Source organism: Delphinapterus leucas, chromosome X (genome assembly GCF_059928025.1).
Source record: "Delphinapterus leucas isolate spDelLeu-1000000601 "Yukka" chromosome X, BTC_Dleu_Yukka2, whole genome shotgun sequence".
NCBI lineage: Eukaryota > Metazoa > Chordata > Mammalia > Artiodactyla > Monodontidae > Delphinapterus > Delphinapterus leucas.
The window spans coordinates 45,652,296-45,777,138 of NC_143150.1; the positions used below are offsets into that span (position 1 = coordinate 45,652,296).

Below are 124,843 nucleotides of genomic sequence, written 5' to 3' on the forward strand. Positions count from 1 at the left end.
GTTTCAATCCCAGCTCTACCACTAACTCTGTGAACTTGGATAAGTCATTTATCTGAGCCTCCATTTCCACATTTATAAAATGTGAATGAGGGCTTCCCTGGTGGCGCAGTGGTGGAGAGTCCACCTGCCGATGCAGGGGACGCGGGTTCGTGCCCCGGTCCGGGAGGATCCCACATGCCGCCGAGCGGCTGGGCCCGTGGGCCATGGCCGCTGGGCCTGCGCGTCCGGAGCCTGTGCTCCGCGACGGGAGAGGCCGCGGCAGTGAGAGGCCCGCGTACAGCAAAAAAAAAAAAAAAAAAAAAAAATGTGAATGAAAATTCTGCCTCAAAGGTTTGTTGTAAGAATTCCATGTTAGTAAATTGCCTAGCACAGTGTCTAACATAATGATACCTCAATAGATGTGGTTCTCTTTTTGCTTCTTCTGCCTTCCTAATCCACTCCACGACTAGTGTAGATTATAAGCATTTAAAGGGGAGGAACAACTTCTGTATATCCCCTACAGTACCTAGAACAACCCCTGTTGTGCACCAGATCCTAATATATCTTGATTGGGAAAAATTTGATGACTTAAATGCAAATATCCTGGGGAGTGGTAACACTTTAAGATTTAGCAATCATTTATATCTTATAGTGGAAGCATTTCAGACTCTTTTCTTACTATGATTCGACCTATAAATTAGTGAGTGACTACAACGTGCATACAAGTGAATTAGGCACTGTAGGAATACACAGATAAATGAGGCATAGACCCTGCTCCCAATGGGCTTGTTGCATAGTAGAGAGTAGGATTTGTTAGAGGAGAAAATTTCTTCATACATAAAAGAAAGACTGGAAAGAATAAACCAAAATGAAATGTTTGTCTTTATAATTTGTTTTCCAAATGTCCTACATTGAATATGGCAGTAAAATGAGTACTTAGGGAAGCACATTCACAGACTTAAGCAAATGATCAAAATATACATATGCTATTTTCCTTTCAAATTACATGATAATGGGAATAACTCTATTAATTATAAAAATGTATAAAATACTGAATAATAAATATTACAAGGAAAAAATAACTCGATCCCAGTGTGCAGAGATAAACATTCTTAATATTTTGATGGGTCAATATTTTAATTGACCTTTTTCTTAAATACCTATGTACAAAATATATATAAATTATTTTTCGAAATTTAATCCTACTATAGAGTCAGTTTTATGCCCTGCTTTTTTCCCCATTGTTAGCAATTTTTCTGTATCATTAGACTGTCTTCAAAAACACAGTCTTTTAAAAATGATTGTATAATGCTCCAGCATCATTTGAATATACTATAATTCATTTAACTATTCTCCTATTGCTAGATATTGATGTTGTTTCCATGGTTTTTCCTTCTGCATATCCTTGTATATCAGTCTTTTCTGAATTCCTGAATTTTTCCTTAAGATAAATTCCTAGAAGGTGAAATGGTCAAAATTATGAATTTTTCATATATACATATGCATATGTATACAAATTTAATAACAGCTAACATTTACTCATCACTTAGAGGATGCCAGATACTATGCTAAGTGACGCATGTATTGTGAGATTAGTACTATTAATTCTCTCCATTTCGTGAATGAGGAAACTGAGCCAGCAGGGAAGCAGCTCCCCAAGTCCAGAGCAGGGCTGCCACCTGTTGGGGTACTCAACTTAAACCTGTATTGTTCCTCAGTTTGCTGCTGCTGCTCCTTTAATTCATTTAGAAGATATGAATATTTAAAAGACTCGATACATATTACTAAAGAGCTTTCCAGGAAAAAAATTTACCCTCTGATCAGCAGTATAGAAATATATATGCATCACCACATCAGATCTGCATTGAGAGTATCAGTGCGTTTTTCATCTTCACTAATTTCATTATTTAGAATTTTGTATTTTGTGGATTATTTGTGTGTTACAACATTTTTTCATATATTTATTTGTAGTATGTATATCTTCTGTTTATGTCCTTTGCTATTTCTATTTTGAGTGTTAGTGGTTTTTGATTGATTCATAAGAGATCTATATGACATCAATCATGTTTTAAATATTTTTCCAGTTTGTGTTTGTCAATAAATTTGATGGAGTCAAATCTAAAAACACTTTTATGATTTTTTCATTGCTTTTATGCTTAGAAAATTCTTCCCAATCTGAAAATTAAACATTTGCTTATACTTCCTTAAAGCAGTTCTATTCTTTCATCTTTTTTTACATTTAATATTGTTGACTAACTCTATCCTCATTGGTCTGTGATGCTTCTTTTATTGTATTTCAGGTTCTTATCTTCTTCTAGGTGAGTCTCAAGGCTTTCTGTTCAGTCCTACTGATTTGTTTGTTGATTCTTGTGACAGTACTATGTTTTAAATATTATAACTTATGTATACATGTTAATATCTTATAAGCCAAGTCTCCCATCACTATTATTCTTTTTCTAAAATTTCTTTGCCATTCTCCCCTATTTATTGTTTTAGGTGAACTTTAGAATCACTTTATCAAGGTAAAATAACTTTGAATTTTGACTGGATTGAATTAAACATGTAATTAATTTTAAAAGTTGATATCTTACAAAATTTAGCTTTCCCATCCAGAAATATGGCATCAGTTTCCATTTATTCAAATCCCAGTTGCTGAGAGATGTACAAATATCCTTGTTTTCTTTGTGTAGAGCCTATACATTTTTTAAAAATTATTCCTATGGATTTTATGCTATTTTTTTGTCATCATGAATGGATTTTTTTTCTCCATTATATCTTCTAACTTGTTGTTGCTGACTTACAGGAAAACTATTGATTGGTATTCAACTACTCTGCTGAACTCTTTTCTGAACTCTCTTGTTAAATCTATGAGTGTTTCAATTGATTCCCTTGGGTGTTTTCTGGATAGACAACTGGATCAGCTGCAAATAATGACGATTTTTGTCTCCCTTACGATACTTAATGCCTCCTTTCTTTTTCACATCTTACTGTGTTAGCTACAGGCCAGCTTCTAACGTTTGCCTGGCCTGGGGCAAGAGTACAAATGGAGGCCCACTTACCACATGTCAAGGAACCATGATTTGGAGCACAAAAAGAAACATGAAAGCCAATGCTTGTTACTACTGAGAAACAATCATTGTTATGAAAGAATCTATTCCTATTGAGAGAGGAAGGACTTGACAAGTTAATTTGTGTTTTCTCTTACTAAGCACTTCCGCTGCTCAAATTCTCCCTGTACACCAAAGCAGTGTCTGACATCAGAGGCAGCGTAACTCACATCATGGCATTTGGATGTATTTGCCTTTTGTTGCAAGTTAGTAAAGAGCTATCATTTACTGAGGGCTTACCATGTGTCAAATGACATTCTAGGTGTTTTACATACATAATCTCATTCATTCCTTATAGCAACCCTAAAAAGTAGGAACTATCATTGTTAGGCTTCGATTAAGTAACTTACTCAAAGTCACATGCCTGTATGTCCCTGGGCTGGCATTTAAAACCCAGGTAGGGGGACTTCCCTGGTGGTCCAGTGGTTAAGACTTTGCCTTCCTAATGCAGGGGTTGCAGTTTCGATCCCTGATTGTGAGCTAAGATCCCACATGCCTCGCGGCCAAAATATCAAAATATAAAACAGAAGCAGTACTGTAACAAATTCAATAAAGACTTTAAATATGGTCCACATCAAAAAAAATCTTTAAAAGAATAAAATAAAACCCAGGTAGGTCTGAAACCAAAAGTTCATTTTGTTAACAACTACATTATACTAACTTCTATTTTATCATTTATCATGATGTTGGCTATTGGTTGAGATGGATATTCTTTATCTGGCTCTGGAAGCGAAATAGAATACTGGATTTTTCAACTTGAAGTTGAAACTGAGCTGAGACCCTATACCTGGTTCCTACAAAGAGGTGGCCCTCTTTGTTGTCTCTTAGGGCCTGAGAAATTCTGTTCTTGATCCATCTCATTCCTTACATCTTACCACTTAAATATCTGTAGGTTTTTGCTTCAACTGTAGAGGTCTCTGGATGGTGACTGCCCAAGGGTTCACAAACTCACATGCCTGCAGAAAGTGAAGAGTTAACATAAATGTGTAAATTAGTGAGACACTAGGCAACAGAACTGGGTTGTTTTTTTGTATTGTGACCCCTGAATGCCCTGGAAATTCTGGGGTAACTGCTAATGAGGTGACCAGCTATAGCACAGATCATCCCGCATTCTTTTGGTGGTTCTCAAAGTGTGGTCTGAGAACCCCAAGTGGTCTATTATTCCCTTGAGGTATTTTGTGGGCTGCTCTCTTAGACTATTAATGTTACTTTGTTTCTGGTTTGCATTTACTTGTGTCTTATTCAAATAAGCATCATTTCCTCAGTTTGTTATGGGAGAGGTTTGCTGTGATGTACAGTAGATGTTCTGCAGAGTCATTTGCCTTGTAATAGCAGTCCTGATTGAAAGACTGTGAGATCCACCCAAGAGTGGGTACAACACCCACATCTCCCATAGGGTCACAATCTGAGGACTTACTCTGTAGACTGAAGTGGGATGCCTTAATTTTATTACTGGCTACCATCTAGAGAGAGATCGCTCTGTGCTAGGCACTGTATCATTACAGTGCATTATATACACCAGCCCATTTAATACTCCAGACAGCCCTATGGAACAAGTCCAATGGGTTCAATTATTATGCCAGGTTTTACAGACGGAAGAAAGCGAGGCTCAGAGAGGTTAGGCCATCTTTTCCTAAGTGGCAGAGCTAGAAGTGGAGTCTGCCCCATAGCAGAGCCTATATTTTTGGATCATTATTGGTCCTTAAACTTGGTTAGCATTAGAATCACCTGGAAATGTGTTTTTAATGCATATTAGTGGGGCCCATCTGCAGAGACTCTGATTTAATTGGTCTGGGGGGGGTTCCCAGCACTGGTATTTTTACAAAGCTGTCCAAGCGATTCTAGTGTGCAGCTACACTAATGAACACCTCACTCTGCTGCCTTGAAACTCAGCGGCCTCAGCTGTATCTCAGGAAACTACAAGGCACATGGTGGAAAAAATGAAAAGAGAAATAACGTTATGGTGGGGTAATTGTTATGTTCAACGTGTGCCTCTGTCTACTGTAGGTAACATGTGTTCTTTATAAGGTAGGTGTGAACAACCAGCTCTAAGGAGAGCTTGCAAGGTAATGGCTCTTTCCTCAGCTTCACAAGTGGTGCTAATCGAGCCCCTCCGCAGCCTCAGACTGAATGTGTGAGTTATATCAAAATCCCAACTGACAGGTAGCTATACTCAGCAAATACTGAGCTTCAATTTTAACCCTTCAGGTTACTTCCAAAGGAGAACTAAGATCACATGATACATGCAGCAGGTTTTTATAGCTGTCAGGACTAAGTTAGAAACTGAGCCTAACTCAGGATATGTCCAGTTCTTTCCAGAAATATTATATTCTATGAAAGCAGCCTATGCACTGTGTACTCCCCCAGGGTGGAGGCTCTAGTCAGTTGTCTGGTCTTCCTGGAGTGGCAGAGGTAGTGACTGAAACCTGCAGATCAGAACATCCCCAGGATCCCTGAGCACTGAGCCATGAGGAGAGCACAAGCCCCCTGTGCTTCATTTCAGCTGTAGGCTCTTCTGCTCTTGACCGGAGGCAGTAGAGTACAGAGTGCAGGTCCTATGCTCAAGCAGCATCAGCATCAGCACCACTTGGGCACTTGTTAGAAATGCAAATTATCAGGCCCTGCCCCAGACCTACTGAATCAGAATCTCTGGAGATGGGACCCAGCAATCTGTGTTTTAAGGAGCCCTCCAGGGAATTTTGATGCATGCTGGCATCAAAATTTGAGAACCGCTGGCCGAAAGTTAAAGGATTAAGAGTGGAGATGTGGCACCAGACAGTTGAATTCAAGTTCTGGTTCCATCACTTACTGTGTGACCTAGGGCAAGTTATTGATCCTTCTCTAAGTCTCAGTTATCGCATCTATAAAATACAGCCGCCAGCTTTCTTATCTGTAAAATAGGTACTTACATGGAATAATGCACATAGAACACAGAACACAGTGGGAGGCACAAAGTAAGGATTCAATAAATGTTGGATACTCATTACCTTCTTAAATTAATTAATTAGTTAACTTTTGGTTGCGTTGGGTCTTCGTTGCTGCGAGCGGTCTTTCTCTAGTTGTGGCGAGTGGGGGCTACTCTTTGTTGCGGTGCGCGGGCTTCTCACTGTGGTGGCCTCTCTTGTTGCGGAGCATGGGCTCTAGGCACATGGGTTTCAGTAGTTGTGGCACGTGGACTCAGTAGTTGTGGCTCACAGGCTCTAGAGCGCAGGCTCAGTAGTTGTGGCGCACGGGCTTAGTTGCTCCGCGGCATGTGGGATCTCCCCGGACCAGGGCTCGAACCCGTGTTCCCTGCATTGGCAGGTGGATTCTTAACCACTGCACCACCAGGGAAGCCCTGGATACTCATTATTATTATTATATTGGCTGTTCTGGATAATCAACTTTCGTTTCCAATGTGATTGGGCTCCTCTGGAAAAGATCCTAATTATAAGATCAGAAACCAAATAGTGTATCTTAAACAACTCAGTGGGAATGGGGCAGAAAGTATTTCATCTACCAGTTTCTTCACAGAATCATGGAATATAAAAGTGGGTGCATGCCTAAAAGCAGTCTAGTTCTACCATTCCATTCAGCCTAATGATGGCTCTTAAAAGAAATCCAGGTACATAGCACCAGGAAAGAAAGTAGAGATGAGTCTCTTTATTATTGAGCATTTGCTGAGGATGGTGATTTGGAAAGGACTGAAATTTTAGCCTCTAGGTAATTTGTAGAATTTGTGCCCTCAGTGCTGAGTCCCAAGCATGAAGCCAAGGTTCATGTACTGATGGCATTCCAATGTAGAGTAGGACATGGGATAGGTGTCCCCATGTTATTTCTCTACATCTAGATCTAAGGGATGACTGTCAGTGCTGGGATGCTACTGACATTGAATTGCAAATTTCAACACTATAAAAAGCAAAGGGTTGAGACCTTATTAAGTCAGAAAATGAACATTAGTCAGAAAATGAACATTAGCACTAGCCATGTAAATGTGAGGTAGTAAATATCTGTGTTACCCTGGAAACCAGAACATAAAGGTAGCTAGGTAGTTTGGTGACAGTTTCCAGGGTAATTCCTCCCACCTCCAACATAAGAGCTTTCCTATTATGTTAACTCTTTCTCTACATGCCCACTGGACCTTCACTCGATGTTGCACTATCATCTCCCTCTCCCAAAAGATTCCCTGATTTCCCTAAGTAAGTGCCAGTGCCATTCTCCTAAGTACTATTGTCAAAAACCCTTAACGTTTATCAGGGAACTGAAGGGCCCCAAAAGTAATGTGTATCTCCAAACCTAAGAGGTAGAGTTTAGAAAAAATTAGACACATAAATCAGGAAATGATAGACTCTTCAACTGAAAATTAAAAAAAATAAAAGCTCACAGTGGATGAAACTAGCTGTCTGTGACTCTTCCCCGAAGTGGCTTCTTGTAAATATAATTTGTAGATATACTGCAGATGAGATTAAGATGCTTCCCAATATCTCACCTGGGAGCTACCAACCTGGAATGTAATTCATGTAAGATGAGCTGTTACCTTGGCAACTGTGACATGTAATGAGGCTAGGAGGCAGTTAATATTGTAATGACAGAAGATTCTGGCAACTAGTTAGAGATGGTGGAAAAAGAACATTGGAGTGTCAGTGTTTATCCAGCATTGTTCAAGTAACAGGAACACTGATCTGGTAAAATGTGTTACAAATAACCCAGCCAAAGAGCTCCCTCAAAACCATTCAGCTCCATATATTCAAATTACAAATGATTGTTAGTTTGGTTTCACAGGTACATTAATAGTAGGTAGGTATAACCTTGTACAGGAGATAAGAATATGTCAGTCACTAGATACTGTATTCCTCACTGGCATTTGGCTTGTAAGCCAGTCTCCTATTAATCTGCTTAGTGTAAATTAGTCCCTCAGAGTCTAAATCACTTCCACGGGAACTGATGAAATCTAGTTCTCAGTTCCATATACTGGACTATGGGAGCTTCACCAAGATTCATCAAGTCACTTTTTTCTCTGATATTTTAGGTGTTTTTCTCTCCCCCCTAATTTTCAATGTAATGACTGTCTATTGTATAAAAAATTAGAAAGTACAGAAATGGAAAAAAATTGCAAATGATCACCCCAAGCCCACTCTCTAGAAGCAGCCACTGAAAACAGCTGGCATATTGCCTTCCAATGCATTTTTTTCTTTACAAATTTAAAATCATACTGAATGCACAATTCTTTACCCTGCCCTTTTCACTTAAGGTTGCCTTCTACACATATTTCTATGTCATTATAAACTTTTCAAAGACACAATTTTAAGTTAAAAAATTTTTTAAATTAATTTTTGGCTGCATTGGGTCTTTGTTGCTGTGCGCAGGCTTTTCTCTAGTTGCAGCCAGCGGGGTCTACTCTTCGTTGCGGTGCGTGGGCTTCTCATTGGGTGGCTTCTCTTGTTGCAGAGCACGGGCTCTAGGTGCGTGGACTTCAGTAGTTGTGGCACTCGGGCTCAGTAGTAGTTGTGGCTCGCGGGCTCTAGAGTGCAGGCTCAGTAGTTGCGGAGCACGGGCTTAGTTGCTCCGTGGCATGTGGGATCTTCCGGAGCAGGGCTCGAACTCGTGTCCCCTGCATTGGCAGGCAGATTCTTAACCACTGAGCCACCAGGGAAGCCCTAAGTTAAATTTTTTATTGAAGTGTAACACATACAGAAAAGTACACATATGAAGAGTATAACAATGAATTTTCACAAAGTGAATACATCTTTATAACCAGCACCCAGATGAAGAAATAGAATACTACCAGCACCTCAGAAGCCTCCTCATACCCCCTGCCAGCCACTCCCTGCACCAGAAAGGTAATGCCATCCTGACTTCTAACACCATACTATGAGCATAATTTTTAGTGTCTAATAGTCTATGGACAGACCATATTTTACATAACCATTCCCTATTTTTCTAATGTTGGACCTTGAAGATGGTTTCTTATTTTTAACTTTGAGAGCCTTTGGGCATATATCTTTGTTCACATCTCTATTTCTTTAGAATAGATGCCTAGACGTGGAATTTCTGGGGCAAATAGTATAAAAATTTTAAAGGCTCTGGATTCTAATTGCTTTCCAGGAAGTTTGTATCAATTTACAATCCCACCAGCAATGCATGAGAGCATCTGCCTCACTGTCCATGGTCTACTTTGAGGAATATCAGTTCTTTTTTAAATCTTCATCAATTTTATAGATAAAATAGTATTATCTACTTGATATATAGTTTGCATGTTCTGTCATTATTAGTGAGGTAGAACAAAGCATTTTTTGACTAGTTATGTTTCTTTTCCTGCGAATTACCTCTCCGTGTCTTTGCCAAGGTCTCTATTGTGGTCATTGGATTTTTCTTATCAGTTTATATAGCTCTTTATACAATAAAGAAAATGACCTTTTGCCATAGTCGTATATATTTTTCTGTTTGTTTATGATTGAATTTAATTATATTTTTGTCATATAGAAGTTTGCCAGATTTATGTAGTAAAATCTATGTATGTGGTGGTTTTTTCCCACTGCTAAAGTTCTCCTGCCTCCAAATTTCAGATGTATAATCATCTATATTTTATTTTAGGGCTTTTACGATTTGATTTTTTTTTTGACCTTCAACTAATTCATCTGGAATTTGAGTTGATGCCTGGTAGTAGGGCTCAAATTTTCACGGGCATCACTGGGGTGCTTGTTAAAAACCCAGATATTCTTGGGCCCTACCCCTCTCGGATTTTGATTCTGTAAGTGTGGGGTGGGGCTCAGGAATCTGCACGTGTTACAATCACCCCAGATGATTACGTTGCACACGGGCCCCTGTGCACATTTTGAGAAACTCTTGCAAAGTGCAGTGCAGCCTGCCTTAGTACAGAGACTCAGCACCTCCCATCTGGATGACTATAGCAGTCTCCCTCAGCTTCCAAGTCACTACACCCTAAAATCCATCCTAAACACAGCTGCTAAAGTTCACTTCCAGAAACATCTCATGAAAAATTCTTCACTAGCTGCCTGTTGTTAAGGGAACTAGATCAAATCCCTCATCCCAGCACTACAACTCCAGGCCCTTCTTTTTTTTTTCCTATTTAATGAAAATGTTTAATGCTGCCCAAAAGTATAAAAATACAGTATGAATGGCTCCAGGCCCTTTATCTTCCTGGACCTATTGATCTCCACTGACTTTGGCACCACAGTCCCTTCCAGCCAGGCCTGCCTCCTCCTGGGCCTTGGACATATATTTTGCTCATTCCTCTTTTCATGCTGCAGCCCCCACCTCCTCTCAGGTGATTAAAATTCTATGCATTAATTCAATTCTCATTCTCTTCCTTCCTTGACTACCAAGAATATCCTCTGCTTTTCTAGAATTACCAAAGCCCATGGTTGTGTATTCTGACTTTGTGAGCCTTGTCTTTCCATCAGGTCACATACTCTCGAGGGTGCAGGCTATGTCTATCCCTCATGGCCTCTAACACAGGCCTAGAGGCCTGGGAAGCACACCTGAAGAACATGGCTAATGGAACCAAATCAGCCCTAACTGCCAAGTGATTTTATTTGTTTATTTATTTTTCCAAGTGATTTAATACATGTTATTTCTGAGAGCTAATGAAATCTTTAGCCTCTCAGAAATCCTTTCTTTGGTCCAAAATGAGAATATTTGACAAATTTCTAGAGATTTCACTTTGTAGTGATTTGGTTTGCTGGTAACAAAGTTAAGCAAAGGTTATCTTGGTTTCAGCTCTTATTTAATTCAACAATATTTCTTATCACCTATGACATGTTCATTTATTGACTTTCCTGTTGAAGAGTCTAACCTTTTCTATAATATGGGATATTTTCCCCCTCTTACAAATGTAATGATTTCACTTGTAGAGAAGAACATGGTTTATCAGATTAAATATATATAGAAATGTTAAGGCTAAGTAATTACATTATAGCTTCCTTAATCTCTTTTCTCTGGTCACCCCTCAGGGTTCTGCCTTCTCAAATGACAGACCTGCTTTAAATGAGTTCGATTGGATGCTCAGAGCAGGTGAGGGTGGGGGTGAGCGAAGATATGCCCTTTTCCTTTCAGTAGACAAGGTGGGATTCAAATCAATTCAACAAATATTTATCGAGCTCCTATTGGGCACCTGGCTCTGGGCTAGGCACAACAAAAGATGCCAAGATGAGAAATTATAAAGGAGCAGAAGGGCATGGGAAGGAGAAGAAAGGGGAAGAAGAGGTGAGGAAAGGAGTAGAGCTGGCTTTCTGAATAAGAGGGGATTAAGAGGAGAGAAAGGGAGAAGAGACCCAAAAGCACACTCTCTGGCCTGGTTTCACTTGCTAGCCCAGTGCAGGCTAGAAACCTGAAGCAGTGGTTTGCACTCCAATTTTGCTCAAGAGCCATTAGATCAGTTAGGAAGGCCACAATCTGAGTCAAGCACTTACCTGCTCAAGTCTTTAGAATGGGAAGCAAAGATCTCTCTTCTTTTCTTTTTTTTAGTGGATTAAAAATTTTTTTTCATTAGGGTATAGTTGATGTATAATACTCTATTAGTTTCAGGTGTACAACATAGTGATTCAAAACGCTTATAGATTATACTCCATTTAAAGTTATTATAAAATATTGGGTGTATTCCCTGTGTTGTACAATATATCCTTGTAGTTTATTTATTTTACACATCGTATAAAGATCTTTTTTTAAAAAAGGTATATATGCACATGTGTGTGTATATACACACACAGTATATACAATTATTTTTGAATGATAATAGCTGACATTTATTGAGTGTGTGCTCACTCTGTTCTAAGCACTTTGCATGCATTAACTTCTTTAATCTTTATCAAAACCCAGTGAGGTAGGTACAATTGATACGGACATTTTTTCAGATGAGAAAAATGAGGCACTGAGCAATTAAGTAACTGGCCCAAATTCACACAGCTTATAAGTGGCAGATCTGTGCTTTGAACCTTGGTCAGGCTGACAATGTTTGCTGTTATGTGACTTATTGGTCCTTGTTTAACTTACTGCTGTACTCAATAGGGTTAATGCATTGCCTTGCACATAATAGGCATATTATGCTTTGAATAAATAACTGAAATGTTGACTGTAAAGTGCTTTCCATTTAAGCCCAATTACTATTAAGCATACAAATCGAGCGTCATAAAATGTAGATTCACTTTGCTGTAAATTTTATTCTGTTAAAGTAACAGAATAAAAACAATTTTTTTTACAGCACATACGTGTGCATCCTTCAACGCTGCGATTTGAGGAAGCCACCCCGCTCTTCATCTCCCAATCTTCCAATCCATTATGGATCTGATGCCTGCAATTCTACCGTTAGAAAACTATTCTTTTGGTTGTAGGCTACCCCTATAGAGGTAGCGCTGTTTACGCTACAGTAGTGAGAATTTCTAAGTGATTTAGGAGATTTATCCAGATCCACCAATGGGAGGGTGAGGAGAGCAGGCAGGGGGCGGGGCCGCGCGGAGGGGTCGCTGGGGAGTGAAGGCGCCGGGCTTTAGCGCAACGAGTGCTTTGGCGGAAGATTTCTAGAGAAGCGCCAGGACAAAGTCGGGGGAAGGGCTCACGAGACAAGCTTCCAGGTGTCGGGCCAGCCAGCGCCCAGGGGGAGGCCAGCGCCCAGGGGCAGGCCAGCGCCCAGGGGGAGCCCAGCGTCCCGTCGCGTCTGTTCCGGGAGTAGAGGCGCTGGACGCACCAGGAAGTGACTCTCCCCAGCGGCTGCGATGCGGACCCTTAGCTGATTTTGTCGTTAACCGCCTCCGGTTTGTAAGAAGATTTATAGGTTACGAAGGTAAGAGGGGTACGTGGAGTGTCCGAAAACCCGATTTATCCCCTGCAGTAGAGAAAACTGTTTACTGCGCCAGGCTGCCTCCTGGGCGCGGAGTTGGGAAGGCAGGCGAGGTGGGGGAGGGGACGACCGGACGCTGGCTGCATGTGGTCGCATCCAGCTCTGTGTCCGCCTGTGTTCTGACCTCCCCCTGTTCCCCTTGTCGGCTCTTCTGGCCCTGCAGCCCGCCGAAGTTCAGTGGTAGCCTTTCCTAGTGTCTCTTCCTCGTTACCCTTCCAAACACGGTGGGCAGAACTTGCCCAAAGAAGAGAGGGATGGAAGGGCTGGTGAAGGGGGTCTGGTGGGGGAAGGAAGGACCTGACTGCACGTGGGCTGCAGTCAGGACGCAGCAGTACCCATCTGTCCGTCTGGTTTAGCCAGGAACCATGTCTGGGGCCAGGCCAGCTGCAAGAAGGGTGAACGGAGAGTGTAAGCAGGATCCTTTTCCGTGGGTGAACATTTGCTCCAAGGAGATCCTTGGCTCTGTGAGGATTAAACCTACTGCATAGTCTCTGCTTTGAACCTCTCTGAGCATGTCAGGCTGGTTAGCTATTCAGCCCTAGAGAGTTAGTATACCTTGCTCTCTGGCAGCTCTGGACCTTGGGTCTCTTTCTGATCAATTCCTGAGGCAGAAATAGAGCAGCTGTCACATTCTTTTTTTTTTTTAACCCAAGCATTTATTTAAAACAGGAAACACTATAAAAACAAAATATAACTCACTTTGGCTGGTATTACTATACTGCCTTGAAAACTATATTTCACTTGAGAAATTACTAAGTATGATGAGAGGCTCTTTACCAGGAGAGATGTCTGGTTGGCACCCTGAAATAGTAGAGTCCTATTGTAGACTATATCTGACCATTTGGAGAAATGTAGAAGGACAAGGGGTACAGGGCAAGTGGAGCACAGTCATGGTGGCAGTCACCAGGGAGAGGGCCCACACTCACAAAAAGTCTAAATATCATGGGATAGAGATAGCTGTACTCAAATTCCTCAGCTCCCCTGCCCCTCTGCCAACCCCCAGTGGGCCTGCAGTTTCCTTCTTCCTTCCCTGCCAGCTGGAGGGACAGGGCCCCTTTCCTGGAAGAGCACCACTCTCTCCACCTGTAGTGTGGGCCTCCTCGGTGCCCCTCTCCGTACCATTCTTTATTCTTTGTCTCCTGCCCCTTCACTCATTCCTTTCTCTGGTTTTGCTTTTCAGATATACACATCTGTCTCACTTTGGACAAAGGTCTACCACAGGTCACACATTTGGTAGTATTAACAGGTGGTCCTGAGTGGGCCTTAAGTTCACCACACTCCAGCAGGCACTGAGGTTAGGAGAGTTTGCGTGTGTGTGTTGTTTAAGTTTCCACGTAATTGTTCTTACGCTCACAGCACTCGCATGCATTATATCTCACCAGATTTACAGGTTGGACACATTAAGGCGCAGAGAAGTCAGGTGACACACTTCGAATCAGAGCCTGAGGGCAGGGCAGTGACACATGTTGAACAGCTGCTGTGTTAGGCACAGACCTGAGTGCTTCCTATATATGAGCTCATTTAATTCTTACCACAACCCTGAAAGGTAGGTGTTACCAGTCATATTTTTATAGATGGTGACACTGAGATTCATAACACTTAAGTAACTTGCCCAGAGTCACAGAGCTAGTGAGAAGAAGAGCTGGGATTAGAACATGGCCCCAGAGCCCATGTTCTTAACGACGTGTCCCTTCCTGGGAGCTGGGTGGTGTGTGTTATTGTTAACATCTGAACTCCGGGCCAGCTTAAATTTATTCTGTTAGAAATTTGAAATCCTCAGAATGCTTCCAAGCTATGACAGTTACTTTCTTTAGTAATTTGTAAACATACAAAATACTGTATGGGCTAAATATTACAGCACCCATATCAGCATCCTCTAAATTATGTAGTGATCATGCATACTAATTTTACAGTAATAGAGGGAGCCATGGAAGAATCTTTTTAATTTTTAAAATAAATTTATTTATTTATTTATTTTTGGTTGCATTGAGTCCATGGAAGAATCTTTGTTAATAAACCTATTCCATACGTTGGACTTGAAATGTATTTCATTATGAATTAAGGTATGACTTAACATTGGGATGAAATCCAAGGTAGAGGGCAAGGGCAAAAAGGTAATTTCATGGCAGATCAGTGAGGTGTCTGGCCAAGTCCATTCATGTGTCCTGGGTACTCAAAATAGTTAAACATCAATGATCAGTCACCATTAGGTAAATAGGCAACAACAGAGAGTCCTGTGTTGGAGGAAGAGGGGTTCCTTCCTCTTTCCAAAGTGAGGCCCTTCACCTGTTCTAACTCTTCCAGCTTTTGACTCATAGTTACTCCCACTATTCCTTCCCCCTGCTCCCTTTAATATTGCCACCCCCATTCAGTCCCATACTGTCTTTAAACATCATGACAGTTGTAATTAACATGTATTGAGTTTTTCCCAGGCACTGGACACTGCTCAGAGCTTTACAAACATCTTGTCTATTTAATCTTCTGCTGAGTGCTTTTTTTTTTAACATCTTTATTGGAGTATAATTGCTTCACAATGGTGTGTTAGTTTCTGCTTTATAACAAAGTGAATCAGCTATACATATACATATATCCCCATTTCTCCTCCCTCTTTTGTCTCCCTCCCACCCTCCCTATCCCACCCCTCTAGGTGGTCACAAAGCACTGAGCTGATCTCGCCGTGTGTGCTATGCGGCTGCTTCCCACTAGCTGTCTGTTTTACGTTTGGTAGTGTATATATGTCCATGCCACCCTCTCACTTTTTCCCAGCTTACCCTTCCCCCTCCCCGTGTCCTCAAGTCCATTCTCTACATCTGTGTCTTTATTCCTATCCTGCCCCTAGGCTCTTCAGAACCATTTTTTTTAAGATTCCATATATATGTGTTAGCATACAGTATTTGTTTTTCTCTTTCTGACTTAACTTCACTCTGTATGACAGACTCTAGGTCCATCCACCTCACTACAAATAACTCAATTTCGTTTCCTTTTATGGCTTAGTAATATTCCATTGTATGTATGTGCCACATCTTCTTTATCCATTCATCTGTCAGTGGACACTTAGGTTGCTTCCATGTCCTGTCTACTGTAAATAGAGCTGCAGTGAACATTGTGGTACATGACGCTTTTTGAATTATGGTTCTCTCAGGGTATATGCCCAGTAGTGGGATTGCTGGGTCATATGGTAGTTCTATTTTTAGTTTTTTAAGGAACCTCTGTACTGTTCTCCATAGTGGCTGTATCAATTTACATTCCCGCCAGCAGTGCAAGAGGGTTCCCTTTTCTCCACACCCTCTCCAGCATTTATTGTTTGTAGATTTTTTGATGATGACCATTCTGACTGGTGTGAGGTGATACCTCATTGTAGTTTTGATTTGCGTTTCTCTAAGGATTAGTGCTGTTGAGCATTCTTTGATGTGTTTGTTGGCAATCTGTATATCTTCTTTGGAGAAATGTCTGTTTAGGTCTTCTGCCCATTTTTGGATTGGGTTGTTTGTTTTTTTGATATTGAGCTGCATGAGCTGCTTGTATATTTTGGAGATTAATCCTCTGTCAGTTGCTTCATTTGCAAATATTTTCTCCCATTCTGAGGGTTGTCTTTTCATCTTGTTTATGGTTTCCTTTGCTGTGCAAAAGCTTTTAAGTTTCATTAGGTCGTATTTGTTTATTTTTGTTTTTTGTTTTTTATTTCCATTTCTCTAGGAGGTGGGTCAAAAGGGATCTTGCTGTGATTTATGTCATAGAGTGTTCTTCCTATGTTTTCCTCTAAGAGTTTTAATGTATGGCCTTACATTTAAGTCTTTAATCCATTTTGAGTTTATTTTTGTGTATGGTGTTAGGGAGTGTTCTAATTTCATTCTTTTTCATGTAGCTGTCCAGTTTTCCCAGCACCGTGCTAAGTGTTTTTTATTATCCTTTATTTAGCTCTTGCAACCACTCTATAAGGTAGATGCTATTATTATTTGCTCCCCTGGTGTGCCAGAAAGCCTCCAGGTTGGTCACAACTCTTTCTGGGCTCAGCATGTAAGGGAAACTTCACCCACATGATAGCCAAGAAGTGTCAAAGAACACAGAAAAGTCAGAAGAAACCAAGACATCTTGGACCACTAGATGATTCCTGGCAGGAAAGGTAAGGCCCTGGGTGATATCCCTTCCCCTTAACAAATCTGAATCTCTGGGCCTGCTGAAATTCTGTATGCCTGACGTACAGTGTGGCATTTGCAGGGATTCAGGGGGGCACCTCGGGTAGGATACCCAGGGCAAACTTAAGACATTTAAGGAATGTTGGTGGAAATGCTTTGTGATTGCAGAAAATGTTCTCCTTGCCTTTATGTGTGTTTTTGGCAGAAAGAGAATATTAAACTGGGACCTTGTGTCTCAAAAGGTCCAGGACAGGTATACTGAAAACCAGGGACTTAGAGATGAGATGAATTAGAAATGAATAGTCCCACTGCAGCCATGCAAACACAAATATACCTCATTTTATGCAACAACTGTATTTTCTAAATCAAATTATATTTTAAAAGTGTTAGGGAGGTGAGCTATTTAAAGGAACGCAACGGTGAAGCCTTTTTGTAATACGATTAATTACCTCCTGATAAATCTGGATTTTTCTTATATTAGGTTTGCCCATCTGTTCGGCTTTGTTAAGTAGACAGCACCAAAATGGGCTCTCCTCCCAGACTCCATCTCCCCAGGGGCCTGAGAGTTAGGTCTTCTGAATGATAAGTAAAATGCCAGAGCAAATGGTGGCAGGAAGTACTTATGCGTAGTAGGTGCTCAGTACATATTTAGATAATGAATAAGATGCCTGGATTATTTTATTCAAGGCTGGCTGATGTTGTGACGCCACTCTGGAGGCTGAGCCATGAACAGCTCAAGGTAGGTACCCAGCTTAAGTCTTCACTCCTCCATTCTATCAGGTGCTAGACTTGTAGGAAGCTTGGCTGAACAGGTCTACCCAGATGCCCCAACGTGTCCTTAAACTCAATATGCTAATGACTCTGAAATTTTCACTTTAGGCCAGTTATGTCTTCCGAACTCTAGAGCCTTATATCCGAATGCCTGTTTCCTTTCTTCCTTGGTTTTTTTGGGGGTTATTCTTACAGCTCTGTGTGTGTGAGTAGCAAGTGCTCTTGCTGCTTCATGTATAGCTGCACTTTCCAACACAGTAGCCACTAGCTACACTACATGTGGCTATTTAAATTTAAATACAGTCAATTCTGCTCTAATGCTTGTTTTGAAAATGAAAATTTGTTCCAACAGATTGATGTATTAGGGAACAATTTGAACAAAATGCAGATTTCATGTTTGCTTAGGAGTGATTCTGTCCACGAGAAACATGAGATGAAAGGGGATCTGTACCCGGCCAAACTGAGCTGCATAAGAATTTGTAAAATGAGCACCCACACACATCTCCCAGCTCCCTCAGATCACTGAGTGTGGTATGAGCCACACCCATTCACATCTGCTGTGAGAACTTTCTGTTCCACCCCCATAACCCTCCTTTCACCACCTCATGATAACTCATAAGTGGACAGCCACTTCCACAGGCAAGTTTCAGGTCTTTGTCAGGGTAATGAGCCATCCTTATTGTAGTGTTTATACATTGCTTAACATGTGCAAAACTTTTCTATGTTTATTAATTTCCTAACTTTTTTGTGTGTGTTACTGAAAAATTTTTGGAATGTGTTTGCCCAACCCCATTTTCCCCTGAGCCCTGAGCCCTGTGATTTCTTTTGAGTAATTTTGCATAGTATGGTTTAGGAATGCTTGTGTCACGTGATGGCAGAGCCGACTGTTAATTAAAATGAAATAAAATTAAAAATTCGTTTCCTCAGTCACATGAGTCACATTTCAAGTGCTCAGTAGCCACCTGTAGCTAGTGTAGGCTGCCATATTACATAGAACATAACACCAATTGAGAACATTTCCATTATCACAGCAAGTTCTACTGGACAGCACTAACATATAGCTGGAATGTTCAGTCTGAAAGGTCAGATGAAATGGTGAGCTTACACAAGAGCTCACTTGACCTTTTCCCAGTACCTCATTAGGTCTGTTGCTGTTACATCATTCTGAGATCCTTATCTGCTGAGACCATGACCCAAGAATCCGTGGGACAACCTTCTCTTATCCTGTTTGTTTTCTATTCTTTGAGGTGATACTGCAGAAGTCTTTTGTTTCACTGGTTATATTCTTTTGCAGGTGAAATTTGAAGCTCAGAAGAAAATTTTACAGAGACTAGAATTTTACCTACAAATGCTCAATGGAGTCAATGTGACAACAGCTGCACCCAGATCTGAGGGCCTCTGTTGTTTTCTCCATCCTATTATACCTTCTGTAAACCCCTACTTCCCTATCCTTTATCTACCGAGTCTCCTTAATAGCTAATACTATCAGCCAATACTTAACCAGGCACTTGCTGGGGACCAGGCCCTATGCTAAGTGAGTTACATGTATCATTGTCTTGTTTACTATTTACAGTCACACTGAGGGATAGACAGTGTCATTTTACAGACGAATACTTGAGGCTCAGAGAGATTAAGTGATTCGACCAAGGACACACATCTAGAAAGTGCCAGAGCTAAGGTTTACACTCAAGTTGATCTGATGCAGAGCCCACTTTCTCAACCAGTACGCTACTGCCTCCTTAGACAGATTCCAGACTTTGGAAAACTTCTAATGAGGCCACAGAAAGGCAGAATTTAATTTGTGGCAGAGGTTGGCAAACTATGGCCCTGAGGCCACATCTGCTCTGCTGCTTGACTTTGTAAATAAAGTTTTATTGGAACACAGCTGAGCTCACTTGTTTATGGATTGTCTATGGCTACTTTTGCACTACAGTGTCAGAGTTGAATAGTTGTGACAGGGACCGTATGGCCTGCAAAGCCTAAAATGATTTACTGTCTGGCCCTTTATTGAAAAAGCTTTCTGACTCCTGCTTTATGGCAAGATTGGAACTGCTTTCTCCTATGGAGTGTCTATGGAGTGTTTTGATCTTCTCAGTCATGGAATTTCACCTATGCCATACCTTCCAAGCAAGCATCATTTATTTTTTCTCATCCAGAGAACATTCTTTCATTCTTTGTATTGTCTTCCTTGGTTTTATTTGACCTGTTGTCCCTCTCCTGTCCTTCTGCCTTCTCCAGCCTGTCATCAGTGGCTACCGAAATAAGTCCACCCTCTCTGTGAACTGAGGCCCAGATGGCAATCCAAAGACTGTGGGGTACTACCTGGGAACTTGGAGAGGTCAGTTGAAGGCTGCGACTAGTAGAAATAACCAAACAAAAACTGAGAGGAAAGGGGAGGGTGCATAGAACAGTGTCTGTGGGAGTGGAGAGGAGTGGGAAATATGGTGGCCCTAAAGGAGAAAGTTGAATTGGAAGCCTTTGATGCAGAGCATGATCACAAGATTAATTGGAGATGTGGTATATATATACACAATGGAATATTGCTCAGCTACAAAAAATGAAATAATGCCATTTGCAGCAATGTGGACCTAGAGATTATCATATTAAGTGAGGTAAGCCAGACAGAGGAAAACAAATATCATATCATTTATATGTGGAATCAAAAAAAATGATACAAATGAACTTACTTGCAAACCAGAAATAGACCCACAGACATAGAAAACAAACTTACGGTTACCAAAGGGGAAAGTAGGGGAGGGATAAATTAGGAGTTTGGGATTAACATATACACGCTACTATATATAAAATAGATGACCAACAAGGGCCTACTGTATAGCACAGGGAACTGTACTCAGTATTTTGTAATAGCCTATACAGGAAAAGAATCTAAAAAATATATATATATGTATATGTATATATATATACATATAAAACTGAATCACTGTGCTGTACACCTGAAAGTAACACAACATTGTAAATCAACTATACTTCAATTTTAAAAAAGGCATTAAAAAATAAGATTAATTGGGGATACTTTTTGGTGAGTAGTCATTGTATTATAGTGCTAGGAATCAACCTCCCCGCCCCCCAGCTTTCTTCCTCTAAAAGCCATATGCCTGAGACCTAGTAAGCACTTCATAAATATTGATGCTGGTGCTGCTGGCCTCATTATCATCATTGTTGTCAACATCGTCGTCATCATCATTGTTATCATTTTATGTTACTTTCTGTACTGGGAGCAGTCTCCTGCTTATTAGAGACGTGCCCTTTCTATTTCACATCCCCATATCCCTGAAAATTAAGAGCTTTCTGCGATAAATCTGCCTTAAAAGAACTGGTAGGGGAGGTGAGTGCTGGTGAGAGAAATCACAGTGGCATATTTCTGAGACTTAATTCCAGTATCCATTCCCAGATTCCATTCCTGAACTTATCATTTGCCCATTTTCAATAAATCCACTTGAAACACCATCATTTTATATTAGTCACACTGTTTAATATCCATATGCCTTAAACTACAGTTCATTAGGGTAGGCACTTGGCTTTCTTTTTTTCCCCTGTGTGCTGAATTAAATGAGTATATGACATCAGTGTTCTGTTATTCACTAACAGAAAAACAAAACCCATTACATTTTACTTCCCTCTTAAAATCTGAACAGAAAGCAGACATTATCATATTGCACATTTGTGGCATGAGAGAAAATATTGCGGACTAGCTCCATTAAGAATAAGCTTTTTAATGGCCAGACCAGGAAACAGGTTTTCTCTGAAAAATGGCCTTGAGCATGAATTAGGTACTTTGCTTCTTCATATTTGCATATGCCTCTTTGGATTAGGGGATTTGAGTTGCTAGACATTTTATTCTAAATAATCTTTTAGGAAGAAAACCATGTAAATCAAATTCTTTTTCTTTCCATAGACAGGAACATGGTCTGTGTACGGTCTAACCATCTGAAAAACATCCCCAAGAAACACAGTCAAGTGGCACAGGTAATAAGGAACAAAGGCTGGTTGAAGATGACCCCAGGCATTGCAGTCTATAACGGCAGCATGCCTGATACTTTAATCATAGAGCTCTTCTAGTGCTACAGGGGAGGAGGGGTTCTGTTCTGAAAGTGTACTTCTTAACGGTGGAGAGAACATTGCTAGTGTTTCATTTCAGAGAGGGTGGAGAGGAGGAGAGAGAACTGCATCCATTATTGCAAATGTCAAGCATCCAAGGAATTTAATACAAGGGAAATTTAGGACAGAGAGATACTGATGAGGGCAGGATAGTAAGTGGCAGGTGTCTGTATTTGGAAGGCTAGTGTTTTCAGCAGAACAAGGTTGAAACATATCATGAGAGATGTGGGAGTGGGCGTAAGGCATCTACATCATTAGATTGGCCTCTGAGACATTTTAGTATCCCTCTATTTCATGTACCCACTACTTATTGAGTACCTACTATGTGTCAGGCACTGGACTAGGTGCTGGGGATCCAGTGGTGATTCAAACAAACATGGCGCCTGCCCTCCTGGAACTTAAAAGAAAAAGGAAAAAGAAACAGGGCTTCCAACTGACATACTTGTTCCCTGTTTATACTTACAGCACCCATCCTCCTAATGATTCAGCTTTCTGACACTTAGGGTGGTGCCTTCTCATAGGACACATCTTGACCTCAAAGATTTCCTGGCTAGAACACAGCTCCCATCATAGGATCATTCTCTGGAAATCTTCCTGCATGACCCTTGTCAGCTTCTTCTCCCATTGTCTTCAGTGACTATTTCAAACTCTTACCTCTCCTCGAATTTCCTATCCCATCACATTTACCCTTGCTCTTGACAGATGGCTGTGCCTGGTTCTTCACTGGAAAATTAAGACCAACAGATGAGGATTCCCTTAGCTGCTTCCCCTACCATCTACCAATTTTGCTGAAATCTTACCCCTCCTTTCCCTCCTATCTCAGTGAAATGCTGTTAGTCTTCTACCTGTCCAAGGCTATTCTTCTTCCTTGAAACACCATCTTAGACTCATCTCCTCTCTCCCCAGGTCCCTTATTCCTTTGTTACATTCCCTCTTTCTCCCGTTTCTTTACCTACTTTTCTCCACCTCTACCGGCTCTTTTCTTTCATAAACATATTCAATTAAAAAAATCTGATGGTTCTTGCCTCTGCCCCCAACAATTCCTAGAAATTAATCTTGACAAATTCATCACTGAGCTCCGTTTTGCCAAATTAAATGGAAACTTTCTGCCCCTAACTTACTCACCTTTTCTCTGCCTTTGGTACCACTTATTATTCTTATTTTCCTCCTTGGGAACACTGTCTTTGTTTGGTTTCTGTGATACCATTCTCTGATGGTTTTCCTCCTATTTCGCTGGCCACTTCTTAGTCGTTCTCATGGGATCTTTTTCTCCCTTTCTTTCCCACGATAAGTGTTGGTATCCTCCAGGACTCTGTCCTTGGCCTTCTTTTTGAATATATTCATGGGAGATTGCACACCACTGTAGCTGATGATTGGAATGACCACCTGTAAATTGACAACTCCTAAACTTATATTTGCATACCAGCTCCATCTTGAGCTTCAGGAGGTGGGGTTCCAAAGGCTACCGAACATCCTCACCTAGTTTTCCTGTAGAGCTCTTCAAATCAGCATTGGCCCATATCCAGATTTCTCAACCTTCGCACTATTAACATTTTGGGTTGGATGGTTATTTATTGTGTGGGGCTATTAGGTGCACTGGAGGATGTTTAGCAGCATCCGTGGCCTCTGCCCCTAGAGGCCATGAGTTGTGACAACCAAAAATGCCTCCAGATATCTCTTGTGGGGCACAATCGCCTCCGGTTGAGAACCATTGCCCTAAACTAAATTTACCCTCTCCCCTTTCCAAATGTGCCCTTTTTTCTCACGTTAGTAAATGGTAGCAATGTGTACTAGAAACATATGTCCTCTTAGACTCCTCTGTCTTAATTCTACCACTTCCTCCTCAGCCACATATAATAAATCTCCACGTCCTTTCAGTTTTCCTTTCTTTTTTTTTGTTTTCTTATTTATTTCGTTCAGTTTTCCTTTCTAAAAGTACTTTGACTCTACCCTCTTCTTTCTATTTCCACCACCATCATCACCACTCCAGTCCAAGCAGCTGGTCTCTAGCATCTGTATTGTTATGACTGTAGATATTCACTCCTGAGCCAAGTAGATGTACTAAGATTTTGTTTCCTTTATTGTACTGTTTTTTTTCTTTCATTTTATGTTGTGGAAAATTACAAACGTGTAGAAGTATAGAATGGTATAACAAACCCCATGTACCCATTACCCAGCTTCAGTAACTATCAACACATGGCCCATCTTGCTTTCACTATACTCTCACCCACTTTCCACCAGCCTCTTTGGATTTGTTTGAGGCAAATTCCAGACATTATATCATATAAGATATAAATACCACAACATGAGTTTTAACAGAAAGGACTTAATTTTTTAACATAGTTTCATACCATTGTCACACCTGCAAATAAACATTTATCCCATAATATCATCAACTACCTAGTAAATGTTCAGATTTGGCACTGTTTTATCTCATAAAAAGCTTAATTGATATACTTGGCTTGTTCAAATCAGGATTCAAACAAGGTATATACATTGCATTTGATTAACATGTCTCTTTAGCCTCTTAATTTGTAAGTACCTCTCCCTATTAATTTTTTTGTCCCTGCAATTTACTTTTTGAAGAAACTGGTTTGTTTTCCTCTGGAGATTCTCCCATTCTGGATTTTGCTGATTGAATCCCCTTGATATCATTGAATGTTCTTCCTCTATCCCCTGTATTTCCTCTAAGCTGGTAGATCTAGAGTGTTGATCAGATTCAGGTTTGATTTTTGGCAAGAATGTTTTTATATGTAGATGTCTAATGGGCTCTCTTTCTTGGTGATGTTAACATTGAACAGCGGATTTAGGTGTCATCAGTCTGATTCACTCATTGAAAAGTTCCCTGTCAGTTTTTCGCTTAATGGTTTAGCTGTCATTAGTGATCAGTGCCTAGATCTCTTATTTCGGGGGGGGGGGGTTGCAATGCAGTTCTGTTCTAAATCTATTATTTATTAGCTGGAATTCTTCTAGAAATAACTTTTCCCTATCAACCCTTTGGTTACTCTAAGGTACTCTTACAGGAAAGGCAGGATAAATCCTTGGTTCTTTCACCTTCCTCAAAAGATGATCAGTTAATGTGTTTGTTTTGGTATCATTAGGAACTCATAGATTTTTAACATACTTGATATGTTTCAATCTACTGCAGATACTAGGGGTTTTTTGGTACTCCAATTACTCCATTTTTGGCCAATTGGAACCTCTTTAAATTGGCTGTGAGACCTAGATGGCTGTGATAGTTCTGGAATGATAAGATATTTCTAGCACATCTAGTCCATTTTATGCTTGGGAGCTGGAATCAGCCGTTTCTTTTTTTTTTTTTTTTGTGGTACGTGGGCCTCACACTGTTGTGGCCTCTCCCATTGTGGAGCAAGGCTCCGGACGCGCAGGCTCAGCGGCCATGGCTCACGGGTCCAGCCGCTCCGCTGCATGTGGGATCTTCCAGGACTGGGGCACGAACCCGCGTCCCCTGCATCGGCAGGCGGACTCTCAACTACTGCGCCACCAGGGAAGCCCTCAGCCGTTTCTTTAAGGAATCCTTGTCTCTGTTAGTGGGAAATGGCAGGGTGCTAGGTGTGTGCTTATTTATACTGAGTTGGTCATATTTCAATGCCTTTTTAGTGGACAGAGCTAGGAAATATTTTTAAAAGAAAATATATCATGAGTTCACAGTAATATGTCCAAATCAAATTAAAAATTATAGAGTTTTTACTTAAATCCTTTGATTTTATATTTTTATCTCTTGTCTCTTACAATTAAAACTTTAGTCCTGACAACATTAGAATACTTACAGTTGACCCTTGAACAAGGCCATGGTTAAGGGCGCCAACCCCTGTGCAGTCGAAAATCCACTTCGTATCTGTGGTTCCACATCTGTGGATTCAATCAGCCATGCGTTGTGTAGTACTGTAGTACACGTTTAGTGAAAAAAATCTTCATATAAGTGTACCTGTGCAGTTCAAACCCATGTTGTTCAAGGGTCAGCTGTACTTATTTATTCTATCCTACTCTTTACATATAATTTCAGAACAACAATACTAGTATTATTACTAACAAATGATTACTGAAAAGAGCTCAAGATTTCTGTCCAGTTCTTTTTGTCCAATTATTGTGGCTCTGAAGGAATTCATCTCTGTAGTTACACCACCAACTTGACATGATACATGGATTCTTTTTTTTTCTTCATTCTTCTTGCTTTCAAATTTTAGGGATTGATTTTTTTCTTTTTCCTTTTGATTAAATTTTTGTTTTATAATTTTGTAAGATATTTACATGGTTTCAAAGTCATATCTACAAAATAAAGGTGTATTTTCTTTTTGTTTTGTTTTTTGGCTGCGCTGCATGCAGGATCTTAGTTCCCTGACCAGAGATTGAACCCGCACCCCCTGCAGTGGAAGTGCAGAGTCTTAACCACTGGACCTCCAGGGAAGTCCCATAAAGGTGTATTTAAAGAGGTCTAGCTTTCACTTCTGTCCCCTCTGCCCAGTTCCCTTCCTCCTTCTATGGGTAACATTTTTATTCACTTTTATTTATTTAAAAAAATGGAAACATATTTGTATCTCCCCTTTTCTTAGCTAAAAGGTACCTTAATATGAAAACAGTTCTGTACGTTTTTTCCACATAATAATATGCTTCATTTTTTTAATATTTACAGTTGTTATATCTTCTTCTTGGATTGATCCTTTGATCATTTTTTTAACATCTTTATTGGAGTATAATTGCTTTACAGTGGTGTGTTAGTTTCTGCTGTATGCTTCGTTTAAAAAAAAATAACTGCTTAGTCCTATGTAATATGGGTTTTACAACTTTTAGTTTTCATTAGCTTGAATAATTACCTCATTTTCTCATTGGCTTAGTTTTCTCTGAACCTATTGCTAATTTTTTTTCTGAGTGCTCTAAGAGCTCTGTCAAACATTCATCAGTATTCTCCATATGGTCAAAAACTTGAGTTTAGTATTTTCCCTGAAGACCTTTTTTCTGGAGTCTCCATCCTAGGCTCCTGAGGCCTTCTGCCTAGCTGTTATCTTGGGACTCCTTTTGCTGTTCTTCTGTCTTTACCCCTGTTTCTCAGATCCCCTGTCTTCCTTTTTCTGGTTTACATCCTCATTTAGCTGGAATACAACCTCCATTAGCTTCCTGAGGAAGGGTGCCTAGGAGTAAACTTTGAGTCTTTGCATGTCTGTAAATGCCTTAGTTCTTTCCTGACATATGACTGAGAGTATTTCTAGATTTCAAATACTAGGTTTGAATCATTTGCCTTTATAAATTTGAAGACATGGTCTCATTGTCATCTGGCCACTAATATTGTGTAAGTCTGGATGCTACTTTAAGTCCTATTCCTTTGTTGATAATCTCTCCCCTCTTTATTTCTCTAGAAGCTTTTAGGGAATCTCTGTCCGTGAAACTTCATGACCATGTGGCCCTTCTTTCATTCATTGTGATGGGCACTTTCTAGTCCTTGTCAAGCTGGAAACTAATACTTTCAGACATGGGAAATTTTCCTGTATTATTATTTTTTTAATTTATTTTTTATTTTTGTATTTTTGGCCATGCCACGTGGCTGGTGGGATCTTAGTTCCCCAACCAGGGACTGAACCCGGGCCCCTGCAGTGAAAGTGCCAAGTCCTTACCACTGGACCACCAGGGAATTCCCTATTTTTATATTTTTTTATTGAAGTATAGTTGATTTACAATGTTGTGTTAGTTTCAAGTGTACGGCAAACTGATTCAGTTATATATATATATTCTTTATCAGATTCTTTTCCATTATAGGTTATTATAAGGTGTTGAATATACTTCCCAGTGCCATACAGTAGATCCTTGTTGTTTCTCTATTTTATATATAGTAGTGTGTATATGTTAATCCCCAAATCCTAATTTATCCCTCCCCTGCCCCTTCCCCTTTGGTAACCATAAGTTTGTTTCTATATCTGTGAGTCTGTTTCTGTTTTATTTTATGTATGTATGTATGTATGTATGTATGTATGTATGTATGGCTGTGTTGGGTCTTCATTGCTGTGCGTGGGCTTTCTCTAGTTGCAGTGAGTGGGGGCTACTCTTTGTTGTGGTGCGCGGGCCTCTCGTTGTGGCTTCTCTTGTTGCAGAGCATGGGCTCTAGGCACGCAGGCTTCAGTAGTTGTGGCACATGGGCTCAGTAGTTGTGATTTGTGGGCTCTAGAGCTCAGGCTCAGTAGTTGTGGTGCACGGGCTTAGTTGCTCCGCAACATGTGGGATCTTCCTGGGCCAGGGTGAACCCATGTCCCTTGTATTGGCAGGCAGATTCTTAACCACTGCGCCACCAGGGAAGCCCTCTGTTTGGTAAATAAGTTCATTTGTATCATTGTTTTAGATTCCACAAATAAGTGATATCATATGATATTTATGTTTCTCTGTCTGACTTACTTCACTTAGTATGATAATCTCTAGGCCCATCTGTGGGTTACTGCAAATGGCATTATTTCATTATTTTTATGGCTGAGTAATATTTCATTGTATATATGTACCACATCTTCTTTATCCGTTCCTCTGTCGACGGACATTTAGGTTGTTTCCATGTCTTGGCTATTGTAAATAATGCTGCTATGAATATTGCGGTGCATGTATCTTTTCAAATTAGAGTTTTCTCCAGATATCTTCCCAGGAGTGGGATTGCTGGATCATATGGCAACTCTATTTTTAGTCTTTTAAGGAACCTCCATACTGTTCTCCATAGTGGCTGCACCAATTTACATTCCCACTGACACTGTAGGAGGGTTCCCTTTTCTCCACACCCTCTGCACCATTTATTTGTAGACTTTTTTTTTAATTGGAGTATAGTTGCTTTACAAAGTTGTATTAGTTTCTGCTGTACAGCAAAGTGATTCAGTTATACATATATATATATCCACTGTTTTTTAGATTTCCTTCCCATTTAGGTCACCGCAGAGCATTGAGTAAAGTTCCCTGTGCTATACAGTACATTCTCATTAGTTATCTATTTTATATATAGTATTTGTAGACTTTTTGATGATGGCCATTCTGACTGGTGTGATGTATTATTTCTTTAAGTACTTCCTTCCTCTCATTTTCTTTGTTCTCTCTATACCTCCTATTATTTGGATTTTGGACTTCATGAATTGATTCTGTAATCTGCTACTCATTCCTCTTCTATTTTCCATCTCTTTTCCCTTTTGTTCTTCTTTTTGTGAAATTTTCTTGAAATAAATGCCAACATTTTTATTGACTTTTTTTCTACCACCTTTTAATTTTCAAAAGCTTTTGCTTGTTCTCTGATTGTTCCTTTTGTATAGCATCTTCTTTTTTTAAAATAATGTAATATATATATACACACACATATATATATATATATATATATATATATTTTAATCTTGCTTTTGCCTTTTTTTTCCTGTTTTTTTTTGGCGGTACGTGGGCCTCTCACTGTTGCGGCCTCTCCCGTTGCGGAGCACAGGCTCCGGACGTGCAGGCTCAGCGGCCATGGTTCACGGGCCCAGCCGCTCTGCGGCATGTGGGATCTTCCCGGACCAGGGCACGAACTCGTGTCCCCTGCATCGGCAGGCAGACTCTCAACCCCTGCGCCACCAGGGAAGCCCTTTTTCCTGTTTTTTGAATTGTCTGCTTCCTTCAGGGATTTTTTTCCCCTGTTTGTTTTGGATATTGTCTTTTGCAATGAAGGCTTTAATCAAATAGCTGGTGGTAGTTGCCTGACTGTTCATGTTTAAGCATGAGGCTTTAAATTGATTGGCAATTCAGCTTGAGTGGGTTTGTTGATTCTTGGCTTCACTGCTGGTGCTTGTGGGTGGGGGCCCATATCTCTCTCGGGAGGTCATTACTCTGGGACTATTCAGTTTCTTGAGAGAATTTACATTGAATCTTCCTGTTTCCACCCCTGTGCCACCACTCCGCCTGGTATTTCCTGGTATTTGTGTGTTCATTTTTTCCTAAGGGAGAAAACATCCCCAACCTCCTGCTACAGAAGGATAGAGGTTTTTGGTAGGATGAGGTTGTTTACCAGTTTTAGGTCCAGACTTTCAACTAAACCCTGTTTTAAGCCCTGTACCTTATCCCATCTCTATCTCCTTGCACTTCAAGTTTGAGCCTTTCCAGGCTTGTGTGGAGCAGGTAAGCCTTACCTCTCATCAGATCCCCCTTTGTAGGCAATCCGGATGTAGCTTCCTTCATCTTGCTAAGTTAGTTGCCATTCCAGTCTTTTATCTGGTTTGCTCTTGTTGTCTTCTCTCCCATTATCTCTGTTCTTTCTTTCATTTATTCATTCAACAAGTACAATTGAGTACCTACAAATGCCAGGCACTATTCTAGGTGCTTAGGATACAATAATGAAGAAAATATCCCTTCCCTTGTGGAACTTATATTTTAGTGGGGGGAGACAGATTTTTAAAAAAAACATAATAAAGTAAATTATATAATATGTTAGAAGGTGATAAGTGCAGTGCTGGTCTGAATGTTTCTGTCCCTCCAAATTTCATATGTTGAAATCCTCACCCCCAAGGTAATAGTATTAAGAGGTTGGGGCCTTTGGGCGGTGCTTAGGTCATGAGAGTGGAGCCCTCATGATTAGGATTAGTGCCCTTATAAAAGAGGACCCAGAGAACTAGCTTGTCCATTCTTTTCATTTATTTATTTATTTATTTGTTTTTAAAAATTTTTTTGGCTGTGTTGGGTCATCGTTGCTGTGCACGGGCTTTCTGTAGTTGTGGTGAGCGGGGGCCACTCTTCGTTGTGGTGCGTGGGCTTCTCATTGTGGTGGCTTCTCTTGTTGCAGAGCACGGGTTCTAGGCACGCAGGCTTCAGTAGTTGTGGCATGTGGGCTCAGTAGTTGTGGCTCATGGTCTCTTGAGCGCAGGCTCAGTAGTTGTGGCGCACGGGCTTAGTGGCTCCGTGGCATGTGGGATCTTCCCGGACCAGGGCTCAAACCCGTGTCCCCTGCATTGGCAGGCAGATTCTTAACCACTGTGCCACCAGGGAAGCCCCTAGCTTGTCCATTCTGCCATGTGAGGTTCCAGTGAAAAGACAGAAGCCGTCATTGAGGAAGCTGTCACCAGACACTGAATCTGCCGGAACCTTGATTTTGGATTTCCCAGTCTCCGGAACTGAGGAATTTTTGTTGTTTATAAGTCATCCAGTTTATGGTACTTTTGTTTTAGCAGTCCAAACAGACTAAGACAAATGCCATGGGGAAAATACAGCAGGATAAGGAGGATGAGAAGTCATAAGTTTGGGGGAAATGCGGGTTGTAATTTTAAATGGGATCAACGTAGGCTTCATTGAGAAGGTGATATTTGAATAAAGCAGTAGTTCTCAACTGGAATTAGTTTTGCCCTACAGGGGACATTTAGCAATGTTGGAGACATTTTTGGTTGTCACCACTGGGGGATGGTTGGACGGTGCTACTGGTATCTGTCTAGTGAGTAGAGGCCAAGGATGCTGTTAAACATCCTGCAGTGCACAGGACAGCCCCCCACAACACAGAATTGACAATAGTGCCAAGGTTGAGAAACTTTGGAATTAAGACTTAAAGGAAATGAGGGTGTCAACCATGTGGAGGTCTGAGGGAAGAGCATTCTAGCCAAAGAGAACAGCCATGGCAAAGGCCCTAAGGTAGGAGTATGGCATGCTTTCTGGAGGAACTGAAGGTAGACTCAGAAGAGTAATAGGAGAAGAGGTAAGGTAGTTAATGGGGACCAGATAGTGTAGTGCCTTAGAGGTCATTGTTGGGACTTTGGCTTTTATTCTGAGCTGTTGGAGGTTTTGATTGGGGGGGCGGGCATCTCATGATATGATTTAGGTTTTAAACAGGATCACTCTGGCTATTATATTGTGTATGGATTGTTGTAGGGAAAGGTAGAGGCACGGAGAGACTAGTTAGGAGGCTCATGTGGTAATCCAGATGTGAGATGATAGCCCAGTGGGAGCAGCAGTGGAGGTGGATGTATCTTGAAGACAGAACTGCAGGATTTCTTGATTGAGTGAGTGAAAGGTATAAGAGAAAGAGAGGAGTGAAAAATGGCTCTAGGTTTTTGGGAGGAGAAAGTGGAACAGTGGAGTTACTTTCTACGGAAATGGAAAAAGCTGTGGCAGAGCAGATTTGAGCAGGGGGAGGTTAGTAGCTCAATTTTGGACATGTTGCATTGAGATACCTATTAGGCATCTGAGTGGATATGTTAAATAGGTAGTTGGATCTGTTAGGATGAGGTTCAAGAATTAGAAATCTTGGAGTTGTTAACATGTAGATGTTATTTAAAATCATGAGACTGGAAGAGATGACCAAGGGAGTGAGAGTAGATAGAAAGAGAACAGGAACATGGACTGAGCCCAGGGGCATTCCCATTTTAAGAGGTCTGGGAGGAGAAGAGGAACCAGTAAAGGTGACTGAGAAGGGGCAGCCAGTGAGGTCAGAGGAAACCAGGAGAGTGTGGGATCCTGAAAGCCTAGTGAAGACAGTGAACTGAGGAGGAGGGGCTCATCAGCTGTGCCAGTGCTGCTGGTAGGTCAAGTAAGATGAGGAGTGTGAATTGACCTTTGAACTGCATGACACGGAGGTCGTTGGTGACCATAATGGGAGCTGTTTAGGTGGAGTGGTGGGGACCTGATTTGAGTGGGTGAGTAGAAGGAGAGGAATGGGAGGCAGTGAATATAGACAGTTCTTTTGAGGAGCTTTGCTACAAAGAGGAGCGGAGAAATGGAACAGTGGCTGGAGGGGAAAGTGGGTTCGAGAAGGTTACTTTTCTTTTTAAAGGTGGGAGAGTTAGAAGAACATGCTTGTGTATTGATGGGAATGATCCAGTAGTGAGGGAGGAAAATGATGCAAGAGAGAGAGAAGGGAGAATTGGTGGATCAATGAGTTTAAATACGTTTATGTCTTTTTTATTCCTTTATTTCATTTTAGTAGGATTTTTAAGAGGAATAGTCTGTTATTTTAACCAGAAGACCCTTTCACTCTTTTTAAAAATTTTATTTTATTGAGGTATAATTGACATGCAACATTGTGTAAGTTTAGGGTGTACAGTGTGTTGATTTGATACATTGATACAGTTGACCCTTGAACAACATGGGGGTTGGGGCGCTGACCCTCTGCACAGTTGAAAATGCACCTATAACTCTGTAGTTGGCCCTCCATATCCTTGGCTTTCCCGTATCTGCAGTTCCATGTCTCGAGTTCAACCAACCCCAGATTCAACCAACCACAGATTGTGTAGTAATGTAGTACGTATTTATTGAAAAAAATCCACATGTAAGTGGACCCACACAGTTCAAACCCATGTTGTTCAAGGGTCAACTGTATATTGCAATATGATGCTTAGGCATTCCCATGTAAGAATAGGAGTTTCAGGCTCTATTTTATAAGTGAAGAAACCAAAGCCTTGGCTCATACAGTGGAGAAGCTGTATTTCATATTTACTTACCCATTATCTTCCAGGTCAGACTCAGTTTTTCAGTTCCCATCCTTCTAGGACCTCAAAGACATTTGAATCTTCTTCCAGAAAACATTCCTTTCCAACCAGCAAGTAAACGACAGTTGAACCAGTCTTTCTTTAAATCACCAACTTCAAAATTTGGAAAAATTTGTTCAGTATAAGTATAGTTAAGCATCTTATGTTGCATTTATATGAAATTATAGCAGAAGTGGTCAAGTGCACCCTTAATTGATTTTTACCCTCTCAAGTGGCACTGTTTTTTGGTGTAACTCTCCTTTCCATGCACTATTTTGGGTTTGTGTGAAAATACAGTGGATCCAGAACCCGTGCATTATGAAAACAAGAGGACCTAGTAAATCAGATAGTGTGTCCTGTTGTGGCAGCAACTGGCTTGTGTTTGAAGTTTGGCTTTAAGGATTTTTGATATCTCAACACTGAATCAGGATTGCTTTTGACCTGTATTTACCAGGGGAAGATGAAGGATCCAACTAAGCTGGTTGGCACCTGGTTATATGAAGAAATACAGAAACAGTGGGCTTACATCAGGAAGTTATAAGTAAGAATGGAATTATAGCAGCTCAGTAGTATATTAGGAATTGCTGCCAGGAGGAATTCACAGAAATGGATGATTATTGTATTCCACACTGTGTACACAACAAGCTGAAATTCTTCATACAGATACCTTTGCTGTTCTTTCATACCTTCTTTCAATAATAATTATTGAGCACTGGTTATGTGCTAGACTCAGGATACAACTCTGAGCCTTCATGGAGCATACTTTTTGGGCTATCATGGATAGGATCCCTCAGTAAGGTTGCAGGGCAGTGATCATGTTTCTTATATCACTGCATTAGTTTGCTAGGACTGCCATAACAAAATCCCACAGACTGGGTGGCTTAAACAACATAAACTTATTTTCTCACAGTCCCGGAGGCTGGAAGTCCAAGATCAGGGTGTCAGCAGGTTTGGTTTCTTCGGAGACCTCTCTCCTTGGCTTGCAGATGGCTGCCTTTCTGCTGTGTCCTCATGTGGGCTTTCCTCTGTGCACGTGCGCATCCCTGATGTTTCTGTGTATCCAAATTTCCTCTTCTTATAAGGACAACAGTCAGATTGGATTAGAGCCCACCTTAACTGCCTCATTTTAACTAATCACCTATTTAAAGGCCCTATTTCCAAACACAGTCACATTTTGAGGTACTGGGGGTTAGGACTTCAATGTATGAATCCTAGGGGGACACAGTTCAGCCCATAACACTCTCCTCTGGACCCCCAAAATTCATGTTCTTCTCACATGCAAAATACATTCACCCCCATTCCAACAGCCCAAAATTCTTAACACATTCCAGCATCAACTCTAAGTCCTAAATCTCATCTAAATGAAGTGTGGATGAGAGGTATCAGTCAAGGTATAATTCATCCTAAGACAGAATTAGCTATGAACCAGTGAAGCTGGACAAATTATCTGCTTCCCAAATACAATCGTAGGACAGGCATAGGATAGACATTTCCATTCCAAAAGGAACAAATCAGAAAGAAGAAAGGGGTCTTGGGTCCCAAGCAAATCTGAAACCTAGCAGGGCAAATTCCACTAAATTTTAAGGCTTGAGAATAATCCTCTATGGGTTGATACTGCCCTCTAGGCCCACTGGTGTGGTGGGCCCACTGGGGTGGCAGCGTGGCCAACTGAAACCACAGCATTCGGACCCACCCTAATGGCCTAATTTTAACTTAAACACATCTTTAAAGACCCCGTCTCCAAATCTGGTCACATTCTGAGGTACTAAGTGTTCAACATATGAATTTGTGTGTGTGGGGGATACACTTCAGCCCATAACAGTCGCTCAGCATGAATAATGAGCTGTCAAACTTTGTTAGTTTTGCCTGTGTAATAGTACTGTTTTCTTCCTAGTACTACAAAGTATTCCTTCGACAGTCCCCATTGGAGCCCTGCCTTCTGTTTCGTGAAGGTGGGTACTGGCGTGAGCTCATAGCCCACACCAATAGCCAAGGGCACACAATGGCCATCATCACTTTCCATCCCCAGGAATTAAGGCAGGTGAGACGCAAAGGATGATAAGGAACAGCTTCTATAGCAGCCCTTACTATCAATATGCTGCAGTTGGTATTTGGAGGTTTCAGGGAAGATAGCAGAAACAATGTATCCATAGAATGTATGGGTTGGAAAGAAGGGTTGGGGATGATGATGAGGAGATGGCAAGGATCCTGTTAACCATGCTGCTGGCATAATGAAACCAAAGAGACTGAGGCTAGGTTACCAAGTTAATTATCATGTGAGGACTCCTGAGGATTTTCACAAGAACTTTGCCCACGGAACTTATTAGGTGTTCTACTAATTCCAGAAGCCAATTTAATAGAGACTAGAATATGGTCAGAATTTCATAATCTACATAATACTTTTACATTTGTAATACACTTAGAGCTTTCAAACATGCCTGTATCAAAATATTCTAATACTTATGTGATCATCTCAAGCAACTTGTGAAGTAGGCTGGAGAGGGAGAGGTATTGTTCCCTTCATTTCACAGCTGAGCAAATGGAGGCATAGAGGTACGCAACGTTAAAGAGCTAGTAAATAGCAAAGCTGTAGGGCTTGAACCCAGGTCGTTGATTCCTGGCCTTTTAACTCTATAGCTCCAACATAGTTCATTGTCATATGTCCTTGTGTCGAGCTAATGGATAGGGCTCTCTGTAGTGACGTAAGAATTTTAAAACGTTTAGAACTCGAAGAAAGGATTTAGTTACCGTGCTCATTCTGTTCCGTGCCCTTTCTTTCCTTTCTCTTAGGACGTGTGTCTTCTGAGGTGGTGTTTGGATGGGTGGATGGGATATTTGAAGTAGAGAAGTATGAAAGGAATTGAAAGGTTATTGCTTATTTGTGATGGGACAAAAGCTTAGTTTAGCTCCTAGGTTACAACAAGAATAACTCTCACACTTTCTTTAGAGAACTATTAAAGAGGCTCAAACCAGAGAAAGTGTCATGTCTGTTGTATAGCATTTGTCAAAAGCCAATAAGCAAAGCAGTGCTTCTGCTGAGATGTGAAAATAGCTTTTTTTTTTTTTTTTGGTCCTACAGAACATTGCTTTAAGTGTTATCTATAACACTTGAGTAATGTGCCTTCTTGTCTGACTACTGCAGGGCTGATTACCATAGAGCTTGGAGAGAAAATTTGTAAGAGGTGGGTTTTTGCTTGACTCCTGATTTTGTGGTCTGGGCAGGAGGAGCTCTGTGTTCAGAAGGAGACTGTAAAGAATTTTTTCACCAAAGGACCAGGAGCAGTCTGTGACTTGACATCACTTTACTTCCAGGAAAGGTAAACCTGGGACAGCCCAACAGCAAGCCGCAGTCTTATGGCTTGCCATAGTCTGGGTTGTGGATTACTGAGGCAGCGCTGCTGATGACCAAGTGTTTGCATGTACCTCCATCCCCTGAGAGGGAAACTCCTCCAGAGCTCTCAGGGCCATGCCATGGAGGCTTTGTCTCCTAGCTGAGATGCTGGGGCCTCCCTCTCCAACCAACCACTAGAGATAGGTTGGCCTGCCATTCCAAGGTGCTTTCTTCTTTTATTCTTTTCTAGCACTACGACCCGTTGCAGCCATCAGCAGTCCCCCTACCAGCTCCTGTTTGGGGAACCCCACATCTTTGAAGATCTCCTGGGGTTGAAGATCTGCATCTCTCCAGATGCCTTTTTCCAGGTTAACATTGCTGGTGCAGAGATACTGTATCGGACTGTGGGGGAGCTGAGTGGAGTGAACTCTAACACCATCCTCCTTGACATCTGCTGTGTAACTGGCAAGTGGCAGCCCAGGGCAGAATCAACACGCAGCTTATCTCCCCAACACCATCCACGCAGCACCCAGGGCCCTTGCAGCCGAGGTGGGGAGGTGGTGGTAGTGGTGCAGGCATAACCTCATTGGTAATACCATAAAATACCCTCCTCTTATTCTCTCCTACTTCCCCAGGTGTGATTGGTCTCTCTCTGGCTCAGTATACCTCCTAGGTCCTTGGGATTGAGTTGGTGGAGCAGGCGGTAGAGGATGCCAGGTGGACTGCAGCCTTCAATGGTACACTGCTCACATTCTGGGGAGAAATTAAGAGCTGTAGTTGTTCTGTACTATGGGAACGGTTGTGTGGGAAAGGGCATCTACTGTATCCATGACTGGGGAGGAAGGGAAGGTGTTCTGGAGTGCTCAGAGTTGGATCCTGATGACTTTCTAAAAGAGGTCCCCCTGTTGTTTTCTTTTTTTTTTTTTTTAAATTGAAGTATAGTTGATTTCAGTGTTGTGTTAGTTTCAAGTATACAGCAAAGTGATTCAGTTATATATATATATATGTATATATATATATTCTTTTTCAAATTATTTTCCCTGGGCTTCCCTGGTGGCGCAGTGGTTGAGAATCCTCCTGCCGATGCAGGGGTCACGAGTTCAGGCCCTGGTCCAGGAGGATCCCACATGCTGCGGAGCAGCTGGGCCCGTGCGCCGCAAGTGCTGAGCCTGCGCCCTAGAGCCTGTGAGCCACAACTACTGAAGCCTGTGCTCCGCAACGGGAGAGGCCACAGCAATGAGAGGCCCGTGCACTGCGGCGAGGAGTGGCCCCCACTCACCACAGCTAGAGGGAACCCGGGCACAGCAACGGGGACCCAACACAGCCAAAAATAAATAAATTCATTAAAAAAATTATTTTCCCTTATAGGTTATTACAAAATATTGAGTAGAGTTCCCTGTGTTATACAGTAGGTCTTTGTTGGTTACCTATTTTATATATAGTAGTGTGTATATGTTAATCCCAAACTCCTAATTTATCCCTCCCTAAATCTTTTTGTTTCTATCCAGAAAAAGCCTAAGGGAAGGAATAAGCCTAGCTGATAGGAAGGGAACTTGGCAAAACTTTGAATAATACAGAAGAGCCTTCTTGACATTAGACTCATGAGGCATCATAACAATACAATAGGTTTCAAACTATTTTTAGCAGTAGGACCTTTTCTTTGAACAAAGTCTTAGGCCAAACTGCAACATAGAAAAAAGATTTTCTTTCCCCTCTACCTCACTTCTAGACAGCTCCTGAGGCTCCATGTGAAAGCCTCCAATATAGCAGAAGGAGCACTTGAGTTATAGTCAAGGTTCTCTTCTTGGTATAGGTCCTTATGTGCTGTGTGAGTCACTAAGTTGTAAAATAACACATCTAGTCTCTCAAGCTGAAAGGCCGACAGAGATATTGCAAGGGAAAGCACATTGGAAAAAATGAAGCAGCTCCAAAAGCATTTCTTTCATTGTTATGCAGAAGTATGTTAGATCTAAAGGGAAGATGGCAGAGCCCTCCCTGCTTTCTGTACGTTTCTATAAAGCTGAAGCTCCCCACCCCCAACTGCTTGGCTTGCATTTTGAGTTATGGCACGTGGGCCTCTCTTGCAGGCATCACCAACTGTGAATTCCATACTGGTCGAGCAGAGAAGATTTTGCCACAGATACTAAAGTCAAAGGAAGATGGGCAGTTAATTGTTGCTGTAGTGAACCCAGCCCGGGCCGGGACTGCGTAAGGATGACTAGATTTCCTGCTACAGAGCTAGTTAGGTATTCCCATGATGTCCACCAGCTTTGGTCTCTCATTTCTACACCATGTTAAGGCTGCTCTCAGTTAGCTGGCTCTGAACCTGCTTCTCCTCTTTTCCTAACCAGTGCTATGTGCCAGCCAGTTGCAAGTTTGTGATAACCTGGACCATGATAGTTTAATTATACTAATAGCAATGTGTTTCTTCCTTTAGATTACCAGGTGGTTCAAGCCATTCGAAACTACAGGGCCATCCGCATACTAGTTTTTGTTTCCTGCAAGCCTCATGGTGAAATCACAAGGAACATCATTGAGTGAGTCTTGACTTCGTTTTTAAATTATTTTTCCTGGGCTTCCCTGGTGGCGCAGTGGTTGAGAGTCTGCCTGCCGATGCAGGGAACACGGGTTCGTGTCCCGGTCCGGGAAGATCCCACATGCCACGGAGCGGCTAGGCCCGTGAGCCATGGCCGCTGAGCCTGCGCGTCCGGAGCCTGTGCTCCGCAACCGGAGAGGCCACAACAGTGAGAGGCCCACGTACCACAAAAAATTAATTAATTAATTTTTCCTGATGGTCAAAGTAATCCTTATTGTTACGCTTATTGTGCAGAATTTGGAAAGTGTACAGAAGTATAAAGAAATTAAAAAGTCATTATACTGTCATCAAGAGTCAATTATAGGGCCAGGTCTTGGATGAGGCAAATAAAGCAACCCACATCAGGTACAAAATTTAAGAGGATGCCCCAAATCTTAGTAATCAAGTTGCATTTTTTTTTTTGGCGGTACATTACATTTATTTAATGAAATACCATATAGCCAATAAAAGTGAGGTAACTACATATAGTGGAGAGATGCTCATGATGCGTTATTATGTGAAGAAGCTGTTATAAAACAGTGTGTATAGTATGTACAGTGTGACTCCACTTTAAGAAACCAATTTAAATGTACATATTTGGAGAGATATATCCTGAAAAGTTAGAAGCACGTATTCTTCTCTGAATGGTGAGTTTATAGGTGAATTTTTGTTCTCATTTTTACTTGACTTCCTGTGATAAGGGAAAAAGTAATTTGCTTAGAAAGTTTTCAGTAGAATAATTCAGTAATATATATATTAATAACCTATTGTGTGCAAATCATACAGAAAAGGGTATGACTCAGGCCCCTTGCTCCATTCACCATTGAACCCCTACTCTGTCACACACTGAGAACACAGAGATGAATAATAAGCAGTTTTTCCTCATTTCTAGCCTCAAAAAGATTATATACTCCCATGAGGAAGATGGTTTAAAAAACCCAGGTAGTTACATTAAATGTGATAGCTGTGGGAACACAGAGGAAGGGCTTAAATTTTAAGGAATTGTGTTCCTGTACTTTCTCCTTGGTTTATCAAACTGAATATTTTTTCTTTGAATTTTTGAATTTTATTTTATTTATTTTTTTATACAGCAGGTTCTTATTAGTTATCATTTGCCTTATGTATTGAGGTGCTTCTATGTTGGGTGCATATATATTTATAATTGTTATATCTTCTTCTTGGATTGATCCCTTGATCATTATGTAGTGTCCTTCCTTGTCTCTTGTAACATTCTTTATTTTAAAGTCTATTTTATCTGATATGAATATTGCTACTCCAGCTTTCTTTTGATTTCCATTTGCATGGAATATCTTTTTTCCATCCCCTCACTTTCAGTCTGTATGTGTCCCTAGGTCTGAAGTGGGTCTCTTGTAGACAGCATATATATGGGTCTTGTTTTTGTATCCATTCAGCGAGCCTGTGTCTTTTTTTTTTTTTTTTTTTTTTTTCAGTACGCGGGCCTCTCACTGTTGTGGCCTCTCCCATTGCGGAGCACAGGCTCCAGACGCGCAGGCTCAGCGGCCATGGCTCATGGGCCTAGCCGCTCTGCGGCATGTGGGATCCTCCCGGACCAGGGCACGAACCCGTGTCCCCTGCATCGGCAGGCGGACTCTCAACCACTGCACCACCAGGGAAGCCCGAGCCTGTGTCTTTTGGTTGGAGCATTTAATCCATTCACATTTAAGGTAATTATAAATATGTAAGTTCCTGTTACCATTTTCTTAATTGTTTTGGGTTTGTTTTTGTAGGTCCTTTTCTTCTCTTGTGTTTCCTGCCTAGAGAAGTTCCTTTAGCATTTGTTGTAGAGCTCGTTCGGTGGTGCTGAATTCTCTTAGCTTTTGCTTGTCTGTAAAGCTTTTGATTTCTCCATCAAATCTGAAGGAGATCCTTGCCAGGTAGAGTAATCTTGGTTGTAGGTTCTTCCCTTTCATCACTTTAAATGTGTCATACCACTCCCTTCTGACTTGTAGAGTTTCTGCTGAGAAATCAGCTGTTAACCTTATGGGAGTTCCCTTGTATGTTATTTGTCGTTTTTCCCTTGTTGCTTTCAATAATTTCTTTGTCTTTAATTTTTGCCAATTTGATTACTATGTGTCTTGGCGTGTTTCTCCTTGGGTTTATCCGGTATGGGACTCTCTGCACTTCCTGGACTTGGGTGGCTATTTCCTTTTCCATATTAGGGAAGTTTTTGACTGTAATCTCTTCACATATTTTCTCAGGTTCTGTCTCTCTCTCTCTCTTCTCCTTCTGGGACCTTTGTAATGCGAATGTTGTTGTGTTTAATGTTGTCCCAGAGGTCTCTTAGGCTGTCTTCATTTCTTTTCATTCTTTATTCTGTTCCACAGCAGTGAATTCCACCATTCTGTCTTCCAGGTCACTTATCCATTCTTCTGCCTCAGTTATTCTGCTATTGATTCCTTCTAGTGTATTTTTCAGTTCAGTTATTGTATTGTTCATCTCTGTTTAGGTGTTTGTTCTTTAATTCTTGTAGGTCTTTGTTAAACATTTCTTGCATCTTCTCAATCTTTGCCTTCATTCTTTTTCCGAGGTCCTGGGTCATCTTCACTATCATTATTCTGAATTCTTTTTCTGGAAGGTTGCCTATCTCTACTTCATTTAGTTGTTTTTCTGGGGTTTTATCTTGTTCCTTCATCTGGTACTTAGCCCTCTGCCTTTTCATCTTGTCTATCTTTCTGTGAATGTGGTTTTTGTTCCACAGGCTGCAGGATTGTAGTTCTTCTTGCTTCTGCTGTCTGCCCTCTGGTGGATTAGGCTGTCTCAAACTGATATTATGATTTCTTTCTACAGGTTGTGCTGTCCTCCAAACTCTGCTAAGAAGTTCCTTGGTGAGCCTTTCGCCCTAAGACAAGCTGTGCCTGTGGATCTGTTCCCCCACACCCCGCACTGTGAGCTGGTGCTTCTCTTCACTCAATAAGCAGCCTCCTACAAGCCTGCAGGTTCTTTGTTAAGGCTGAAGTGTCAGTAACTTCCAGGTCTAGCATATTGCTACATCGCTGACCCTGAGAGCATTACCGAGGAAACCAATCTTTGGACCCTGAGCAGGAAGAATATAGTGGACCTCCTACCTGAGGTAGATTTATAACCTTAGTTTTCACGTTTGCTGCCTCTCTTGCATGTTTGCCTGGTTGTGACCACTCCTTAGCCCTGGATCTGGACTGTTCCTTCTTTTTGCTGTCAGTCTATCATGGCTCCCTTGATCCTAGTTTACAGTCTGTCTCCCCTGTCTAGCTCTGCCTGTGGTGGAGTGACAACTGAGCTTTTCTCCACATCTGGTCATAATTTCACATTGACTCGGGTTTCTGTATTTGCCTGGAGATTTTACTAGATGTGTTCTGCATTCATGAGGTAGCCAAGGATTAGAACTAGAAACAAGTCTAGCTTTTTTAAAAAGCAGAGTAAGCTATGAAATGATTGCAGAGTGACTGTGTGATCTCAGTAGAGATTCATTACTTTGGGTTTTCTAGGCTTTGAGGCTTCCAGAACAGGTTTTAAAAATGTGGTTACCCTTAGGAGCAATACCACCAATTAGCTCTCACCTGTGGAGGGAGAAGTGGTTGTAGTAGAGACCCTATGGGAAAGGAGAGCTTCAAAGAAGAAACTGAATACCTATAATTGGGCTGTGTAGTATGGGTATTGAAACTGACATTCTCTAGTCATGATTTCTTCAACTCTGGAGTTCTTGGATACGTGCCCAACAATTAAATTATGTTTTGAATCTTAACAGACTAAGGACGTGTAACTTAGTGAGCACTGTCTGATTTACAAATTGATATCAGGTCAGCTAGTGTTTTTAATTTTTCTCAATCCTAAATACCTCTAGAGAAGCCCCTTTCTCAGAAAAATATGGCTCTTAAAGCTACTATATAAATATCCATATAAAAAATATTAGAAGGAAATAATCTAAAATGACAAAAAATGTTGATTAATGGTAGTCAGATAAGTTTTATTCCCATTTCCCGATCTTTCATTTTATGTATATAATATATATTTGTATATTATATACATTATGTTTCCATTTCCCTAGTTTATTTTATATAAATAATATTATATTATTTTTATAGCTGAAAAACCTTAATGTAAAGCATAAATGAAAAGCGACTTTTAGTTTCTCCTCCTTTGTTGCCTATATCTGTAAATGGCAATCCCATCTATTAGTTATGTAAACCGGAAGTTGGAGTTATCTTTCTCATTCTCATATCCAACTGCCGACCAGGTGGATTCCACCTGGATATCTTCTAGGTACTCTGAAATCAACATATATAATGTTGCATGCTTCACATCTTTCCCCCAAACCTGTTCTTGCTCCTATATTTCCAATCTTTTTTTTTACATCTTTATTGGAGTATAATTGCTTTACAATGCTGTGTTAGGTTCTGCTTTATAACAAAGTGAATCTGTTATACATATACATATGTCCCCATGTCTCTTCCCTCTTGCATCTCCCTCCCTCCCACCCTCCCTATCCCATCCCTCCAGGTGGTCACAAAGCACCGAGCTGATCTCCCTGTGCTATGCGGCTGCTTCCGACTAACTATTTTGGTAGTGTATATATGCCCATGCCACTCTGTCACTTTCTCCCAGCTTACCCTTCCCCCTCCCCACATCCTCAAGTCCATTCTATAGTAGGTCTGCATCTTTATTCCATCTTGCCCCTAGGTTCTTCTGACCATTTTCTTCCTTCCTTTTTTTTTTTTTTAGATTCCATATATATGTGTTAGCATACAGTATTTGTCTTTCTCTTTCTGACTTACTTCACTCTGTATGACAGACTCCAATCTACTTGGTCACTCAAGCCAGAAGCCTGGGAATTATATCTGAGTCCTTCCTTTCCCATACGCTCTGCCCACATGCAGTGTATCACCAAGTCTCCATCCCTACAGGTTACCATCATCTCTCACCAGATTATTTACTGAAAGGGCCATGTTCTTAACTTGTGCTGCTGTCTTCATTCTTGCCCCCATCCATTCTGTTCTCTACAGCCAGAGTGAGTTTTCTAAAATGCCAGTCTCATTGTGTTTCTCTGGTGCTTGAAATCTGTCTGTTATGGGCTCCTTCTTGCCTTTAAAATTAAGTCTCAGATTCTTCATGAAGCCTCAAAGCCCCTTCATAATCTGGGTAGCCTCATTTTTCTATACACATTGAGTTCCTTTCCTTGAAAAAGATAATTTTTTTCCATTCTGGTCCTTTCTTATTCTGTTTCCTCAGCTGGGAATGTGCTTTTTTCTTTTGGCTAACTCAACTCATTTTTCTATTTTTAACTTAGCTATCCCCTAAGGAATATCTGATGAATAAATATAGGATTAGCTGTAGGTAATCAGCTTCCTGGTAATTCTATTAGTGTTACACCTTGTAAGTAAGATGATCTTAGAATTATGCTTTCGTCATTTCTATAATGAAAAGTTTTAAGCATACAAGAAAGTTGAAAGAATAATACAATGAACACCAGTATACCCACCACCAGGATTCAACAAATGTTAACATTTTGCCATATTTACTTTATCTGTGTGTGTATCTGTTCTTTGATAAACCATTTGAAAGTAAGTGGTAGACACCATGACACTTCACCTTTAAACGTCTCAGCATCCATCTTCTAAGTGTAAGGACATTTTTCTACATAACCATAATACCGTAAGCCCAGCTAAAAAAGAAATTACCAGTACCTCACTGATCTTTGCTAGTGTTATCCATTATCTAGTACAGTGCTTCCCAACGTGTGGTCTGCAAACTGCTTGATGGTTCAGAGGGAGATAAGGAGCTTGTACCAGAGTGTGTATCAGTGCACCACATCCTTCATTGAGGAAGTTTTCTTACCAAAAATATGTCAGCCAGATTAAATAGTGTGATAAGTGACCTGGTTCATTTACATCTGTGGGCTAGCTGGGTAGTACGGCTCTATATTCAGATTTCCCCAGCTGTCCCCTGAAGTCTTTTATGGCCAGTTCACATGTTGCATTTGAGTGTGGTCTCTCTTTAGTGTCTTTTAATCTAGAACAGTCTCCCCACTTTTTGTTAATCACTGACTTTTAGAGACCAGGTCTGCCCCACTTATGAATCTTTCTGACTGTTGTGTGTGTGCCCAACTGTCCTAGTTTTCCTGGGACTTTCCTGGTTTAACACTGATCCTGCATCCTGGACAGTCCTCAGTCCTGGGTAAACCAGGATGGTTTGTTTTCTTATGATAGTGCTTAGCTTTCCCTTCCAGCACCTGAGTTTCCTGTAAACTGGAAGTTGTTAGGTCCAGAGGCTTGATTAGATTCAGTTTTGATAAGTATGCTTCATAAATAATGCTGTGTACTTCATGTAGCATCCCATCCAGTGGTACATATGGCAGTTGTCCACTCTTTAGTAAAGGTGATGGTTAAGGTGGTGGCCCTCAGAACTCTCCATGTAATTTTAATTTTCTCTTCCTAATTAGCAAGAAATCTGGGGTGTTACTTTGGTACCATGTGACTGTCCTGTTCCCCAATAACCTCTCACCTAAAATTTCAGCATCCATCAATTCCTGTTTCCTCACTCAGTAATTTGTTTTTCTAATTTTTAAAATGTATTTCCTGACTTTGTGATTTAATCAGGGGTTGCAAGATGGTGATTTCCTAATTCTATCATCCAGTCTATGTTTCTTAGCTGGCATTCTTCTGTAAAGATGAGCTTTCTCTCATCTATAGGATATGAACCAAAAAGATCATGTAAAGGCCTAATTCTTTTCCCTCGAATACCAATTTTCAGAGCAAGTTGATGTAATAGTTACTTCCAATAGTAGAGAAGTAGTTTTACTTATTGTTTTGGAAGTCACTTAATTCAATGTTTTTCTTAATGTAAATTCAGTGCTTTACATTCAGTTCAGCATTTTCTTTGTAATGCTCAAATTTTCTCCAGTTTGGCCAGTGGGAGTCCCTTTAGTCCTTTTGACATGCTTCCATGAGTCTTTGAGCACTTCTGACAGAAAATTCCTAGGCTCAGCATACATTTCTCTGGCCTAGTCCTGGAATCAGCTGTTTCCAAGGAGCCCTGGTTCCTTTTAGTGGAGGATGGATGCTGGATGTTAGAAGCAAAATCTAATAGTACTGGGCTTCCCTGGTGGCGCAGTGGTTGAGAGTCCGCCTGCCGATGCAGGGGACACGGGTTCGTGCCCCGGTCCGGGAAGATCCCACATGCCGTGGAGCGGCTGGGTCCGTGAGCCATGGCCGCTGAGCCTGCGCGTCCGGAGCCTGTGCTCCGCAACGGGAGAGGCCACAACAGTGAGAGGCCCGCGTACAGAAAGAATAAAAAAATCTGATAGTACTGTATTCCAATCTGTGAGCTGTAAAACATTACCACAGTGACCAAGTGTCCCGATTTACTCTGAATCTGGAACTTTCGGTGCTAAAACCAGGAGCATCCTAAGCAAACCAGGACAACAAGTTGGTCACCCTAAATTGGTCACATTGTTTTTTAATTATTATTTTTAATTTTATTGAAGTATAGTTGATTTACAATTCCCATTGTTAATACACAGTAATGATTAAGGAAGAATAGTGGAAATTGGGATTGGGACACATGGACCAGTAGTAGCTAAAGTAGCTATAAATTCTCAGGAAATTTAAGGGTTTATACTAAATGATCTCTTCCAGCTGTAAAATATCTAGGTCTAGGGCAGTGGATCACAAGCTTCAGTGCACATTTGTATCACCTTTAAAAACGCTGATCCCTGGGCCTCAGACATTACAATTTCATTGGTTTAGGGAGGGGCTCAGACATCAGTATTTTTTAAATGCCCACCAGTGATTCTCACGTGCAGCCAAGGCTGAGAACCAGTGGTCCACGGGGGGCTCTACCTTTCAAAGTGTGGTCCCTGGACCAACAGCATTGGCATCACCTAGGAGCCTGTTAGAAATGCAGACTTTCAGGTTCCACCCTAACTGGATCAGAACCTCTGAGGGTGAGGCCCAGCTATGTGTGTTTTATTTAATGTGCCCTCCAGGTGATTCTGATGCACACTCAAGTTTGAGAACCACTGGTTTAGAGTGACAGTTCTCAGCCTTGGTTGTGTCAACTGAAATAAAAACACATAACGTGAGAGCTGTGAGTTCAGTTTTATTTGGGGACTTAACTGAGGACTAACGCCCGGGAGACAGCCTATCAGAGAGCTCTGAGGAACTGCTCCAAAGAGGTAAGGGGGGAGGTCAGCATGTATGTGATTTTGGCGAAGGGGATATGTGCAACCAAGCACACATCCTGGTAGAAGGTTGCTGCTAGTCACGAGGAACAGACATCTTAGCTAATGATTTTAGTGCTTTTCTAAGTATGGGAAGATGCAAGAATCTGGGTTCATAAAAATTTTTCCTGAAAATATGTAACTGAGGGCCTGTTCTGCCTGTTTTCCCAGAGCAGAGTGCCTCATTCTTGATCTTCGCTCTGCATTCCTTTCAGGGTGTACTGTAGGTAGAACTGGATGGTGGACAATATTCTTTGTTTTACAGTTGCAATATTAGAATCACCTGGGGACCTTTTTTTTTTTAGCATTTTTAAGCAATTTTTACTTTTAAAAGTATTTTTATTTAAGATACGTATTTTTTAAAATGTTTATTTTATATTGGAGCATAGTTGATTTACAGTGTTATGTTAGTTTCAGGTGTACAGAAAAGTGATTTAGTTATACATATACATATATCCATTCTTTTTCAGATTCTTTTTCAGATTCTTTTCCCATATAGGTTATTACAGAATATTGAGTAGAGTTCCCTGTGCTATACAGCAGGTCCTTGTTGATTATCTAGTTTATACATGGTGGTGTGTATATGTTAATCCCAACCTCCTAGTTTATCCCTCTCCCTCACCTTTTCACCTGGGGACCTTTTTTTTTTTTCTGGGGACCTTTTAAAACAGAGATTCCAGGATGTCATCCCCTCAGAGATTGATTTAATTCACTTTGGGTGTGGCCCTAGCCTCATTATTTTAAAAGCTCCCTAGATGTCTCTAATGTGTAGGTAAGGCTGAGAATCATGGTCTAGGGCTTTTTTCCTCCAAGCCCAGAGTTTGGCTTGGTGAGTAAAACTGCACATGAAGTTGCAGGTAAAAAACTAACTAGTTGGATAATACGTAGGTCAAATAGCTTGCTTTTCTGCTTCCTCCTTGTCTACATCCATGCAGGGTCTCTGAGCAGTGGTTTGCAGCCCTTTGCAAAGGTTTTCATCCCTTTAAAGTACTTTATTTCCCATTCTTTCTGCAGTTATTTTGGTGGGTGTGGTGGGGAGTGGGGCTTAGATACCATCAGTTACTAGTGATCCTAGACAAGCCTTAAAAGTTGACCCTCATACATGGCAAGAGAAAAGTGAGCTCATTTTAATATTAAAGTAGGACAGTTGTTCTAAGGGTTTGTCCTCAGCCTGCTTCCCACCTGGCTTCTAGAACTGGCTTCTTCACATTAGGCTCATCTCAGAGTTGCTGAACGTCTGAGTGCAAATTTTGCCATTGCCCTTATTGCAGGTGTGGAGTTGCACCTACGGCCGTGCTTCTCAGTCTTGGCTGCACATTGAACTCCTCTGGGAGTTCAAAAAATCCTGGTTGTTTGAAAAATCCTTCTCAAAAAATCCTGGTTCCTGGAACTTGAGCACTACCCCCACATCTTCTAATTTAATTGGTCTGGGATGTGGCCCAAGCATCTGGACTTTTTAAAGATGCCCCGAAGATGATTCTAACGTGCAGCCAGGGTTATGATCCTCCGATTAGGGCTGTGGTTCCCAAACTTGTCTGCACATTAAAATCCCCTGGGGTTCTTTTAAAACTTCCAAAACCCAGGCCACACCCCAGATCAATTAAGTCTTCACAGTCTCTGGGGGTGGGACACAGGCATTGGTAATTTTGAAGTTTCCCCAGTGATTCCCATATGCAGCCAGCCTCGAAAACCACAGGGTTAGGGTATTTGATTGTTTGGAGGCTGGGAGAGAGAAGAGAATGATTGTCATTTGCTGAGATTTAAGTCTTCCAGCCCTTCACTTTTAAAATCACGTTGCCAGTTTATAATTTACAGGGTCATCATTGTCATTTTTCTAAGAAATATATTTCAAAATGGAATGCCATATAGTCATGAACCAGTTGAAGCTCCCTTAGAGCTCACCAATTAATGCAAGTGTGAAAAGACAGTTGAAGTGGAATATAATTATTGTGTCCCAGACTTTAAAAATTTCCATCAGCTGATTTGATTTCATCATTATATGTATCTGCACATTATAGTTCCCATTGTTTCTCATCAAAGGAGACTAAGTGGCAGGGTGGGGGTGTGTGTGTGCAATGCTGACATCTAGCCCAGAGCCACAAAATGGAGGAACATGTCAATATCCTCAAGTTCATTCCTAACTGTTAGGGATCCTCAGGGTACACAGAGGGGAGAGGACTTTTCTCTGAGGACCTAAAAAAGGAATTTAAATATATAAAGGTGTTGGGATTCACTGATTGCATTTACTGATCACCTTTACTTGTAACCAATCCAAGGAATACCTAAGGAGAAGAGAGGGCTGTTACTTAGCTCTTTAATGGTCTCTCTCCTCCAACTAGACTGTAAGATTTGAGGGAATAAGGGCTGTTCAGTGTTGTATCTCTGTCTAGCACCCAGCGCAGTGACTGAAATGGAGCAGGTGCTCAGAGCGGCAATATAGCATACTGGCCAAGACGACCAGCTCTGGAATCAGGCTGACCCAGCCTTGAATTCTGGCTCCATCACTCTATGCTGTGTGACCTTGGGTGAGTTACTTAACCTCTTAAATCCTCTGGAAACAATATTTGTAAAGCACTTTGCAAATTGCCTGGCACATAGTTGGCATGGATTATGGGGGGAGTTATTCTTGATTATCCGATTATTTGTTGAAGGAATAAATGGATGTTATAGCCTGCTTTCCCTTTCCTCTCAAGATTAACGAGTCAAAATAACCTAATCAATTTGGTTTTTGTAAGATTTCAATACTTAATTTCAGGCAAACAAAACCAAACACACATTGGAAAGAGTACCTTCCCTGTTGGTGTGGGTGTTTCTCAGCATTTATGTTACACTCAAATATTACAGCTTCTAGTAAAAAGTTTCAATGCAGTTTGAAGAAAAATGACACATAGGAAACAGATAAGGCCATCCTGCTCATTTTGTCACCTTCATAATATTGGTTGCTAAAATAACCCACTTGTCAAATCCCTTTGTACTACTGTGAGAAGTGCTGATGTAAGACATGTTTTCTGAAAATAACCATGATGAGGTGTTCTGAATTAAGGGCTTTGGTACAGAAGTGATAGAGTTCCCTTCTGGGTAGAATAGCTCAGGATCATAAATTGCCCATACACCTACTGGCTTACCTGTTCCACCTCCTAAAAGGAAACTTGTTTCTAGGGGTGTTTTTTTTAAACTAAACATTCTATATATAATCACTACATGGGATCCTGGATTGGATCCTGCACAGAAGGACATTAGTGGAAAAACTGGTGAAATATGAATGAAGTCTGTAGTTTAGTAAATAGTTTTTGTTTTTTTGCGGTATGCGGGCCTCTCACTGTTGTGGCCTCTCACATTGCGGAGCACAGGCTCCGGATGCGCAGGCTCAGCGGCCATGGCTCACGGGCCCAGCCGCTCCGCGGCATGTGGGATCTTCCCCGACCGGGGCACGAACCCGTATCCCCTGCATCGGCAGGCGGACTCTCAACCACTGCACCACCAGGGAAGCCCTGTAGTTTAGTAAATAGTATTGTGTTAACATTAATGTCATAGTTTTGATCAATATACCAGAGTTATATGAGGTGTTAACCTTAGGGGAAGCTGGGTGAAGGGTATATAGGAACTCTTTGTACTATATTTACAACTCTTCTGTAAATCTAAAATTATTTCAAAATACAAGGTTTAAAAAAATATCTACACATAGTCTTTTAAAAACTAAACATACTGATTGGAAGCTAATTCTAGAAAAACCAAGTCTGGGCAGGTGTTGAAGCCAGGACCCCAGAAAGAGAATAGTGCTCACCCAGACACCCAAATATGTGCTAGATGTTTGGCTAACTCTAAGCACTACCAGTGACAAGGTGACAAGGGGTGGGGTTGGGGGAGAGCATTTAGCAATTCTTTTTCAATAAGGAATTTCTGTCAGCCTATCAAAAAACAGCTCCTTTCTCTCCATATAAGCTAGCTTAGTTCAAAACACAGCAGTCCGACTTCAGAGAGGTCCAAAAACATGTTTCCTTAAACTCCCATCTTAGAGTTTGGTGGGCTAGGTGTTCTGAAGGAATTTCTCATTGGAGTGCTAAACCTGAAATGATAACGTGCCCTGATCTTGAGAAGGGGCGTGGGAAGAGGAAGAATCCAGTCATTTTAAAGCACCAGCCCCCTTAGCATTCAGTTCTTCTTTATTCCCTGAATTAAATGATCTGCAGAGTTAACTCCTGTGTCACTTAAAAGACAGGTGCCTCAGTAACCTAGCATGACCAGCACGACAGTTTTAAAAAAGTGTATTATAATAAAAGGTGTTGTGTGTGGGGGGGGGGGTGGAAACTCAGAGGACTGTGGTGCTTCATTTTCTTTGGTTCTTTAGGGATGAACTCTTCGATGTGTGTTTTCCATAGTTCTGATTGGCATGTGTACCTATTTCCTACTTTGCTGTTTTCATGTAACATTATTTCACATTCTGGTTCCCACCTGCACAGTGTGCATAGTTTGCATCTTTAATGGCCGTATAACATTCCATTGTATCGAACAGCAGGATCGTTCTTAGGGCTGGGCTCATTTTTCTGAGCAGATATAAAAGGCCTGCTGTCTCTTAGCATCAGAGGTCTATTTTAGCTCCTGGAAGTGGTGACTGGCAGGAGCGTGGGATTGCGTGGGATTCTTGAGTCATCATAGAACAGCGCAGTTTGAGGCTTTGTTAACATCGTTCTGCCCGGCACCTGACAGCAGAGCCTCCCGGGCTCCCTGAACCTGATCTGGGCACTTCAGGGGCACCGGAGTGGACGTACAAGCCCCCTGACTCCCACGACCCTCAGCTGATACTATCTCCCTGCCAACAGCAGGAAGTTCCTCCTGCTTTCTCTCTTGCCTGGGATAACAACTCCACCTGTGTTTTCCACGTAACTTGATATGGAAGAAAAGGCAAGGAGGAGTGGGAGGATGGATTATTATAGCTAAAGGAATAAGGCACAGGTCGGGGTGCCATGGCTGCAGTTCTTTTAGGCACACCTGTGAAAATAAAGTGGGATGGGGGGATGGTTTCAAGTCCTGGAAAGCTGGGCGATAGAGCTCCTGTTCTCTACACCCCTTCCTGTCAGAAATCCAAGTTTGGCCCATCCAATAAAGGGTTTACAGGGGTGAGTGACAAAGCAGTGAGTCCAGGCATGAGCGCTACTCCACCCATAGCCAATGGTGTTTTATAGTTAAGGATGCTAATTGGCAAAATTCTCCTGAGTGGTGTTGTGTTCGGTGTATTTGGTTAGGTCTTGCCAGTTGCAACTGCCTTGAAAACGAGTGATTTTTAATAGGATACTGGGAGGGAAGAGTGATATTAGAAACACCACTGGGATGGCCCAGACACTCAAATCTCCATGGGATTTGTGACTAGGTTAGCTATTCCTGGTTTCCATCTCCACCCCTACATTACCACAGTTCTTCCTTAACCCTTATGGTGTACTGAATCTCCGACCCACGTTCTGCAGATCATTACTGGATACCAACCTTACTGATTGGGCAATACACGGTGGGTAGAAACAGTATATGAAGAGTAGTAACAAGATTTCAGGAGTAAAAACCATTCAGAGCAGAGGGACACCTCTACCTATACATATGGAATTCTCTAGTCCGAAAGCCCAGGCCTGTCTTTCAAGACAAAGTGGACAAGTATCCGGAGCCACATGGGGCTTGTTGAATGATGGGCCAGGGTTATATGTTCAAAGTGTCTCTGACAGGAGCTAGACTTTAAAAATCCTGGAGGAGGGAGGCCAAGACCTTGACAATGAGAGAAACTCCAAGGCAACCGCTTGCCTGAAAGAAAATTTACCCTCAAGGCTCAAGAAACTCTCACTGATCTTGGTCCCTGGGCTGCCACGCTAAGACAGATTTGTAAGACCTCTTTGGCAGGTTTAGGATTCTCAAACCTGGGAATCGTTGCTTGGCAGTGGTTATAGTTACCCTAGATCCCTATACTATTTGTATTTTAGAATCTAAGACATCTCTCTTTGGGTTGTTCTTTGCAGAAAAGAGGATACTTCTCTCAGAAAGGGGGTATAGCTATCTAATGATCTAAGATCCTCCCCTAATCATAATAATAGTAGCTAACATTTCATGAGCTACTTATTTTGTGCCAGGCACTCTGCTGAGCATTTTGCTCTGGATTGTCCCCTTTGATTCTCCCAACAAGCCTGTGAGGTACATACTCTTATTCCAGTCTTCACTGGGGAAAATTGCTTGGTCACCCAGCTTGATAAAGGGTTTGGAGTATGGTAACAGCCTGCAGCAACAAAACTATTCAGTCAAAAATAAATAAGAATACACTAATTATGAAAAATCTGAAAGAGAAATTAAAGAAACACTCCCATTTACCATTGCAACAAAAAGAATAAAATACCTAGGAATAGACCTACCTAAGGAGAAAAAAGACCTGTATGCAGGAAACTATAAGACACTGATGAAAGAAATTAAAGATGATACAAACAGATGGAGGGATATATACCATGTTCTTGGATTGGAAGAATCAACATTGTGAAAATGACTATAGATTCAGTGCAATTCCCATCAAACCACCTATGGCATTTTTCACAGAACTAGAACAAAAAAGTTCACAATTTGTATGGAAACACAAAAGACCCCGAATAGCCAAAGCAATCTTGAGAAAGAAAAACGGAGCCGGAGGAATCAGGCTCCTGGACTTAAGACTATACTACAAGCTACAGTAATCAAGACAGTATGGTACTGTCACAAAAACAGAAATATAGATCAATGGAACAGGATAGAAAGCCCAGAGATAAACCCATGCACCTATGGTCACCTTATCTTTGATAAAGGAGGCTAGAGTATACAGTGGAGAAAAGACAGCCTCTTCAATAAGTGGTGCTGGGAAAACTGGACAGCTACATGTAAAAGAATGAAATTAGAACACTCCCTAACACCATACACAAAAGTAAACTCAGAATGGATTAAAGACCTAAATGTAAGGCCAGATACTATAAAACTCTCAGAGGAAAACATAGGCAGAACACTCTATGACATAAATCACAGGAAGATCCTTTTGACCCACCTCCTAGAGAAATGGAAATAAAATAAAAAATAAACAAATGGGACCTAATGAAACTTCAAAGCTTTTGCACAGCAAAGGAAACCATAAACAAGACCAAAAGACAACCCTCAGAATGAGAGAAAATATTTGCAAATGAAGCAGCTGACAGAGGATTAATCTCCAAAATTTACAAGCAGCTCATGCAGCTCAATATCAAAAAAACAAACAACCCAATCCAAAAATGGGCAGAAGACCTAAATAGACATTTCTCCAAAGAAAATATGCAGACTGCCAACAAACACATGAAAGAATGCTCAACATCACTAATCATTAGAGAAATGAAAATCAAAACTACAATCAGGTATCACCTCACACTGGTCCGAATGGCCATCATCAAAAAATCTAGAAACAATAAATGCTGGAGAGGGTGTGGAGAAAAGGGAACCCTCTTGCACTGTTAGTGGGAATGTAAATTGATACAGCCACAGTGGAGAACAGTATGGAGGTTCCTTAAGAAGCTACAAATAGAACTACCATATGACCCAGCAATCCCACTCCTGGGCATATACCCTGAGAAAACCACAATTCAAAAAGAGTCATGTACCACAGTGTTCATTGCAGCACTGTTTACAATAGTCAGGACATGGAAGCAACCTAAGTGTCCATCAACAGATGAATGAATAAAGAAGGTGTGGCACATTGTACAGTGGAATATTACTCAGCCATAAAAAGAAATTAAATTGAGTTATTTGTAGTGAGGTGGATGGACCTAGAGTCTGTCATACAGAGTAAAGTAAGGAAGAGAAAAACAAATACTGTATGCTAAAACATATATATGGAATCTAAGGGAAAAAAATGGTTCTGAAGAACCTAGGGGCAGGATAGGAATAAAGACACATATGTAGAGAATGCACTTGACACAGGAAGGGGGAAGGGTAAGCTGGGACGAAGTGAGAGAATAGCGTTGACATACATACTCTACCAAATGTAAAGTAGATAGCTAATGGGAAGCAGCCGCATTGCACAGGGAGATCAGCTCGGTGCTTTGTGACCACTTGGAGGGGTGGGATGGGGAGGGTGGGAGGGAGACAGAAGAGGGAGGGGATATGGGGATATATGTATACATATAGCTGATTCACTGTGTTATACAGCAGCAGCTAAACATTGTAAAGCAATTATACTTCAGTAAAGATGTTAAATAAGAGTATGCTGGCTGTATTGGGGGATATTCTTTAAATTTTTATTTATTAATCATTTTATTATTTATTCATTTTATTATTATTGATTGATTGATTGATTGCTGCGTTGGGTCTTCATTGCTGCCTGTGGGCTTTCTTGAGTTGTGGCGAGCGGGGGCTACTCTTCGTTGAGGTGCGTGGGCTTCTCATTGTGGTGGCTTCTCGTTACAGAGCATGGGCTCTAGGCGTGTGGGCTTCAGTAGTTGTAGCACGCAGGGTTCAGTAATTGTGGTTCGTGGGCTCTAGAGTGCAGGCTCAGTAGTTGTGGCACACAGGCTTAGTTGCTCCACAGCATGTGGGATCTTCCCGGACCAGGGCTGGAACTTGTGTCCCCTACATTGGCAGGCGGATTCTTAACCATTCTGCCACCAGGGAAGCCCTCTTTAAATAATTTTGGTTGATAGATTTTATGTAGGAAAATTTGGTTGACACCCAGGAACACATATATTGTACAAAGGGAAGTATGCCAATATACTGAAATTCAGTTTTGTCAGAGGTCGTTTCAACCTAAATTCTCCACCCTGCCCATATTCATAGATAGCATTCCCACACCCTTTTAGCCATACTTTTCCTTCTCTCTTGGCTGAGAAAGTATGCCTGCCTCATAGACATACATGCCATATAGAGAAATGTGGGTGGTCCAATTTTCTGAAGAACCTTGGTTTGTTGAATTATAGTCTCCTGCCTGATAAAACTGTTCTTCAGTAGAGATATTTGCTGCGTCCCTGGGTGAGAATGATTGTCAGCAGAATTCTCCAGTGATATTTATTGGGCAAATTGGAGGAAAGTAGGTGGGTCAAGAGTGGCCAGAGAAGCCCCAGAGAGGGTGTAGTACATTGGGGCAGGGAAAATAGCACACTGGCTTGGCATGCAGGAGATCTGGATTTTAGGAGCATGTCTGTCAGTGATCGCTCTACAGTCATGGGCAAGTCACTTAACCTTTCTGTACCAAATTCCTAATCTGTATAACAACTGGGGTTGGACTAGAGGTTCTGTAAGGTTCCTTCCAGCTCCATGACTAATAAGCTGAGCCTTAGTCAGAATCCTGTCAAAGACCCACAAAGTGCCTGGGGTGATCCTCTTGGACATGAGGCCATATGCAATGCATAAAACAAATGCTGCAGTCTTTGACAGTGTCAGGCCCTCCAGAAGGGGTTGTGAGACTGATCCTTTATGTGCCAGGTTTCTATCTCTCAGAAACAATTATAGGCTAGTTGGTTTATACTGCCTGGTGAGACCATATAGGGTAGGAGTTAAGAGCATGAGTTATGGAGTTGGAGCTTAGTTTGAAAACCAGTTCTGCCATTTCCTAATGGGTGCCCTGGGGTAAATGATTTGACCTCTCTGAACATTAATTTCTGCCTCTGCAAGATGATGATAATAGAACCGACCTCATAGGCTTGTGACGATGCAAGGCAGTAATGTATGTAAACCACTTAGCCCAGCGTCTGGCAGAATGGAAGTGCTCACTCACCCGTGTCTGCCACTACCATGGGTGTGCTTATTGCTGTCAACGTAGTTCTGACATGGGCGTGGTGAGGCTTCAGCATCTTTCCTGGGTATAGCTTTCTCTTTCTGGGTAGAGTTTGAGCAAAGCATAAGCAGATCTTTCTGGCCTAAAGTAGCTCTAGAGTCAGATCTGGATTTGGTTCCCTGCTCTGCATCTTACAGGCTGTGGGGCCTTGGATAAGTTATTTAACTTCCCTACCCCTTAGTTTCTTCATCTGTAAAATGCAGGCAGGTATACTGCCTACCCCCAAGGTTTTTGTGAATAAGATAATGAACGTGAAGAGCTTAGTGCTGCGTCTGACATCCAGAAGGCACTCAGTAAATGGGGGCTGTGGTATTGATGGTGAAAGTCAACAGCTGAACTAATAGTGAAGAATGATTACCACCACTACTACTGCCTTCCTTGGGATGGAGAGTTGAATGTGTTTAAGCTTGTACGGTTTTTGCATACCTAACCTAAGTGTTAGGAGAGACAGCAATTGCTATTCCTGAAAGGACAGCAAAAGAATTGTTGCCAGGCTTCTCAGACAGTGGTAGGGAATTTAAAACTGAGTTGTTTTCGGAGGCATGATTGAAAATGATTCAGCAGAGCATAATTCTCAGCAGAACAGCTCTATTTATTTATGCCAGTCCCCTTCCACCCAAGAACATAGGGGGAAAATGTAATTCTAAACTGACCCTGTACTTCTAAGGCTCAACTGCAGTTGGTCACCCACAACATGTTGTTCACAAACTTCATCGGGAGCATCTGGGTACAAAGACGTCAAGGCTCTGATCTTCTTTGCCAACGTTGTCTTCACTCTCAAACGGATGCCCCCTAACTGTTCTTGAGCCTCTCGGTGGGGATAAGATTCATTTTATGGCTCGAATGTCGATGTACAGGCACAATGGGAGTTCTCAGGGATATTATGTTAGAGTAGGTGGAGTTGTAGGGGGACTGTAGAGGTAGTAACAAACAGAAATTGAAAAACTGAATAATCCTAATGGTTCTGTAGATGAACCCATTTACTAAAGGAGGGATATGAGATGTTTCTTTTGACTTCCCTTCATTTTCCTCTTTAGCACTCTGTTAAAAGTCTAAAAAAAGAAAGAAAATAGGTAGTCACTGCAAGCAAAGCTAAGCAACAGGCTTCCTGTCCATCCAGGTGAGGAGGGTGTTAGCTACTTTCCAAGGTCCCCAGTGTCTTCTCTCTTTTTTGCCCTTGGTTCTGAGGTTATAGAAATGAAAAATGGATTTCAATTTTGGACAGAGATTTAAGGGTAGATTCTGACATCTAGAAAGACACTTCCTCCACTCTTCTGCCAGATTCCATCCACTCACCTCTCATCCTCCTTCCCAGAGCAGTACCTCTCTCCTCCTCAATGTTCCTATCTAGGGCCCTCTGTGTAGGTGTAACAACCCAAGGCTCTGGGGTAGCCTGAAGGGCCAGATCCTTTGGAGAGCAGAAGTGACATTATAATATTGACAGTTTATTGTCATGGAGACTGGGGCCAAGGAACACTGAGATGGAGAAGACATTAACAACAGTGGGCCTTTAAGTCCTCACAGATTTTTTTAGTGCCTTTAGTATATTGGGAGAAATCATATATGATTATTAAAAAAATTTCCAGTAATACAAAAATCCAAAGAAAGGTACCTTGGCTCTTCTCAAAATCACCTAGAATCGTACCCCTAGAGAAAACCACTGCTTGTGTTCGGTGATTCCCCTCCAGATATTCTATGCATGTGTACACATCACGCTGTATGTGCTGTGCTCTCAATTGCCATTTTCTCTAACAAAACTTTGAGTTGTGGAAAACTTTCCATGTCAGTAAATATAAGTCAACATTAGCCCTTTTAAGGTCTGCATAGTATTCCATTGTGTGGGTGCACCATAATTGATTTAGCCATTCACTATTGTTAGGCATTTAGCTTGTTTCCAACTTTTAGCTGTTATACACAATGCTATGATTGAGCAACCATGAGCATCCTTTTTGTGTACTTGTGTAATTATCTTTGGCTTCAGTTCAAGACATGAGATGATTGGCTCATAGGGTTTCCACAGTTTTAAAGTTCTCGATATATATCTATTGAGAGAGAGAGGAAGAGTAGGAGGGAGACATACAACCAAACTACTCTCCCTAAAGGTTGTACCAATTTGTACTTCCACCACTGGAAATCATAACCTTTAAGATAACCTTATAGCCATCCAAACAAAGATCTTGGGGCATCATACTGGATGGCCAGATGGTGATCCCCAAGCACTTCATCTACATATCTTTCTTCTGACCACCAACCATAGTATGAGAAAAGAGTTTTGGACTCAAAATAGGAATACTGTTTTATAAATTGTGAGGAAAGGCCTTTATATCTTTTCTTCTCTGACTAACCACTGATCCAGGATTACCTTCAAAAAGATTTCTCAGCATATGGAGCTGGGGGCTCTGATTGTAGCCAGGCTCAGTGGTGTTACAAGCTCCATTTCCCCCATAACATTCATCCTCCTCCTTGGGTTCGTCTAAAGCAAATGTTACTGATGTGTTCTTTTTAGGTCTTATTATACCTTCTCTCTGTATAGCAGGAAGATGAAGGAAAAAAAAGTCAGTTGGTGCCCGAGAGCTCAGGCATTGGTCCCTGGGGCAATAACATTTAGTGAGCCACTTACCTGTAGGATTGGCTTTAGAGGCCTAGGTTCCATTGAGTGTTGTCCTAGGTGCTGTCTTTTTTCTTTGGACTTTCCCATCCTGGTAGTGAAGCTGGGGAAGATAGAAAGGACAAAGCCATAGTGAAAACAGATGCAAGCTCCTTAATCAAATCCAGCTATCCCCCCATCCCTGCCATATGTCTTTGGAACAATTAAAGGGACAACAGAACAAGAGGACATTTAGTCCTTTTATTCCTCAAAACCTTGATCACCCCGTTTTCTTCATTTTTCTTCTTCTTTTCCATATTCCTGTTCCCTCCCATCTTTCCTTATCATTGGGATGATCAGAGAACAGGAAGCGGAGAATGTGGGGCACCTCCAGGGTATTTAGCCATAGAATATTGCCAATAAGCTCCTTAAGGGGCTCATGCTCCTTTTCTCCTCTCTGTGACAAACCAGGGAATTGAAACCCTGTTTTGGAGACAATGTAATACTGATGACTTAACTTATCCCACTGACGTGACCACTCAAATTGTGCCGAGGGGAGGGTGTACCTAACAATGTTGGTATGTTTGTGGTCACTGCCCTCGCCCCATTTGGGCCAACTGATCTTGAGAGACTTGCTCAGCACCGCACAGAATCCATGCCCCTCCCAGAACTCACTGCTTATGTTGAAGACTGACTTTTGCATCTATTCTTTTTTTTTTTTTTTTTTTTTTTGTGTGTGGTACGTGGGCCTCTCACTGTTGTGGCCTCTCCCGTTGCAGAGCACAGGCTCCGGATGCACAGGCTCAGCGGCCATGGCTCACGGGCCTAGCCGCTCCGAGGCACGTGGGATCTTCCCGGACCGGGACACGAACCCGTGTCCCCTGCATCAGCAGGCGGACTCTCAACCACTGTGCCACCAGGGAAGCCCTTTTTCATCAATTCTTATCAGTACACCTAATAGAGACAGCTCGGTACCTGTCTGATGAGCATATTTCCCCAAAGCCTCTGGTGCTCTTGGGGGCTGGGATGCTTGATGGGAGTGGCTGTTGGTGAGCACACAGCTCTTCATATGTATCCCCAATGGCAGATAACAGCCAGCGCAGGCCTCCAATTATAGGCTCATGGTTCCTTCTTTGGCGGTTTTTGATGGCTGAACAGGGCTCCTGTGACAAAAAGAGAAGGCTCCAGCCCAGCAACCTGGGACCCCTGGGGCTCACAGTCCCAGTCACCCTCAGCCAAAGAGCACAGGTGCACATAAGCTCTGCTGTGCCTAGAGAGGCTCTTAAGACTTCCTAGGAGATTCTCAGCATTCACTCCTGAGAAGGTATATGAAAGGTACAAAAGCTAAGATCCTTTAATCAAGTGTAATGTCTTGGATGTGTGATCTTGGACAAGTCACTCAGAGTCTCTGAGCCTTAATTTTCTTAACCATAAAATGAAGCTATTGAAACTTCCAACTTTAAAGAGCTATTTTGCAGGCCTAATGAGAAAACAGATGTGAAAGTGTTGTAAGAGTGTGATATTTATTATCACTGTTGAGTCAGAAATCATCACTGTAGTTGTTGCCTGGCAAAGAGAGGCTTTGCCTAAGACCCGGCATAGGAGACTGATTATGGGCCAAGGGAGGCATCGGCCTTGCTTGAGAGGACAAGGGAGGGGAGGGCTGGACACTTACCACTCGGCACAGGGACTGGTTCTTGTTTGTTAGCCTTTCCAGCAGCAGATATTCAGTAATATCACGAAGTAGCAAGGCGTCCTTCTTGTCTTGCTTGTTGGCCAGGCTAAAGCCGGGCATTGGAGAGAGGGAGGGAAGAAGAGAGGAAGAGTAAAACTGAGATAGAGGCCAAGGGAAAGAAAAGAAGGGAAAGAGGGGGACAACCAATTCTGGTACAGCTGCTACATATCCAGGGACTAGCTTTTAGGCCATACCCAGTGCGGTGAGCCCGACATTTTTCTAGCCAACTCTCAGTGGAGGAAAGAATAGCACAAGTAATTTGAATCCGAGATAATCCCCAGGCCTCATTTCTCACTTCCTCTACACTGCACCATCAAACTTTAATTAGAATTGCTAACTGGGATACGAACGAATTGGCGCTTCTACATCCTCCCCCAAACTCTGTCCACGCTTGGGTTGGTGGTCCTAACGGGGAACAAAAAAGGCTAAAAGGGAGTGGGGGAGGGGTGAGGATTGACTGGCCACCTGAATCATCACCCTGGGGTAAGAGTTAGTTACATAACTCTCGGGCAGTTTACCAGGGGAGGAGGCCATTGGCACTGAATACACAAAATAGGGGTTTTCTGCCATCATCTCAGGGTCAAAGACCGAAGCCAGAAAAAAGAAGCAAATTTAGGAAGGCAGTCTTCAGGAAGAGTCGAGGGATGGGTTGGGGCGGGGGGTGCAGTGGAAGATCCAGATATTACTCTCCATTTCCCTCTGATGCTTGCCTTCAAAATTACCTTTGCACAGTTAGGTAACAGGTTCCCCCATGGCAGTGCCTGGTAGAAAGTGGCTCTTGAAAACAGCCCCCAGAGGACTGGGCCACTCCCCCTCAGCCAAAGAGGAGAGGAAGTCTAACTGGATGTGACACAGGGACCACTTAACCCTTCCTCTGTCTACTTCTTCTAAAGGCACAAAATGGGAAGGGGAAATTGGACACAAAGGCAGACTCTTACAGTAGGATGGGTTTCCCGGCCACTCTTTCATCAGACAGCAGGTGTGGTAAGATGACCTTCACTTCCTGCATGCGGCTTAAGTCACTGGAATCCAGGACAAAAACAAGTCCATGTGCCTGCGCGTAGTAGCTTGGCCAGATTTCTCGGCCATTCCTGTCTCCATTCAGGTCGTAGACGGAAACTTCATAATCATCCAGCAGGAGTGTGGTCAGTTCAGGTTTCATACAACCGCCCATCCTACTGGGGAGTACTATACATAGGGGAAGAGAGGAGAAGCAACAACAAAACGGGGCTATAGTTAGATGAATTTGTTAAACGATGATCTGAACTTTGACTAGAGCCTGCCCTGAGGAATCCTACGAATGTATCCTGCCATCTGGCTCATGCTCGCCAATCCATCCACTTAAACCGCACTTTGCTCATGCTACCCTCTCCTGGCTCAGTAACCTTCCGTGAGTACCCACTGCTCCGAAGGTAGAATACAGACTCCTTTGCCTCCTAACCTGCCAGATCCATCTCTTCCCTGACTGGTGTCCAGGGTCCCTGGTACCCAGTCTCTTCCTCCCTATGCTTCTTGACTCATGTGCCTCTCTACCCCCCACTCCACATGATTGTCATGCTCTTTCTTGCCCTGGGCCTTCACAAGATGCTATTCCTGCTGGTTAGAACACTCTTCCACTACTCTCTGCTTGGTTAACACCTATTTTGTTTTTTAAATATCAATTTAGATCTTGTTCCTTCTAGAAAGTTTTCTCTAACTCACACCATCATCCCCCACTTTCTTCTGGGCTTACCACCATCACAGCACATATTACAGTGTTATAAATTCTATGATTTATTTATCTGGGTTATAAACTGCAACAGGATAGGAACCCCTTCAGTTTTACTTACTGTTATATACATAATGCCAAGCACAGAGGTTGGCACACAGGTGCTCAATAAATATTTGTTGAATGAATTTGATGAGTGAATGAATGAATGAACAGGACGCTCTTCTCTCGCATCCTTTCTTCAAGGCCCAGCTCAAGTACCACTTACTTTAGGAAGCTTCTCTGGCCAGTCCAGCTCTCACTTCTCTTTTTGAACACGTGACCTGTTAAACTGGTCCTTCACCTCATTCTGTGCATGTCCTGTCTCCCCAGCTAAAATCTAAGCTCTGTGAGGGAGGGGCTCTGCATTCCCTTATGCACAGTAGGTGTTCAGTAAATGTTTATGGTGCCTGTTACTGTGGATGAGCGTATGAAGTCCTCTTCCTCCTATCTCCTCCGAGAAACCATGCCAAACTCAGATACCTTTGCCCTTTCAAGGCTATGGCCAGACCATACAATCCCACAGGGCATTCCACCCCTCACTCAGCCCCCAGAGAAATGTGGTTCAGCATGACAGTCCATAGATACATTCCAGTCTGTTGAACTGACCGTCTGGCCCAGCTCTCTGCCCATATTAGTAGCAAAATGATTTTATAGATTCTCTACACTCATACCTGGGAGTTCTAAGACCAGAATCAGTAGCTTCTTATTTATAGTTTCAAATCTACCTGGAACATTTTCCATAGGATTGCCAGAATAAGTCGTTTAGCTGAGAAGTTAATAGGATGCTTTCAGATCTTTGGAAATGTATGATTATACACACATTTACATGTATACATGTCTATATGTGTATATGTACATATTATTACATTTTAATGTCATCTCATAATGTCCTCTTCTGTTTTTATGTTAGTCAATGATTTATTTTTAATTATAGCTTTCACAGAACATATAATTTTCAGTCACAGCTTTGATGTGTTATTTGTTATGTCTGTATTAGACTACTTAAAAATAATAAGTGAAGAGGTTAAAACTCTAAAGGTAATTTTAAAATCTTGTTTTCTGTATCATTGCAAGCTTTATCTTTCTCCATTTTTTTTCTTTTTACTTGAAACCTTACCATTTCTTCAATAGTTCAATGTACTGTTGGAAAACTCTAGATGCCACCAGAAGTTGTCCCCTGAAAATTTACATTTCTCTTATTTCCTCTATTAATTTATAAACACTCTGAGGACAGGTACTGAGATGAATCCATTTCTATATCCCTAGCAGAGTGTTGCATAAAGCATAGTTTGGGGACTGTCTGCTTTAGAGTTACATGTGGGTGATTGTTAAGTCCTACCCTGTACCAAATGAATCAGAATCTCTAGGCTTGGGACCCAAGCATCTGTATGTTTAGCAAACTCCTACATTTAACAAAATCCCCAGGTGATTCTTCTGCACCTTACATTTTGAGACCCACTGCCTTAAAGAGCAGTAAAATTCCTGCCTGTTGTGTCTCAGCATCATCTGGTGTGCTTGTTAAGATTTTGATTCCCTGGGCCGTCTCCAGGCCAAAATATCTGAACCTTCAGGTCCCAGATCAGTTGGTGTGAAAGCTCTTCAGGTGATTCTGATTTTTGGCTCTCAGTACTGACTATGCTTCAGGATCACCTGTGGAGCTTTTAAAACCTATGACATTAGGCCTCATTCTCTGAGAGTTTGATGCCATAGATCTGGGGCGGGGTTCAGGCAGCATTTTCTTTTAAAGCTCCCCAGATGATTGAAATGTATAGCCGGGTTTGAGAGAAACTGCTTTAAACGCCCTCATTTAGGGCACCTGCTTGTGCTCATGCTTGGGTTTCTTGCCCCATATGACCGTGCCAGACAAAATAGTTATAGTGAATGATGTTGTTAATGATAATGGCTTATGTCCCCAAATATTTTATAGCTGGTGTCTTCAGAGATTCACACAAGTTACTACTTGTAGATTGGAGCTTCCTCCCTAGGCTATTATCTGTTTTTGGCAATCATAAACATTTGCAGGAGCTGGTGGGGGGGCAAGCTATTGCATTTTGGGTACAGAGGAACCTACTAGATTGACTCTGGCAGTCCTGCATGGACAGAGGTGGCCTGAGATGTTCTTTAGAATGTGACATCAGTGGCACTTTGCTTCTTAGCCATTAAAAACTTCTCCGTGAATGAAGTCACAACCATAAACCTATTGGTTTATCAATCAGCCCCAAGTTATTCACCAAGCACAAGGCAAGTTATACAGTAACAAATTAAATAGACTCCAGGCTCTGTCCTCCAGGAATTAGAATAGAAAGCAGATGCTATTCTCATAGGCAAAATAGCATAGGGCTAATTACAGATGAGTGCTTCCCAAAGCTGATTGGCCAATTGAAAGGCCTGGGGAGTTCTTAAAACACAGATTCCCGGGTCCCACCCAGACTGGATGGGAATCTAGGGGTGGGGCTGAGTTGGCCTCTAAAAATTATCCCCACTTTTATTAGTAATTTTGTGATTTACCCTGGCTCCTTGATTTTCTTGGTGCTGCTTACCTTTTTACCATTTCTGCCAATCAGAGAATTGGGAGAGGCAGTCAAGTCTGCTGCCCATAAGGTGGGATACCAGGCTGAACCATTGGCTAAAATGTGCTTGGGGCTGCCACTCTGAGGGTGGGGGGAGGGGAAGAGAGGGAAAAGTTGGAATGAGGCAACATGTAGCCTGAGGAGAATGGTGGAATGAGGGAGAACATTCATTCCACAAGTGAATGAGTACCTACCTGAACGTACTAAAAGTACAGAGACTGAAGATACAGAGCTGAAAAAAATCCATTATTTTTCCTCAAGGGTGTGTGTGTGTGTGTGTGTGTGTGTAAGTGTTTACCTTAAAAGAGGAAACTCAAGGGTCATGAAGTAAGGCTAGGAAGGAATGATTGTTTCATTGGTTGCTGGGACCCATGGGAGACCTAAACCAGGATCTAATACTCTCAATTCCTTACGTCTCTGGAATGCCTTCACAAGAACAGTTTTGCCTGAGTTGTCCAGTCCAATGATAATGATGGTCACATTCCTAGAAATGGGAAATGAGCCAAAGCTTTAAAAGTACTGTTAGTTCTTAGGCTAAAGAAAGAATTATACTCTTCCTTGGTGTTTGGGGCTCTGCCTGCAGTGGTCCCAATGCAGTAATAAAAGGCACAGCCAGGTGGTAGAAGGTGGTGTGGGGACCCCTCCCCAAAGCCTCCAAGGATGCTTTTCTTCCCTGATTCACTTGCCTTGTAGAATTGGCCATCCTCCCCCAACCCTGCCCTTAATCTTGTAGACACTACTTAGTCACTTCCCCTAATAATATATATCATAAAGATTTGTTCTTTGAGGGACTGTGGGCAGGTACATTGGAGGAAATGGTGGAACAGGTCTAGAGAAATAATTACAGTATTACCTTCGTGTCTCTTCAGTTGCCTTTACACGAGGCCAGCAGGAGGTCAGTATCCGGAACATGATTCAGCTTAGTTCTTTAATATTAAGGGAAACAAGTAAACAAGAAATCAGCCCCATTATTAACTCTGAACCTAAATCAGCTTATGAGTACACAGGTACTGATAAACAGGAAGCCTGGGACTGTCAGAAGTCCATTACTTCATTCTATCCAACCTTGTCTATGTCATAGAGGGAGGGACTGGTTATCGTCAACTCTAGTGGCAAAATGGGGTGATTTCTTATTAAAGCAACCCACATAGGCATGATGGCATCAGGTGTGACCTATCCCTTCAGCCATAGTTCATTCCTGTTATGAATATCTTCATGCAACCTTGGGGGTGCGGGTGGGGTGGAGAGATGCCTTGGAGAAGAACCAGCTTAGAGTTCAATTGGAAGACCTGTTCTAATGAACAACAGTTCGTTGGGCTTGGTTCTCTTACTGCCTGTGCTTCCAAAATGTGGGTGTTGGTGACCCACTATCATAGATTTCATACAATTCCTAGTGCTATAAGGGATTTTAGAGATCATCTACTCTAATTGATTTCAAACATCAGTCCAGGTACCCTACTCTCAAAGATTCTCAGGGAGCAGCATAAGCTCCCCAGGTGATATCAAAGTACAGCCGTATTTGGAAGTGATTGCCTAAGTAGAAAGGGTAATTTACACAGTCACTTTACAGTTAATCCATGTTGTAGCATGTATTAGTATTTCATTACTTTTTATGGCTGAATATACCACCTTTTGTTTATCCATTCATAGTTGATGGACATTTGGATTGTATTTACTTTTTGACTCTTATGAATAATCCTGCTATATACATGTGTGTACAAGTTTTGTGAGGACATATGTTTTTAGTTCTCTTGGGTATATACCTAGGAGTGTAATTGCTTGGTCATATGATAACTCTATGTTTAACCTTTTTAGGAAGTGTCAGATTGTTTCTACATTTTACATTCCTACCAGCAAGGCAGGATGGTTCGAATTTCTCCACATCCTCACCAACTCTCATTGTTGTATTTTTTTATAGCCATACTAGTGGATGTGAAGTGGTATCTAATTGTGGTTTTGCTTTATATTTTCCTAATGACTAATTACGTTGGGGCCAAGAGCTGGGGGAAGCTCTGGTTGGGTTAACAAAGGACTTAGGCTGATACTCAGATGGGCTTTTCTTAGCTATCTGATGAGCACAGTGTATGTGCCAGCTTATTAATGAATAACTTAGCAGGGTTCTGCAGAGTCACCCACTGTTTTAGAGAATAGCCATCCCCAAATAGGGACTCACATTTCATAGCATGTTTTAGAGCATAGTTCATTCCCTAGAAAATTATTTGGATTCCCATAAGGACCTCCTGGAGAATAGCTCTGGCTTATGCCAGATGAAAGGGAAACCTTATATGTGGCCTGTGATCCAAACCAGCCTTACTCCAGCTTTGCTCATGAAGCTGATAAGACCTGGAGCCTGAAACACCAGAGTCTGATTGTCTGGGTTCCATGATAGCCATCTCCCTTTGAGACAAGAAGTAGCAGCTTCATGTCTACTTCCTGATAATTAGCAGAGCTACCTAACTTGATCTCAGGCAGTCTGTATTTGTTAGTACCACTAAAAAAGGTCAAACTGGCATCACACAAATTCTTCATTAAGAACATGTCTTAAAGAAGGATCATGTACCACAATGTTCATTGCAGCTCTATTTAGCCAGGACATGTAAGCAATCTAAGTGTCCATCGACAGATGAATGGATAAAGAAGATGTGGCACATATATACAATGCAATATTAGCCATAAAAAGAAATGAAATTGAGTCATTTGTAGTGAGGTGGATGGACCTAGAGTCTGTCATACAGAGTCAAGTAAGTCAGAAAGAGAAAAACAAATACCGTATGCTGACACAAATATATGGAATCTTAAAAAAAAAAGTTTCTGAAGAACCTAGGGGCAGGACAGGAATAAAGATGCAGACATAGAGAATGGACTTGAGGACACGGGGAGGGGGAAGGGTAAGCTGGGACGAAGTGAGAGAGTGGCATGGACATATATACACTACCAAATGAAAAATAGATAGCTAGTGGAAAGCAGCCACATAGCACAGGGAGATCAGCTCGGTGCTTTGTGACACCTAGAGGGGTGGGATAGGGAGGGTGGGAGGGAGAGAGACGCAAGAGGGAGGAGATATGGGAGCATATGTATATGTATAGCTGATTCAGTTTGTTATAAAGCAGAAACTAACACACCATTGTAAAGCAATTATACTCCAATAAAGATGTAAAAAAAATAAAATTAAACCTACCATTTTCAGATTTCTTATCTACAGAATGGAGATAATGATACATTTTGCTTACCTTGGGGTGGTTAATTATGTATCTGATTAGAAGTTGGTTCTTTTTGGGTGATAGAAATAGGATGGGTAGAGTAATAGGAAGGTGTATTTCTAGCCTTCTTGCCAGAGTAACACAGCTTAGTTGCCCCCTTATGAAGAGTAAGTCCATGTCCTAACAGTGGCTGTCAAGGTTCTGGCATATCCATGGTAATCACTGCCTGGTTCATAGCAGCCAAACCCCCACATCTCCCTACCTTATCTGATTAAAGCTAATTACTAAATGAACTTTTTTTTTTTTTGGCTGTGTTGGGTCTTCACTGCTCCGCGCAGGCTTTCTCTAGTTGCGGTGCGTGGGCTTCTCTTTGCAGTGGCTTCTCTTGTTGCGGAGCACGGGCTGTAGGTGCGCGGACTTAAGTAGTTGTGGCTCACAGGCTCTAGAGTGCAGGCTCAGTAGTTGGGGCACACGGGCTTAGTTGCTCTGTGGTTTTTGTTTATTAATTTTTACATTTCCTCCTTTTGATCATGATCGTTCTCCGAAAGCATCACTGGTTAAGAGTCAGGTTTTCTGGTTTCAGTGGCTTTTTGTCCCTCAGTGCCAGAAGGGACCTTTCCTGGGTGTAGTGTCCCACAGTGCAGGGAAAGTGCACATACTGGAAACTTATTGAGGTCACATTTGAGTAACAAGGAAGGGCAGGAGGGACAACTCTGAGGCACTTTTTATCTAAAGTCCATATATCATCAAGATCATAGACATTGGAGATCATATGACATGTTGTATCATCATCAAAGGATTGGCAGACAAACTTCTGACAAGCCTGTCCTAGATATCTTTGGAAAGCTGTCTCATCAGATGTTGTCTGCTTCAATTCTGGGAACTATTTACTTTCAGGTCACCAGATGATGTGCAGGTCCACTCAGGGTGTGGTGCTTTCTTTACATGTGTCATGTGAATCAAAGAGTCTGTTCCCTGGAGTTTGATGGCACAAGGGTTGGTTAGCAGTACCTGATAGGGGCCTTTACAGTGAGGTTAAAGAGAGCCCTTCTGGAGGTGTCCTTTTTATAAATTTTTTTAATATTTATTTTATTTATTTTTGGCTGTGTTGGGTCTTTGTAGCTGCGTGCGGGCTTTCTCTAGTTGCGGTGAGTAGGGGTTACTCTTCGTTGCGGTGCGCGGGCCTCTCATTGCGGTGGCTTCTCTTGTTGCAGAGCATGGGCTTTAGGCGTGCGGGCTTCAGTAGTTGCAGCACGCGGGCTCAGTGGTTGTGGCTCGCAGGCTTAGTTGCTCCACAGCATGTGGGATCTTCCCGGAACAGGGCTTGAACCCGTGTCCCCTGCATTGGCAGGCAGATTCTTAACCACTGCGCCACCAGGGAAGTCCTGGAGGTGTCTTTTCCAGTAGGTGAAATCTCCAGGCTGCGAGGGTGCTTAAGGTCTTTGTCTCCTGAGAGCACACTGTGAAAACATTGCTCTACTAAAACATGGTTATTTTTTTAATTTATTTATTTTTTGCGGTATGCGGGCCTCTCGCTGCCGTGGCCTCTCCCACTGCGGAGCACAGGCTCCAGACGCGCAGGCTCAGCGGCCATGGCTCATGGGCCCAGCCGCTCTGCGGCATGTGGGATCCTCCTGGACCGGGGCACGAACCCGTATCCCCTGCACTGGCAGGCGGACTCTCAACCACTGCGCCACCAGGGAAGCCCAAACATGGTTATTTTTAATAGAAGCGATTAGGCCTTTGCAATATTGGAGTATTTCTCATTTTGTCAGTTGTGGGGCAAAAGAGGTAGGAACCAAGTGCATTGAGTGACCTGTGACTATCTCAAAGGGTGAGCGTTTGAATTCCAAAAGGGATGGATATAAGATTTAGAAGGATCAATGGCAGTGCTTTTGGCCAACGTATTTGGAAGGCCCATACAAATTTTGCCAATTGAGTTTTAATAATGCCGTTACTTCATTTGACTAAACCAGAGGATTGAAGGTGCTAAGTGCAGTGAAACTGTTGTAAAACTGGCCAAACAGCACAGACGTCAAAAATACCTGACCAGTAAAATGGGTCCCTTGATCATTATGAAGTTTGAGAGGATTTTCCCAGGTAGGTATAATATTTTCCAAAAGGACTTTAGCCACAGAAGAGGCAGTAGCCTCTCTGCAAGGGAAGGCTTCAGTCCAGTGTGAAAACATTCAGGCCATGACCAAAACGTATTTATTTACATCCCTGAGATGGAGGAAGTTGTATGAAATCCAATTGCTAGACCTTGAATGGTCTATAAGGCAGTTTAAAATACTTGGGAGCAGTAAGAATAGGCTTCCCTGGGTTGTACTTTGGACCAGTGGGACAAATGAGGTAGGCATTTTTTTAGCTTTGTTAATGTTTCCCGACGAATATTGATTCATGAAAGTTGTAATTTTGTCAGTAGACCAATGGTTTAATGCATATACAATGATTAGGAGTAGGAATATTAGAGTCTTCAGTAAGACTGAATTGTTATTTGATCTGAACCAAAGCTTTCGCTTTTTATCAAACCAAGAGTTGTTGAATTTCCAATCTTGTGTTTCCTTTTCTGAGGCCAATTGTTGGGCTTCTCCAGCCAGTTTTTCTAAGTTATCATTTGGAGAAATATCCCTTTGGACCGTGACAGAAGTTTGACTGCTTTTGGTTCCTTTAAGGGCAGCATTCCCTGTGGAACTGTCAGCAAGGTAATTTCCCTTAGCTTCCAGGGAGTCAAGTTTAGAATTTTCTGGAATTTTAATAATAGCTTAAGTGGCAGGTAAAAGTATTACATTCAATAATTCCTGAACATAGGGGCCATTTAAAATTTTATTTCCACTGGAAGTTAGGAAGCCATGTTGCTTCCACAATATTCCAAAATCATGAGCTTTTCCAAAAGCATGTCTACTATCAGTATAAATATTGGCAGTTTTGTACTTGGCTGAAGTACAGCCCTGTTGGGCTGAAGTAGCCATAGGTAAAGATGCTGCCTCAACAACATAAAAAGGAGTTCCAATAGCATCCCCAGCACAATATTTACTATGATCACCTTTCAAAAAAGAACCATCAGCAAACCATGAGAAGTCAACATTACCCAAATGATTTTCCTGCAGATCATCACGAGGCATCAAGAGGTGATCCATAAGTGTTAAGCAGTTGTGAGGGACTTCGTTGATGATGGAGGAGAGAGGAGTCACAGGGTTAATGTTATTACAACCTAAAAGAGTTATGTGAGGAAGTTAACAAAAGGACTTCTTAGGAGTTGAGGTGGCTGAGAAATGTTGAGTGTGATGAGAATTCAGAAGGGCTTCTACTGCATGAGGTACAAAAATGGTTAAAAGGGATCCCACCACGATCTTTTTGATAGCCTTAACCAAAAAGGCAGTGGCAGTAATGGCTCTAAGGCAAGGTGTGGGGTGGGGGTGTCCCTGTGCCACAGGGTCCAGTTGCTGGCTATAATACCCTGTGGATCAGTGGTGGTCCCCATGTTTTTGGGTGAGTACCCCAAAGGCATTACCTTCCTTTTCATATATAAACATGGAAAAGGGAATCTGATCATTGGATGCCCAAGGGTGTGTGGATTCATCAAACTCTCCTTTAAGGCCTTAAAGGCTATTTTGTCTGGTTCTTCCCATAAAATTGTGTTGGGGTTGCTCTTTAGTAAAATATACAGAGATTTGGCTGTAAGAGAGAAATTTGGAATCCAGTTTCAGCAATATCCACCTAGCCCGAGAGAACCTTGTAGTTGGCGCTTAGTTTTGGATTTTCAGAAACTCAGGACATCATGAAGCCTTCTGGATCCAGGTATAGCCCTTTTTCTGGTATCAGATGCCCTAAATATCGAACCTGGGTTTGGGAAAACTGCAGTTTTTTTCCTTGGCAACCTTATGTCACTTTAAGGCTAAAAGCTTTAGCAAGTGGATGCTGTTTTCCTGTGAGGAGGCTTGAGAAGGAGGGCAAAGAAGCAAATCATCCACATACTGCAACAAAGTAGAACCCCAAAGGAACTTTATACCATCCAGATCAGCCTTCAGGATTTGTGAGAAATAAGGACTCTCAGTAAAACCCTGAGGCATTCCTGTGCAGGTGAATTGTTTCTCTTCCCAGATGAAGGCAAAAAGGTATTGGTTAGAATGCGCTGCATAAATCAATCATAGTAAAGAGTTTGCTTCTGTTGGAAACGGATGTTAGTAGCATATGAAAGTCCAGAATAACAGGGTGTCGAAGGATAACAGTCTTGTTTATTGCTCAGAGGTCCTGGACAAACTTCCACCCTCAGCCCTTAGGTTTTCTTGCTGGTAAAATCAGAGGACTACAGGGATTAGTACAAGGGATAATGAGGCCTTGAGCCTTGTTATCTTCTATTAAGGGCTTTTTACCTTGAACGCCTTCTTTACTTACAGGGTGTTGATTAATTCTGGGAAGAAGTTTGGGGGGGTATTTGGATCTTGATGGGATGTACACTGTGAATTACCAATATCAGTTGGAGATTTTGCCCACAAGGAGGGTAGTAGCTGATCCAATAGGGACAAATGATCAATGTTTCCAGAATCAGCTGTAGTACCATCAGAGACAGAGCAAATAAAAGATGTCAAAGGGTCATTTAATTCACCTGATTGACTGCTTTGATGACTACTGTCAAATTGTAGAATTATTTCTTCCTTTTGGGAGAGAAAAATTCTGGCATGACGCTGTACTTCTCTAAGAAGACTCAGTGAAATAAATGGATAGGGGTGGAGGAACTAAGGAGAAAAGGGTGTGTATCTCTCAAAGGGCCTAAACAAAAGAGAATAGGTTCAGAGACAGGAACCTCTTGAGGTTCATTAGGGATCCCTACTATTTGAACTGCCTTAGTGCTCCAAGGTAGAAACCATTTTATTGTAGTGGGGTTGAGCATCAAGAGTGTGGCTCTGGTGTTAGGGCTGGAAAAGATTTATCCTTAATCTGGAGAAATGTTCTTCAAGATAATTAAGAGGGAGGGATTGGGAATAGCCCTTATAGTTCCTTTGAATCCTATCATTGAGAATTGGGAGGATGTTGGATAGACAAGTTAGAAGGCTGAAGGCACCTGAAGTGCTTAAATTGGTAACAATCTCTTTTCTGATATCCTGGCTCTTTGCAATAATAGCAGAAACTAGGAGGGTTTTGTTTTTGTTTAGGGGCCTCCATTTGCTGGAGTTGAAGATCAAGAATTTTAGCAGTTTTCCTTTTATGTGACTCATCTAGAGTGTAAGAGAGCTGGTTTGCCAGATTAACTAAATCTGGAGTGGACAAAGTTTCCCATTCCATCCTGGTCCTTTTTACTAGAAGAGAAAAACCCTGGTTCAGCCCACTAATAAAAATAGAGTTGAAAGCTACCCAGGAAGAACAACATCTGAGGGAAGATTAGAATTTTCCTTAAACACATTCTGAAGTTGATCATAATAGTCATAAACAGGTTCATTAGGTTTTTGTGTGCAAGCCTGAATTTTGTTCCAATCAACAGGCTTTGGAAAAGCACTATGAATTGCTCTATAAAGTCACTTAGCAATTGCCTGAGCTTGATTGGTAAATAGGCTGGTCTCCCAGTTGTAATTCTAGAGACCTTTCAGGATTTCCCCAGTTGGTGATTTTCATCCAAAGCTGGGCCTGGCCTTCACTGACAAGCATATGAACTAGCTGATTTAAGTCAGAGTTGATAAGTCTGAATGACTATATTAAATTCCTCAGCATATCTGTAAGGATTTCAGTTACTTTGGGAAAATCTTTGACTATAGCTTTGCAGTTCCACTTTAGTCCAGGGGATATAAAAAAATTAAGAGTTTAGTCTCTGGATCCTCACAAGGCTTAATTTTAGAGAGACAGGTTCTGGTAAGTTCAGAGAAAATGGCAGTGGGGAGAGTTTCAGAGAAAAGGGCAAGTTTGGTGAGAGAATTAGTATGGGGGAACTGAGGGTTACAGAGGAGGGATAGGTGGCATAAAAGGGAAGAAGGAGGATGGCACTGGAGGCAGAGCCAGGGGAAAGGAATAAGATGACACTGGAGGCAGTATCTGTGATGCAGAAGCCAGGGAAGAGGAGCATGAGGCTTTTGCAGCCATTCTATCTTTCTTTGTTTGCCTCAGAGGATCTTAAAATCTTATTTTCCAGAGATGCAATTTTAGGCTCCTGATAATGTTTGGAAGCCTCAAAATAATTGAAATAGGCATTCCATTCAGTTTTGGAAATTTTACAGGTGTGGTTGTCAATTTGGTCTTAAGAAAAGTAAGTTTGGAATTTCAATAGTCCTCCATAATGACCATTCATGTTCTAAATTGCCTTTGGTTAGGTTGGTCCATTTACTTAGAAATGTACATGAGGAAGGAGTGCGGTTTTTTTTTTTTTTTTTTTTTTCCGGTACGCGGGCCTCTCACTGTTGGCCTCTCCCATTGCGGAGCACAGGCTCTGGATGCGCAGGCTCAGTGGCCATGGCTCACGGGCCCAGCCGCTCCGCAGCATGTGGGACCTTCTCAGACCGGGGCACGAACCCGTGTCCCCTGCATCGGCAGGCGGACTCTCAACCACTGTGCCACCAGGGAATTCCAGGACTGCAGTTTTTAAACATAAAATCAGCCAGGGTCCCTGTAGGTAAGGGTGCCCTCAAGTATTTAGATAATTGGGATCCCATTTCTCAGAGGTTTTTCTTTAGAGTAAAATAGTAATTTTCAAACAGCCTAAACAGCTTAAACAGGCTCAAACAGCCTGCAGGACTACTACCAGCCAGTTCTAAGGGAACACTCTAATCTCAAAGGAGCCAGGCCAAAGGCTGCTCAGCACAGCTCTAATGGAGCACCCTAATCCTGAAGGAATCAGGCTGAAGGCTGAATAGCACAGTTCCAATGAAACAACTCCTGTTCCAAAAGAAATCAAGCTGAAGGCTACCACAGTTCCAGTTGGAATAGCCTGATTTCAAAAAAAAATAATAATAACAGGCCAAAGTGCCAAAGAAGTACTCACTGACAGAATAAGGCCTTAATCAGAAAGACTAAACCATTAAAATAGATCCCAAATAAAACCTGGAGAGCTTCAAAACACAAAGAGGGCAGGAGCTTGGATCCAGGAGAAAAACTTGCCCTTAAACCTCGGGGTCAGCAATAAAAAACCGTTCAGTGGGATTTTTAGTTACCGTACCTGTCTGTGCACCAGCCTCAGAGTTGTCGGGGGTCTCCTCTGGATCCCTGTATGGGCCCCCAAAATGTTGACCTTAAACAAACAGACTGCCAGTTACTTCTCAGGTAAAAGTGGATTTACTCAGAGTCAGCAAAGAATTGTAATTTGGTGTCTGCAACTGTGGTGAGCCACAGGCAAGTCCCTCCGCCACAAGGAGGAGGGACTTCTTAGTGACAGTTCGAAGAGGAAGTTGGGAAGGCTAGTAAGCAGAGAGTCCATTGGAGGAATTGAGAGTTCGAAGTATAGTGGCTTTTCATTGGCTGAGTTTTGGCAGTCTCTCATTGGCTGAGCTCTTGCCAGGCGAAAAGACTAAGTTTTTTTTCTGCCTGTTGGGGGCTGCTATTGTCGTAGGTTGTGAGAGCTCCCCCTTCTGGCTTCTTGACTCTATTTTATTTGAGGTTTCTGTTTGTTAATTTTTACAATACCTCACACTAGTATTTGTTAAAATTAAAGAGCCAGTATCGATACATTATTATTAACTAAAGTACATACCTCATTCACATTTCCTTAGTGCATTCTCTTTTGCCTTTAGTGTTACAGACTCCACTTATTTCCAAAGTCAGTTGGGTCACCACACTTACCCTGCCTCCTTCAATGAAGTTGTTTCACACATTTGTAATACACATACTGTAATAAGTTAATTTTGTGTGTCAACTTGACTGGGCCATGGGGTGCCCAGATATTTGGCCAAACATTATTCTGGGTGTTTCTGTGAGGGTGTTTATGGGTGAGATTAACATTTAAATAGACTGAGTAAAGCAAATTGCTCTCCCTAATTTGACTTCATTCAATCAGTTGGAGGCAGGACTAAGAACAAAAAGGCTGACCCTCCCCCAAGTAAGAGAGGAAGGAGTCAGAAGTCTGACTGCCTTTGAGTTGGGACATTGACTTCTTTTCTGCCTTCAGACTCAAAGTGAAACAACCCAGGCTCTTCCTGGGTCTTGAGTCCGCTGGCCTTTCGACTGGAACTACAACCATCCACTCTTCTGGTTTTCAGGCCTTCGGACTCATACTGGAACTAAACAGTCGGCTCTCCCGAATCTCTGGCTTGCCAATTCACCCTGCAGATTTTGGGACTTGCCAGACTATATAAATGCATGAGCCAGTACCTTATAATAAATCTACACACACACACACACCTCCTATTGCTGGGATGTGAACAGCTACATGTTCTTGCATCAGGACCTCCTTCTATCCTACCCCTTCTCTCCTGCCTCCAGTTCTCTGCCTCAAATACTCGCCTCCCACCCTTCACTTTCATGGTTCGTTCTCATCTCTCAGTTCTCTCATCTTCCTGTCACCTCCTCAAAAGAAGCCTTCCCTGACCCAGGTTATTTCCATTTCCCTTTTCATCCCTGTTATTTTTATTTTAAACAACTTTTTAGTTAAAATAAAGATACAGAAAACTACACAAAACAAAACTTAGCTTAAAGAGTTACTATCAAGTGAACACCCTAGTAACCATCATCTTATTTAATCTACATGTTTATCCTCTATTCCTTTCTCTTTTCTTTTCAACATTACCATACCTTAAAACAGACTTTAAAAACCCACATCTATACAGTTTTAAGACACATAGATTCATGTATCCACCACCACAATCTATAGACGGAACAGTTCCATCACCCCAAAAAGCTCTCTGTTGCTATCCCTTTATAGTTTCACCTCTTCCCCAACCTCCCCCACCCCACTAACCTCTGGCAACTAATAATCTGTTTTCTATTATTATAGTTTTGTCACTTCGAGAATGTTATATATATGGAATCATACATTTATGATTAAAACTGGCGTTTTTACATCAGCTTCATGCCATTGAAATTCATCCAAATAGTTGTATATATAAATAGTCGGTTTCTCTTTATTGCTAAATAGTATTCCATTGTGTGGATGTACCACAGTGTATTTATTCTATCTTTTGAGGAACATTTGGATTATTTCTAATTGGGGCAGTTGTGAATGGAGCTAGAATAAACATTCATGTTCAGGATTTTTTTTTTTTTTTTTTTTTTTTTGCGGTACGTGGGCCTCTCACTGTCGTGGCCTCTCCCATTGCGGAGCACAGGCTCCAGACGCGCAGGCTCAGCGGCCATGGTGCACGGGCTCAGCCGCTCCGCGGCATGTGGGATCCTCCCGGACTGGGGCATGAACCCTTGTCCCCTGCATTGGCAGGCGGACTCTCAACCACTGCGCCACCAGGGAAGCCCTATGTTCAGGATTTATTTTAACAAGATGAATGTTTATATTTTTTTAATTGAGGTATAGTTGATTTATAATATATTAACTTCAGGTGTACAAGATAATGATTCAGAATTTTTCTAGATTATACTCCATTTATAGTTATTATAAAATATTGACTGTTTTCCCTGTGCTGTACAATATATCCTTGTAGCTTATTTATTTTATACATAGTAGTTTGTACCTCTTAATCCCTTACTCATATCTTGCCCTTTCCCCTTCCCTGTCCCCACTGGTAATCACTAGTTTGTCCTCTATACCTGTGAGTCTGTTTCTTTTTTGTTATATTCACTAGTTTTAGTTCTTAGATTCCACATATAAGTGATAATATAGTATTTGTCTTTCTCTGTCTGGTTTATTTCACTAAGCATAATGCCCTCCAGGTCCATCCATGTTGTTGCAAATGGCAAGTTTTCATTTTTTTATGGCTGAGTAATATCCCATTGTGTGTGTATGTGTGTGTGTGTGTGTGTATAACTTCTTTATCCATTTGTCTGTTGATGGTATATTTAGGATTTTTACTTTTTATTTTGAAATAACTATAGATTCACAGTACAAGGAGGTCCTATGTACATTTCACCTGGCTTTCCCTATTATTAATAATAGCTTGTATAACTATAGTACAGTATTAGAACTATGAAACTGACACTGATAAAAATGCACAAACCTTACTCAGATTTCACCAGTTTTACATGAACTCATTTATGTGTGTGTATAGTTCTATGCATTTAAAAAAATAACAGCTTTATTGAGACATAATTCACAAACCATACAATTCTTCCATTTAAAATGTGCAATTCAGTGGTTTTTAGTATATTCAAAGAGTTGTGCATCCATCACTGCAATCAATATTAGAACATATTTTCTGTAAGTTTTGGTATGTTGTATTTCCATTTTTATTTGTCTCAAGATGTTTTTTTATTTATCTTTTGATTTCTTCTTTGACTCATTGGTTGCTCAGTAGCATTTTGCTTAACCTCCAACTATTTGTGAATTTTCTGGTTTTCTTCTTGTAATTGATTTCTAATTTCATACCATTGTGTTTAGAAAAGATGTTTGATATGATTTCAATCTTCTTAAATTTATTAAGACTTATGGCCTAACATATGATCTATCCTGGAGAATGTTCCATGTGTGCTTGAGGAGAATGTTTATGTTTATGTAATGTTTATGTAATGTTTCTTTTCAACCTACCTATGTCATTATGTTTGAATTGGATTTCTTGTAGACACCGTGTTTGGGTCATGTTTTTTTAAGCCACTCTACCAAACTCGTTTTTTAATTGGTTTTTTTAGGCCATTTAATGTAATTGTTGATATGTTAAGGCTTATGTTTCCTGCTTTATTTTTGTTTCTTGTTTGTTCCCTATATTTTTTGTTCCTCTTCTCAGTTTTTTCTGCCTTGCTGTGTGTTACTTAAACTTTTTTTTTTCAAGTTTTCTAGAAAGATATTTATTTATTTATTTTTGGCTGCATTGGGTCTTCATTGCTGCAAGCAGGCTTTCTCTAGTTGTGTCGAGCGGGGGCTACTCTTCATTGCCGTGTGCAGGCTTCTCATTGTGGTGGCTTCTCTTGTTGCAGAGCACGGGCTCTAGGCACGCAGGCTTCAGTAGTTGTGGCACACAGGCTCCAGAGTGAAAGCTCAGTAGTTGTGGCGCACGGGCTTAGTTGCTCCACAGCATGTGGGATCTTCCCAGACCAGGACTTGAACCCGTGTCCCCTGCATTGGCAGACAGTTTCTTAACCACTGCGCCACCAGGGATGTCCCTTGAACCTTTTTAAAGAATTCCATTTTGGTTTATCTATACACGTTTTGAACATATTTTTCAATAGATTTTTTAGTGGTTACTCTAATTATTACATTATACATAAGTAATTTATCACAGTCTACTAATATCCACATTTTCATCTTTGGGAAGCTTTCAGCCAGTTATTTCTTCAAATACTTTTTCAGCCCTATAGTCTTTTTTCTCTTTTTCTGAGACTCCAATGATATAAATTCTGTCCTTCTTTCATTTTCCCACAGCCCCCCTGAGGCTCTGTTAATTTCTTTCCAGTTACTTCCTAAAGGGTGTGGAAGTTCAGCTCCTTGCTAGATCTCCTCAACACCAGATGGAAAAATGGGGAATGGAGGGTTGACTCTCACTACCTCACAGCTGCCAGGTGGAGATGGCCCCACTAACATTACTCCAGTGGGCTAATGGAGTGCCAGCTAGCACCACCTTGCATTGCCTTGTTCCACTTCTTTGCTACCAGGGAGGTGGGGTGGAAGTTCTGTTCTCTGTTTGGTCCCACTGATATCACACTTGTGGGGGAAACAGAGGGCCAACTCTCCCTGTCTAACTGCTGCCATGAGGGGCCAGACATGGGTGACTCTATTTGGCACCACTGACACCACAGGGAAGGGACAGTTTTTCCTTTGATGTTTGGTTAGAGTAGGTTGGGTATTATCAAAAATATTTTCTGTTCTGGCTAGGCAGCCATTTCCCTGATTATTTAACTAAAGGGAACAATCTTCTCTTGGGGCTTTTCTTGGTCTGGGCCTTTTTGGCAATTCCAGGCTGTAGTCTTCTCCAGTGCCTTATCTGCATTATATGGGAAGCAAAAAGAAATCCCAGGCAACTCACCACTGTAGTGTTCCTCACATCCTAAAGTCTCCAGGCAGTCCACTTTCTTCTTTCCACTTTTCAGAGTCTTCCTGCACTTGATTGTTATTTTGTCCAGGTTTTTTTTTGTTGTTGTAAGAAGGAAGACTAGAGAGAAGTGGGCCATTAATTTTGAAAAAATATTTAATTATTTCTTTGGGTATATTTTATTGTTATTTATGTGTATTCTTGAGTTGACTTTAATTCATTTTTTGTCAGTGAAAATAATTCATGTATTATCAGTTGAAATATATTGGAATAAATAAATGAATTTAATGCTACAGCTTTCTTATGAGTACCACTTTAGCTGCATATCATGGGTTTTGACTTCCTTGCTGATCATTTCTAAAAAGTTTGTAATTTCTGTTTTGATTCTCTATTTAACCCAAGGGTTACTTAGAAGAGTGTTTTAAAAATGCTAAGTGGATAGATGAGCACAGAGCTGTCCTTTGTGCTTGCATATTTCTACGTAAGGCTAGGCAGTTCTTCAGAGAGCCTTTTTCTGAGAAGCTATCATAGAAAAATGAGATTAAAAATTTGAATCCTGCTATTCTTTCCTTATTCTTCATTCTTTAGGTGTTTATCATGTACATATATTCAGTAAGTCTCAAGATGCTTGGTCTTGACAAGGAGAAAAAAATAAAGTTAAGACATAGTTCCTGCCTTCAAGAAGTGTACTATTTAGTTGGGGCAATGGTATATATACCGCAAACTAGTTAAATAACAATACCTGACACTAGTGACTAAATTACTGGCAATGAGGGTCCAGAGAAAAGGGAAATCACTGTAGGCTAAAGTAGCTGGGGGGAAGACCTTTTGAAGGAGGGAGAAGTGTTTGAGTTAGAACTTAAAGGTAAGTAGGTAAGATTTAAATATACAAGGAGGAAAGGGAAGAATGTTTCAGGCTGAGAGACTAACATATCAAAGGCCACCTTTGATAGAAATGGGAAAGTTGAGTTATGGTGATAGAGGAAGATGATTTCAGTTGTAGCTGTGTTGAGTTTTGGATGATTATAGGACATCTGATGGGGAGATACCCTGGAAGTTATTGATCCTCATTTGGTGATAAACTAGTTGAGTTTAGCTTTGTCTAAAATAGTAGTCTGTTCTCTTTTGGCTTGGTCAGAATAGTATTCTGTTTTGGATAGAATTTTGGTTGAGTATATGTGTCATGGATGATGTACCAGATATCTTTTGCTTACCCTTCCTGATCCACCCTCTGCCCTTTTATACCCTGCTCTGTGCCCCAGGAGGCTAACCTATATGGATTACATCAGTGAGTTCCCTTTCCTTCTTGGCCTCTGGTAGGGTTTGGGCAGTGGAGATCCCTGGCAGGACATCAAAGGGAGAAAAGAAACTGAGGTCAGGTTGTTTATTCCTGGCTTCCTTCTTATAGGATTGCTTCTGGTTGGCTGCTATCCCTTAACTAAAGGTCATAGCACCTTTCAAGGGGACCCTCTCTACACCACATTCTCCTTTTTCTGGTATCTGTTCCCTCCCCTCATACTTTTGGGTGTAGGGGTGGTAACAGCACCAAGTTACTGCACTATCTATCCCTCTTTGTTTTCCTATACTCTGCTCACACTTGTGGATAGTCCTTTTTGTAAACTTTCCACTAATTATGCTAATGCAAGTGCACCATCTGTTCCCTGCTGGGACCCTGACTGAAACAGATGAAGTCTCAATTTTCAAAGGCTTAGAATACAATAAAGTAAGCCTTACATAAAATATGACTAAATATGATTCAACATAAAATATGACTAAATATGATTCAATCTGTCTCTCTGTGATTAATCTAGGCTCTTGCAGTGCTTCCAGATAATCATTCTGAAGCAGTCTTCGGAGTATCATAATGTGTAGGAGTGCCAGTTCGTGGAATATTAACAACAGCTGGCATTTATCAATTACTTGCTCTTTCCATGCACTGGGCTATACATGTTTTATATGCATTATTTTACTTAACCTTCACAGCAAACCTATGAAGTAGGTAATTTTTATCTTTTTATAGGCGAGGAAACTAAGGCTCAGAGAGATTAAGTAGCTTACCAGAGATTTCACAGCTAAGAAAGCAGAGCTGGGATTTAAACTCGGGTCTGTCTGGCTCCATAGCTCATGTTGTAAGCACAAAGTATGGTCCTGGATCAGCAGCATCCAGGAGCTTGTTAGAAGCACAGAATCTCAGGTGTCACCTCATATTTCCTGAATCAGAATCTGCATTGTAACCCATCTCCAGGGGATTCACACATACATGAAGGCTTGAGATGCAGTGATCTAAACCATGTTACTTTACAGTCTCTTACTGAATACCATAGAAAGTTCTGTTTGATTGGTGCTAGGTAAAAAGAACATTTTTTTAAAGGTAACTATGTGAGGTGATAGATATGTTAATTACCTTGATTGTAGTAATCATTTCACAATGTATAAATGTATCAAAACATCATGTTGGAGCTTCCCTGGTGGCGCAGTGGTTGAGAGTCCGCCTGCCGATGCAGGGGACACTGGTTCGTGCCCCGGTCCGGGAAGATCCCACATGCCACGGAGCGGCTAGGCCTGTGAGCCATGGCCACTGAACCTGCGCGTCCGGAGCCTGTGCTCCGCAACGGGAGAGGCCACAACAGTGAGAGGCCCGCGTAACGCAAAAAAAAAAAAAAAAAAAAAAAAAATCATGTTGTACACCTTAAATATTTACAATTTTATTTTGTCAGTCATACTTCAGTAAAGCTGGAAGGGAAGAATATTTACCATTCTGTGCTCTTTAACATTGGTATCATGTGGCCTTGTAAGTGGAATCCACAAAGTCAGAGCTGTCATTTTTTGAGATGAGGGCGTTGAGAGCCCGTTCGGAACTCGACTTGTTGAAAGGTGCCAGGAAGCAGCCAGAGCTGCTGCTCTTGTGAAAAAGAGAACTTGGCCTTTGGTCGCTGCCAGATTTTTATGATTTACTTCAAACATGTTTAACATACACTTTTACATGCACCTTTAGCTGCTGAATTTAAGAGACTCCCAAATCTGTGTACACTTGGCTAGCCCTCAGAAAAACTGATCTGCTTAGAAAGTGTGGTTTAATGTCCTTAGGCTCTCCTTTCTACAGTGTTATCATCCCACACCCATCCCTTAGTCACTACCTCCCCCCCATATCCTTCCTCTCACCTCTTTCTCGTTCTTGTCCATATCTCCTTTAAGAAAGCATATCAGATGATAAACCTATGAAATGTGCTCCATCTTACTAGTCATCATGGGAATTAAACTTAAACCACAATGAGATCCCACTACACATCCATCAGAGTGGTTAAAATGAGAAAAGACCTACAATACCACGTACTGATGAAAATGTGGGTCAGTTGGAACTTTCTTCCACTATTGGTGGTAGTGTAAATTGGTACAACTACTTTGGAAAAGTATTTGCCAGTGTCTACTAAAGCTGAACTTATGCATACCCTATGACCAAGTAATTCCACTCATGGATTTTTTAAAATTGTACATTTTATTTATTTATTTATTGCTTGCTTGCTTGATTGATTGGCTGAAGTATAGTTGATTTACAATGTCGTGTTAGTTTCAGGTGTACAGCACTCATGGATTTTTAATCAAGAGAAACTCTCCCACATGTGAATAAGGATACGTATGCACGTACAGATGTCCACTGAAGGATTTAGTTTGTGATAGTCATTTAGGTTGTTTTCCATTTTTTACTATCAACAGAATGAATACATAAACTATAGTATGGTGAATTCATCTGACGATATTCCATAAAGCAGTTGAAATGAGTTATAACTCCATGTAGCAATATAGAACTAGAGCAAAATGTAACAAAACCATACTGTTGAGAAAAAACTTGCATAAAATTCTGTATAATTACGCTTATGTAAAATATAAGAACACAAAACAATACCCTATAATATTTATGGTACATGAATGGATAGTAAAAGGAAAAAAGTTCTCACTAGATATTTGTACACACACACACACACACACACACACATACACATACACATGCATAGCCAGTTAGTGGCAGAGCTAGGAAGAGAAGCCAATATTCCTTCTTTTTCTTTTTTTATTAAGACTTTATTGTTTTAATTAATTTTATTGACATATAGTTGATTTACAATGTTGTGTTAATTTCTGCTGTACAGCAAAGTGACTCAGTTATACATGTATACATTCTTTTTCATATTCTTTTCCATTGTGGTTTATCAAGGATATGGAATATAGTTCCCTGTGCTATACAGTAGGACCTTGTTATTTATCCATCCTCTGTATACTAGTTTGCATCTGCTAATCCCAAACTCCCAATCCGTCCCTCCCCCAGACCTTGGCAACCACAGAGACTTTTTTAGAACAGTTTAATGTTCACAGCAAAATTGAGGAGAAGGTACAGAGATTTTCCATACTCCTTATTCTTCTTTAACCTAAGTAATGGAGGCTTCAAACCCTAAAGGGTCTGCATAGTCATTAACATAGCTCCCTGTCTCGAGTAACTACGCCTTATGTAGCTCAGAACACATTATAGGAGCCTAGTGAGTTTAGGGGATCAACAGCTTGTCTCTTTTACATGAAGTCAGGGCTCAGAGTTGCTATAAACTTTTTTTTCCTATATCCTCACCCTCGGTGTACTGGCCACGAATGCTTAAGTTTGACCTGCTTAAGGGTATCAGTAAACAGGGCAATGTGAAACACTAGTAAGTAGGTGACTGTTCCAGCCTAAAGCCAGACTCCTCCAGCATTTCTATTATGTTTGACTACCTCTAGTAGTAGCTGCTGGACACAAAGTCTAGCCCAGAGAACAGAAAAGCTATAAACAGTCTCCAGTGTAATTAAAATGGACTATTGGCAGAGTGCTTGAATCGAAATTCCAAGTCCTGAACAACACAGGTTTTAATGTTAAGGGCCTACAGGGTATTTAGGAAAAAACAGAATTCCTGAAAATGAAAGGCAATATATGGTCCCTGCTCTCCCTGACCTACTATGGTTACTTTTTCTCAAGTACTTATTAAGTGGGTTTAAATTCCCCAGGCTGTTAAGACCTTGAAAATCTATCAGAGGCCTATGTGAGATAGAATAAAAGAGAGTTTTAGAAGGGCAGGGAAGAAAAAGGGAGAAAAGAAAAGAAGAGATTCCCTTCGATGGGTTGTTTCCTTTCTTTGATGTTGTAATTGATGGTCTGCCTTGCCTATTTTAGGCATTTGATCTAGTAATGACCCTTGAGAAAAACCTTAAGAGAGGTTTAGGTTTCTAGTCCAAGCACCACCACTTACTAGCTCTGTGACCTTGAGCAAATCAATTAACCTCTTTGAACTTTAGATACCTCATCTATAAAATGGTGATAATAGTATTTACCTAATATGGTTGATGAGGTATGTAAAATGCTTAGCACAGTGCCTTGCACACAGTAAGAGCTCAGTATATTAATGGTGATCGTTCTGGTTGTTACAGCGTCATGGAAGCAAAGGAGGAGAGCATTTTGAGTAGACAAGGGAAATCCGCTCTACATAATGCCACATACAGCCGACGGGTCAAGGAGGATGAGAGCTGAGAAAAGGCAAGGGTTTTGAGACTTGATTAGAAATGCTGAGTGATATTTACATTCGAAACTTATCTTCTGAGCTCCTTATTTTTACTGGAAATAGGAATCAGAGTTTAAAAAGAAAATGCATCACTTTTTTGTGGTCAGGATACATATTTACTTAACTTCACGGCAAGCAATGTTTATAGGGAGTGTATATAAGAAGGTAGCTGTGGCTGTGACAGCCATAGCAGACTCCTACAACGCTGTCCATTAGAACTTTCTGTGACGTGGAAATGTTCTCTCTCTGTGCTGACCAATACACATGTGGCTGTTAAGCACTTGAAATGTGGCTAGTGTGACTGAGGAATGGAAATTTCAATTGTATTTAATCAATTAGCTTAAATTTAAATAGCCACATGTGGGTAGTGGCAGCCATCAATCTAATTGGGGAAGCAAGGCATATACTCTTGAAACCAGTTAAATACCAAAAGGATTGAGGTCAGACAGTAGAGACTTAATTGTTCAATCCTTCTGGTCTGGAGAGTTTAAGGATTTTAAGTCTTGTAGAGCAGGTGAAACTAGGGCTTCACCTTGAAGGATGTATAGTGTTTGGATAGGAGGAAAGAAGGCAGGAGGTCATTCCAGATGGGTAGGAGGGTGTGGGCAAAGGTTTAGAGTTAGAAACGCTTCCTATGTGAGAAGTTAGAGGACAATGGCCTTTCTAGAATAGAGTATTCATATCAGGAGTTAGATGGGTTGGGGCCAGGTCATGGACAGCCTTGAATGCTAGAACAAAGTGTTTGGGCTTTGTCCACATAGGCCAATGTTTTGCAAAGCTTGTTTAAAACACAGATTCCCAGGCCCCACCCTAACCTACTAAATCAACTTTTCTGGGTCACAGCTTAGGAAATCAGTATTATAAGTAAGCTCCACAGGTGTGTATGATGCACATTCAAGTTTCAGATCTATCAGGTAGGCAGAAAGGAGCCCTTGGAAGCTTTTTGATCAAAGGAGTGACATGTTGATAGAGGAATCATAGGAAGCTTGATAAGGACAGAAGATGTAGGATATAGAAACTAGCCAAGGAAACCATTTAAGTGACTGTTCAGATACGGACTTCACAAATCCTGATCTTTCTGGCTGGTGTCCTTGGAATTGTTCAGTCGATTCCTAATATTTCCCTGCAGGCCCTATTTGAATTTTCCACACAATTTGTTTGTTGTTTTAAATGCCTAGGGCCCAGGCACCACAGCTTGACTGCCTAGGCTCAAATCCCAGCCATACTATCTGAGCTGTTTTAGCTCAGACAAGCCACTTAACTTTTCTGCGCTTCAGTGTCCTTATCTGTCAGCTGGAAATGATCATAGCCCCATCCCATAAGGGCATCGTGAGTATTAAATCACATCATAAACGACTTACAACAGTACCTGCCACATAATAAGCACTCAATTAATGCTGGTATTAATATTATTTAAACTAAAGAGCTCTTGGGATTTCCCTGGTGGTCCAGTGGTAAAGAATCCACCTTCCAATTCAGGGGACATGGGTTCGATCCCTTGGTCGGGGAACTAAGATCCTACATGCCACGGGGCAACTAAGCCTGTGTGCCACAACCACTGAGCTCACAACGAGAGAGCCCGCGTGCCACAAATTACAGAGCCCACGCACTCTGGAGCCCGTGCACCACAACTAGAGAGAGAAAACCCACACACCACAACTAGAGAGAAGTCCGCGTACCACAACAAAAGATCCCACGTGCCGCAACTAAGACCCGACGCAGCCAAAAAAAAAAAAGAAAAAAAATTAATAATAATAAAAGAAAACTAAAGAGCTCTTTCATTTATTCCAAGTTATATAATAGTTAAAGCTAATCTTCACCAACAAAGTGTTAAATTTGCCCATCCAGAATATTAAACCCAAGCCCTAGACTTTTTGCTTAATGAGTTGTATTTCAAAGCATGATTCTTCACTAAATTTAACATATGATTATCCTTCATAAAATAAGTCTAAATAGAGGACAAATTGTTCTTCCCACTGAACGTTTTAATCTATGGTTAGTTCTTGGCTATGAATTATATATCTTTTAAAACTTTGTACTTTTTATATTGCTACTAGCTTTCAGTGAATGCTCTTTATGATATTCATTTCAGAAAAAAAGAATGAACTCTTTTTTGTTCTTATAGGGGACTGATAATGGACTGATAGTGCAAAGATATATATCTCATCTGGTGTCAGTGAGCTCACGATGTACTGTGGGTGCAGTGACAGCTTTTTCAAGGAATGAGAAATTCTCTTTAGATGCCTACTTGGTAGTTTGTGAACTTTTGGCTTCTGCTTCACTTTTCTTCCAGGCCTCACCCGAATAGAAGCTTTTCCTAGTCTCTCCAGTTTCTGTTGACAGTCAGCTGCCTGAAGCAACTCTCAAGATGTACCTTCAAGCTTGAAGGCAGAGAGGGAAGGAAACAGCTGAAGACCCATCATAGCTACCTACACACTTCTGAGACCGGCTGAGCCAAGAAATTGCCTTAGACTCTTCTTTCTGCTTTCAGAAACAAAGTCTCTTCCAACTTTGTTCACTTACGTTCTGCTAGATGGTTGAAAAAGATGGGTTTGTGACATGGCTCGTTAAGGTTCTTTTTTATGTTTTGAACAGATGAATATCTATTTTCCCTACTACCATCTCCCTCATTGTCCATTTCCCTTCACTGGAGTCAGTCACTGTTACCAGTTTCTTGTGTATCCTTCTTGAGATATTCTATGCATATTTGTATATGTACACCCCTAATTTTTATACAATTGTAGCATACCATAAATGCTATTCTGCACCCTACTTTTTTCACTTTTTACATAGAAGGCTGTTTCATATCAGTACATAAAGAGCTTCTTTATGGCTACATGGCTGCACAGCATTCCATAATTATTAGAAATATACCAGAATTTATTTAAGCAGTTCTTTGTTGGTGGATGTTTAGGTAGTGTCCAACCTTTGGCTATTATAAACATGCTTATACATATTATATTTCACATGTGAGAGTATATCTCTAGGAGAAATTGATTAGGACACTTGGGTCATTGGCTTGTTCAGTTACTTGGTGGCGATAAAACCACAGTACTACATGTGGAATCAAAGATTCTAGGAGGCCTAGCCATGCCTAACTACACCGATGTCATGGGATGTTAAGCTAGACAGAATCTTGGAGATCCCAGAGAGGACCAAGATCACACAAAGATTTAGAAGCAGATCCAGGATTAAAACCCACAGTGTTTTACTCCAGTCTATAATGTAGCTCTTTTTACTACACCACACTGCTGTGGGTCAGAGAGATTTGGCATGGCCTGATTTCTGTCCTGCCAGGCAGGACTGTGCATTATCTGGCCCACAGTGATCTCAGTACCCTGTCTTTACATGATTTCTCTTCCCGGGATCTGACTTTGCCAACCTAATTTATCCTGCTTTTCCCTGCTGCTCTGACTTCTCCCACTAATAATAACTCCATCTTTTTTAAAAGTTAGAACTGAAGTCCTTGACAATTGGGGGACCCTTTAGTAGTAAAGCCAAGTAGGAGAGGCAGGAGTACTGGGAAGGATGTCTGGTAATGGCGTAAGGCTTATGATCTTACACAAGCTTTCTACTCTTAGTTCATCCGTTGAGTCATCGTATAGTGTAGGAGGAGTCCCTTTCTCCTCTTGGCACGGCTGGAATATCTCCTTTCCTTGGCCATAAGGTCAAACGCCTTAAGGTCCAACAAGCATATAATGTGCCCAATAGGAAAGAATATGAAAGTGTGTGCGGATAGTTTAATTCTTACTGAATTGTGCTAGGGAGCAAACTACAGGTGATATTCTTCGTGGGCAGCCCAAGGAAATCAAGGACCCATGTGTGGACTGACTCTTAAGTCTATCTTCACTTTGGCTCAGGCCACAGAGGGGGTCAACTGCCGCCAGTATTTATGAAATGCGCACTATGATGATGGATAAAATTGTTTTAGGAGCAGATTGTAGAGCTATCCCTGGGACAGTTTTTCTCAAGTTATGATCCTCTGAGCACTTGCATTACTCGAAGGATGGGGCCCTGGAATCTGCAAGTAGTCTTCTTTCCCAAATAATTCTTATGTGAATGTAACTATGAGAACTACTTCCTAAGGAATGGTAAATTGAGAAGATGGTTGTGAGCCTTTGAATTTGGGGTGGCCTGTAAAATTAGTGAGAAGAGCTGACCAGCAATTCCAGGTAGCATATGGATATTTCATTTGAGAGGATATAAAGACTGGGTTAGGTGCCTCCTATGTGGTTCCACAGATTCTGTGCTTCTATCATAACCCTTGTCACACTGTATTGTAGTTGAATGTTTTTGTCCCTTCCCCTATAATCCAGAGGGTTCTTAGTTGTGAGCAACAGAAATTGATTGGCTAATTTAAGCAGAAAATGCTTGTCTTAAAAGCATATTAAATAGCTCCCAGAATCACAAGTTGGACTGGAGAACCAGACTCAGGGCTACACAGCCAACATCACAGCTGTCACCATTACTACCACCGTGCTAGCACCATTAGTGGGTTGGCTTAGGTCCTCAGAGATGCAGAAACCAAGCTGGGATTAGATATGCAGGAGATTTATTGGGGAAAATGTCAGTGAGAGAACATAGGGAGGAAGCTGGGAGAGATGTTAAACCGCAGTGTAAATCTGACCTTTATGGATGAGAGAAGGAAAGAAGAAGGTTAGGTAGGAAGTGTCGTAGACTGAAGTGCAGTGCTAATAAAGTTTGACCAGGCTGATGGGGAGTTCTGTTGCCACAGTCACAGGCCACATAGTCCTGTGTCTCCCAGAAATGGGCCTGACTTAGTATCCCTGCTGTGCTCAGTCACTGGCTGGGAGCAGTGTGGCTTCAGAACAAAGCAGCAAATATTGGGGTGAATTTAAAGCACAGCAGCTGGGGCAAAGGTCAGTGACACTTCCCACATTGGAAGAACCAAGAGGCACATTTTCATGACTGTCTGAATTGGAGAAGATTGTCCACTTCTTTGGGTCACTGGCTCCCAATTCAAGGGATGGATCCTTGGATTGAGGGAGCCTAAGTCACATGCCTGTGCCCCAACTACAAGGGGGCCCTGTTTCTTAGCAAGAGTCCTGTGTCCTCTCCCCCAGATAAAGGGTTCAAATGCTGTACAGCGACACCCCTAAAAGGACAAATGTCTATTATACCATTACACTCTGTGAACCCCTTGAGAGCAGAGATCTTTGTCTTACTGCTATTACAAATAAATGTTTATTGAAATAACTGAATGAGTGTGGCCAGCTAGTGTTCAAACGACCTTGTACACACACACACACACACACACACAATCAATCAATTTAGCCATCAGGGAAATGCAAATGAAAAACCACTAGGATGGTTATAATGAAAAAAGATAAGTGCCGTTGAGGATGTGGAGAAACACAGTGCTGATAGAAATGTAAAATGGTGCAGCCACTTTGGAAAATGGATGGTGAGGGAGTGGCTTGGAGAAGGATAATCAAAAGTCTTTGTCCTCAGGGAGCTTAGAGCAAAAAGAGAAGGCCCAGAGGATACCTGACTGATTTTGCATTACATATCTCTTAAGGATTCTAACAGTCCAAACCGAGCATTCTACAGATGGAAGCCATTCTTCCATCCTAACTACTGATTCTCCAGGCCTTGTCCATCACCTCTCACCAGATAGTGTTCTGTGACTGGACTCTCAGCCACTTGCAGCACATCTCTCTCCTTCCTCTCCTCTTCCCTCATGGATGCCAGCTACCTCTTATGAATCAGCTCTGGCTGTAGGGGCTTTGTAAGCTCAAACCTATCTCCGAACCTTATGTAGTTCAGAGGGGTTCTGAAAGCTGATAAATACGCCAAGAGCTTTTCGATCAAACTGCTTTTAGATCTGTTCTCTGTTCCTGCTGAGTCGGGGGCTGGAGGTAGGGGGAGTGGGGAGTCAAATCTTGGGTCTCCCTTTCTTGCAGAACCAAACCCCTGAACACGGCCTAGCATTCAAGGGGAAGCACGGGAGAACAGTGCTCCTAATGGGGAAGGGGTTCCCAGGTCCTCAGCAGTCTGATGAGTATCAACATTTCCAGGTCTGTAGTCTTAAGAAGAGTAAAGGGCTGGAGTCTAGAGATTGTCTAAAAGAGGAAGGAGAGTTGGACAGAAACAGGGCAAATTCTCAGTCAGTTTCTCCCAGCAGGGCAAAAGGAACAAGGAAATAAGAGACCAGAGGATTTAGTGACCTAAAGCGCCAGAGAGTCCTAGGGCTGAAAACAGAGAAGCTAGTGGGTGAGGGGGATCAAATGGCAGGAGATTTACACGTATATATCAACCTTGGGGGTCCAAAAAATAATGTAACAGTAGGGTCTCTGCCTTCAAGGAGCTTATGGTAATTTAGTGGTGAAATAAAGATTAATATACTTGAAATAATTTGTAATTTGGTGCTAAACTGTGGGATTGACCCAAAAAAGTGCTGTAGGAGCTCTGAGAAGGGAGAGATCATGTGGGCTGACATCCTCTGTGAGCTGAATGGCTGACTGAGGCAGTAGGTGCCCCACAGGACTTTATGCTCCAGCTACAGTGGCTACAGCTTTTAGAGATGAGTGTGCCTGAGTCTTGTATGTTTTCCTGGAGGAAACACAGGGGAGGAAGCTTCATCGTCATCACTATTTGTTAATCACTATCATCAACAAGAACCACAATAAACATTGAGCATCCCTCCCTGAGTCTACATTTCTGTTTAGGAGGCAGGGCAGGCAGAAGGAGTTGAAGGACTAGAGCAAGAGAGTACATGCCAGTAGCACAAAGACAGAGGGAAAAGTGAGAGCTGGGGAGGTGAGGGAAGGCTTCCTGGAGGAGGTAATACTTGAACTGACCCTTGAAAGAAGATTAGGCTTTGGGCTAATGCAGAAAAGAGTGAAGGGGGTTGTAAACGGCCTCAACACGGCACTGAGAGAGCAAGGCAAGTGTGATTAAGTGAGAAAACCTGCTGGACTGAAGCAAAGGGTGTGGCAGGGTAGCGTGGGTGATGAAGTTGGAGAGGAAAGTAGTCTGATGATTATAGAGAGCCTTAAATGTCAGACAGAAGGAGTCATATTGGAACAAAGTAGGAAGGCAGTGTAGATTTGTGTATTTGGGGAATAGGGCACAAGGAAGAAGGAGGAGAGGCTAAAAGAAAAACATGGGGATTCTACATTCTTCCTAGTTTCAGTCTCCCATGTCAGGGTGGCCAACTCATCCCAACACAGCAAACAGATGAGTTTCTCACCCTACTTGTGATCCATCTTGGGAATAGGTCCTGAAGAAGCCCACAAGAAGTTCTGCACCGTATACTGTTGGCAGAGAACTTTGTGCCTTTTGGAAAGGCCCAAGCCATCAACACTATGAAGTGTTCTCAGATAGCATTGCCCCGCCTTGTGAAACAGAAAGGAGGAAGGGTCAGCCTCCTAACCCAGCTGCTAACACAGGTACAGACCAAGATGGGACATCTGCTTCAAAAGCAACAACCTTTTGAAGCTGATCTGTTCTTGAATCAGCCCTGGGGAAAGGAGACAGCAATTGCAGGAATCTTAAAAACCAATACAACAGCAAGACTAAGCCTTTCTTGAAGCCATCATTTTGGTGGCTGCTACTTGGCCACTCCTCGCATAGATCTTTTTTACTGACTTCCTGCAGCAAAAGGAGATTGGCACAGGCTATATTTATATTATTACCAGGAGGCAGATGTTTTCTCTTTTCCCCTGGGGTTTAGAATTATGCAAATGAAAGCACAAAAACAAAAGCTCAGCAAGGTGGGGGAAGATTGCTCTTAAGAATCTAGGCAATTTTCAGAGCTCTTTAAGACACACCTCTCAGTTCTTACTAACAGCTCTCCTGGCTCCTTTCCAGTCTATTTAGAATTTGGCACCTCTTCAGAACCTTACAGCCAAAGACCTGAAAGTTCATTCTTAAGTTCCCATCCTGGCCTCATTTTGCAAGTGGAGAAATCAAGGCATATGATACGGGTCTGTGGGCTGACTTTGAGTCTTTCTTTGACATTCCCTCCTTCTCTTTCTTCCTTTTGCTACATACACTCTTGGTTGGAAAGGAAACTCTACGGCCCAATTGCCCCCCAGGTCTCTCCCCAGCCCCACCTTGATAAAATCTGTAGGGCAATAGGACCTAGGGAAATTCAACCCTGAGGCCGAGAGAGACATTCCTGCTTAACCGCCTGGCTCGAGCGAGTGTGGGAGCGAGCTAGTTAGGGAGGGCGGGGTAGAACTGGGGGTCTGCTTCTGTTGGCGAAGAGGAAAGCTGTGGCTCCCTCCAGGGTCCGGGGGTCGTGATGAGAAGTGCTTCTGAAGGTTGGCCCAAGCCCCTTTTTGTCGCGCCTCTATGCACCGAGCATCCTTCATCTGCCCGCCCTGGAAGTCGCAGGTTGGTTTTGTTTGGCCCCAGCTGTCTCTCCCATTTCGTGCAGCCCCGCCATCGTTGCCTTCGTTCCTGAAGCCACCGACCTCTCACAGCTGGAACTGCGAGCCAGGCAGGACCCCGGCAGCAGACGGCGCCCAAGAGTTTGCCGACATCCGTCGGGCCGGGTTGGCGCCCCGCACGTCGTGTTTTTCGCTAGTAAAGTTTCTCTGTGGAAAAGAAGCCCCTCCAGCTTTCTCTTGATCCTGCAGCGGGCGCGTGCTTTGCTTCTCTCCCCGGTGACTGCGCTCGGAGCCGGGGTTGTGACTTTGCTCCTGTCCCTGGCCTGGCTGCCTTGGGGGCGGAGCTTGGGGAATTGGAGGAGCCGCCGTGAGAACTCTTGACTGAGCGCGGGTGCGGAGAGACCGCCGGCGAGCAGGCGAGCTAATAGCCATAGCCTAGCATTAGCTAGGGTGCCTGGGCAGTGAACTGGATCCCCGAAGGGACGCTCAGGCTGCGCCCCCTCTTCTGCCCTGGCTCAGTTCTCAGCTGATTTGAGAGAGCACACTGGTCGGGGCTCCTCAAGAGGAGCTGCTGAGTGTCGGTGCCCGCGAGAGTGGCTACCCGTCCTGCCTGGGGGGCTGCGACAGGCGGAGCCGCCACGGAAACAGCTGTCCCATGGTTCTTGACGCGCCTGGAATTGGACTCCGGACTGGGCGCTAAGATGCTTGCTTTTGCCTTGTCCAACTTCCACAGCACGTAGTTGACGATTGGAATCCTGGGCCAATCAAGAGTCTAGTTTCAAAGTGGTACTCCTGGGCTCTTCATCCCAGACTCCAACAAGTCTAATTTGAGACGAGAAGAGAGCGGTCTCCTGCTCTAACTAGTAGATCTCCGTTCTGGAATTGGACTTGACAGCTCTCCTCACCAATACTTGCACTGCAGTGGCTACAGGGTTCTCTTGGGAGGTGGGGATGGGAGTGCTCTGAAGACCAGACCACAACACTCAGAACCTCGACAATGGACCGAGTTTTTGAAATTCGTGAGGAGCCAAGCGTGGAGCCGATATCCTCTCTGGAGGAAGATGTCATCCGTGGGACGAACCCCCGATTTACCTTTCCATTTGGCATCCTCTTCTCCACGTTTTTGTACTGTGGGGAGGCAGCATCTGCCTTGTACATGGTTAGAATCTATCGGAAGAATAGTGAAACCTACTGGATGGCATACACCTTTTCCTTCTTTATGTTTTCATCCATTATGGTCCAGTTGACCCTCATTTTTGTCCACAGAGATCTGGCCAAAGACAAGCCACTATCATTGTTTATGCATCTAATCCTCTTGGGACCTGTTATCAGGTGAGCAAATTTAAATCTTTTCCCTCCTCCCCTACCCCCCAACTGTGCAGAGAAAGATGAATTTAATATTTTTAAGACTGTTACTGTGCCTTGAATCGAATCGATTCTCCCATTCCCTCCCACTCTTGGTTTCCCTGCCTACCATCCAAAAAGTCTTATCTGCAGTCTTAAGTGCCACCACAATGAACATATGGCATGTACCTGTGTTCCGAAACCATGTATGGTACCGTTAATAAGACTTCATTTGACAATGTTTGCTATCTGGATTCGGGTTGTGAAATTGGTATGAGACCAACTGATGTGGTCACCTTGTAAACACAGGCTATAGCTTCAGAGTGTGTTATTTTGACTCTGCCTTTTAGATGCTCTTTAAATTGGATGGAAGTTCCTTACCCCCTCCATCCCATCTCACATTCAGTTTCTTTACCCTGAGTTGCTTGGGCTGCTGCTACTGATATTTTCAAATTTTCTGGAGTTATTTGACATCTGGAAAGTATTTTAAGCCATTTGTGCTCATCTGGTACCCAAACCCATTGTAGTTTATTTTTCTCTGTCAGTTTATTCGTCTCCTATTTGTCTCTGTATCTTTCTGCAATAAAGGTACACGGTTAGAAGGGGGCAAAGGAAGATAGTCTATCTCTCCATCTGGATGCTGTAGCACAATGTAATAGTATTGAGTCTTTCCATTCAGATTGTTTTGAAGGGACAAGAATGTGCCTTCAGGGAGATCAGCTGGGTGCTTTGTGACCACCTAGAGGGGTGGGATAGGGAGGGTGGGAGGGAGACACAAGAGGGAGGAGATATGGGGATATATGTATATGTATAGCTGATTCACTTTGTTATAAAGCAGAAACTAACACACCATTGTAAAGCAATTATACTCCAATAAAGATGTTAAAAAACAAAAGAAAGAATGTGCCTTATCCTAGGGATACAGGCATCTGTGTCAGAAGTCTCATCTGGATGCTATGTGATTTTCAAGGTAGAGAGATGTTGCAAAACTTCTGAGGTCAGTAGGAAAGAATGGACCAAATTTATCTTGATTGCAAGAGAGGCAGAAACTTGCAGTCAGCTGAGGAATATGGGTCAGAGTGTTGATGTTGTAATTGCAATGGGAAGATATTTCATCCTTAGAAATAAACACAGTCTGAAGTTCAGGATGGAACTGCCCCCTTTAAAAAAAATTTATCAGTATGTTTAAATGGGGAGGAATTGATTACGCTCCATCAGCGAAAATATGAGACATCAACAGAAACAGTGGCCTGGAATTCAGGAGACCTGGAATCTAGTTTGCCCTTGTCATTGACTAGTTACATGGCCTTGGTGAAATCCCTGAAGATGCCTTGAGCCTCAGGTCCTTCATCTGTAAAATAAATGGGTTGGGCTAGATCATGGGTCGTAAACTCAAACACTTACAGGGGCCAGGCAGGTATCATAAATGAGTGAAGCAAGCCAAGGATGAGAAAAAACAGTAGTTTCATGTGTGATGATAAGTAAAAATGAAGTCTCGGTGTTAGAGAAATGATGGAGTGTTGGTGAGTACTGTGGTAATCTGGAGTCCGCGAGATCTGCCTAAAGGAGGCCAGCCTCTCTACAGCTCCAGCCCATTGTTTCCCTGTTGGAATTCAGACCCTGTATCGCCAAGGCCGCAACTTTTCAGGACAAGCTCCCAAGACAGGATTTTATGTGAAATGGAATGATTGAACATGTTGACAACTGATTTTGGTAATTAAATAAAAGAACTGTCTGGGCCAAACACGCCACAGCTGTTCGTCAGATGTGACTCAGCTGGCCTATGCAACCTCTGTACTAGGTAATCTAAAGGGGCTTTCGAGTTCTAAATCTTTGAAGTTAAACTGTGAAAGGAAGACCTCATCTCGAACTTGGAACCAAGATGTCATTTAGAGATGTCATTAGAGGAACAAGGAAACCATTCTTCTTGCCCTTTTCAAATGCAATAAATTGAGTTAACGGATCAATCACTCTTAAGATGCAAATTTCAGTAAGTTCTGCCCCAGCTCCATTTCGACTTCTCTTTGCTTTGTGGCCTCCCAAGCCATCTTTGATTTGGACCATCCATATGGAGTGTTGAGTACTATGTTTCATTTTTGTCATTTAGCTCCCACTAGAAATGATTGGAAAGCATTTATAATCTCAGTCAGCTACCCCACAGCAGGGAAAAAATAATTAAAAGCTCATAAATCATATCCTTGATAATGCTTATTTTCAAGGCAAATTACTTTTTAGGTAGGCAGGAACTTGATGAATGCTATTAGGCACATGAAGGTGTTTGGAGGCCCTGGCTCCCTTATATGAAATGCAAAGATACTTCTGAAAATGAAAATGTACTCTCATTTGCTGCCGCTTATAAGCAAGGCAAGCACGCTTACTTAAACCAGTAAATGGCCTTAAGAATAGAAGCATATATAACTGATTCACTTTGTTATAGTGACACACAATTGTAAAGCAATTGTACCCCAATAAAGATGTTAAAAAAAAAGAATAGAAGCATAAACAGAATTCTTCATGCCACTGCCTCCCCCAATGTTTTATTCAGCAATAGTATTGATGGGCTTGGGTTAAAATCTAAACTCTCTTGGTGGAAATGCACTTATGCATTTTTCCTGAATAAGAAGAGAAAGTTGCTTTTTTTCCTTTTCTGTTCTCTCCTTCCATCTTTTTCTCTCCTGGATTTTAGAGTTTTCCCTACAACATGGATGTTTCAAACTACGTGCTTTAGCCCGGTACACATGCACCAATCTCAAAGGGATCCTGTGGAAAAATGATACAAATGAACTTATTTACAAAACAGACTTAGAAAACAAACTTATGGTTACCAAAGGGGAAAGGTGATGGGGGGGAGGGATAAATTGGGAGTTTGGGATTGACATATACACACTACTATGTTTAAAATAGATAACCAACAAGGACCTACTGTACAGCACAGAGAACTCTGCTCAATATTCTGTAATTAGCTAAATGGGAAAAGAATTTGAAAAAGAATAGATATATGTATATGTATAACTGAATCACTTTGCTGTACACCTGAAGCTAACACAACATTGTAAATCAACTATAGTCCAATATAAAATATTTTTTTTAAAAAAAGGGATCCTGTGGAGAATGGCAGCCAGCACTGTTCCAAGCTTTTCTATCGGGAGCCAAAGGCCTAGAGAGCATATAAATCTGAGCTCGTCTTTGGTCTGTTTTTTTTTTGTTGTTGTTAAATTACATTGCCATTATTAATTATTATCTTCTCCTTCCATCACTTCTCACCCTGTATTCTTTTTTTCCTTCTAACTCTTTCATTTACTCAGCAAATATTTATCAAATGCCCACTATGTGATAAGGGCGGTGAGCAAGATAAATGCAACCCGTGCCCTCAGCCTATCAGGAAAGACTGCTTAATTTTTGACACAACTGTTCTTACTTAGAAGAAATAGTTCACAGTTTCCATTTATTTCAGTGTGAGTGGGGGAAGTAGTAACTCAGGTGTTCCAAAACAAGATGTTCTAGTTGCTTCTCTTTTCACCACATCAGAACTGCTAAAGACTTCTGATTTATATGGGGGATATGGGACGGGTACAGCAGGAAATGTGGTCTTAATATTATTTCAAGGATGATAAGATCTCCTAAGTATGTTTTACTCTTTGTAGAGAAAGAATGAAGTTTAAAAGGCTATTGTTCCCAAACAGGTCAAGAGGCCCCAGAACAACCTTTAAAGAGATCTTTTGAGGTTCCCTAGGTATATAGTATATTCGGTTCTGAGTTGTCAAGCCTTTTAAGTACCTTCGTTGCTAAATGGCTTTCCTGTGTATTTGAGAGATTTTTCCAGATCCCTTCCAAGACTTTTTGGCTGAGACAGTTATAGTTGTGGGCTTTGTTTTGAAAAAGCAGAGCTCAAAAGCTCTGATTATGGAGCTGAAAGCTTTGAATAAGGAATGCTTTACCTCAGGAACCTGAGGTGTTATGAAAACCAGAGCCTTTTGGAACCTTCATCGTTTTCTCTCAACAAATTTTTCATGTCTTTGTGTTCTAGCCATTTTTCTGTCACAGGCTTATTCTTAAGTCCTCAAACACTTCTGAATTGGCGTTCTTAGGTTGGTCGATTGCCAACCCAACACAAAGGATTTAGACTGAAGTGACACGTGGAAGGCATGACCAACTCCTTGCCTCATGAGAAATGAGTAGAACAGGAGAGAAGGAATGGCAAAAAGTAGCACAGCCCTCCTGAGTTATTTTTCCCCCCTCACTACAACTTTCCTTCCTAGGACAGCTTTAGTTAAGTACTCATGATGCTTTACTTCTGCAGATGTTTGGAAGCCATGATTAAGTACCTCACACTGTGGAAGAAAGGAGGGCAGGAGGAGCCCTATGTCAGCCTCACCCGAAAGAAGATGCTAATAAATGGCGAGGAGGTGCTGATAGAATGGGAGGTGGGCCACTCCATCCGGACCCTGGCTATGCACCGCAGTGCCTACAAACGTATGTCACAGATCCAAGCCTTCCTGGGCTCAGTGCCCCAGCTGACCTGTCAGCTCTATGTGACCCTGATCTCTGCAGATGTCCCCCTGGGTAGAGGTGAGTGGGGTCAGGAGAGGGGAGGGCTCCACTGAAATCAAGGGTCTTAGAAATCTAGACCTGAGTGTCCAATATACTGGCCACCAGCTTCATGTGGCTATTTAAATTATTAAAAATTAAAAATTGATTTCCTCAGTCATACTAGCCACATTTCAAGTGCTCAGTAGCTATGTGTGCCTAGTGATTACTCTATTGGTATTATAGAACTAGTTCTATTGTACAGCACTGAGAGTCAGCTTGGGGAGCCAGACATCTCCGGCCTACCAGATTTCTGAAACTGGGGTAAGGTGTTTAGACTAAAAATGCCACAGAAAAACCCTCTCTGGACCCAGAAGAAGTGAGTAATACCAGAAGCCAGTAGGACATGTTCCCTACCCACAGTGTTTAAATTGTACTGAGTGTGTTTGGTTGGTTGGTTGGTTGGTTGGTTTAGGGATGGCTGCCTTTAAGTAAGAGGTTCCCAAATATTACAGATCATGAGAAAACATAATTACTGGATGAAAGCTTCCTTTAAAACTTACATCCCATACTCAGACCTGAATCAATCTGAGTGTGGGGAGGCCAAGAATCTGCATTTTTTAACGTACCCCAGTTGATTCTGATCAGCCGCTTTTGGGAACCACTGATTTAATCACTCCTTCCAACTTCAGTGGGGAGAAAGAAAAAGGGGTGTGGAATGAATACTGATGCGAGTCAGGCCTGGTCCCGGTTCTGACCTTCTCTGTAATCTTTAGAGGAAGTTACCAAAGAGGTCACTGTCTTAATTTCCCACTTGTAAAAGAGGGATCCCGAGATGAGTAAGCCTCTAGCTTGGGCTGGAGCTGGTACAGCTGTGGGTACAGCTTTGGACCGTTTCCTTATTATTAGGTGCTGACCCTGCTTGGCAAAGCCCTATGTTTCAAATAAAGGAGGAAATGCGCCCTCTTTTTTTCTCTACTAAGAATTGTTCATGAAGTTCTACTGGTCTTGAAGCTTTTTACATACCTAGAATTGACAGTAGTATGGGGAGAAAAATCTGGAAATGATGATGCTCTTCCTCCTGAGAATTTTGAGGGTAATTAAATCATCTAATTAAAATATGTATGCATTATAAAAGTAATACATGCACAAACCGGATGGCCTGCAGGTAATTGTATATGCACAGACTATTTCTAGAAAGATATGCAAGGAACCATTTACCTCTAGCGAGTGAAAATGAGAAGTCAGCTGACTTTTATTAGCTTTTACTTTATACCCTTTTATATGGTTTGGATTTCTTTTTACCATGATCATGTATTACTATTTTTGGTCCTTATTCTTTTTAATTATAAAAATCAGACATGGTTATGGTAAAGACTCAAAACTGTACAGAATATATACAAAATAGGAGATGTAATCTCATTTCCCAAAGGTAATCTGTTTACCATTTAGTGTATATCCTTCCAGACTCTTTCCTTCCTCCCTCCCTCCCTCCCTCTCTGTCTTTCTCTTCCTTTCTTTCTCTCTCTCTCTCTCTCTTTTTCTTTCTTTCCTGTGCTATACAGCAGGTTCTCATTAGTTATCTATTTTATACAAAGTAGTGCAGACTTCTCTTTATTATGTAATATAAACATACATATAACATATATATGTGTATATATATATTTGCCAAAAAAGGAAAATTAAACATTCTATTCAGCAGCATGTTTTTTTTCAAAAGCATGCCAATATTTCTTCAACAGTTATCTATATATATAATAATAATGATAAATATACTATATATTTCCTTTATATGAATTGGACCATTCTTTCTTATTTCCCTAATCTTCTGTTGGTAGGATTAAAGTTTGTTTATAATTTTTCCATCCATGCAAAAAAGTTTTTCTCTGATTACAGACTATGCTCCTGTGAACATCTTTATAAGCACCTGTGTACTGGAATGAGACTTTGTAGAATAACTTCTTAGCAGTAGAATTGCTGGGAGAAAAGATATGCATATTTAGAATTTTAGCAGTACTGCCAGAAGGTTGCATGAATTTGTATTCCCACCAGCAGTGTATGAAGATGCCTGTTTCTTTATATCTTAAACTAAATATTTATATAATTATAAAATAACTGTTTTAATAATTTACTTTATGAGTGAAGCTGAGCATCATTTCATGTTTGGTCATTCTATTCTTTAAATATCTTATTTATATGTTACTCACTTTTTCTAGTGGGTTGTTTATCTTTTCCTTATTAATTTGGAGGATCTATTTACTTATTCTGGCTATTAATCCTTTCTCTGCTGTGGATAAGTGTGTATGTATACATTTGTATAATGTTCTGTATGTGTGTACATACACACATTTTAAATGTGCATATACATGTCATACATGTAACATGTGCAACACACTATATGTAAGAGACAACATACTTGTAGTATTTTCTGGCATTTTGAAGTATTACATTTTTATGTATTCAAATTCTTTATTGCTTTTAGGTCTTGTGCCTTTCAAAGGCCTTTCACAGCTCAGATCTAGTAGAGCAATTTAGCCTGATCTTCCAAACAGAATGAATTTTCACAATCAGTTTGTCAATTCCCTCACCAGAAAACAAAACAAAGCAAAACAATAACAACAAAAGAAAAAACATTTTATTGAGACTGTGATTGGGATTGCATTCAATTATTTAGGTTATTTTGGAGGGAGTTTACATCTTTACAGGATCAATCAATTTCATATTAGAAGATAATTTAAGTCTCCATTTCGTTAAATATTTAAAAATCACTTCATCGAGGTACAACTGACAAACAAAAACCTCTACCTATTTAATGTGTACAACTTGATGAGTTTGGAGATAAATATACATCCGTGCAGCATCACTACACTCTGTGCCATAAATATATAAGACCCGTAGCAAGAAAACTATACTTGACCCTGGGTATCTTCAGTGGATTGTTTCCAGGACCCCCTGCGGACACCAAAATCCGTAGATTCTCAAAGCCCTTATATAAAATGGTGTAGTATTTGTGTATAACCTGTGTACATCCTCCCGTATAGTTTACATCATCGCTAGGTTACTTATAATACCTAATACAATGTAAATACTATGTAAATAGTTATGAATATGATGTAAATGCTAAGTAAATAGTTGCCAGTACATGGCAAATTCAAGTTTTGCTTTTGGAACTTACTGGAATTTTTTCCCGAGTATTTTCTATCCATGGTTTTGGTTGACTCTGTGGATACAGAGGGCCAACTATATACAAGTTTACCGAAGTACATGTCATTAAATATTTTTAAATATACTTCAGTAAAATTGTATCATTTTCTTATTATAGGTTTTTCACATTTTTGTAAGGCTTATGTCCAGATGTTCTATCAGTTTTGAAATCACCTGATTTCCTAAGTGTCAGGGTAACACCTAAACAAAGTAAATGCATCTCCTGTACTTTTGGAAATAGAGAATGGTGATGATGATGGTGATAATAGGAGCTAACAGATAGCATTTACTATGTTCCAGGCATTTCTCTAGTTATTTCATTTAAATCTTCACAACAACACTATGAGATACTTGTTATTATCCACATCTTACAAATGAGAAAACAGAGGCACCAAGAGGTTAAGCAAATTTCCCCACAAGGTTCCATAAGTAATAGATGGCAAAGAGGATTGGAATGCAGGACATCTGCCTTTAGGATCCGTGTTTCTAACTATAGGTCACTCTACAAAGGATGTAAGGGAATCTTTCTACAAGGTCTTGTTTTCAATTCTTCAGTGATTTCTCCTATTAAAAACTTTCTGACAACACCCTCTCTTTTAAGGTTTTGTGAACTACTTTTTGGTTTTAGTTTTCCTCACTTTCACCCACCCTCCTGTCTTCTCTTTGCTACCCCTTTTCTTATTCCTTTTTCTGTGGGAGGCCGTCTGGATCAGCATAGATGAGCAAATTTCACTAGCAGCATTATGACCTCTTATGGCATGTGTCTTTTTGTAGGGAGACAGATGGAAGGTGTTTTTACATTTATTGGAAGCATCAGGCTTTCTGCTTTTTATTACACTACTATCAATAAACGAGTTCTAAATTTAAGGGAAAGCATCACCACACTTGGCTGGCTGTACATACACCCTGATGTTCCAAACTCTACAAGGAGCATCAGCTCTTGAGGATGGGACTTAGAGTGGTTTATAAAGCTAAGAGTATATCAAATCATTATGCTGTACACCTTAAACTAATACAATGTTATATGTCGATTATATCTCAATAAAGCTGGAAAAAATAATAAATAATAAAAGTAAAGATAAGAGTAGACACTTTAAGAGAGTCTTCCAGTCTTTGAGACTGCAACCCTCTGCTTAGAGCTGGAAAAGATCTCGGAAACAACGCTGTGCTTCTTTCTGGGTTTCTATCGGAAGGTCTTTACTTTTCTTGCAGATTAAACTGACATTTCAATGGCTCTAGTTCCCTGGATCCAGTGTTTTTATGGGAACAGAAAGCTCCAGCTTTTCTTTTGGATGAGTACACTCCGGTGTCTCACTCTCCTTGAGAGCACTAGATTTTTCTTAGTGATTGGTATCCTCTGATATAAAGAAAGGAAGAAAAGGAAAGAGCCACTGTGTGACCTATAGTTGAGACTTAGGATAGCAGGATTAGAGGGCATCCTGATCCTTCAGGGCCCCTACTCTAACGCACAGTGGTATGGATGTTATGGGCTAGGAAATAGGATTTTTAAACCACTCTGCCGGAAGTTTGGGGACTCCTAAAGTATACCAAAGCACTGGGAAATTGGTACTGCTGATGAGTAATACAAGCAACTCTAGAGTATGTCAGTGACCTAGGGGACTGAGGCACATGGATATTCAGTGAGTCGCACAAGCTCTCACACTGCTGAACCAGCACTTCTAACCGTAGGTATGTTATGGTGCCTCTCTAAACTCAGAATTCTTCATTAATTCCACAAACATTTGTTGAGCACCTACTATGCTCCAGGCAGTGTGCTAGGCTCTGGTGATACAGCAGTGAACAAAATAGACATGGTCCCTTCTGCTCTCATGGAATTTCCAGTATATATTTTATGTTCTAGAAGCATACACAAACAAGATTAGTTCCTTGAAGAAGATGGTCATCAAAGCAGGGACTTCTATAGCCAAAGGCATTCTCTCTGAGTCTCCTAAGACTGGATTTTTTTCAGATCAAGTTCTCTCTGCCTCCAGCACTGTTTTCTCAGAAGCTTGTTTCATCAGGTAGATGCTGCCCATCCCTTTATATGTACTCTTCTTGTGTTAGTGACCTCTCAATGCTAGTGACCCCTCAGTGATGGTTCTGAGGCCAACTGTTTTTTTTACTTTATTTTGTATGATTATTAAAATATTACCAGTATATGTTCATTTCTTATTTCATGGGAAATTTAGAAACTAGAGAAATGTAGAAAAAATTAAAAACTGCCCCAGTCCCTGTCACGCAAAATAATTTAGTTTATTTCCATTTTCTTTCTGTGTATGCTGTTTGTTTACATAGCTCTGTTCATTCGTAGGTTTGCTCTTGACTTGGGCCCTTGAGTCTCACCTATCATCTCTCTGGACCTCTGGGTCAGAGTACAAGCTTCACCAACATTGACTGATTATCTATTTTCTTCTGTTTCTTTTTTTTTCTTACAGCTGTGCTAATAGTCTTTTCCCTGATATCTGTCACCTATGGGGCTACCCTCTGCAATATGTTGGCTATCCAGATCAAGTACGATGAATACAAGATTCGCCTTGGTCCACTAGAAGTCCTGTGCATCACCATTTGGCGGACATTGGAGATCACCTCCCGCCTCATGATTCTCGTGCTCTTTTCAGCCACCTTGAAATTGAAGGCTGTGCCCTTCTTATTGCTGAACTTCCTGATTATCCTCTTTGAGCCTTGGGTTAAGTTCTGGAGGAGTGGTGCCCATATGCCCAATAACATTGAGAAAAATTTCAGCCGACTTGGCACCTTAGTGGTGTTGATTTCCGTTACCGTTCTCTATGCTGGCATCAACTTCTCTTGCTGGTCAGCTTTGCAGTTGAAGTTAGCAGACAGCGACCTTGTTGAGAAAGGTCAGAACTGGGGACATATGGGCCTGCACTATAGTGTGAGATTGTTAGAGAATGTGATCATGGTCTTGGTTTTTAAGTTCTTTGGAGTGAAAGTGTTACTGAATTACTGTCATTCCTTGATTGCCTTGCAGCTCATTATTGCTTATCTGATTTCCATTGGCTTTATGCTCCTTTTCTTCCAGTACTTGCACCCGTTGCGCTCACTCTTCACCCACAATGTAGTGGACTATCTCCACTGTGTCTGCTGCTACCAGCACCCTCGGGGCAGGGTTGAGAACTCGGAGCCATCCATTGATGCTGAAGCAAGGCAAAGCATTGTCTGATTCTGTCTTTTGGGTATTTTGGGATGGGTTGGGGTTGCCAAGAGCAACTGTGAAATTGTAGGAGACGATGAGGCTCATGGGTGAGTACCCACCAGGACATTGTTTTGAGTTTTCTGAAAGCCTATCAGAAGAAAGAGCAGCCCCCAAATAGATTTTATTTCCTTAAGATTGACTACTATGTTTGGACACCAAGGTAACCACTGTGTACCTGGGAGGGTCAGATATATCATTCACATTCCTCCCACCCAGGTCATCTGTCTGGCTGTCCTATGAGATAACTTACCTCCATGCACCTAAGGCTCTCTGTGACCTTTAAGCTCTGCTCATTCGCTTGAGCATTACTGAGGTTTCTGTGGGCTGAACCGAATGGCCCAGAATCCCACCAGAATATATCCTGACTGATCAGAGGATGTGCCTGCTTATCAGCTATGGGTACCTCCCGGGAAGCAGTCTGACTTATGTGAAACCTGTAACTGTGAACGTGGCTGGGGTCTTTTAATTCCAGTGAGAAACACTGATTAAGAGGAAAACCCCCACTATTAAAAGAGCTGCTCCTTAAATGAGTTAGCCATTAGGACTTTACTAGTGATCATTCATCAAGGATCTTTCCTTTCAGTGGCCCTTCAAAGGCACACTCTGAGGAGGGAGTACAGAGTGGGTTTCCTTCAAGGCATAAAGCAGAATGACTGTCTCAGGGACCTGCATGGGCCTCCACTGTGCTGAGTGGAGTGGTTGAATCAAAGCTCTCACTTCATGCCTCCTTATCAGGGATTCCCTCCAACCTGGCTTTTCTGTGCTCGTTGACCAACATTTGATGTATATCTCAGAGAAGCTGAACTGTAATTGAAAATGTTTCTAATGTGTGGAAGAAATGAAGATTGCTTTGTGTTTCCTACTATCCTGAGTATTTTGTTGATTTGTTTTTTAGGGGAGAGAGAGGTAATAATAGCTAGGACATTGCCTTTATGTTGTTTGGGGTTGGGAGAGTGGCTAACACTCCAAGGTAGAGTGAAGGCAGAGGAGGGAGACGAGATCACATTAAATCATCATCGGTACTGCTTTCTGCCCACAGGATTTTATTTTCTAATAAGGAGCATATGCTTATCAACCATCTGCTCACTCCCACACCCCCAGGGGATGAATGCAGTTCTCCCTTCCTTATGTATCTTAATGTTTATATCTTATATGAGTTGGGTATTTTGATGAGAAAGTCAGCTGGATGCCTCTAAAGTCACCAAGGAATTGAAGTTGCTATGGCCACTGCCTATTGGGATCGAGTATCCCAGCATCTACCTAACTAATGCTTGCCCCTCACAGACCAGGAAAGTGAGAAGAACTCCTAGTAGCATGTACAGTTGTGCCCACCACAGTGCTGTGAAGAACTGTGAACAATCTAACCTAAGGCTTTTCATTCTCATCCAGTTTTACTCTTGGGATCATGTTAAGAATTTATCTTTAGCCATTTCCCCTCCTCTTATACAGTGTCAGGACATTATGTTGGAAGAGCTCCCTCTTCTAAGTAGCAGGGCTATGAGCCAGAATTGTCCTATTTGCTGATATGTCTAGTGTGGTTTTCCCATCTTCAACCACTGTTTGGGGCTAAAAGGATTGCATACTTAATTGGGGGAGAGTGAAGTGACTTGCTTTGGATCAGTGGAGATTTCCTTTTTCAACCTAACTCCCGCATTCCTCATCCTCATCTTTCATGATGGAGATGTAGGTTGTTGTCATAAGAAGCACACACTGCTGTCCTCTGACTGTTATTCAAGGTGAATTTGAAAGAAATAATCTACCAAACCTCCAGAAGAACACACTGCCTCTTTGGAATTCAAGCAACAATTTCTCCCTAATGGTTAATATGCCTTCCATTAAGAGCAAGAGCAGTGTGGAACTATAATTTGGTCCATAAAAGCCATGTGGCTCAGCTACTTAAGGGTCAGATGCTTTGAGAACACAGAGACACACAGTGAGCAAGGCAAGCCAGTTAGAGCTGGAGTGGAGATACACACAGGGCAGAAAAATGTGCCTCATGCCAGACCAGGCATATTTCCCCCCATGTATCCTCTCCAGCCTCAGTGACTTTATATCCCAGGAATGCAGCGAGTTTAGGGTAAAGAGTGTGGAGCAAGTTCCACCTGAAAAACCTGCTGCCCTTACCTACAGAGAAGAGACACTAGTGATACATTATACAAATGAACCTTCAGAACCTCCTATAGGTGGTAGCCTTTCTGTTCCACAGCAATCTCATAAATACACAGGAGATGAAGAAATTGTGGAATACGGGGGTAGAGCAGAGGAAAGTGCTCCCTTCCACCCGCAAACACTTCTTTAATTGACTACTCTCTTTTTATCCTCAAATCTTAAAGTAACACAGGGTACTTTTGTAGGGGCAAGTCTAACGGAGTGGGAGAGGAGGCAGAGATGGGGCCAGCAAATGGGTCTTGGAAAAGGAGTGCAGAATCACAAAGTTTGGGTGTAAATGCTAGGCCATTGTAACAACAACTATCCTCGTGTCATTGGAAAGTCAGTAGGCTAAAAAGTGTGGGCAAATGAACATATTAAGGAAACGTATTAAATAAACTAATGGTCGTCAATTTCATTTGCTCCACAAATGCCTTAAAGACTATGGGCATAGAACCATGAGGCACTGTCAGATAATTAAATACTAGCTAATATTTATGAGCACTTACGATATGTGTGGCATAGTCCTATATATGCATTATTTCATTCAATCCTCAAAACAACTCTTAGGAGGGTAGGTAATGTTATTCCGCATTTTACAGATGAGGATTCTAAGGCACAGACAAGTGAAGTGACCTGCCTGAGGTCACAGAGAGTGTCAGAGCCGGATTCAGTCTTGGGCACTCAGGCTCCAGACCTTACACTCTTGATCATGATGTAAACCTCTAAGTTCTCTTAGGTCCTTTGTGAAATTATTTTAATATGTTAGTGGGTTCAAGAATATTTTATGGGCTATGGCTGGGTTCATATCAAGCATGCTTTCTCACAAACACTCCTTATCAAGGGGCACCACTCAGTTCACTCTAGAGAAGGGTCAAGTCCTAAAAAAGCTTAGGATGAAAACCGAGCATGTGTTCACATGCACTTATAGGCTGGGGACTGGGAGAGTTAGGAAGTGGGGTTGCGGGGGAGGGGAAGGATAGTGAAGGGAATCATTTCCTTTCTAGTTTCAGGATTTTGTCTCCTGTATATTCTTAGACACACAACTTCTAGACCCTGGTTGTGGGAATAAAACTGGAGGGAGCAATTCCCCGTCAGGTTTGTATGAGTACTTCCTCCAGAAATAACCAATCAGAGCAGGGTAGTGCTGAAGCTCATTCTCTTATACTTTCTCTTGCCAACACTGCTCTTACTCCTGCTGAGAAGCTGACTCCCAGAGCAGGCCAGAGGATGGGGATGGTACAGAATCATGCCCCTCTGGGAGCTGTCACAGTCCTGAGAGACTAGGTCAACCTTGAGTGCTCTTTCAGCTAGCCCCCCCATCCCTGCACCTCACAAGGTCATAGTCCTTAGCATTACAGAATTGATTGCTACTTCCTGGGATAGGGCGAGGTGGGCGGCTGTAGGGTTGGGTACTCCCCAGAACATTCCATCTAAATCCATGAGACTCTGTCTCTGAGAAATCTTTTAGTACAAAATCAGTTGACTCTGGACCCTCCAAAATATTTATCCAAGAATGGAGATGCTCCTTCTCTGAAGCTTTTGCTATTGGGCTTTATTACTGTTGGGAGGCGGGGATATTGAGTAATATCCTCTGAACTGAGAAGGAACTTTAAGACTGAAAAGTGAAGCAGGCAACTCCATAAAGTACAATTATGAAGTTTATTGGGGGTAACTTACATATAGGCAGGATCGGGTGGACAATGATCCAGAGGTATTCACAGCTGCACTCTGTGCCCCCGAAAGGGGCATGGGGGAGTTTAAAGGGCCAAAGCTAAAAATAGAATCTGGTTACCAAGGGAGAAGCACGGCTGCACCTATGGGAACCAGGCTTTTTTCCTCCCCCACCCCAGGGGTCTCATTACCATTACCCATCTATGTCAGCAGAAGGTATTCTTCTAGTTTTCATATCAGATGAAGGCAAGGGTAAAAGTTGATAGGGAACTTATCTGGCTTGAGTGCATTCCTAGTGAGTAGGCTAAAGCTCAGTCATGCAGAGAGGGGAGGGGGTAGGACTGCGGGCCTAAGATGGAGCTGACAAAATGGAGTCAGTGTGGTGCAGCCACACAATTACTATCTTCAGGGGACACATATGCCCATAATCTTATCATGCCTTTCCTCCTAAAAGACTGGCACCATCAGTCACACACTTTAGACCTTAGAGCCTGTGGGGTGCACAGTGAAAGTATGTTATGGGCCTTGGCAACAAAGCTTATACCATGTGAACCTGGGAAGCAGCAAGGCCAATCTGTGTGAGATATGAGAACTACCTGTGAAAACACATTTCCATGTATAGAAGTAACTAACATCTGAATAACACTTTATAATATTCAAGACACACACATATTGCTCTCTTACCAATGTGCCATTGTTAGCACAAGCCCTCTGAGTTGTACACATGAATTTGCATTGTTCTAATGAGAGGGATAAATTAGGAGGATGGGATTAACTTATACACACTACTATGTATAAAATAGATGAACAACAAGGTCTTACTGTATAGCACAGGGAATTATAATCAATATCTTATAATAACCTATATTGGAAAAGAGACTGAAAAAGAACTGAAAAAGAAACTGAATCACTTTGCTGTACACTTGAAGCTAACACAATCTTGTAAATCAACTACACTTGATTTAAAAAAAGAAGAAGCCTGGCAAGAAGGATGATGTAATAAGGATAAATAAATTTAGCCATGAGTGTATTAAATAAATAAATAAATAAATACAATAGCTAACTTTCAATTCAATTCATCAAACAATTATTAAACTCTTACTCTGTGCCTGTAAAACCAATACAGATATCTCAAAGTGCTACATAGATGCTGAAAGACAAGTGAATCCAAAATATCAAGTGTATAGCAGAGGGAGGAACACTCCCAAACTCATTCTACGAGGCCAACATCACCCTGATACCAAAACCAGACAAAGGTGTCACAAAAAAGAAAACTACAGGCCAATATCACTGATGAACATAGATGCAAAAATCCTCAACAAAAAACTAGCAAACAGAATCCAACAGCACATTAAAAGGATCATACACCATGATCAAGCGGGGTTTATCCCAGGAATGCAAGGATTCTTCAATATATGCAAATCAATCAGTGTGATACACCATATTAACAAATTGAAGGAGAAAAACCATATGGTCATCTCAATAGATGCAGAGAAAGCTTTTGACATAATTCAACACCCATTTATGATAAAAACCCACCAGAAAGTAGGCATAGAAGGAACTTACCTCAACATAATAAAGGCCATATATGACAAACCCACAGCCAATATCGTCCTCAATGGTGAAAAACTGAAAGCATTTCCACTAAGATCAGGAAAAAGACAACGTTGCCCACTCTCACCACTATTATTCAACATTGTTTTGGAAGTTTTAGCCAAAGCAATCAGAGAAGGAAAAGGAATAAAAGGAATCCAAATCGAAAAAGAGAAAGTAAAGCTGTCACTGTTTGCAGATGACATGGTACTATACATAGAGGCTCCTAAAGATGCTACCAGAAAGCTACTAGAGCTAATTAATGTTTTCGTAAAGTAGCAGGATACAAAATTAATTTACAGAAATCTCTGGCATTCCTATACACTAACGATGAAAAATCTGAAAGTGAAATTAAGAAAACACTCCCATTTACCACTGCAACAAAAAGAATAAAATATCTAGGAATAAACCTACCTAAGGAGACAAAAGACCTGTAGGCAGAAAATCATAAGACACTGATGAAAGAAATTAAAGATGATACAAATAGATGGAGAGATACACCATGTTCTTGGATTGGAAGAATCAACATTGTGAAAATGACTCTACTACCCTAAGCAATCTACAGATTCAATGCAATCCCTATCAAACTACCACTGGCATTTTTCACAGAACTAAAACAAAAACTTTTACAATTTGTATGGAGACACCAAGGACCCCGAATAGCCAAAGCAATCTTGAGAACAAAAAATGCAGCTGAAGGAATCAGGCTCCCTGACTTCAGACTATACTACAAAGCTACAGTAATCAAGACAGTATGGTACTGGCCCAAAAGCAGAAATATAGATCAATGGATCAGGATAGAAAGCCCAGAGATAAACCCACGCACATGTGGACACCTTATCTTTGATAAAGGAGGCAAGAATATACAGTGGAGAAAAGACAGCCTCTTCAATAAGTGGTGCTGGGAAAATTGGACAGGTACATGTAAAAGTATGAAATTAGAACACTCCCTAACACCATACACAAAAATAAACTCAAAATGGATTAAAGACCGAAATATAAGGCCAGACACTATAAAACTCTCGGAGGAAAACATAGGCAGAACACTCTATGACTTAAATCACAGCAAGATCATCCTTGACCCACCTCCTAGAGAAATGGAAATAAAAACAAAAATAAACAAATGGGACCTGATGAAACTTAAAATCTTTTGCACAGCAAAGGAAACCATAAACAAGTCAGAAAGACAACCTTCAGAATGAGAGAAAATATTTGCAAATGAAGCAACTGACAAAGGATTAATCTCCAAAACTTACAAGCAGCTCATGCAGTTCAATATCAAAAAAAACCCCAAACAACCCAATCCAAAAATGGGCAGAAGACCTAAACAGACATTTCTGCAAAGAAGATATACAGACTGCCAACAAACACATGAAAGAATGCTTAACATCATTAATCATTAGAGAAATGCCAATCAAGGCTACAGTGAGATATCACCTCACACCAGTCCGAATGGCTATTCTCAAAAATTCTACAAACAATAAATGCTGGAGAGGGTGTGGAGAAAAGGGAACCCTCTTGCACTGTTGCTGGGAATGTAAATTGGTACAGCCAGTATGGAAAACAGTATGGAAGCTCCTTAAAAACCTAAAACTAGAACTACCATACGACCCAGCAATCCCACTCCTGGGTATATACCCTGAGAAAACCATAATTCAGAAATAGTCATGTACCACAATGTTCATTGCAGCTCTATTTACAATAGCCAGGACATGGAAGCAACCTAAGTATCCATCGACAGATGAATGGATAAAGAAGATGTGGCACATATATACAATGGAATATTACTCAGCCATAAAAAGAAATGAAATTGAGTTATTTGTAGTAAGGTGGATGGACCTAGAGTCTGTCATACAGAGTGAAGCAAGTCAGAAAGAGAAAAACAAATACCGCATGCTAACACATATATATGGAATCTAACAACAACAAAAAATGGTCATGAAGAACCTAGGGGTAGGACTGGAATAAAGACGCAGACCTATTAGAGAATTGACTTGAGGACACGAGGAGGGGGAAGGGTAAGCTGGGACGAAGTGAGAGAGTGGCATGGACATATATATACTACCAAATATAAAATCGATAGCTAGTAGGAAGCAGCCACATATCACAGGGAGATCAGCTGGGTGCTTTGTGACCACCTAGAGGGGTGGGAGGGAGGGAGACGCAAGAGGGAAGGGGTATGGGGATATATGTATGTGTATAGCTGATTCACTTTGTTATAAAGCAGAAACTAACACACCATTGTAAAGCAATTATACTCCAGTAAAGATGTTAAAAAAATATATCAAGTGTAAGTGATGTTGGAGGTAAATAGGCACTCTCATATATTACTAGTATGAGAGTAAAATATTCACACAAATTTTCAGAAGGCAGCTTGTCAGTATTAGTCAAAATTAAATGGGCATACTTTTTGTCTCAGAATTTTAACCTCTAGGATTTTTTCCTATGGAAACATAGCCACAACTGTGCAGAGAGATATGTACAAGAATGTTCACTGAGGCACTGTTCATAACCATGAAAAACTGGTAACTTAAATTTCCATCTACAGGGAAATGACTAAATTCTGGCAATTCCATAACTGGAATACTGTCCAGTCATTAAGAAGAATGTGGGTGGGGGCTTCCCTGGTGGTGCAGTGGTTAAGAATCTGCTTGCCAACGCAGGGGACACGGGTTTGAGCCCTTGTCTGGGAAGATCCCACATACCACGGAGCAACTAAGCCCATGCGCCGCAACTACTGAGCCTGTGCTCTAGAGCCCGCAAGCCACAACTACTGAGCCCATGTGCCACAACTACTGAAGCCCACATGCCCAGAGCCTGTGCTCCGCACCAAGAGAAGCCACTGCAATGAGAAGCCCACGCACCTTAACGAAGTGTAGCCCCCACTCTCCGCAACTAGAGAAAGCCCACGTGCAGCAATGGAGACCCAACGCAGCCAAAAATAAATAAATAAATAAATTTATTTTTAAAAAAAGAAGAATGGGGTAGGTGTACACAGCATGTGCTGAGTGAAAACATAGGTGAAAAAAAGCAAGTTGGAGAGAAAAATATATAGCATAAGGTTATGAAGAATTACTCAAAATTTGGAAACAGGGGTGTGATAGGAAGAATGATACCCACTCCCTCCCACTCTGCCCCAAAGATCTCCCTTGTTCTATTTCTCAGAACCTGTGAATATGTCATGTTACATGGCAAGGGAGAATTAAGGAGGAATTGAGGTTGCTAATCAGTTGGAAGGGAAATAGGAAGTTACCCTGGATTATCCAGGTGTGCTAGATGTAATCATAAAGGTCCTTATAAGAGAGAAGGTGATGTGAAGATGGAGGCAGAGATATTTGAAGATGTTACACTGTTGGCTTTAAGATGGAGGAAGGGGCCACAAACTTAGAAATGCAGCTCTAGAACCTGTAAAAAGCAAGGAAATGGATTCTCCCATAGAGCCTCCGGAAGGAGCAGGGCCCTGCTGACGCTTTGATTTCGGCCCCATGAAACTGGTTTTGGATTTCTGACTGTCAGAACTACAAGGAAATGTTCTTTTTTTTTTAAATAAAAGTACCTAGTTTGTGGTACTTTATTAAAGTGGCACTAGGAAACTAATACAAAGGGGAAAGATGATTACTTGATGCTTTAATGTCATGTTGAGAGCATTTTCTAACAGGCTTGTTTAAGTGTCATCTGACTCTCTAGGTCTAAGAGAAGTGTAATTTAGCACAACTGATCAGGGTTTAGTCATTTTACAATTCTGTAAAACTGATACAGTGACATTTTCTGTCCACCTAAATAAGACACCATGATTATGGCTCTTATTGCTCTGTTGGACATTTATCAGTTTTGAGTCTAACTTAGCAATATTATTTTAACATTCCTTTGTTTTTTAACTGACTATATATAAAATACCAGTTCTCACATCCTCTTTTGAGTTAACTTTACCATCCTGCTGGTTTCCTCCTTCATGAGTTAAACTTTGACACATGCTCACAATCTTTGTATAAAACTTTTTCTGAACATTTTGAAAATCATACTTTAACAATGATCCCATTTTTGTAAAAACAAAACAAAAACAACAATATGGTGGTGGAAGGAGCTGGAAGAAAATGCTCCAAACTCTTCACAGCAGTTCTCTGGTTGGGGAAGTGGGGGACATGATTGAGGATTTCTTTTGTGTTAAGTAGTTTGTAATATTTGAATTTTGTGTAATTTTACATGATGTTTGTAATCTGAAAATTTTATTACTTTAAAAAGTAAATATATGTAAAGAAATCATTCACACACAGTGTCTGCCCCCAACAAGTTTAAGATCTGGTTGAAGAGGGAGAGATGTACTGCATACAACTAAGTAGAAATATAAGACAAATTAAGATAGGTGCCCATGAAGGATATGGGCTATCATCTGTTGAGTGCTTATTAGATACCAAGGTTCATGTCGGATCACTTACATAATTTTATTTCATCACAACACTCCTCTGAGATAGATGCTATCTATCTACATTTTTCAGACAAAGAAGCTGAAGCTGAAAGTGACTTGCCTAAGGTCACACAACTACTCAGGGAAAGAGGCAGAATTTGAATCCTGGTCTTTTTTATTGCAAAGCTCATATCCTTCCCATTTTACTACACTGCCTCCCATAGATGTTTGGTCCAACGGTCTGGACTGGGTAGGACTGAAGTCAGTGGGTATTTTATACTCAGCTTTGGCTTTTTAAATGGGGCAGGTGCATTCACAGAAGGGAACAAAGGATGCTTATCTCTGATATATACCCAAACTAACCTATGGCTTAGCCTGCTCTGTATAGTTTCCTGACCTCCATGCGCTCATATTCTTGGCTTTGGACTCCAGTCCCTTCTTGCTTTCCAGACCCATTTTACTCTGCTTCTCTGGTTTACCAACCTCTGCCTGCCTCACTTGACTCTTCAATTTGCTCTTTTCCATTGGATTGGCTCACTGCAATCAGGACACAAAACAATTTCAATACCCAAAAGAATTTCCTTATACTACCCCTTTACAGTCACACCCTCCCCACCCCCAAACCCCTGGCAACCACTGATCTGTTCTCTTTCCCTATAGTGTTGTCTTTTTGAGAATGTCATACATATGGAATTATACAGTACACAGCCTCTTGCATTGAGAGTTTTTGAGCAGAGGAGTGATGTAGTTAGGGCTATTTCAAGAAGATCACTTTGGTGGTGTGTGAAGGATGGATTACACAAGGGTAAAACTAGATGTCGAGAGACCAGCTGCAAGAATTTAAACTAGAGATGACTATATGTGGTACATATTCATTAAAGGGCCGATTGTAATTAATCAAAGAGCTGTAGGGGGAAAAAAGAAACTAAACTAGGTCATGTTTACGTATCTATAATGTTTTGATATATTTTAGTTTCCATTGATTACTCAAAGGGTATAATAGTACACACTATAGACAAAACAAAACAAAACAAACAAAAAAAACTAGCCACAAAAGGATACATACAGAATAGTCCAAATCTTATTTTTTAAAAAAGACATGTATATATAGATAGTAAAATGTCTGGAAGGTATATAAATATACACCAAGATCTTAATGTGTTATTTGTGCATGATGGAATTAGAAGTGATAGTTTTCTTCTCTATAATAGTTTACATTTCCAAAAGCCATATTTCCTCTTCTCCCACTTCCCCACCCCAACCCGGATGCCTGGAGAATAGGTAGGAGAATAGGTAGTATATATACAGTTCTTTGTTCCTTTGTACTACTTGGCATAATTCTAGGCACACATTAGACAATAAATTTTATCATTATTTTATCAGTTATAATTTCTAAGTTACTAAGGAAAGAGTTAAGGTACTGTAATGAAGTGGCTTGGCCAGGATCACACAACTAATTAAGGATAAATCAGAATGTAATCTAGGGCTCATACTCCTAGTCTATACTTCTTTTTTTAAAAAACTTTTTATTATAAAAGTGTTCAAACATACATAAAAGAGAGAATATAATATAGTTTCATGTACCACCAACCAGCTTCAACAATTATCATTTTGCCATTCTTATTTCATCAAGCTTCCAATAATTGTTTCTTTTCATCTGGCTGGAGGATTTTTAAAAAAAATTTACAATAATTAATTTGGTGTGCAATCTATAACAGTTAAAGACATTAAGAAATACACATAGCACTATACCATCATCACAACCAACAAAATTAACAATAATTCCTTAATTTCAGTCCATATTCAAATTTTCTCAATTGTTTTCAAGATGTCTTTGTACTGTTGGTTTGTTCAGATCAGGATCCAAACAAGATCTACACATTGCCCTTGGGTAATAGGTCTCAAGTCTCTCTTATTTTGTAATAGTCCATACTCCCTTTTTTATGTCACTGATTTGTTGAAGAAACGGGATCATTTTTTTCTGTAGACTGTCATGCACTCTGGATTTGGGCAATTGCTTCCTTATGATATTGTTTAACTTGCTCTCCCATCACCTATATTTCCTATGAACTGTTAGATCTAGAGATTTGATTAGATTCAGCATCAATTTTTCAGCAAGGATACCTGATAGATGGTGCTAGGTGCTTCCTACCACATCAGCTTGTGAGGTGCATTATGTCTGCATATCTCATTTTGATTGATGCTAAGATCAATCAGTGAGTTTAGATGATGCCAGCTTATCTCCCCTATTATAAAGCTCTCCATCAACCTTTGCCTAGATTATTATGGAATTGCAAGATGGTGATTTTCTAGTGCTAACATTTCTTCGGCATTTATTAGCTGGAATTCTATAAATAATAACTTTCCCTCATCAGCTATCTGCTTACTCTGAGAAACAATTTATACAAGGAAAGGCAGAATAAATGCTTCATTTCTTTTCTCTTTATTGGTTTTCTGAGTAATAAGTTGTTGCCTTAGCAATCTCCAATGGTGCTCAACAAAGGTTTTTTGCTTTTAGCATCATTATGAGTTTATGTATTTTTATATGTTTGATGTGCTTCAATCCAATGCAGTCATTATTCTTTGTTTAATAAACTTTTTATTTTAAACTAGTTTTAGATTTACAGAAAAGTTGCAAAGATAATACAGAGAGTTCTCATATATCCCTCACACAGTTTCCCCTATTCTTAATATCTTACATTACTATGGTACATTTGTCACAACTAAGAAACCGTTATTGATACATTGTTGTTAACTAAACTCCATTGTTTACTCAGATTTTACTAGTTTTTCCCTAGGGCCCCTTTTCTGTCCCAGGATCCCACCCAGGATACAACATGACACTTAACTGTCATGTCTCTTTAGCCTCATCTGGTCTGTGATGGTTTCCCAGACTATCCTTATTTTTGATGACCTAGACAGTTCTGAAAAGTACTGGTCAGGTAATTTGTAGAATTTGCATATATTTTTGCCATGATTAGACTGGAGTTATGTGTTCTTGGGAGAAAGACCACAGAGATAAAGTGTTGTCATCATATCTTATCAACGATACATGCTAGCAACATGACTTATCACTAATGATGTTAAACTTGGTCACCTGGCTGAGGTAGTGTTTGCCAGGTTTCTCTGCTGTAATAGTATCCCCACCACTCACTCCATACTCTAGTCTTCGGAAGCAAGTCACTAAGAACAGCCCACATTCTAGGGGTGAGGAGTTAAGGTCCATCTCCTCAAGGAGGCATTATCTACATAAATTATTTGGAATTCATCTGTATGGGAGATTTGTCTATTCTCCCCAATTTACTTATTTGTTCAATCATATATTTGCATCATGGATATTTATTTTATTCTTTGGGCTATAATCCAACCCTTCCTTCCTTCCTTCCTTCCTTCCTTCCTTCCTTCCTTCCTTCCTTCCTTCCTTCCTTCCTTCCTCCCTCCCTCCCTCCCTCCCTCCCTCCCTCCCTCCCTCCCTCCCTCCCTACTTTTCTCTCTTTCTCTCTCTCTCTCTCATTCATTCATGGTGCCTTGCTACAATCTGGTGATGGTGAAAGTCTAGGTTTCTGCTCAGCCTTTGCTGGCATGGGTGGGGTGGGACAACATTTTTTTCTGTGATGTTTGGCTGGAACAGAGCAGTCGTTGTCTAAAAGTTTTCTGTCTTGCTAGGCTGCCCCTTGCCTAGTCCATTGGCTAAAGACAGCAGACTTTTGTTCGAGTTTGTTTTGTTTTGTTTTGTTTTATTTTGGTCTACACTCATTGGCATTTCCAACTTGCTGGCTTCTTCAGATCCAAGTCTACGATATGTGATGCAAAAAAGAAAACCCAGAGAACTCACCGCCATGTACTACCTTGGGTTCTGAGGTCTCTAGCCTGTCTGCCTTCTTATCTCCATCTTTCAGAGGCTTCTTATGTTTGCTTATGTCCAGATTTTTAGTTATACTTAGTGAGAGTAACAGGAAAATGTATGTCTACTTCATCTTCCCAGAAACAGAATTCCAGCAATGAACTTTTGGACATTGACCTTATATCCTGCTATCTCACTAAAGTCACTTATTAGTCCCTGGAGTTTTTTGTAAATTCTTTGGGGTTTTCTACATAGTTTTATTTCCTCCATTCCAACTAGCATGCTTTTAGAAAATTTAAAAAATCTTTATATCTTTTAATTCTTTAAATGCCATATCATTGCAAGTTTCTTTTTTTGTTTTTATATCAAGTTCATTTTTTATTGAAGTATATTTGATTTGCAATATTACGTTAATTTCAGTGATTCAGTATTTTTACAGATTATGCTCCATTAAAAATTATTACAGGGGCTTCCCTGGTGGCGCAGTGGTTGGGAGTCCGCCTGCCGATGCAGGGGACATGGGTTCATGCCCCGGTCCGGGAAGATCCCACATGCCGCGGAACGGCTAGGCCCATGAGCCATGGCCGCTGAGCCTGCGCGTCCAGAGCCTGTGCTCCGCAGCGGGAGAGGCCACAACAGTGAGAGGCCCGCATACCAAAAAAAAAAATTATTATAGGATAATGGCTATAATTCCCTGTACTATACAATATAGCATTGCTGCTTATCTATTTTACATATAGTTATTTGTATCTCTTAATGCCATACCCCTAATGTGTCCCTCTCCTCTTCCCCTCCTCACTGGTAACCACTAGTTTGTTTCCTATATCTGTGAGTCTATTTTTGTTTTGCTATAAACATTCATTTGTATTACTTTTTAGATTCCATGTATAAGTGATATCACACAGTATTTCTCTTTCTTTGTCTGACTTATTTCACTGAGCATAATACTCTCCAAGTCCATCCATGTTGTTGTAAATGGCAAAATTTCATTCTTTTTTATGGCTGAGTAATATTCCATTGTATATTTGTAACAAATCTTCTTTATCCATTTGTCTGTTGATGGACACTTAGGTTGCTTCCATGTCTTAGCTATTGTAAATATTGCTGCTATGAACATTGGGTTGCATGTATCTTTTCAAATTAGGGCTTTTTTTTTTTGGGATATATACCCAGGAGTGGACTTGCTGGATCATACGGTAGTTCTATTTTTAGATTTTTAAGGAACCTTCATACTGCTTTCCATAGTGGCTGCACCAATTTACATTCCCACCAAAAGTGTACAAGGGTTTCCTTTACTCCGTATCCTTGCCAACATTTCTTACTGTAGACATTTTGTTGATAGCTATGTTGACAGGTGTGAGGTGATATCTCATTGTTGCTTTGATTTGCACTTCTCTAATAATTAGTGATGTTTGGCATCTTTTCATGTGCCTGTTAGCCATCTGTATGTCTTCTATGGGAAAATGTCTATTCAGGTCTTCTGCTCATTTTTTAATTGGGTGGGGTTTTTTTTTTGATATTGTATTGCATGAGCTGCTTATATAGTTTGGATGTTAATCCCTTGTTGGTCATATCATTTGAAGGTACTTTCTCATTCCATAAGTTGTCTTTTCATTTCTTTGATGGTTTCCTTAAGTTAATTAAGTCCCATTTGTTTATTTTTGCTTTTTTTCTTTTGCCTTAGTAGACAGATCAAAAAAATATTGCTATGATTTATGTCAGAGAGGCTTCTGCCTATGTTCTCTTATAGGAGTTTTATGGCTTCAGATACTACATTTAGGTCTTTAGTCTATTTTGAGTTTACTTTTGTATATGGTGTGAGGAAATGATCTAATCTCATTCTTTTACATGTATTGATAGCTGTCCAGGTTTTCCAACACCACTTATTGAAGAGACTGTCTTTCTCCGTTGTATATTCTTGCTTCCTTTGCCATAGACTAGCTGACTATAAGTGCATGGATTTATTTCTGGGCTCTCTATCTTGTTCCATTGATCTATGTGTCTGTTTTTGTGCCAGTACCATACTCTTTTGATTACTGTAGCTTTGTAGTAAAGTCTGAAGTCTGAGAACATAATACCTCCAGCCCTGTTCTTGTTTCTCAAGATTGTTTTGGCTGTTCAAGGTCTTTTGTGTTTCCATACAAATTAAAAATTTTTTTGTTCTAGTTCTGTGAAAAATGGCATTGGTATTTTGATTGGGATTGTATTGAATCTGTAGATTGCCTGGGTAGTGTGGTCATTTTAACAACACTGATTCTTCTAATCCAAGAACACAGTATATCTTTCCATCTGTTTGTGTTGTCTTCAATTTCTTTCATCAGTGTCTTACAGTTTTCCAAATACAGGTCTTTGCCTCCTTAGGTAGGTTTATTCCTAGGTATTTTATTCTTATTGATGTTATGGTAAATGGGATTGTTTTCTTAATTTTGCTCTTTGATACTTGGTTGTTAGTGTATAGAAATGCAACAGATTTCTGTGTATTAATTTTGTATCCTGCAACTTTACTGAATTCATTGATAAGCTCTAGTAATTTTCTGGTGGCATCTTTAGGATTTCCTATGTATAGTATCATGTCATCTGAAAACAGTGATAGTTTTACCTCTTCCCTTCCAATTTGGATTCCTTTTATTTCTTTTTCTTCTCTGATTGCTGTGGCTAGGACTTCCAAAACTATGTTGAGTAAACCTGGCAAGAGTGGGCATCCTTGTGTTGTTCCTGAATTTAGATGAAAGGATTTCAGCTTTTCACCATTGATATTGGTGTGATATTAGCTGTGGGTTTGATATTAGCTATGGGTTTGTCATAAATGGTCTTTATTATGTTGAGTATGATATTAGCTGTGGGTTTGTCATAAATGGTCTTTATTATGTTGAGATATGTTCCTTCTATACCTACTTTGATGAGAGTTTTTTTCATGATCAGATGTTGAGTTTTGTCAAATGCTTTTTCTGTGTCTATGGACATGATCACATGATTTTTATGTTTCCTTTTGCTAATGTGGTGTGTCACATTGATTGATTTGTGAATATTGAACCATTCTTGTATCGCTAGAATAAGTCCCACTTAATCATGGTGTATGATCCTTTTTAATGTATTGTTGGATTCAGTTTGCTAATATTCTGTTGAGCATTTTTATATCTATATTCATCAAAGAGGGCTTCCCTGGTGGCGCAGTGGTTGAGGGTCTGCCTGCCGATGCAGGGGATGTGGGTTCCTGCCCCGGTCCGGGAGGATCCCACATGCCGCAGAGCGGCTGGGCCCATGAGCCATGGCCTCTGCACCTGCGCATCCAGAGCCTGTGCTCCGCAACGGGAGAGGCCATGGTGGTGAGAGGCCCGCATACCGCAAAAAAAAAAAAATATATATATATATATGTATGTATGTATATATATATATATTCATCAAAGATATTGGCCTGTAATTTTCTTTTTTGGTAGTGTCTTTGTCTGGTTTTGGTATTATGGCAATTGTGAGCTTGTAGAATTAATTTGGGAGTATTCCCTCCTCTTGAATCTTTTGAAATAATTTGAGAATGATAGGTATTAGTTCTTCTTTATGTGTTTTGTAGAATTCCCCTGTGAAGTCATGGGTCCTGGAGTTTTGTTTGCTGGGAGTATTTTTTTTAATTACAAATTCAATTTCACTACTAATGATGGGTCTGTTCAAATTGTCTGTTTCTTCTTCATTCAGTCTTGGCAGCTTATGTATTTCTAGCTCAGGATTGACCCTCAGGGCTTCTGCTCAAACAACTTGGGAT

At 41.2% G+C, this 124,843-nt stretch overlaps 3 protein-coding genes across 7 annotated transcripts; 2 read left to right on the forward strand and 1 right to left on the reverse strand.

The window, feature by feature from the left end:
* Positions 1 to 13,286: 13,286 nt before the first annotated feature.
* Positions 13,287 to 54,065, forward strand: TRMT2B (tRNA methyltransferase 2B). The gene is given in 13 exon segments (XM_089904911.1): positions 13,287 to 13,329; positions 16,861 to 17,044; positions 17,745 to 17,796; positions 19,123 to 19,257; positions 20,067 to 20,166; positions 21,745 to 21,815; positions 35,292 to 35,438; positions 36,620 to 36,714; positions 36,979 to 37,193; positions 37,364 to 37,465; positions 38,816 to 38,936; positions 39,146 to 39,265; positions 42,112 to 54,065. Coding segments are annotated over 13 exon segments (1,512 nt in total). The 3' UTR covers positions 42,239 to 54,065.
* XKRX (XK related X-linked) lies at positions 42,236 to 108,287 on the forward strand. Of its 5 annotated transcripts, none has more exons than XM_089904280.1 (5): positions 42,236 to 42,394; positions 86,646 to 86,751; positions 89,070 to 96,465; positions 100,778 to 101,046; positions 106,644 to 108,287. In XM_089904280.1, the coding sequence occupies exons 3-5, from the start codon at positions 96,131 to 96,133 to the stop codon at positions 107,387 to 107,389; spliced, it is 1,350 nt and encodes a 449-aa protein (XP_089760406.1). In that variant the 5' UTR covers positions 42,236 to 42,394; positions 86,646 to 86,751; positions 89,070 to 96,130; the 3' UTR covers positions 107,390 to 108,287. The 5 variants fall into 5 exon arrangements, with proteins under 5 accessions (XP_089760406.1, XP_089760405.1, XP_022436490.1 ...); XM_089904283.1 differs by lacking the exon at positions 86,646 to 86,751 and having other exon boundaries at positions 42,280 to 42,394; positions 106,644 to 107,066; positions 107,249 to 108,287; XM_089904279.1 differs by lacking the exon at positions 86,646 to 86,751.
* Positions 58,670 to 67,570, reverse strand: ARL13A (ARF like GTPase 13A). The gene is made up of 7 exons (XM_022580784.3): positions 66,804 to 67,570; positions 66,364 to 66,434; positions 62,569 to 62,818; positions 61,571 to 61,676; positions 60,871 to 61,058; positions 59,929 to 60,019; positions 58,670 to 59,833 (listed from the first exon to the last, which is right to left on the reverse strand). Exons 1-7 carry the CDS (start codon positions 66,860 to 66,862, stop codon positions 59,606 to 59,608), a joined length of 993 nt encoding a protein of 330 aa, XP_022436492.2. The 5' UTR covers positions 66,863 to 67,570; the 3' UTR covers positions 58,670 to 59,605.
* Positions 108,288 to 124,843: the final 16,556 nt, after the last annotated feature.

Bases quoted from the DNA above. Each gene is read 5' to 3' on its own strand.
- ARL13A (XM_022580784.3), bottom strand. From the start codon at position 66,862: ATGTTCCGGATACTGACCTCCTGCTGGCCTCGTGTAAAGGCAACTGAA. The intron at 66,435-66,803 runs GTAATACTGTAA...TCCCATTTCTAG, and splicing joins GCAACTGAAGAGACACGAAG to GAATGTGACCATCATTATCA. The intron at 61,677-62,568 runs GTAAGAGTCTGC...GCCCGGCTTTAG, and splicing joins GCCGGGAAACCCATCCTACT to CCTGGCCAACAAGCAAGACA.
- XKRX (XM_089904280.1), top strand. From the start codon at position 96,131: ATGGACCGAGTTTTTGAAATTCGTGAGGAGCCAAGCGTGGAGCCGATA. The intron at 96,466-100,777 runs GTGAGCAAATTT...TTACTTCTGCAG, and splicing joins CTCTTGGGACCTGTTATCAG to ATGTTTGGAAGCCATGATTA. The intron at 101,047-106,643 runs GTGAGTGGGGTC...TTTTTCTTACAG, and splicing joins AGATGTCCCCCTGGGTAGAG to CTGTGCTAATAGTCTTTTCC.